At 48.7% G+C, this 139023-nt stretch overlaps 4 protein-coding genes and 1 non-coding gene across 13 annotated transcripts in view; 1 reads left to right on the top strand and 4 right to left on the bottom strand.

The window, feature by feature from the left end:
* Gtf3c5 (general transcription factor IIIC subunit 5) overlaps nucleotides 1–12895 on the bottom strand; it is a 15270-nt gene extending 2375 nt beyond the window's left edge. For all 3 annotated transcript variants that reach the window (XM_042681231.1, XM_042681233.1, XM_042681232.1), the window contains exons 1-9: nucleotides 12510–12895; nucleotides 11073–11292; nucleotides 9293–9491; nucleotides 4285–4480; nucleotides 3611–3715; nucleotides 2465–2579; nucleotides 1804–1878; nucleotides 1564–1661; nucleotides 481–563 (exon numbers count right to left, since the gene is read on the bottom strand). In XM_042681231.1, the coding sequence (XP_042537165.1) occupies nucleotides 481–563; nucleotides 1564–1661; nucleotides 1804–1878; nucleotides 2465–2579; nucleotides 3611–3715; nucleotides 4285–4480; nucleotides 9293–9491; nucleotides 11073–11292; nucleotides 12510–12656 (1238 nt within the window). In that variant the 5' untranslated portion in view covers nucleotides 12657–12895. The remainder of the gene's footprint in view (nucleotides 1–480; nucleotides 564–1563; nucleotides 1662–1803; nucleotides 1879–2464; nucleotides 2580–3610; nucleotides 3716–4284; nucleotides 4481–9292; nucleotides 9492–11072; nucleotides 11293–12509) is intronic.
* Nucleotides 12896–34085: 21190 nt separating this feature from the next.
* On the bottom strand, nucleotides 34086–45519 carry Gfi1b (growth factor independent 1B transcriptional repressor). Of its 3 annotated transcripts, none has more exons than XM_042681145.1 (7): nucleotides 45499–45519; nucleotides 38178–38297; nucleotides 37615–37738; nucleotides 36741–37012; nucleotides 35874–36011; nucleotides 35437–35686; nucleotides 34086–34287 (listed from the first exon to the last, which is right to left on the bottom strand). In XM_042681145.1, the coding sequence occupies exons 2-7, from the start codon at nucleotides 38208–38210 to the stop codon at nucleotides 34109–34111; spliced, it is 996 nt and encodes a 331-aa protein (XP_042537079.1). In that variant the 5' UTR covers nucleotides 38211–38297; nucleotides 45499–45519; the 3' UTR covers nucleotides 34086–34108. The 3 variants fall into 3 exon arrangements, with proteins under 3 accessions (XP_042537079.1, XP_042537080.1, XP_042537081.1); XM_042681146.1 differs by having other exon boundaries at nucleotides 35437–35602; XM_042681147.1 differs by having other exon boundaries at nucleotides 37615–37752; nucleotides 45499–45513.
* Nucleotides 45520–63986: 18467 nt separating this feature from the next.
* On the top strand, nucleotides 63987–132242 carry Tsc1 (TSC complex subunit 1). 4 transcript variants are annotated; one of them, XM_042681047.1, is made up of 23 exons: nucleotides 63987–64067; nucleotides 75031–75093; nucleotides 83442–83627; nucleotides 86906–87009; nucleotides 87928–88080; nucleotides 91492–91636; nucleotides 93188–93342; nucleotides 93688–93761; nucleotides 103912–104087; nucleotides 105300–105415; nucleotides 105739–105850; nucleotides 106174–106295; nucleotides 109636–109705; nucleotides 116406–116510; nucleotides 116672–117230; nucleotides 118809–118852; nucleotides 119692–119843; nucleotides 121474–121656; nucleotides 123335–123445; nucleotides 124290–124412; nucleotides 126511–126698; nucleotides 126783–126944; nucleotides 127288–132242. In XM_042681047.1, exons 3-23 carry the CDS (start codon nucleotides 83522–83524, stop codon nucleotides 127802–127804), a joined length of 3477 nt encoding a protein of 1158 aa, XP_042536981.1. In that variant the 5' UTR covers nucleotides 63987–64067; nucleotides 75031–75093; nucleotides 83442–83521; the 3' UTR covers nucleotides 127805–132242. The 4 variants fall into 4 exon arrangements, with proteins under 4 accessions (XP_042536981.1, XP_042536978.1, XP_042536979.1 ...); XM_042681044.1 differs by having other exon boundaries at nucleotides 119677–119843; XM_042681045.1 differs by having other exon boundaries at nucleotides 63988–64038; nucleotides 119677–119843.
* LOC122109088 lies at nucleotides 91209–91340 on the bottom strand. The gene has a single exon (XR_006147665.1). It is a non-coding gene; the product is annotated as a small nucleolar RNA SNORA42/SNORA80 family (small nucleolar RNA).
* Nucleotides 132243–133423: 1181 nt separating the features above from the next.
* On the bottom strand, nucleotides 133424–138421 carry Spaca9 (sperm acrosome associated 9). 2 transcript variants are annotated; one of them, XM_042681222.1, is made up of 4 exons: nucleotides 138244–138421; nucleotides 134987–135189; nucleotides 134211–134358; nucleotides 133424–133480 (listed from the first exon to the last, which is right to left on the bottom strand). In XM_042681222.1, the coding sequence occupies exons 1-4, from the start codon at nucleotides 138391–138393 to the stop codon at nucleotides 133469–133471; spliced, it is 513 nt and encodes a 170-aa protein (XP_042537156.1). In that variant the 5' UTR covers nucleotides 138394–138421; the 3' UTR covers nucleotides 133424–133468. The 2 variants fall into 2 exon arrangements, with proteins under 2 accessions (XP_042537156.1, XP_042537154.1); XM_042681220.1 differs by lacking the exon at nucleotides 133424–133480 and having other exon boundaries at nucleotides 133804–134358.
* Between the last annotated feature and the right edge of the window lie 602 nt (nucleotides 138422–139023).

The raw sequence follows: 139023 nt of genomic DNA, 5'->3' as shown, positions 1-139023 counted from the left end.
TCCTGGGGTGGTCTCCACTCATAGCGGCCATGCTGCCTGCAGCAGAGGCAGCTGTGCTGAGAAACACACGTCCGAGAGCGATCTCTGAGGTGGGCATGGCCCCAGCTGCGGTGCAGTCCCTGACCTGTGTGGTCTCTGGACCCCCCAGTCTAGCACACAATGCTGGGTGTGGCCCGCGCACATCTGCCTGGCAAGCGCGTGGCTTTCCCCAGATTCCACACTCTGTCTCTCACTCATGCCGGTGCCCCACCCCCGCCGTTTCAAATGTCATTGAGACCAAGCAAGTAGGCCAGGGTTCTGGGGCACGAGGGAGTGGTGGAGGGCCACAGTGGTGGAGGGCCACAGGCTTCACAGCAAGATCATCCAGCGGTGGCAAAGCCAATGTGAAGCCGAGGGGCTGCAGGAAACTGTTCCTGTGCTATTTCCACGCACTGCCCAGCCCCATAGCCCCTCCACAGGCAGGGCCCCTCAAGTACATACCCCTCCACGTTCAAGTCGCATAACTGGTAGAACATCTGGCGATAGGGGGGCAAGGCTCCCTCCCGGAAGACATAGACCGAGTCCTGGGGAAGGGGGAGTGGGATGGTGAACACAGACCGGCCCAGCAGAGTTGGAGATGCCCACACCGCAGGCTTCCTGGGGGTCTCCATGGGGCTGGCTGGCCACCAAGACCAGGGTGGGCAGTAAGGCAGAGGCTGGGCAGCAGATGTGAAACACGGGTGCGGGAGGGCACACGTGGCAGCCAGGCCCTCGGGAGCCCTGGAGGCCTTGCTGACAGTGCAGAGCGGGCCTGCTGTCTGCGGTAGCTGCCTCCTTAGTCCTGGCCTGCTGCTACTAATGACCATCCTAGGCCCCTGCGTGCGGCAGGGAGGAAGGCAGAGACTGCTCAGGGTGGGCAGCTCAGGGACAGGTACAGTCCCTGGGGTAAAGACTGGCTCGAGGTGACAGTCACCCCCTCACTAGGAAGAGAGCTGGAGTCTGGGAGACCTGCGTAGGTTTCCTGGCGAGTCCAGGGCACGGATGGCGCTGAAGGACAAGTGTGTTAGGGGAGGGTCGCATCCTCACGGCTCATTCCTGCTATGCCCACAGGTCCCCGCAGGGCCTCCAGGCTGGGGGTCGTACCCCTGGGCCTCTCCCAGAACTATAGCTTGGACAGAGAACCAGCATGAGCGATTCTCGAATGTGCTAATTAACTCCTGTTGGGTAAAGGTAGTGGGAAGGCCCCAGTCTGCGCCCACACCCACGCCAGCCACAGCTGGGCCCCAGATGGTCTGGTTTAGCTCTGTGCTCCTGCATGTGCCCCATTCCCCCCATACATCAGCGGCTACAGGCGTCAGGGGGGCCCAGCTCTGGAGACTTGTCACCACCTTTCTACCCAGATGCCCTCAATTCCTCATGGCCCCACGTGGTTAGGTTCTTCCTCTTTGTAGAGGGTCCCAGGGTGGGAGTAGTGGAAAGACACTGGGTGGACAGAGCTGTCTCAAAGCCCAGCCCCGTGTCCACAGAGGGGCACCTCACCCCCACTCAGCCACACCCGCCCCCAGCCCGGCCCGAGGCACCCACCTTGAGCTTATACTTGTTGGAGGTCTGTTTCCGTGGGCCAGACACCCCCGACGGGCCCAGGCCCTGCTTCAGGTCGTGCATGGTGACAAGCTGGCTGGCTGCATGGGAGCAAAGCAGAACTGGCACCCGCCTGCCCGCCTGCCCCCTGCCTGCTGTGCTGCCAGGGGCAGTGGTGACCCCAGGCAGTGCCTCCCATCTTGCTGCCCCGGCCCACGTCCCTGGTAGTGGCCTGCCACTTACGCGTCTTCTTGACTGTGATGGGCAGGCTGTAGTTGTAGGTGCTGCGCTTTGCCTTGACAGGCATCTCGCTGCCGCCTGTAGTCAAGGGAGAACGTGCTAGAGGTGGCTGGCAGCCAGGAAGTTACCCTAAGGCAGGGTGGGGATGGCTGGCTTTCGAGCCGTGGAAGGTTGGTATAGACAGGAAAGTCATGTATGTCCCTCATTGGCTTCCCTAGGCCTCCTGCCTGTGTTGATAATTAAACACACTCGTGAATAACGTTATTGTCAGAAAGAAGGTTCCTTCCTCTTGCCTTAAGGCAGGACAAGGTTCCTGGTCCATCTCCTGGAAGAGGAGGCTGGGGAAAGGGCATTTCCCGCAGGGGCTGGCAAGAGGCTCCGTGTGGCCTCACAGAGGTCCTGGCTTAGCACTCCAGGCTTAGCCGGTCCAGGGCCCCGGGCCCCGGGCCCCAGGCCCCTGACTGTGGCTCAGAAACTGGATGTGGCTATGCTGCTGAGCCAGGCCTAGGTCTCCATTTCCTCACTACTGTGTCTCTCTTCTCACAGGCACGGGGAGACACTCTTCCTCTCTGTATGAACAGAGAGCAGGAGATGGGATGGGACAGAGAGAAAGAGAGAGAGAGAGAAAGAAAGAGAGAGAGAGAGAAAAGCGTCTTGTTTTTACCATATTTCATTCCACAGCGGATTCGGAAGTCAAGGACTTGGTAAATCTTGGCCTCGGAGTGTGTCCGGGGGTCATAGCCAAACCGGATCCACAGACTTCTCCAGGGGCCTGTTATCTGGGGACAGGAGAGGTACAAGTGTTGAGACCTGGCTTGGGTTTCCTGTGTGTTAAGGGGCTGACCTCTGCACAGAGGCAGCAAAGCCCCTGAGAGCTGGGAACACAGCTCTCAATTCCCACAGCGGGGCTTGGCCACCTTGGAAAAGCCAGCTGGCCTTTCAAATCAAAGCCTTGCTGTCCATGAGAGGGAAGTGGAGAGGAGGAGCCTGTCCCAAGGCCCCGCGCACATGGGGACTCTTGGGATGCTCCCTGTCCCAGGAAAGCATTTCTTTTTTTTTTTTTTTTTGGGGGGGGGGGGGTCTGGTTGTGAGGCCTGAACTCTGGGCCTGGGCGCTGTCCCTCAGCTCTTCAGCTCAAGGCTAGCACTCTACCACTTGAGCCACAGCGCCACTTCCGGCTTTTTTCTTTTTTCTTATGTGGTGCTGAGGAATCGAACCCAGGGCCTCAGGCATGCAAGGCAAGCGCTCTACCACTGAGCCACCTTCCCAGCCCCAGGAAAGCATTTCTAAAGGACTAAAAAGCCCTTAGCGGACAGAAGGCTGCTTTCCAGAGTCCATCACGTTCACTGTTCTGCAGACTCCCCATGCAGAGTATTAGGACCCTCTCCTCCCCTAACAACTGCCATCTCCACCCTCCAGACTGAAGCACAGGTGGACATGTCCCACTGAGGCACGAAGAACTAGGGTGTGAGGAGCTGTCACTAGAGGCCTGGGCTCTGTAGCACACAGCTGGGCCTCTGGTGGTTCTGCCACATGTTGCTCACTGCAGGAAGGAAGGACAGAGGGGCCGTACTGCCCAGTGCTGTCCAGGGTCCGGTTCTTACCAAGATCACCACCACAGGCCATTCTGCACCACACAATTCCCCTGAGGGAGGCCCTCCATCGTCAGGAGCGGGTGCACTGCGGCTGTGGGAAGCTGGGCAGTTCCAGCTGGCTCTTCAAGCCCTCTCAGGGCTACCTGTGGTGTCCTTCAGGGAGGGAGGGCCACACAGGTGGCACCGAGGTTGGCATGCCACAGCCAGCCACTCACCATGTAATAGGCCATGAAGGGAAGCAGGATCTTGAGCTTGTCAGGGTGGACGCTGATGTTGGCCTTGACAGCATTGCGTGACCAGATGGGACGGATGTCGAACAGCTGGGCAAAGTCAAGGGCAGAGGCTGAGATGGGCACCAGCAGCAACCTCCCCCCTCCCCCATGCCTTCCCAGCATGTCCGTTTTAGACAGGAAGTGTGGAGGCAGGCGCTCAACAAGCAGGCCCGGCCTCTGGAACGTACCGCACTTCCCTGCCCCCTGCCGTGCAGAGGTATGGATTGTGCCTTTCATGTGCCAAGTGAAAGTGGGGGGGAGTGGCGGGGGGCACGGGAGGTCCTGAGGTGACCACAAAGGTCATGGACATGCAAAGGCTGCTGGAGCCCAGCTCCACCTCCACATTTAGGTCACTGTCCAACAACATCCCCGTTTCTCTGCTACCCCAAAGAGACCAACAAAGAACTGAAGTATTTTCAACGTTAAGAATGCCTAGGTGATACTAACATGGTGCTAGTGGCATCTGGAGGTGGAAAATTCCCACATCCTAATGAAGTAGGCTTAACAAAGCCAGCACGGCCAACCCCACAGCAAGCTGGGAAGGAAGCAGCTGCGTAAACACTTGGTCAAGGCAAAGCAACATGGCCCAGCCGCGCTGGACAGGATGGGAGCCTCACCTTCCTCAGTTCCTCCTCTACCTTCTGGTCTATGGGGTTGGTGCAGGCCCTCCTCCACGTCTGCACCGCGGCCTCCAGAGGCTGCACAGGGACCTCAGCATCCTCAAAGTTGACAAAGATGGCATTGTGGGGGCGCCGGGCCCTACTCAGGCCGATCAGGTTTTCCCCTGTGATGGTGGGGTTGTTGTAGCCTTCCCTGGGGGCACAGAGAGATGCTGAGAGCAGGAGTGCCGAGGACCACCTGCAGAACAGGCCAGGCCAGTGCGCGGGGAGGCCAGCCGTGTGCCTTTGTCCTGGAGATCCGGTGAGGCCATGACCTCAGGGCTGCCTGGTGAAGGACCCCAGCTCTCAGGATGCCCACTGAGGACAAAGAGTGGGCTGCCACAGCCAATGGTGGCCTAGAGAAACTCTGGGCAAGGCCCAAGGTCCCAGAGACCACAGTGAGGGAAAGCGCGCCTCGAGCTAGTGGCCTTCCAACTGTAATAGCATCGAGTCCCGTCTGGCATCATCCAGCCAAAGCTGAACACAGCCTAAATATCCACTGGCTGGAAAGAGTGACATCAGTTTGGGCTGTGCATGCACGGTCAAGCTATGCCTACTGACGCTGACTTTTATGACTTATTTAACTGTCAGAGCAATCCTTCAAGAAAGGATTGTCTGAGGAAGTAACTAAAGCCATGGGAATCAGAAAACTTGCCCCAAGAGCATGTGACAAAGGACTCCCAGGCGACTCAAAGGAATCTGGCCACAACCAGACCTTAGTCACCTGGCCTGCACCTAGAAGAACATGGCTGTGGCTCAGAAGCAGCTTGACAACCAGGACCACTGAACCAATGGTATCATCAAAGCTCAGAGATGAATATGCAGTGTAAGAGTGATGCCACAGGAGCTGCAGCTGGGAGGTGATGAGTCGTGGGCGTTTGCCCACTGGAGCCCAGGACCACTTGCGTGGGGATGTGGATAAAGGACTAGGATGCACGCCTCACACGTGAATCCCTATACCTTTACCTTCGTTTGCTGTGAACACAGAACTGCTCAGAAAAACTAAAAGTTTTAAAACACACATGTTCACACATCAAGAATTCTAGCCAGCCACTGATGGTTCACACATCTGTAATCCTAGCTACTCAGGAGGCTGAGATCTGAGGATTGCAGCTCAAAGCCAGCCCAGGCAGACAAATCTAAGAGATTCCTGTCTCCAACTAACCAGCAAAAAACCATAAGTGGAGGTGTGGTTCAAGTGATAGAGTGCCAGACTTGAGCAAAAAAGCCAGTGCAAGGCGCTGAGTTCGAGCCCTAGTATTGACACACACACACAAACACACAAACACACACACAAATTCTAGAACTCCATGTATGTGTTGGCACAGATCACATGGGGGGTGGGGTGGGGTTCCTGAAAAACTTGCAGTGGTCACCCTCTTTAGAGGTATACATAAAAAACCTAGAGCTCCTCTGTTTCCTCCACACCCACTCTACCCAAGACAACATTTCCAACGTATTACACGATGTCCTGGACACCCTGCAATTTCATTCAGGTGATTTTTACCTTTTAAATTTGCCACCATTATCACCTACCCTCAGCCTCCTGAGTCACTGGGATTATTGGAGGCACAAGCCAGCTGCCTGGCTGTATTCTGCAGTATTTTTCTATGAGTTCACCCCATCTGCACATTTACAAGGGAAAGCAGGTGACTTGCACATGGGAGATGGAAGTGGAAACCATGGGATGGGGGTCTGTGCTTTTCTTCCCTGACAGACACAACCGCCTCCTGACTTCTGACCTTCCCCCTAAAGACCCAGATACCGCCAGGAAGCCAAGGAGGCCTTTCTGTAGGAGGGACAGCTACTTGTGCTGGTCACTCTGGGGAAAGGACTTCATGGCTGCTTCTACTGACCCCAGTTGGGGTCTGTGTGTCACTATGTCCAATGCTCACAGAGGGTCCCTGAAGAACAGAAGACTCAATGTCCTGCCAGCCTCCCCAGTTCCCCTAGTCTGTGGTAAGTACAACCTCCCCAGACCCAGAAAGGGACCTGTGAGGTGTAGGTCAGCCTGTTCCCCATGAAGGCCAGCAGTGCCCAAGAATCAACAGAGGCCCTGGGAAAAAAGACAGGTTTTTTCCATGTACCAGAAATGGATAAACACACAAGGAGGGGACGGGGCCTGAGGCCCCAGGGCAGCTGGCCCTCCTGTCTGGCTCACCCCGGGCTTGGAAACTGCTCCTGCTGACCCCACAAAGCAGAGCAGGAGCTCGTTTGCTGCCAGTTACCACCAGGATACAGAGCAGAGCATGCGCCTGCCTTCTATCTATGTATTTGTTTCTAACTATAAATTCTTTGTGGAGGGAAAACCCAAAACGTTTTAGAAATACTCCCCCCACAGAGGTGTTGAAACTTCCTTCCTGTTTTTGTATTATTTGCTTTTCCGTAAGAGCACAATTGACCCACTGGATTAGGAAAATAACTGGGGGAGGGACCAGGGTATATGACAGACTGAACAGACCTGAGGGACATCAACCAAAGGCAAAGCATGGGACGTCCTTGCCTGGCTCAGAGTGAGCTCGTTTCTGGAGTGCTGTGCTGCGCTCCCTTGGCAGGAGTTTACAGACTCTGTTTTTCGGGTGGCTTTGTTGCAGGGTGAAGGGTGAAGACAGGGAGGCCACTGCATACTGGTGAGGAGCACATGGGCATTTACTTCCATTCAACTCTCAACCTACCTAAATTGTTGTATTTTTTATTTATACATTTGTTTATTTTGAGACAGTCTAGCTGGCCCTGAACTTGGAGGGTCAAGTGATCCTCCTGCTTCAGCCTGGGATGTGAGGCGAATGCTACCACACCCCACTCACAGTATTTCCTAAGGGCAGGTAACAGTGCACCGCTGAGGATGAGACCCAAGAATACCACCATTATGGTCTGCATGGACTCCTCACACTTCCGGAGCCTGAGCTAAGCCTCAGGTATAAATGTTGCCACCTGCCTCGTGCCCAAGGGCCCCTCAGCCCGCCCTCCTGGTATCTCCTTTAAGACACCTACTCATTAGCCCGCATCTGGTTCAGCTCCCTGGCCCCAAGCCCAGGACACAGCCTCACTGCCAGGTGGTCTGCGGACTCCAGGCTTCAAGAGTGCTCGGGGCCACAGCAGGTATGGGGGCCATGGAAAAGTTTTCATGAAGAAAAGGAAAGCACCCACCCCACCGTGCCTCAATCATCCAGGCTCTCCTTCTGACTGCTGAGGTTTCTACTAGCACTGCATAATCTATATATTTATTATTTACTATTACTCGATATATACATGTAATTATTATTTTATATATACATATTATTACCTTTATATATGTACTTACAGTAGTGCTGGCCCTAGGACTTGAGCTCAGAGCCTAGGCACTGTTCTTGAGCTTTTTTCTCAAGGCTAGCACTCTACCACCTGAGCCACAGCTCTACTTCCAGTTTTGTTTTTGGTTTTTGGTGCTCAATTTCTGTCCCTAGTTGGCCTTAAACTGGGATTCTCAAATCTGAGCCTCTTAAGTAGCTAGGATTACAGGCGTGAGCCACCAGTGCCTGGCACAGCACATTCTATTTTTATACCTCAGAATCCATTCGAGCACCTGCCTGTTTCAGTGAGGTCCCTGGACAGGCGCCCCATCTGCTGAAAGCTGCTCAAAACCGGCTAAGGCAGAAACCCCTAGGGAACGGGACCACCACCACCACCACCACCACCACCACCACCACCACCACCACCACCACCACGGGCCATTTTTCAAGCTGCCAAGTCTCCTTTGAGTTATTTAACCTTATTTCCAAAGGCTTCTGTCGCTAGGCACACCAATACGGGCAGAAAGCCCTTCTCAAGTCAGGCTTTCTTCTGGCGCCGCAGCTGCAGCAGAGAACAAAACAGGCCAAATTTCTGCCTTTGGGTACCTTACAATGGGAAATGTGTTTAAATGCTGTCTTTGTGTGTGCAATTTTTTTTTTTTAAAAAGAAGGCACACGAGAGTAAGGGCAGCATAGCAGTAAGGATTGAAGGCCCGAGGAGTGGGGGAGACTGGGGTTTGACGCTTCCCACGCGGCCTGAAGACCCCAGGTAGTCTTGGTTCCTCGTTTGTAAAAGGGAGAGAACCACAAGGAGGCTGGACAAAGCACAAACTCAGCATTCCCACAGAGCTGGTGAGCCAGGAAATTTCCACACTCATTTTCTTGTCCATACTATTCAACCCTGGCTTCTCCACATAAGAAATCTCACTCGTTTACATCAATGTTTGGCTGGTCTTCAGGAGAAAGCCAACATCTGACAATGCCCAGGCTTGCCTTTTTGGCCACCCACAGGACTAATTATAACAACATTGTCTAAATGAAAAGCTGTTTCCTGTGACTAGCATGAGGCTTGACTAGGGATGTGCACGTGGTGAGCTATGCACTCAGTCCATCTAGCTTTTCATAGCCCTCTGTGCAAGAAAAGTACCCGAAGATTCGAGGTAATGGGTGCCTGTCCCCAGAAGCCCAGTCTAGGGACGACAGACTGTAGCTGAGTTCACAGTGATCAAGACCCAAGGAGAGGCTCAGCAAGACTGGGGGATGGCTCTGGAGATGAGTGGGGACCAGTCAGTTCAACCTCTGGTCTTAGAAGTGTGGTGAAGGGAGAAGCAGAGGGCAGATTACTACGATGGCCACGGAATCTCTGCCGGAGCCTGGAATGGCCAGGTCATGAGACGGGTGGAGGTGGAGAGACCACATTGCTGGTGAGCACAGGCCCAGAGAGTAGCTGATAAGCAACAAAGCAGACACTGAGCAAACAAGACCATTTCTTAGCAGGACTTCCAAGTTCTGTGTGCCCAAGGGTCCTGGGGTCAAAGCCAATCTGGTGATTACCAGGCCATCACTTATGAAGGGCTCATTCTGTACTGAGGACAAGTGCTTTTGAGATTCAAGCCCAGGACCCCAGTTGAACAGTGCTGTCAGCCCATTTCGAGATGGGGAAGCTGAGCCCTCCGACTGGGAGGTGTCCTTACCGATGCTGTGTCTCCGGGCGGTAGTAGTAGTCCACAGGGGTGTCCAGTCGGGAGAAGATGGGCGGGGGGATATAGAGCGGCACGTCCCGCTGGAAGAAGGCCTGCTTCTCGGGCTTGAGCAGAAGCAGCTTGTCATACATTGACACGTGCTTGTCACCCTCTTCCGTGTGCACAGCCAAGTACTGGAAGTCAGACATTCCTGGAAAGAGAGGCGGACAGATGGCACCACAAGGACACCTGCCCAGGAACAGGCAGCTGCCGTGCCAGCACCTGGCCTCTCAGGGAAGCACGAAGCCAGCGGCGCATCGATGGGCGTGGAGACAAAATCAGCACCAACAACTCTGGAGCAAACTAGCTGGGTGCCCTCCAGGCTGCTTTTGAAAAAATGCCTGGGGGGGGGAGGAGCAGGGGTGTGACAGGACAGCGAGGATGAAGTCCAAGGCAGCCTGCGTATAGCACCACCTGGGCCTGGCCACACACAGCTTGAGATGGATCATGCTCCAGGGCCACAGAGAGCAGGGAGCTACCATATGTAATATGTGAGGACCCACTGGGCTGCTCAGTTCCAGAACGGACAGCCCTCGCTGGTAAGTGCACCACTGACCAGGGTGACGGGCACCGCTGACCAGCCAAGGGTAGGGCCAGTTTTCTTCACTCGCCCTTTCCCCCGTCTCTCCGGTTTCCTTTTCCATTCTCAGTTCTTAGTCTCTTCCAATTCTGTCTTAAAACAGGAACTGTAACTATGGGCATGTCTAAGTCTAGTTGGTAATGTATAAAGGCCTCCCCTGGGCCTGGGCCTGTTCCTGGCACAACACTGTCTCAAGGGCCTGCTCAGGGACTGCCATAAGATAAGCTACTTCCCCAAAGAAACATAGGGCTCAGGCAGGCCACATTTCAAAGTCCATACTGTTTTCTACCCTGCCTCTTGGCCCAGATCTTCCTGTCTCCTCCCTGACGTGCCCTGTAAGTAGCAAACCTGACTGTAAACCAACACCAAAGAAGGCAGGCAGTTCGGAGGAGCATGAGGGGAGTGGGGCTGAGTCAGCTAGCAAGGCTCAAGAAGAGGCTTAGTTTCCAGTTAACACTGAAGAGAAAGCCGGGTGCCAGTGGCTCAAGCCTGTAATCCTAGCTACTCAGGAGGCTGAGATCTCAGGATCACAGTTCAAAGTCAGCCGGGGTAGAAAAGTCCCTGAGACAGTTATTTCCAATTAACCACCAGAAAACCAGAAGTGGCACTATGGCTCAAGTGGCAGAGCACTTGCCTTGAGCTGAAGAGCTGAGGACAGAACCTAGGCCCAGAGTTCAAGCCCCACGACTGACCAAAAAAAAGACAAGAAAGGCTGGGCATGGCTGCTCACTTCTCTAATCCTGGTGACTCCAGCCACCAATGAATGGGAGGGTCACTTAAGCCTAGAAGTTCAGACTAGCCTGAACTACACAGCTAGACCCTTCTCAAAACAAAAACAGCAAAACAACCCAAAAAGATAAGGAGGGTTCTAAAACCTAGGGGAAACCAAATGCCCAACAATTTGATCTGGCTGCACATAATGGCTTTGCTGTCTCACGGAACTCTGGATTTTGGCTTCTCGTAAGGAAGCAGAAGGTTATGCAGCAGGGCACACACACAGGATGCGTGCTTCCAGGATGGGGCTTCTGCTCTGTGGTCCCTATAGCCCTGACCTGGGCACATCCTAGCTACTTTCCTGGTACAGAGGACCCAGTGTTTGCATCTACAGCAGGCCTTAAAATAACCCTACACCACACTAGGTTTCTCAGATACCCTGAAATTTGTAAATGGTGGAGACGATGCCAAGGATCTCCATGTTGAATGAGGCCTCGGGGCAGGCTTCAGCCGCCTGCTCCCCTCTGCGCCGCCTTGTCCTTTTCCTGATCCGAAGCAGTAAGCTGCTGGTACTGAAGCGGTTGGCACACACTGGGTGGCAGTATGGGTCCTTGGGCCGGAAGTACAGCTCCAGTCTCTTGGTGGGGTCTGTGTAGATCTGCAGCATGACCACAGGAGACAGAAGAGCACTGAGCAGCTAACATCCAACAGGGTGGAGCTCCTCCCTCCACAAAACCCTTTTGTAGCCAAGGAAGGGCCAGGAGGTCATGTTCCATTCTGAGGTTTTCCTTTTGTGCCTATCTGGGGGCCTGAACTCAGGGGGGGCCTCTCTCGCTTGGTTTTTGACTCAAGGTTGGCACTCTACTTACCATTTGAGCCAGATTACCATTTCCAGTCTTCTACTGATTAACTGTGGAGATAAGAGTCTCATGGACTTTTTCTGTGTGGTCTGGCTTGGAACTGTTGATCTCAACTTCTGAGCTAGCATTACAGACATGAGCCACCAGCATCCAGCCATTCTGAGTTCTTTATTGACCCCCAAAGACTCACTTTTTAAATCCAGTCTCTCCATGCTTATTCTCATAAAATGATGACAAAATCCTGACAAATGAGGACAAATAGTCTCCTTCAGAGTTCTATCCATGAAGTAAAATACTGTTAGTATTCACAACCTCATGAATGTGACTGAGGCATCTATATTAGGAGTGGACAGGAAGTAACATTTATTAAGTCTATATGAATGTTTTCCCTTGAGAGCAGTTATCTTACAAAAACTAAGTGTAGCAGGTATATTAGATGCTTGTGAAAGGTGATTAAAAATTAAAATTGCGCCTGGCGCCGGTGGCTCACACCTGTAATCCTAACTACTCAGGAGGCTGAGATCTGAGGATCGAGGTTCAAAGCCAGCCCGGGCAGGAAAGTCCATGAGATTCATCTCCAATTAACCAGCAGAAAACAGGAGGTGGCGCCGTGGTTCAAGTGGTTGAGCTGAAGAGCTGAGGGACGGCGCCCAGGCCCAGAGTTCAAGGCCCATGACCGACAAAAACAAAACAAAGCAAAACAAAACACAAAAACCACTGAAGTGTGTAGCCACTTTTAACCCTGAGGGACGATGCGGCACCCTCGGCTCACATCTGGAGAGCCGCCGCCCCCCCCCCACGACCACCCCCGACCCTTCCCACTCAATCCCGCCACCCCCCAATCCCCCCCCAGCGCCAGCCGATCCCATTCCAGTGAAAGCAAAGCCCCGCCCACGGCCCGCCCACCCCCGTTACCAAGGCAACCCAGGCTCTCTGGAGACCACGCCCCCGTCGGATAGCCACGCCCCCTGCTCGAGGCCCCTCCCCGCCGCCCCGCAAACGCCCCGCTCCTTACCCGGGAGACGCTCTCCTCACCGCCCAGCGTGCGCAGCATCTTCCCCACGTCGCGCACCGCGCCCGGGTACTCCACGCACACCAGCCGTCGCTCCCGCTGCAGCTCCACCGGCACCGCGGCCCGCGGCGCCGCGTCGTTCGCCGCCATCCCTACCCGCTTGGCGGGGCCCGCCACAGTCCGTCCCTCAGAGCACCCCCGGAGGCCTCGCCGCAAAGGTTCCGCGAAGGAATCGTTCCGGACCCCCTCCCCGTCCGCCCTAAATCCCTGGGCTCGGCTAGACTCGAAGCCTCCGGGGACCAGGCGCCCGAGGAGGCCGCACGGCCTCGAGGTAAACGACACCGTGTTCTCGACTTTTCGTTTAAAATGAAGAGGGCTGGACAAAGGCGTGGGACCAGGCTTCTCTTTTCCACCCAGCGAGACTCTAGCCAATGAGGAGCTCGGAGGAGGCCAGGTCCCTAGGTAGCAGCCAATACGAAGACAGGAGTTGGGGGCCCTCCTAGCTTCCGGTGGTTTCGCCCAATGAGGGTTTGAGAGCGGGACAGAGTCCGACTTCCGGCCCGCCTCCTAGCTGGCGGAAGGGCTTAATGGTGAATTGGTGTCTGGTGTCTGGGGTCAGGTCTGCGGGGCTCCGGCCTCCGGAGCAGGCTTCTGAGCTGCAGTTTGGGAGTTCGTGTGTGGAAATCGCCGGAGCAAGGGATTTGTTCGCCACATGCCACACACACCCCCAACAGAAGACCCCAGAGGGTCACGCGCCGGAGTGGGACCGGGGGCAGGCGTCCTGGGCCTTGTGTTACACGGGCCTGTGTTAATCGCCGCTGGGGTCCGCGGGCTTGAAGGGTTTTATACTGGGAGACTGTTACCGTTTTATGTTTTTGTGTATGGAAAATGGACCTGAGAGGCGAGAGTGCATTCAAATGAACCGATTGAAATCCAGACAAGAAGGGACTGGATTTGAGGGTGTTAGGAGTTGAAAACCAGTAAGACAAGTGACCCCTTGGATATGGGCACCCAAGCAGTTGAAGGCCCAGAATAAATGGCTGCAAGCTAGGGTGCTGGGAAGGTGGCTCGGTGGTAGACAGCTTGCCTAGCATGTGTGAGGCCCTGAGTCGATTCCTCAGCACCACATACACAGAAATGGCCAGAAGGGGCTCTGTGGCTCAAGTGGTAGAGTACTAACCTTGAGTAAAAGAAGCTCAGGGACAGTGTCCAGGCCCTGAGTTCAAGCCCCAGGACTGGAAAAGACAGCAAAGAAAAAGTCTTGGTAGTCCCTGACCTGCCCAGCAGGGACAAGGGATTGGTGTCAAAAGGCCAAAATCTTCCACACCCAGGGATAAAATTTCCTTGCAAATGTCCTTTTGTTGTTTTCTACTGCCCGAGAAAGCTGATGATTTTTTTCAAAAAGTGCCAAAATGAATAACAGTTGTAAATTACTAAATCAGCATTTTTACATCAGACTCTTGCTGAATGGTGATGAGGCCACTTGCACTGGAGCCTTCAATCCAACTCTAGGTCAGGGCCTGGTCACGGGAAGTCAAGGCTCATCCCGTAGAACAGTGTCACCAAAGTCTACTGATGCCAAGGAGAGGGGCTGTGGGTGAGGGGAAGACAAGAGCCAACCTCAGAGCATCAAACCACTTTTCCTAAGGACTTAGACTAGTGCTGAGACTGGGACTCAGAGTGGCAGGGAGGTCAGAGGCAGGAGCAGGGCAGTGAGGACAGACTGCATGCACAGGCCCAGTTAGGCATCCTACTGTGTGCTGCTAGACTCAAATGACTTCCCTGAGAAAAGACCGTCAGCCCCTGCCGCCCTCCCACCCCCCCAACCCACATCTGAGTCATAGTTAGCAGAGAAGTCAGAAGACTGGTGAGCTCAGTGGTGGTGCATGTGCTTAACGTGTAAGGCCCTGAGTTCGATCCCCATGGTTCCTCAAAACACCTATTGATAACAAATAATGACAGTCCCAGTGTATTTTGCCTGTTTTTCCAGTAATCAGCAATGCCAGGCCCGTTTTCCCATTGGGCACCAGTGCCCTCCTCTAAACCCAGGGAGTAGCAAACTGCATTCTCCACTTAGTCCTTCACAGAGTCAGATCCTCCTTGGGGAGTAGGTTGCCCTGCTGTGAGCACGGAGGTGGTGGTGCCCCCTTTTGTTGTGCCAGCCGAAGTGCTGAGGAAGCTCAGGCCCAGTCTTCAGATGTACCAACATCCAGCCCAACACTGAGCCCCTGTCATCTGATATTCTGAGATGGGGGAGGGGGAGACACACAGCTGTTCTGACCTTTGAGGTGACCCAGAGCAGTGGAGGGGACTGCTGGCTGATAGCAGTGCTAAATCCCACAGGACAAGTGTGGGGAAGCCACCAGACACATCTGGCCATTCTAGTCCCCCTCTGGCCCTCCTGACCAGAGTCTTGAATATCTCCAAATGTGGGGAACACAGATCTTCTTAGCAAGGGAAAGGAAATGGAAAATTGAGGGCTGAAGATCTACTCAGTGCCAAGCACTTGCCTAGCATGAAACACCTGGGTTCAGTCTCAAACGCTGCAGAAACAATTCTTTGGAGCCCAGAATCTGACATTTCCTTAGGTGGTGTGGCGGGTCTGTGGGGCATACAGTGGGTATTTAATGTTCTCTCTTCCTACTGGACTCTGCACCCCACATTCCAGGAAAGATGTAGTGTTCAATTATAGCCACAAGATGGCGACAGAGTACACAGGCAACACCTCTACCTGTGTTCACCCTGGAAGGGAGTGGAGGTGAGGAAGGGGACTAATAGGATTTAAGCATCAGGTTCCCAGGTCCCTTGTCGTTGCATTCACATGGGAATGTTTTTGGTGGGGTTTTGTGATGCTTGAACTCAGGACCAAGGCTCTGTCCCTCAAAGCTGACACTACCACTTGGAGCCACAGCACTGCTTCTAGTTTTCTGGTGGTTAATTAGAGATAAAAGTCTCACAGACTTTCCAGCCTGGGCTGGCTTTGAATCGTAATCCTCAGATCTCAAGCTCCTGAGTAGCTAGGATTATAGGCATAAGCCACCGGCACCTCTCCTGGGAATATGTTTGTTTGTTTGTTTTCCAGTCTTGGGGCTTGAACTCGGGGCCTAGATACTAACCCTCAGCTCTTCAGCACAAGGCTAGAGCTCTACCACTTGAGCCACAGCACCACTGCCGGTTTTTCTACTTATGTGGTGCTGAGGAATCAAACCCAGGGCCTCATGCATGTAAGGCAAGCACTCTACCACTGAGCCTCCTTCCCAGCCCCCTGGAAATAGAATCTTAAGGACTTTTCTTTCTTTTTTTTTTTTTTTTTGTCGGTCATGGGGCTTGAACTCTGGGGCTGGACATTGTCCCTCAGCTCTTCAGCTCAAGGTCAGCACTCTATTACTTGAGCCTCAGTGCTACTTCCTGTTTTCCGGTGGTTTATTGAAGATAAGAAGCTCACAGACTTTCCTGCCCAGGCTGGCTTTGAACTGCTATTCTGAGATCTCAGTCTCCTGAGTAGCTAGGATTACAGATGTGAGCCACCAGCCAGCAGTTTCTTAAGGACTTTTCTACCCAGCTGGCTTTGAACCACAACCCTTTAGGTCTCAGCTTCCTCAGTAGCTTGGATTACAAGCGTGAGCCCCTAGTGCCTAGCTTGCACAAGGGATCATAATAAGAGGAAGTGTGCTTGACTGCTTTTAGTTTAGATTCATGGAATGCATGGGCGTGGCTCACATCACTTCCCTACGTGGTAAATTTGTTGGCTCCCGATTTGTTTTTGGTTTTTGGTGTTAATATTTTCCCACCTTAATTACAAACTTTCCAATTTCTCTTCTTAATTTTGTCAATGTCAGCTTTGTTTCAGATGTATATGAGGTCATATGAATTTGAAAATCTTACATATTCCTGGTAAATGGCCTTTTAGTTATCATGGGACTTCCTCTTTATCTCTGCTACAGCTTAAATTCTGTGATTAGTATAGCCACAACACATTTGTCTCTGTTTCCATATTAGGGCATGGGGTGATAGTACAGATTGAACTAAGGACCTTGTGTTTATAAGGCAAGCATTCTACCACCTCCAGCCCCCGTTTGCACTGGTTATTGAGTATATGTTGTTATTGTGTATATGTTGTAAGCTCTTGTTCACCTTTCTTGCTCATAACAGGTGCTCTACAACTTGAGCCATGCCTCCAGTCTGGCACTTTGTTTGTTAATTGGAGATGGAGTCTTGCAGACCATTCTGCCTGGGCTGCCTTTGGTTTTTGTTTTTGTTTTTGTTTATACATATGTTTTGCCAATCCTGGGCCTTGAACTCAGGGCCTGGGCACTGTCTCTTTTGCTCAAGGCTAGCACTCTACCACTTGAGCCACAGCACCACTTCTGGCTTTTTCTGTTTATGTGGTACTGAGGAATCAAACCCAGGGTTTCATGCATGCTAGGCAAGCATGCTACCATTAAGCCACATTCCCAGACGTAGTTTGGTTATTTTTGAGGTAGGGTCTCATTTTATGCCCAATCCTCCTACTTGTGCTTCCCATGTTACTAGGAATGACAGGTGTCATTGTACCCAGCCTTTATGCCTTTTCCCATTGCTGGGATAACAAAGATAAGAATCGCTTGGACTTTCTGCCCACGCTTACCTCAAACCAGAATCCTTCTGCTCTCCACCTCCCAAGGAACTAGGATTACAGGCATGAGCCACAGGTGCTTTGTTGATCAGTTTTGTTTTTTCCTCTCTGGAGACACTTAGTTATAAGCCATATATAATATATCTATGTATGTATCTATAGATATATAGATGTTATATATATGTTCATTCCTCATCTTGCTCTAAAAAGTCAACAGCTAATCCACAACTGGTTTTATGATTCTATTTGTTCTGTAATAAATACTTGCTTTTATTGGCCTCCCTTGGCGACATAATATGACTCCTTGGTCTATTAAATTCAACTATCAATCAGTTGACCACAAATGGCAGCTTTACTGGACACTCCCACCCTAGCCTTCCCCTTTCCACTTGGCAATAAGTCCTGGAAAAGGCTCCAAATCAATTCACAGAGCACTTCCTCATTTCTTCCACAGAGGCGCACTGTCCCCAGTGCACTGGCCATGATTTATTTAGCCAGCCTTCTTGGATGGACCCTTAGGTTGTTTCCAAACCTTTCTAGCACAAACACTGTTGCAGTGTGGGAAATCCGGAAGGTGTGGGGAAGGGGGGGTGAGGGGAGTGGAGGAAGGGTGAGTGCACCCGTGATTTTGATAGACCTTACTAGCTGTCTTTCTGCTCTAGCGAGGCCCAAAGGCATCTGTGAGCTATTCCACGCCCAGCCTGCCAGAGGGCTCTCCTTCCTTTGCAGGGGCTCAACACCACTGCCACCACAAAGCAACAGCGGCCTTCCCCTCTGGGGCACAAATCTGATTGCTCCCTATTCTGTCAGAGGCCAGCTGTGCCCCCCAGTGCTGTGAAGTAGAAACCCACACTTTTAAAAACTCTCGTACTGGGGCTGGGAATGTGGCTTAGTGATAGAGTGCTCGCCTAGCAAGTATGAGGCCCTGGGTTCAATTCCTCAGTACTACATACATAGAAAAGTCTGGAAGTGGCATGCTGGCTCAAGTGGTAGGGCGCTAGCCTTGAGCAAAAAAAGCTCAGGGACAGTGCTCAGGCCCTGAGTTCAAGCCCCAGGACTGGCCAAAACCAACCAACCAACCAAATAAACAAAAAACCTTTAGTATGGAGCAGGAAAGTCCGTGATGCTCGTACCTGCACCAAAGCACCAAAAAGCTGGAAGTGGAGCTGTGGCTCAGGTGGTAGGCCACTAGCCTTGTGCAGAAAAATTTGCTAAGAGGAAGCCGGGCGCTGGTGGCTCACGCCTGTAATCCTAGCTACTCAGGAGGCTGAGATCTGAGGATCTCGGTTCAAAGCCAGCCCGGGCAGGAGAGACCTTGAGACTCCTATCTCCAATAAACCACCAGAAAACCGGAAGTGGCACTGTAGCTCAAGTGGTAGAGTGCTCGCCTTGAGCTGAAGAGCTGAGGGACAGCGCCCAGGCCCAGAGTTCAGGCCCCACGGCCGACAAAAAAAAAAAAAAAAATTTGCTAAGAGGATCCAAGCTCTGTGTTCAAGTCTAGTGCCAGTACTAGACAGACAGACAGATAGATTGATAGATCCATAGGGGAGAGGGGAGGGAGGGAAGTCTGGACTCTGTGGTGCCAGCACCTCCTTGCCATGTCCCCTCCTCCAGGGTCCCTTGAGGGTTTTGCGCCCCTTTTACAGCCTCCCTGGTGGAAGCCAAAGCCCACTGAAGCCCACCGAGCTCCCTCTGCCACTCCTGCACGCGGTGCTAACCGAGCTCCCGCTCCCCCCTCCCTACACGCGGTGCTGACCGAGCTCCCTCTGCCACTCCTGCACGCGGTGCTAACCGAGCTCCCGCTCCCCCTCCCTCCCTGGCGCGGTGCTGACCGAGCTCCCGCCCCCCCCTTCCCTGCGCGGTGCTGACCGAGCTCCCGCCCCCCCCTTCCCTGCTTGGTGCTGACCGAGCTCCCGCCCCCCCCTTCCCTGCGCGCGGTACTGACGGAGCTCCCGCTGCCCCTCCCTCCCTGGCGCGGTGCTGACCGAGCTCCCGCTCCCCCTCCCTCCCTGGCGCGGTGCTGACCGAGCTCCCGCTCCCCCTCCCTCCCTGCGCGCTGTGCTGACCGAGCTCCCGCCGCCCCCCTCCCTCCCTGCGCGCGGTGCCGACCGAGCTCCCGCTCCCCCCCATCCTCTGCGCGTGGTGCTGACCGAGCTCCCGCCCCCCCCTTCCCTGCGCGCGGTACTGACGGAGCTCCCGCTGCCCCTCCCTCCCTGGCGCGGTGCTTACCGAGCTCCCGCTCCCCCTCCCTCCCTGGCGCGGTGCTGACCGAGCTCCCGCCCCCTCCCTTCCTGCACGCGGTGCTGACCGAGCTCCCACTCCCCCCCATCCTCTGCGCGCGGTGCTGACCGAGCTCCCGCCCCCTCCCTCCCTGCGCGCGGTGCTGACCGAGCTCCCGCTCCCCCTCCCTCCCTGCGCGCGGTGCTGACCGAGCTCCCGCTCCCCCTCCCTTCCTGCGCGCGGTGCTGACCGAGCTCCCGCCCCCTCCCTCCCTGCGCGCGGTGCTGACCGAGCTCCCGCTCCCCCTCCCTCCCTGCGCGCGGTGCTGACCGAGCTCCCGCTCCCCCTCCCTCCCTGCGCGCGGTGCTGACCGAGCTCCCGCCCCCTCCCTCCCTGCGCGCGGTGCTGACCGAGCTCCCGCCCCCTCCCTCCCTGCGCGCGGTGCTGACGGAGCTCCCGCCGCCCTGCGCGGCTTGGCCACCGGGGGGTGCCGTCCCCGCGGCTCGCAGACCTGGGCCGTCGAGCACAGGGGGCCGGGAAGGGCCGGGAAGCCGGGGCCACGAGCGAAGCCATGGAGGAAGGGCCGGGCGGGCGGCCGTGCCTGGCTGGGCTCTGCGCGCCCCCGCGCCTGCCCAGCTGCAGGCCGGTCTCTGGGTCGCGGGGTCTGGGGCGGAGCGCTCAGCGCCGATGGAGGTCTCAGCCGAGGTTCCTTCAGGCCGCCGGTGGGCTTCCCCAGGCTGGGAAGCTCCAGGCCGCGGCCATCCCCTCCCTGGGCTGCCGGGGGGGGGGGGGGCCCTCAGCCAGGCCTCAGGAAGGACTGAGGGGTCCCCCCCCCCCACAGCCCTCCTGTCTCCCAGCCCAGACCCGTCCACCCAGCTGTCCACCAGCCTTGAAACCTGACTTTCTTTTTGGTGGCACTGCAGTTTGAATTCAGTGCCTAGCACCTGCTCCACCACTTGGTCTAGGCCTCCAGCCCTGCTGGTTATGGCGGAGATAGAATCTTGTACATTTTTCTGCCTGAGATGGCCTTGAACTGCAATCCTGCAGATCTCAGACTCCTGAGTAGGTAGGATTACAGACGTGAGCTACCCCGTGCCTGGCTCCAGTGACAAATATTTCTTTTCTCTGTGCTGGGGAAGCAGCAGGACCTTCAAAGACGATGTTCAAAAACACAAACAGCTGTTTAGTTACCTTGTAGTTCAGGCTGACTTTGAATTCTAGATCCTTCTGATTCAGCTTCCTGAGTGCTGGGGTTTTGATTCAGCAAAGACTAAGGATACATTGTGCCCCCGACCTTGATTTTCTGTCTTGGAGTGTGAGTGTGTGTGTGTGTGTGTGTGTGTGTGTGTGTGTGTGTGTGTGTGTGTGTGAAAACATACCTAAGTTTCCCAGATAGATTGATCATTTCTGTGCATAGCTCTGCAGTGTCAAGCACATTCGTATTCTGTGTAACCACTGCCGCCATCTGTCTCTAGGGCAATGTCATCATCTTGTTACATTACAGCTTGTCCCCATCCAACACTGACCCCCTCCCGCTTCCTGTCCTGTGCACCTTTCAGCCCCGATGAACATGAGCATCCAGAACGCTCTCAGAAGTGGAAGCACACTGTGTTTGCCTTTGTGACTGGCCTGTTTCACTTAGCATGCAGCCTCTGTCCCGTCACCCGTCCTTCCCTCAGGTCTGTGTGTGCGTTTGCCCATTAGTGCTTGGGGTGGGTCAATCTTGGGGCAGCTGCACTCACAGGAGCCATTTGTTGTTGGGTTTTTTGTTTTGCTTTCGGTACGGGCATCGAACCCAAGGCCTCACTTCTGTTAGGCAAGTGTTCTAGTCCCCTAGCTGAGCAGTTGGGTATTTGCAAAATTCTAGAGTTAAGGACCTGGAGACTTCCTCTTGACCAGCTCTCTTCTTTTTGCAGCCCGGGAAACCAATGCTTGGAGGAGGAAACAGACTTCCTCAAAGTCATGATGGGGGTTTAAGGAGCTCAGGTCCAGGGGAGGACCCCCCCCCCGCCCCCCCCCGCCAGGCTCCTGGCCTAGAAAGCAAGGCCGCGGTCTATGGGCCTCAGCAGCCACTGCCCTCCCGCCATTGTGTGGGTTCTTGGGAATCATCTACCTGGGATGGGACCCCAGCCCCTGAGCCCTGTCCACCAAATGCCGTGTGGGGCTCTTGACCCCCAGGCCACGCCCTGTCCAGGCAGATGCTGGCCCCTAGGCCACTCCCATTTGCCAAGAACACCTCGTTGCCCCCCCACCCCCATCATCAACACTCTCGCCTTACAGGTGACTGACTGAAGGTGCCCTCCTGGGAGCGCAGCACAGAGGGAGGACTCTCCTCCCCGCCCCCACCACACACACCCCAATCTGCCATTCCTACATTTTCCTGGCTCTGGCCAGCCTCCTGCCCACCACCAGAGGGGCTTCAGGTCACCTGGCTCTCCAGGGCACCAAACCTAGTTGACGGTGTCCTGGAGAGCCAAGCTTCCTCAAGGCCCACAGTGCTGAGCCCCGAGCCACCCCCAGCCCCACCCTGTCATCCGCATGGAGGGGGCTCAGTCTAGGAACGCACCCCCATCTGTCCTCCCTCCACCCGCCAGCACCCCACTTCCTCCACTCTGCAGCTGCTGCCGTGCAGGGAGCACAGTGCAGCTAGCTGCGGAGGGACACCCACACCCGGGTGGAGGGCACTTGGGGGACACCCTCCCCAAGAACTTGTTAAGAAGGTCTCCACCCTTCTCCGTGTCCTCCGTGGCCTGGGGTAGAGGGCAGTACCAGCGCTGGCCCAGCGCTTCCTCTTCGCCCAGCTCGTTGGACACTGGTGGAGCCCCGGGACCTCAGCCCCACCACAGGGCCACCCAACGGCCCTGGAGGAGGCCAAGGCTGGGCCTGTCGCCCACACCTGAAGGCCCAGAAGGCTTATCTGCACCAGGGGCTTTGAGGGCGGGGAACTAACCCTTATCTTCCTGCCAGGGGCCTGCCTACAGTTGGTGCTTTGTAATCTGACATTGTGATTTTTCCCCCCTTGTTTTCACCCCCACTGGGGGAAGATTTGCTGAATCATGCAGGGAAGGTGGTTGGTGGGGGGCAGGGGGCCAGGCAGCTGGAGGGCAGCGATAAGTCAGAGGCTGGGTTGAGGGGTACTGGGGAGCCCAAAGGAGGAAACCCAAGCCCTGACGGTTTCCAGCCAAGATTGTCAGCTTCTACGCAAAGGATGGTCCCGGGGATGGAGACCCTTCCCTCCAGAGGTGTTCAGGGGCAGGGCTGGGCCTCAGGTGGTCACACATGTTCACCAAACCTCATGGGGGTCCCGTGCCCCAGCAGGGCATGGAAAACAGGAGGGAGAGGCCATGGTGTCATACACTGGCTGCCGGAGGCCCTTAGAGGGGCAGGTGGGAGGCTGCGGTCTCCCCAGGTCTGTACACCTGCTGCATCCTAGCTAAGGGGCGGGACATCCTCTGTGGTCTGGCACATCCTGTTCTTCCTGTCTGCATCCCAGGCCTTCCTCCAGAAAGACTTCCCTGACCTCTGGGGCTTGGCAAGTGCCCTTGGCCTTCTAGAACCAATTCAGCATCCCGCCTCCTGAGACACTGAGACCCAGGGTCTAGCCCAGAGCAGTTGATCAATGTGTGTTGCTGGAATGGAATCTTCAGAGTCTGCCTTTCCACCCTGAGGAGTGAAGGGAGTCATCTTCTGAAAGCCTGGGGGCCCGTGGGGTGGGAAGAAATCCCCAGAAGAGCTGATCAGCCCCTAGGCCCTGCCTGCCTTCCCTCCACCTCCACCTCTCTGCACTGAACTCTGCAGAGTGGCCTGACCTGACGTCCGTGTGCTCGGTCAAGGCCTGGCAACGTCATAGAGACAGATGTCCTCCAGGACCTGCATGGGACTGGGCTACCATCTAGACAGAGGGCATGCTGGGAGCAGAGCGGCCAGGCTGCATGGCGCTGGGGCTTCCCCGGCGTGCTCTCTGCCCAGCTTATTTCTGATCCCCGAGTGGGCAACCACAGCCCCGGCAAAGAGAGGTGATTGACGCCCCTGAGTCAGTGCCACATCCCCTGTTGCTCCCAAAAGGGGCTTTGGGGGCAGGAAGAGCTGCCCACGGTGGTCGCTTTGCTGCCTTCCTGCTGCCCAGCTGAGCTCAGAGATAAGTCCTTGGGGGCTGAGAGAGGCCAGCCAGGGAATCAGGCCTTCCCCCAGAAATCATGTCAGAGCTCCACATGTAGAGGAAGGGGCCTGAGGACCACGATAACCCCTCTATTTTTAAGAGATCCGAGAGGAAGTTCCAAGTCACCCCTTGCAGAAATAGCTCTGTGCCCTTGCCTGGCATCTGCGGCTGCAGCTGGCAGCAGGGCCCAGCAAGGAGCGTGGCACAGTTGGGCTCATCCCACAGCGGCAGGACCCTGCCCTCCACCCCACTCACAGCTCTGTCCTGGGAGGGTCAGGCCTAGGCCCCGGGGCCAGGTGTTGCAATGTCTGTGTACTGCTGCCTTGGGAGACACAGAAGTTATGGCACAAGGCAGAGGTGCTGAGCAGCTTGGAAGCAGTGGGTTTTTTTTTTTGATCCGGTCGTGGGGCCTGAACTTTGGGCCTGGGCGCTGTCCTTCAGCTCTTCAGCTCAAGGCTAGAACCACAGCGCCACTTCTGGCTTTTTTTTTTTTTTTTTTTTTCTGCTTATGTGGTACTGAGGAATCGAACCCAGGGCCTCAACCATGCAAGGCAAGTGCTCTACCACTGAGCCACCTTCCCAGCCCCCTGGAAGCAATGGGGTTTGAGGCAGCCCAGCATGGTTAGGAGAGAACCAAGCAAAGTGACATGAGAAGAGCTACTCAGAGGAGACTGAATGAGCTGAGGTTAGCCAGGCACGGTGCCTCCTGCCTATAATCCTAGCAACTCAGACATCTGAGAGTGGCCAGATCATGGCTTAAAGCCAGGCCAGGCCAAAAAAAAAAAGTTTTTGAGATTCTATCTTAAAAATAAGCAGCAAAAAAGCAGAGCTGTGATGTGGCTCAAGTGGTAGAGTGTTTTTCTAGCAAGTGCAAGGTCCTGAGTTCCAACCCCAGTACTGCTGAGAAAAAGGGGGGAGATGGGGAGGGGGGAGAGAGAGAGAGTGCAAGCATGCAGGGGTCCATGTCAAGAAATGTTGACAGTTACAGGTGGCTGCACCATCCATGGATCCACTGTGTTATTTAACCTCTCTGGCTCAGTTTCCCCATTGGGAAAATGGGGGTAACAGCAATATCCCCTTAAGAGTTAATTCATAGAAAGCATTTATTCTATTGTCTGATGCTGCCTCAGCTCTTAAGGAATAGTAGCTGTTAGCTTATTACCACCAATGCCAGGCAGAAGTGTTAAGCAGAAAAACTGCACTAAAGACCACTCTATTGGGCAGGTGCCCATGGCTCACGCCTGTAATCCTAGTGACTCAGAAGCTGACATCTGAGGACTGTGGTTCAAAGTCAGCCCAGGCAGGAAAGCCCATGAGACTCTTATTTCCAATTAAGTACCCAAAAACCAGAAGTGGAGCTGTGGCTCAAGTGGTAGAGCACTAGCTTAGAGCACAAAAGCTCAAAGACAGTGCCCAGGCCTTGAATTCAAGCCCCAGGACCAGCCCAAAACAGAAAAGGCCAGGGTCATTATTCTGACTTCAAACTGTGTTTCTCCGGCATGAATCCCTGGGAACATGCAGCCCTCTCCTCTCCCCTTAGCCATCACTTTCTCCCTGTGTTCCCTTGTTTCTAAGGATTGTGAATGGTGTCTTACAAGTGGGAGACTGTGAGGCTCAGAAGGGGATAACTACCCAAGACGCCCAGCCTGGCAGAGGCCGGCACACCATGTTCCACACCACCTCCTGGGCCAGGGCTCTCCACACCCACTGTATCTGGTAGGCCTCATCAGCCACCACGGACTTGTCCACCTCTCACCCATCACCGCCCTCACCCTAGCTGTGTCCTGCTCTCTCCGATCCCTGCATCCACACTGGGTTCTGTGAGGCAGCATTTTGTCCAGTTCCCATGGCCCCATCCTGGAAAGCGGCCCTCAGTGGACCTGAGTGGGTGAGAGGTATCCCCAGGCTTGTCAGATGGGCTTTGCACCTCTGCAAGGGTCCTGGGGCTAGCTCTCACGTGTGACTCAGGGGTCCACTGCATGCTCTGTTTCCCCTAGGCATCTTCTCGGATCTCCAGGACGCAGAGGAGGGTCCTGAAAACCAGTCCTGGGCTGCGAGGTCCATCTCATTGCCCCTGGATCCAGCCCGCCCAGGGAGATTTGGTGGGAAGCCTTCCTTCCCTTCCTCTTAAAACGAATGAATACATCGCCTCCGTATGAATAGTTCTTCTTGTACCTCTCCCAAATGCACTATGACTCATGAAACCCCAGGAAACGTAGAGAAAAGAGCAGAAAAGTCCACCTGACAGCCATGGTGTCTGTGACTCTCTGACATAAAGCTTCCCATTGCTGTGAATCTGGCTGCAGTGAGGCTGTGGGTCAGCAAGGGTGGGCTGGGGTGTCCTGGGCCTTGGCTCGGCTTCCCTCTCCCCCTCCATCTTCTAATCCCTGTTCCCCTCCCCCCCATACTCACTCTGAGATCAATGTCCTCATCCATGACCAGGGACCATCATGGTAGAGGAGCGGTACCTCCCCAGGCAATGCCCAGTGCTGGGCTAGATACTTGAGGGCTCACTAAGGTAAAATGAGTCTGCCCTTCTCACCAGAGCCCTTGATACAGGGAGAGAAAGGGTAGCATGGGAAAGAATAAAATGACTGCATGACAGGGTTCTTCCCCCTACCCACCCTGTGCTCTTTACACAGGTGCTTCTGGGGCATTTCAGAAAACATTTCAGAAAAGTGACTTTGGTTTCACACACTGCGTGGGAGCTGGGGTGCATCAGTACCGTCCCCTGCTTGGAAGTCTGCCATGGGGGCTCCGGGGTCCTCAGTGGCTGTGCCTGCCTGGGGCTGATTTGCAGCTGTTTCTGCTGGCACCACAGGACAGCCCGGCCAGGGGACCTCAGGAACCAGGCTTGCAGGCCTCTTCCTCCCCGGCTCTTGTCTTGGGTGAATTGGTTGAAAGTCTCATGCTCCCTCTCGCCCTCCCCCCGCCCCCGCATGCGCACACACAGTTCTCCCTTTCCCGCTCTCTGGGCCAGCAGGCTCCTGATAACACTGGGAAGCCTCTATCAACCCGGGAAAGGCCTCCGGCCCAGCCCGCTGGCCTGCTCCATGCTGACAGTTGGCAGCCGGTACCGGGTGATAAACTTATCAGCCAAACCTGAGCATGGCTGGGTCGGAACGTGCCCTGCCCCAGATTTCCCTCCCGCCACCTTCCTGCAGCTCCCCCTCTCCAAGAAGCCAGGCCCTGGCTCCCCGTGGGGCCCAACCCCAGCTGGACACCCACGGAGGCCACAGGGGACAGCCCCACCCAGCCGAGGAAGAAGCCCTTCAGTGCCCTGCAGTCAATCACATGTCTGTGTCCCGCCCCAGGCTCTTTGGGCCAGGACCTCTCTTTACCTAGGAGGTCACGGCTAGAAAGAACCAGGGGCCTGTGGGGGTTGCACATGTATCCCACACTTTGTGGGGACAGCTAGGCAGTGGCCTCCATAGTATTGACCCCAGCATCTACTGGGAGGAGGCTCCTGGGCTTGGGATGGGTACAGCCGAGAGGTCACCCATCCCCCAGGGAGCTACACGCACCTATGCCACAGAAGCCTGGAGAGGCCGAGAACTTTGGGAGAAAGGGTGGAGAGGGCGGCCTCATGTTAATATAAGCCTCAAATGTAAAACTCTAGTTATATTTGGAGGGTATCTTTATTTAACACCAGTGATAATGTTATCACGTATGCCCCGCTGCAGAGAAATAGAATGTCCACACTGAGAAATGAGAGAAGAAAAGATGCATTTCCCCCCCCCACGTCCCCCGCCCCAGCAGAAGCCTTTGTTGATACCCTACTTGTTCTGGATGCTTCCTTCCATGTGCGGCTGTGTGTAACGGACAAAATGGAATCATAGCGTGCTTACTGATTTCTAAAGCATGTTTGCATTTGAAATATGAACCACTTCCTCATGGGTACATTTATTCTGTGAAATCTATTGTCTCTTCCTCTCCCCCCCCCCCCCCCCCAGTTAAAACACGTACACACAAGCACACAAAACAACAAATTCCAATCTCTGACAGGGAGCATTGAAAGTCCCCCCCTTTCTAGCCACAAGGGACAGGTGCCAGCACTGTGTGAATGTTCTTCAAGTTGCTTTTATAAACATTGTCCTTGGGTATCAGTATTTTTGGAAGCATCAGAGAATACCAAAATCCATGGAAGACAAGTCTCACATAAAATGGCCCGTGCCTCATGTTTTGTTCTTTCTGATCCCAGGGTTTGAACTTGGGGCCTCAATCTGACATGATTTGTTCACTTGGCTGACCCTCTACCACTTAAATCACACCTCCAGTCTGGGATTCTGCTGGTTATTTTGTCTTTTTTTTTTTTTTTTTTTGCTTATGTGGTGCTAAGGAATCGAACCCAGGGCCTCATGCATGCAAAGCGAGCGCTCTACCACTGAGCCACCTTCTCAGCCCCTCTGCTGGTTATTTTGGAAATGGAGTCTTACAGACATTTTTTCCTGCCCATGATGGCTTCAAACCACTATCTGACTCAGTTTCCTGAATAGCTGGAAAACAGATGTGAGCCTCTAGCTCCACCTTTCCCACGCATGCACGCATACACGTGTGTGTGTGTGTGTGTGTGTGTGTGTATGTGTGTGTACACGCACGTGCAGGTGCTAGGACTTGAACTCAGGGCCTGGGCACTGTCCCTGAGCTTTATTTCTCAAGGCTGGCTCTATATCACTTGATCCACAGCTTTATTTCCAGCTTTGGGGAGATTATTTAGAGGTAAGAGTCTCACAGACTTTTCTGCCTGGGCTGGTTTCCAACCTTGATCCTGAGATCTCTGCCTTCGGAATAGCTAGGATTACAGGCGTGAGGGACCAGCACCTGGCACTCGGAACTATTTCTTTAAGTTGCATTTCCTAGCAGTGGAGGATTTCGAGGGGTGATGAGGTTTTTGAAATCTTTTCCTGTCTCCCCTGAGCTAGGACTTGTGGCTGAGATGATTCCACTGGCGGGAAGAAGGCATTCAGGTGGAAAATCAGGGACTTGAATTCCCCTCAAATCCCAGCCCACTGCACCTGTCCCCATGTGACAGGTACAGCTTTGTGTGGCAAAGGACACTAGAAGCAAAGGCACAGGGTGAGAACAAGCACTGAAAATTCCCAGGAGGCCTCCCTGGGGAACAACCTGGAAGCCCCACTGCCCGTTTGAATCCTGGGGTGCAGGGTTGGGCTGGGGAAAGCCCTGGTTCTCCTGAGCTTTCCCCACTTCTCCTCTGTCCCTGAAATCTCCCATCACCCTTCAAGCTGAGTCCCTTCTGCTTCAGCCCTATGGCTCTATGGTGCCTGGGCTTCCTTGGTACCATGCTAACCACTCCAGATTCACCCTTCTCAGCCCCATCTCAATAGGGTGGAGACATCTGTATAGGTTGGAGATAGTATGAAGGATTAGGGACCAGGATCACCCACAAGGGTGGAGGCTGGGTTAATAACCAGCACTGCCCTGGGGCTCTTGTTGGGCAGTAGGGTGGAGCATACCTGACTTCTAAAGAAACTTTCTAATTGATAACACAGAACCCTACTTCTTAGGGCACACCTGACTTCTAAAGAAATTTTCTAATTGATAACACAAAACTCTACTTCTTCTCCCCCTTCCCCTCCCCCCTGGTCCTGGGACTTGAACTCAGGGCCTGGGCTCTGTCCCTGAACCTCTTTGCGCTCAAGACTAGCACTCTACTACTTGAGCCACAGCACCACTTCTGGCATTTTCTCTGTATGTGGTAATGAAGAATCGAACCCAGGGCTTCATGCATGCTAGACAAGCATTCCACCACCAAGCCACATTCCCAGCCCAGAACCCAACTTCAAACAAGCCAGGCTCACACCTGTAATCCTAGCTACTCAGGAGGCTGAGATCTGAGGATCATGGTTTGAAACCAGCCTGCGTCAGAAAGTCTGTCTCCAATTAACCACCAGAAAGCCAGAAGTGGAACTGCGGCTCAAAGTGGTAGAGCTCTATCCAGGCACCCAGGCCTTGAATTCAGTCCCCATGACTGACAAAAACAAACAGAACCTACTGCTCATCACTTCCTCCTCTTCTGCCCAGCACCCCATTCCAGCCTCCTGGTCCATCTCAGCTCACCCCATCTGCCCACCAGTGTATTCCTGCCAGCGAGGGCAGGCCAGAGCTGGCTGAGCCACTCACACACAGTCCCAGGCATTTCCATCCTTGTTAGTGATTTCCACAGAAGGCCCACCCTGTGCTGAGATGAGGCCTGTTTGGGCAGGGGCACCTCGAGACTCAGAGCCGAGGGCCTGGTACTGCTGCCTCAAGCAGTACCACCACATTGACACTGGTGAACTTACCGGTGCCAGGCAGCCCAGTGGCCCAAGTGGGAAGGCCACAGGATGGGCCTGACATGGCCCAGCTGCTATTGTGTCCTTGGGCACCTCCTCTCTGTGGACCTCAGGGCCCTATGTGGCCAAAGGAAGTGGCAGAGTTCACAGGGCAGGATCGCGCCTTCTGAGTCACTGATGAAGGCCAGCTAAGAAGCCAGCAGGTGCCAACAGGAAGTGGAGAATCAGGGACTTGAATTCCCCTCAAATCGCAGCCGATGGGAGGTTCCCACTGCACCTGTCCCCAGGTAACAGGTACAGCTTCGTGTGGCGAAGAACATGGGGTGTCTGTGGAGAATTCTCCCAGGGCTGTGCGTGTGGAAGCCATCCTGCAGCAGCCCCCAGTGGCTCAGCAGCCACAAGATGAGAGGCTGAGCTCCTGGGACCCACCAGTCCTGCCCCAACCAGCCTTGGCCTGGGCTGCATCTGCCTCCACACTTCTGAATACCTGCATACACCTGCCCCCTTCTGCAGTATGCAAATGGGCCACAGGCCCAGGAGGTAGCCTTGGTCCTCCCCAGCCCAGCCTGATCTTTCCCAACCTCAGCCCATGACAAGGAACTTGCCCTTCACAGCTCAGCTCCACACCCTGCTGCAAAAGTGGCTGAAGTCTTGATATTGGCTTAGTTTTGTTTAGCAAACAAGGAACATGCAAAGCAGCTCCTGGTCCTGTGGGGGGGGAGTGTGGGGGAGGGGAGGAGAGGAGGGAAGGAGGGAGGGTGAAGGAGGGAGGGAGGGGGGAAGGAGGTATAAGAGGCACAACCATCCTTCAATCCTCCATCACCTACCCTGGCACTCCCTCCTTGCTGGAGAGGTGCAGGACCTGGTCGTAGGAGGGTGGTGTTGAGTAAGCCCTTTGCCTTCTCTGATGTCACTGTCCCCCTGGGAGCAGGTGTCGTCGAGGATCTCTGGTTCTAATGGCCTGGTTCTAATACTAGAGCATGAGTCTTTCTCTGCTTTCAGAGCCAACTCTGAGCTGGGCACCAGTGGCTCACATCTGTAATCTTAACTACTCAGGTCTGAGACTCCAGGTTTGAAGCCAGGAAAATCTACGAGACTGTAATATCCAATTAACCATTGAAAAATCAAAAGTGGCTCCAATAGGGCTGGGAAGATGGTTCAGTGGTAGAGCACTTGCCTTGCATGCCTCTGAGGCTCTGGTTCGATTCCTCAGCACCACATAAGCAAAAAGAAAAAAGCTGGAAGTGGTGCTGTGGCTCAAGTGGTAGAGCGTTAGCCTTGAGCTGAAGAGCTGAGGGACAGCGCCCAGGCCCAGAGTTCAGGCCCCACGACTGGACCCCCCCCAAAAAAAAAGTGGCTCCAATAATAGAGTGCTAGCCTTGAGTGAAAAGGCTAAGAACAGCACTCAAGTTCTGAGTTCAAGCCCTAGTATTAGCACAGAAAAGGAAAGGGAGGAGAGAAAGGAAGAAAGGAAGGAAAAAAGGAAGGGAGGGAGGGAGGGAGAGGAAGGAAGGAAGGAAGGAAGGAAGGAAGGAGGTGGATGGACAGAGCCAGCCTGCAGGGCACCCCTCCCGACAGCTGCCTGCGCCCCTGACAGGCTGATTTAAGTATTTGGCCAGAACAGGAAGCCCCTCTACCGCACAGTCTACCAGGGTCAGGCTGGATGCCAGCCTCAGCCCCAGAGCCAGAGACCCCTCCAGAAGACATAACCAGAGGAAACGCCCATGGGCCTCAGTGGGCAGGAGGTAAACTGAGGCCTGAAGGAAACAGTTTTGACTCAGAATCTAATCCTCACCCCAATTCTGCTTTGCCCTCTGTGTGACCTTGGGAAGCTGGTTGATAATTGTCTCTCTCTTTCCTTCTCCCTTTCCCCTTTCCCTCCTCTCCCCTTTCTCCAGCCCTTCCTCCTTCATGCCCTCCCTCCCTCTCTGTCTCTCCCTCCCCCTCCCCACTGTCAATCAAATGTTAGGAAATCCAGCTCAACTCCTCTTCTCCTCCTCCTCCCCTCCTCCTCCTCCCCTCCCCTCTCCCCCCTGCCCTTTCACTTGGAGGTGGACACTCTGAGATCACTTAGATCTAACCCTGAGACTCCCTATCTGCCCACTGCACTTTGCTCCCTTGAGGCACGTTGCTTTTGAAGGCGCATGGGACCCCCCTGTCCCGATGCCCTCTGTGAACAGTGACAGACATGACCTGGAGGGTGGCACTGGCTGGCCCGGGACAGGAAGGCCTGCCAGAGCTGGCCACAGCCCTCGCCTGGGCCATTCCTTGATAGGAGGGGCCTCAAAGAGTGAGCAGGGAATGGACAGTGCCAAGCAAGGTGGCACACAAGCCCCAGGTTAAAACAGCCTACAGAGGAAGCGGCTGCCACCGTGGGCTGCTCTGGGGTTCTGTTGTTAATCAAGCCCAGTCCTAGCACTGAGCTGTGTGGCTTTCTCTGGCAGTGAAGTTGCTTTTGAAAATGTCCTCCCCTCCCTGGGCAAGGGTAACCGCTGATGTTCATATCTTTTTTTTTTTTTTTTTGTCAGTCATGGGGTTTGAACTCTGGGCCTGGGCACTGTCCCTGAGCTCTTCAGCTCCAGGTGAGTACCAGAGCCATAGAGCCAGTTGTGGTTTTCTGAATGGTTTATTGGAGATAAGAGTCTCAGGGACTTTCTGCCCATGCTGGCTTTGAACCGTGATCCTCAGATCTCAGCCTCCTGAGTAGCTAGGTGTCTGGCAAAAGGTATAGCCCAGGCTGGTCTTGAACTCATGATCTTCCTGCCTCATCCTCCTCGTTGATTACCGGCATGCGCCACCACAGCCAGCTATATTCTTTCATGGCCTCTCTGGGCTTCAGTTGTGGAGCAGGGGAGAGGCTTTGAGTGGGAACCCTTGGTGAGCTCAGCACCTGCAAGGGCCTCAGTCAGGGCCCAAAGCCCAGAGACGCCACCTTCTCCCCAGACGCAGGCCCATCCACGGCCCGCCCTGGGCCTGAGGGCCCGAGGGGGAGAGGCGCCAATGGCTCGGATTACCAAGGGAGGCTTCCTGGAGGAGGTAGCTTTGAGTCACCACGTGCCAGGGGCAGGACTTCAAGTAAAGACACCCATGATGTGGCCACACCCGTGGCGGCTGGTCCTGCACACTGCTCTCCACATGTGGTCTTGGGACGTCCTTCCGGCAATGCCCAGCTCTACCAGGAAGAGGCTGTTGGGTTTACAGAGGAGGGGGGAAGGGGAGGGGGAGGCCGCCAGAAGTCACACAGCTGGGAAGATGCATCACCAGCCTTAGTCACAACTTACTCCCTTTTGTCATTGAGGGTGGCAGGGGTCACACTCTGGGGGAGGGGGCATTATTCTACCTCCCGTGAGTGATGGCACTCTGGCCTTGAGTGGGGACAGTTGTCCTGCATTACCAGGTAGAGCCAGGTGACAGAGTCCTTACGAGAGGAGGCGGAGGAGGTGGCAGGCAGAGCAGGGGTCAGCGATGCCAGTGCAGATGGTGGGAAGGCAGGAGCTGCCTGCCCTGAGCCTGCCAGGCCTAGTTTTGCCCGGGAAGATTCACTGTGGGTCTTCCCGTGGAATGGTGAGTGCCATGATGGTCATTTGCGTGATTTGTTATAGCAGCTGCAAGGGGCTGATACAGCCGCCAGCAGCCCAGCCCCACCTTCTGCCCTGTCCCTCTGGCTCCTTACGACTGACCGGCCCATCTCGGCCCTCCTCTGTGCCTGTGCAGGGCTCCCCATCTAACTCAGTTCCCTGCCCCTCTCTCTCCGTGCTTGTCCAAGGTCCCCTCTAGCTCTCTCCTCTTCCTGCTGGCCTTTGGACCTAGTAGGTGCTTCATAAATGCAAGTCACACACAAACAAAACTGTCTATTTTTATTTATAGCAGGCTCTGACATTAATAACTGCTGCTTTCCCAACCCTGAGACAATCTGAATCTCAGCGGCCAGTGAGCACTGGGGAGAGGGAGGCTGGCTGAAGCACAGGGGTCCACATCTCCAGCTGTGGGGAGGGAGGGAAGGCATCTCTGATTGCCTGTGGCAGCCAGACACAGAAGTTAGGACACCTAAAATCAAAGGTGACCAGGCCCCCGTGGAGTAGGCAGGAGAAGGGTTTCTTTGCGAGTCCCAGCTCTGGGCTCTTGACAACTCTGTCCCCCTGGGATGCTCCATCCTAGAGAGACACTGAGCACCCCTGTGGACCACTCTGCCTCTAATAGACCGCAGCCACGCCCCTCCCTCGTGGATCCCAAGAAGGACGGCCTCCTCCGTGCGATTGGGGGTCTGGCAGCTGGAGGCGGGCCTCGGGGGACAGGTGCGGGCGGCGGCCCCGCCTCACTTGAGGCTGTGCTGGCTCTCGCGGTGTCGCCGCAGGTCCACCTTGCGCTGGAAGCCCTTGGCGCACAGCTCACAGCTGAAGGGCTTGAAGCCCGTGTGCTTGCGGCTGTGGGTGATGAGGTTGGAGCTCTGGCTGAAGGCCTTCCCGCACACCTGGCATTTGTGTGGCTTCTCACCTGTGACCAGCGGGCAGCACGGCAGGGCGGGGTCAGGGTGGCAGGGCCCCACCCACAGCACCCCCTACAACTTGATTACGTTTGAATCTCATGACCTACCCAGGTGCACCTTAGAAAATGAGAAAAGAGAGAGAAGCAAAGGTACACTTCTCTCTGGCTTCCAGGCTGGTTAACATCTAGATAAGCCACCTCTCCCCTTGTTTTTTGTTTTTGTTTTTTTTGTCAGTCGTGGGGCTTGAACTCTGGGCCTGGGTGCTGTACCTGAGCTCTTCAGCTCAAGGCGGGCACTCTACTGCTTGAGCTACAGCGCCACTTCCAGTTTTCTAGTGGTTTATTGGCAATAAGAGTCTCAGGGATTTTCCTGCCCAGGCTGGCTTTGAACCATGATCCTCTCAGATCTCAGCCTCCTGAGTAGCTAAGATTATAGGCATGAGCCGCTGGTGCCCAGCTTCTCCCCTTGTTTTATTACTAAGTCCCCATGGCTGGCACAGGACCTGGCTCAAAAGAGGCGCCTGGTCAATAGCAGGTGCCGCTGAGTAACTGTGTGAGTGCTGAATGATTGACTGTGCAGATCACTGAATGGGTGGATGAGTGCGAGAATAAATGTGTGCAAGAAGGAATGAGTGAATGAATAAAGGAGCAAGGGAATGCCTGAGTCAGCGAAGAAAGCAGTGCGTGAATGAATGAATGATTACATGAGTGAGTGGAGGAGTTGACAACTACTGAGTGAGTGAGGGAGTGAGTGAGTGAGGGAGTGGGTGAGGTGATGAGTGAGTGAAGGAATAAGTAGATGAGCAAGTGAATGAAGAAACTGGCGAGGGGATTGATGACTGAGTGAGTGAGTGAATGAGGGAGTGGAGTCCTTGTCCCGTGGGGTGCCCCATCTTTCTAGACCATCAGGACAGGACACCTGTGCACACTTGCACACACCCAAGCAGAATGAATGATGGACAGCATCATTCATTCATCAGCGGGTGACTGAATGAATCGCTCACTGCCTTTCCCGTTCTGCCTCCCGGCCATGCCTCCAGGACTCTGGGTCCCTTCCTGCGCCCTGCACATCTGCCCAGCAGCCTGCAGCCTTCGTCTTGGGGACTCCAGCCCGGTCTAGCCGGGAGGCCGGTGGGCGGCCGGGCCGGGCACACTCACCGGTGTGGATGTAGGTGTGCTTCTTCATGTCCGACTTCTGGTGGAAGCGCTTCCCGCAGAACTGGCAGGGGTAGGGCCGCGTGTCGGAGTGGATGAGCAGGTGGGTGGACAGGGTGGACGAGCGCTTGAAGGCCTTGCCGCACATCCGGCACTGGAAGCTGCGCTCCTGCCGGAGGAAACGCGGCCCCGGGGGGTCAGGTGCCGGCGGGGGCTCGAGGCTGGGCGCAGGACTGGACCCGGCCGGGGTGCCCTGAGGAAGAGGACGCTGCACTGGGGAGGGGCCTGGGGGAGCAGGCCCTGGGGTCGCCCCCCGCCCCCCACCTCCCAGCCAGGACTGAGGCTGGGCTCTGACCTTAGACCCTCACGTGGATACTTTTCAAAATAAGCCTCACAAGCGTTGGTGGGTGGGCAGCAGAGCGGCCAGTCGGAGCGCTCACCTGGGAGTGGACGTGCGCGTGCTGCTCCAGACTCACGGCGTGGCCAAAGGTTTTGCCGCAGACGTCACAGGCGAAGGGCCGGGTCCCGCTGTGGGAGCGGCGCGCATGCACTTCCAGCCCGTGTGGGGTGGAGAAAACCTGGGCGGGGGCCACTTGTGAGGCCGCAGCGGCAGGTAGCAGGCCCCCGGCCAGCCCCCCTCCCCCGCCTCCCCCGCCCCAGGCCAGCTCCGCACTCGCGTGCCCGTTCTGCTGTCCATGGCTCATGATTCTTTACTCTCTTTACGACCCGGTTTCCTAGCTATAATATGGGGTCTGGATGGAGGGGGGTGCTGGGGGACCCCTTCCTTGCCCCACCTAGAGACTGCCAAGTGTTAAGCAACCAGAGTTGGCCAAAGCCTCTGTGTGTGTGTGTGTGTGTGTGTGTGTGTGTGCGTGTGCCCATGTGAGCCTTGAACTGAGGGTCTAGGCGTTGCCTCTTAGCTCTTTTGTTCAAGGCTAGCACTCTACCACTTGAGCCACAGCTTCACTTCTGTCTTCTGGGGTTACATTGGAGATGAGAGTCTCACAGACTTTTTTACCCTGTGGGCTTCCAATTGCAGTCCTCAGATCTCAGCCTCCTGAGGAGCTAGGATGTGAGCCCCTGTGCCAGCTCCAGCCTCCTTGCCAAGATGTTGGGCAGGTGACTGTTCTCTCTGAACCTGAGCGCCCCCACCCACATGGAGCTCCCAGAGCTCAGGCTGGGCACAGTCAGGGCTTGATTAATGAAGACCTATATTCTGACATTGCAATCCTAAATTCCCCACGGGGACCCCCTGCAGCCGTGGGGGCCTGGAGGGGGTGCAGGGCTGGGTCTGCACGACTTCTTACTTTGTTGCACTTGACACAGTGGTACGCGTCCATGCCCGGGGAGAAGCGGAGGCTGAAGTCCAAGGGGGGCTCTGTGCTGGGCACTAGGGGGCTGCCGTACAGATGGACAGAGTGCTCCAGGAAGGCCGACTGCATGGTGGAGGGGGCTTGCTGGTAGCTGTGGCCATAGGTGGAGGCCAGGGTATCCCAGGAGAAGCTAGGCTTGTAGAAAGGGGGTGACCCTGCATGGGGCGAGTTCCCATCCTGGGGTTGGGACGCCGCGGTGGGCTTCTCTGTGGAGACAAGGACACAAGGCCCAGGAGTCATTCAAAACATAGCACAGAGCCCATGCCCTCCACCGGCCACGGACCGCCTCAGCAGCCTCTCTCTGAGGGTTTCAGGGTAAGCCCAGTGTTCATTGCTGAGGGGGTGACTATGCCCTCCACTCTCCGAGGCTCCAAGTCCCCCCATGCTGTCCCCCCCAGGACACACCCCTCACGGCCGCTGGCCAGAACGCTCTATCCAGGAGCCAACAACCTGCTCCGGGGCCTCCAAGATGGTCAGGCAAGGCACCGGAGCTCACGCCTGCCATCCCAGCTACCCAGGAGCCTGAGATCTGAGAGTCAAGGTTTGAAGCCAGCCAGGCAGCAAAGCCCGTGAGACTTATCTCCACTTAAACACCAAAAAGCTAGCAATGGAGCTGTGGCTCCGGGGGAGACCGTGCCAGCCTTAAATGGAAAAGGCTAAGGGACAATGTCCAGAAGGCAAGAGCCAGTGGCATCCAGGTGACCCTGTCAGTCTTCCCTGACCCCAAGACTGGAAGAGGCCCTGTCCCCACAATCTACTCCCTCTTGACCCCTTGGCACACACAAGGGGAGGGGCCCCGGCTAGTGACCTGGCACCGAGGCCATCTTGGTCAAACCCTGGTCCAGCTGCAGCTCCGACTCCAGCTTGACGATGCTCCAGTCCAGGTGCTGGCGGGGGAGCAGGGTGCTGAGGGTGGGGCTGCCACTGGGGGCCTGGTCCCTGGCCACTGTGGAGAGACGAGACCCTAGTGTGACCAGGGTGTGACCAGGTAGGTTGCAGGGAGCCACAGAGAGCGAGGGCCGTGTCTTCTCGGGAGTGAGTGTGTGTGTGTGTGTGTGTGTGTGTGAGCCTAGGGAGAGCCCCCTCCCCCCCTGCTTCTGGACCCTCCCCCCAGGGTGGGAGGAGGGAGGGAGGCCCAAGGAGCCCAGTCTCCATTGTCTGCCCTCAGATGTTCACACATGCCACAGTACTGGCGCCAATCCCCATGCTGCCAGACCTGGAGAGGGTGAGAGATGACTGCATCATTCATTCATTCATTCAACCTGTTTGCCTGAGCTGTTGATTCCAGACATGGAAAGGGTGTTTCAGAGGAGAGAGCGAGATGGGCAGGCACGGAGGTGCCCAGCCTCACCAGGCGGTGCCCAGACTTACCAGGGGCAACAGCAGGAGGCCAGACCGGGTCATCCTCGGGCGTGCGGGGCTGGTGGTAGGTGTGGGCCTTCTTGCTCTTCACCAGGAAGGAACGTGGCATCTTCAATGCTGGCCTCACACCTGCAAGGCAAGAGGACTGGAAATGGCCTTGAGGAACAAAAGACACAAGTCCTTGGGATTTTAGAGCCCCTGCAGAAATTAAACACCTGCTGCACTGGGTTGAATAGTTTTCCTTAAAGGTCACTTGCAATAGGAGTTTAGGTGTGTAGCACAAGTAGTAGAGCGCCTGCCTAGCAAGCACAAGGCCCTGAGTTCAAACCAGAGCACCACAAACAAGAAAGAAGAGAAACTAGTCCCACCTGGAACCTGAGAATGTGACTTTATGGGAAACAGCTTTTTGTTCTGTTCTTTTTAATGTAACCAAGTCAAGATGCGGAGGCATGGGCTGAGACGGAGGCTGAAACTCAGCATGACCAGTGTCCTTGCTAGAAGAGGGACACGTGGACAGAAGGTCACAGACACCCCAGGGAGAATGCCACGTGGCAGCACAGACACCCTTCACCCCATGCAGTCGCTCACGCCCGGAGTCCTGGCTGCTTACGCAGGAAGTTGAGATTCAAAGCCAGGCTGGGCAGAACTCGCACCTGAGACTCTTACCTCTCATTAGCCACCAAAAGGCTGGAAGTGGAGCTTGGCTCAAGTGGTTTTTCACCTTGAGCAAAAAAGCACTCAGGCCCTGAGTTCAAATCTCAGTACCAGCTCCAACACACTTTTTAAAGGTCTACCAGCCAATGGTGCTGAGGAGGGCATCTGTCATCGGGAGCTGGAGAGGCGTGGAAGGTCTCCTTGCAGCTTCTGCCTGGGGCCAACCATGCTTGCACTTGGTTTCTGGACTTGTAGACCCAGAACTATAGGAGGATTTATTTCTGTGGGTCACCCTGCCCAGTGTGTGAACTGTATTCATTACCCCAGCTACAGAGCCTGTCCTGCTCCCTGGGAGAGGGCGAACTTGGGTCTGGGCAGGGGAGGCGGGGCAGGGGTCTGCACGCAGCCCGCTGCTGGGACCCTGCCTTTGAGCACCGGAGCCATCCAGTGTTAGGGGCTGCAGAAAGAAGTGGTCTGAGCTTAGGTCTGGACCACAAGGGCACAGGCAAGACGCAGCTCACTGCAATCTGGGGGCAGATCTTAACCTCTCTAGATGCCCCCTCCCTCTCCCCCTCTCTTTGTCTCCCCCTCTCCTTTCTCTCTCTCTCTCTGGTACTGGGGTACTGGGGCTTGAATTCAGGAACTGAACACTGTCTCTTAACTCTTTCTTAACTCTCGTTCTTTCTCTCTTTTTTTCTTTCTGTCTTTCTTTCTTTTGCCAGTCCTGGGACTTGAACTCAGAGCCTGGGCACTGTCCCTGAGCTTCTTTTGCTCAAGGCTAGCACTTTACCACTTAAGCCACAGCGCCACTTCTGGCTTTTTCTTTCCTTTCCTTTCCTTTCTTTTTCTTTCTTTCTTTCTTTTTTTTAATCAGTTGTAGGGCTTGAAGTCTGGGCCTGGGCACTGTCCCTGCGCTCTTCAGCTCAAAGCAAGCCCTCTACCACTTGAGCCACAATGCCACTTCTGTTTTCTGGTGGTTTATTGGAGATAAAGAGTCTCATGGCCTTTCCTGATGGGGCTGGCTTTGAACTGCAATCCTCAGATCTCAGCCTCCTAAGGAGCTGGGATTATGGATATGAGCCACCAGCGCCCCCACTTCTGGCTTTTTCTGTTTATGTGGTACTGAGGAATCGAACCCAGGGTTTGATTCATGCATACTAGGCAAGCACTCTACCACTAAGCCACATTCCCAGCCCCTCTCTTAGCTTTTTTTCCCCCCCTAGTCTTGAACTCAGAGCCTGGGCACTGTCCCTGAACTTCTTTTTGCTCAAGGTTAGCACTCTACCCCTTGAGCCACAGCACCACTTCTGGCTTTTTCTGTGTATGTGGTACTGAGGAATCGAACCCAGGGCCTCATGTATGCTAGGCAAGCGCTCTACCACTAAGCCACCTTCCCAGCCCAGCTTGGGCATTCTTGTTCAAGGCAAGCACTCTACCACTGAGCCACCTTCCCAGCCCCACTCTTAGTTTTTTGAGCCACAGCTCCACCTCCAGCTTTTTGGTGGTTAGTTGGAGATAAGAGTCTCACGGACTTTCCTCCCCAGGCTGGCTTTGAACTGCGATCCTCAGCCTCCTGAGTGGCTAGGATGACAGGCGTGAGCCACCAGCACCTGGCCCATTTCTTTTTCTATAGGATCTGATGTCTGGCCCTGCTGTGCTGAGAACATTCTAGTCCCTTAGTACAAGGCAGTCTGACAGAAGGCTTGCAGCCACCTAGAGGGCAGGGGTGGCAAGTGGCGCTGGCAGAGCTGCATTACTGGGCAGTCTAGGGGCTGCTCCAGGATCCAGAGAGGGGAGGGACCTTCTCTCTCAGAGGAGTGGAGGGAGCCATGAGAGGACCCCCCACCCCAGACCTGGCATCTCACTGTGGACGCAGGAAGACCTGAACACCCACCCACTCCCAGATCCAACTCACAGGTGGCCCAGCCTGGCACCACCTCTGAACCCCCAAGTGATGGGGCTGGGAGCCAACATGGAGGACCAAACTGGTTCAAGGACCTGCCCAGGTCGAGGGTAGAGTTCCTGGCGGCAGCTGACCTCCCCTGCCAATGCTCACACCCTCACACCCCCGCCCCACACTGGAAGCTCTCCGGAGGCAGAGTGCCTTCCAGGGTCCACTGTCCACCGCGCTCAGACGTCCCGCCCAGACAGAGGCCAGGGAGGAGGCTCCTGCTGCCCCCACCCCCCGCAGCTGCCATGCTAGGCTGCAGTCAGGACAGGACCCAGAAGGCGGGAAAGGATTTCAGCTGCCAGTGAATAACAGCGAGGGGCTGGGTGATAAGGCCTTGGCCCAGAGCTGGATGGGAGGTGAGAGATTAGAAGAAGCAGCTGAGAGCTCAGCCTTGCTTGGGGAGAGAGCAAGGGGATCCCCCTCTCCCCAGAGGGATGCCCCAGAGCCAAGCAGAAGAGAGAGCGCCCCCCCACCCCTAGCCTAGAGCCCCACTGAGAGTTTGGACAGCACCTTGTTGGTGTGGAGCCTGCCCCTGCCCATCGGTCCTTGTCAAGATCTGCTAAGTAAGGGGTCAAAGTTCAATGTCAGGAGCAAGAAAAGCCCTTTGAATATCACAGCCATGGGAGGCTCCTGGGTGGTGGCATCCCTGCGCCTTGAAGAGGATGGGCCAGGAGTGACAGTGGTCTGCAGGAGTTCAAGGCCGAGTTCAAGGCCCCCCTACTCTCCATGTCTAGGAGGAGCTGGGAGCCTCGGCCTCTCCACGGTCCCTGTCAGCTCTCTAGCAGAGGTTCCTCCCTGGGACGCAGGCAGGCAGGGCCTGCAGCCCAACAACTTTATCTTCCTTGGACACGTCCTTCTTCTGCCTCTCCCCTGCAGCCAGGCCCCCTTCTCCTCTCCTCTCTTCCTCTGAACTCATCAGACACTTGGCTTCAGGAAAGACTCCAGAGAGACCAGACCCTAGCTGGAGGGGAGGGGAGCCCCATAAATTAAGGTGGAACTGGGTCCCCCCTGGACCTTGGTTCTGTGGCCTGCCCCATCATTTCATGCGAGGAGCTCAGGACTCCCAGGGGGAGCAGGGCAGGGCTCTAGTCCCTGCCTCTGCCCTCTTTGACTGTCAGACCATAGCATGGGCATGTCTTCAAAGCTGTGTGCCAAGGGCTGTGTAGTGCCCTTCATGGGCTTCTCTCTCTGGAGCTACAGACCACAGAGGGAAACTGGGCAGTGATTACGGCTCCCGGGAGGGCATCGTGTTGTTGAGCCTCAGCTGGGGAAGTGGGGAGTCTTTCTGGGCTGAACGTAGGAGGCTGACAGACAGGACAGTGTCCTTGCAGGGTTACAGCCCCTGTCCCACTCGGTTCTAACCCCTGGCCAACTGCTCCCAGAGTCGCTCACTGGTGGTCCTCACAGAGGCACTGGCAGAGCTGTGGAAGGAGTGGAAGACGGGGAGCTGAAGCCAGGCATTGTGGCTCACACCCATAATCCCAGCTACTCAGGAGGCTGAGATCTGAGGATCCCAGTTTGAAGCCAGCCCGGGCAGGAAAGTTTGTGAGACTTATTGTGAAGTCAGAAGTCAAGGTGTGGCTGAAGTGGTAGCCCGTTGGCTTTGAAGGGAAAAACATCAAGCCAAATCCTAAATTCCAGCCCTGTGAACGGCACATAAACAAAACAAGGACCAGAAAAAAAGACCGGGTTGCAAGGCAGAATACTCAGATTTGTGCAGTACTCAAGTCTTTCCAGATGCCCCAAGACCTCGTGTCAGGTCTGGAGGGCTGCAGGCAGAGGGCGGGTAAGGAAGAGATTTCTGTATTGACCTTCCGCCCTTGGGCCCGCCAGCTCCCCGGGGACCTGGGACCACACCACAGTGGCCGTGGCCTCCATCAGCCATGCTGGGCACGGGGCTTCAGTTCCTGTGGTTACCCCGATGGATGAGGCTGAACCTCATGTCTGCTCTAGCGGTTCTGCGGAGCCCCATCTCTTCTCTCTCTGGTATTCTCTCTCCTAAGTCTCACAAAGTGGCAGGGACCCCATGCCTAGCCCCCTTGCCCCCTTCTCTCCCCCCCCCCCCCCCCAAGCCCACAGTAGAAGCCAAACATGCCCAGTGAACTACTTCCTTTTGGCCCTTGTGAGCTCAATGGAAAGAAGAAAGAGAACAAGAAGGAGAATTTAAAAAAAAAAAAAAAAAAACAGGAACCAATCACCCATAATGGAGTTAATTAACAACCACCAGTTTTGATTCACACGGACCCATGCTGAGCGCTAAGGGCAGAGATTGTGAAAGAAACCCCGGATTTCTTCATAAAACAGAGGCGTTGATGATATCGGGGCTCCGGAAGGAAGCCTCGTGTTACCCTCCATCCACAGGGTCCTGGACTCAGACTCAGAATCTCCACTCCTGCCTCCCGGAGGGGCGCAGCCAGCACCCAGGCAGCGTCCTGAACCCCAGCTTCAGGTGGGGGCAAATCAGCCAGAAGGAGAGTCCTCTCCTTGGGGATGAGTCCGATTTTGTGACCTTGAGCTTGTGACCCCATGGCCCACCGGGCTTGGGTTTGGTTTTCCTATCTCTCAAGAGACGGTTGGGCTAAGAGATTTCTAAACTTCCCTTTTGCTTTAAAAGCCTGTGTATGATCCGTTGACTGTGCGAAGGGCTGAGCCACGGTGACGGTGACGGGTGATCGGCACCAGCATCCCCTTCTTCGGAACGGGTGGGAATCCCACAGTAGCTACGAGGCAACCTTTGGACTTCCTTCATGTACAAAGACAAATAAACCACAGAGCAGTTCCACACAGGAATCACACTCGGCAGTCCAGGTCATGCCCGAAGAGAACTTAATGTCTGAACTTAGTGGATTATCTTCTGAGAGCAGGGTGTCAGGGAGACATTTGTACACTCACAATCAGAGAGGCTTAATTCACAGAGGGGAAGAAACAACCCAAGGTCTAGCCACAGGCAAACGGAGGAGCAAAATCTCAGACCATTCGAGGGGATACTACTCAGCCTTACAAAAGAAGGAAATCTGACACTTGGGATGTGATGAATGTTGAGAATGTTTCATTAAGCACAATAAGCCAGTCACAGAAGGGCAGATCAAGTGGAATATTTATTGGTGAACCCACAGATTGTGGTCGATTAGACGTCACCAGCGGCTGGAGTGGGAACGTAGAGAGGTACTGGTTAACAGGTTCAGAGTTTAAGTGTTACGAGAGTTTTCATTTTACAGCTCTGGGAAGCATGTTAGCACCTGTCTGTAGTCTCAGCTACTGGGGATTCTGAGGCTGAAAGATCGTTTAAGCGCAAGTTCAAGACCAGCCTGGTCATCATAGCAAAACTGTGACCCCTGAAAGAGAACAGGGATCTAGGGAGGTGGCTCAGTGTTAGTGTTTGTCTAGGACGTGCAAGGCCCTGCATTCAGCCCCCAGATGTGTGTGTGTGTGTGTGTGTGTGTGTGTGTGTGTGTGAGAGAGAGAGAGAGAGAGAGAGAGAGAGTGTATGTGTGATCTGTGGCTATCTGGTCCCATAATTGTCTAGTAGATAAGGCCTTATGCATCGGATCCTGCCCTCCTGGGAGCTAAGGGAACCATTCTGCCCCCTGTGAGAGACTCTAAAGGTGCAGGTTCAAACCTACATCATGCCCAGCTCTTGGACATTTTCCTCCAAGAACTTTCTGCAGGAGAAGCAGCAGCATACTGCTCCCCAAATCTGAGAGTTAGAGGAACTGTGTATCTTCTCATCACAACAATTGCTTCTAAGGGCTGGGGCATGGCTCAAGTGGTAGAGCGCATGCTCAAGTAAGCATGAGGCTCTGAGTTCAAACTCTGGTACCAAAAAAATCCCAAAAGGATGGAAAGGAAAAAGGAGGGTGGAGGGTGGGGGAGAAAGAGGGGGGGGAGAAGGAAGGAAGGAGAGAAAAAAAGAAAGAAAGAAAGAAAGGAAAGTGAACTGCTTTTGCAAGACCTCTAAGAACAAGCAACCTCACCATCATGAGATGAGGACATATTTTGTTGCCTGCTAAGAAACCCACGCGTGAGCAGGTGCAGCTCAGTGAACAGCTGCCAGCCCACAGCCCGAAGTGGTCCTTTCATGTGCTCCCCGCGAGGGGATAAAGCTGTGAACTTTCTCTAGGGCAGTGATCCCAGGCACACACCACCAGCCGGTGGCCAGTGAGCCCCTCTCTCCAGCCACCTGACACCTGATCGTGGCTTCTCCAGAAACAGATAGACAAGGTGTGAACCCTAATTCCAGGAGAAGAGACTCGAGATCGTGCCTCCCCCAGCCGCCCCGCTGTGCCTGGAGCCTGGGGTCACTGTCCTGGCCCCTCAGCGGGCTCCAGAGGGTCCTGGATTCTCAAGGGTCCTGGGAACTTTTGAGACCAAGGGACATTGGGGCTCAACATTTCTTCAGAGAAGACACACCACCTCAGGTGCCTGGACCTGTGTTGTGGCTTGCACTGGGAGATCTGGGGTGCCGGTGTGACTTTGTGCCTGTGGACGAAGTGTGACCGCTTAAAATGAACTTTTGAAAATTTTCAGGGGAAACACAGGGCGCCTAGATAAAACCCCGTCCTCATTCCAAGGCTTGAAGAAAGACCCATCCAACCCAGAAAAGACCTTCTTCCACCCACCTTATTCTTCCTCTCAGTTCCAAAGGAAAGAGGTATCTGGCCCAGCCAGGGTCTCAGCCAGATAAGCAAATTTCAAGAGAGGATCAGACACCCCTCTCTCACTCACCTGCCGGGCGGAGCTGTGCCCTCCTGACTCCCGGCTTCTGGGGAGGGCTGGCTGCTCTGGGAACCTGGGAGGCTGGCCCTGGGCACTGTCTCCACTCCGTCAGCTTGGTGATTCTCTGCACAAATAGATACTTCTCCTTTTTTTCTCTGTTGTGTGTGCGTGTGTGTGTTTTCCTCTTCTGTTTCCCTCCCTGATTTTCAATCTGATTATTTGTGTCAAAATCTGGCGGCGAAGCAGGAACCAATGGGGAGCGTGCGCGAGCCGGGGGCCCATTTGCTTATCAAAACCTCCCAGGAGTGAAACCGCTGGCTGTTCATTGCTAACCCTCAGCTCGCAGACAGAACTTTCCCCAGCACAACATCTGGATGGAAAGGAAGGAAAGATCAAGTTAGTAGGTTTAAAAAAAAAAAAAAAAGTGAAAGCATTTACTTAACAATTCTTGCCTTGGTATAGAGTGGCATAACTTTTAAAATGTGGTTTCCTTTTTCTTTCTTCCTCTCTCATTTGCTCTTTCTTTTCATCTGTCTCCCCCCCCCCACTTTCTCCTCTCTCTTCTTCTCCTGCGCCCTCCTTCTTTGTCCCCTCTTCTCTCCCTCCATCTCTTCCTTCTCTTTCCCTTCAGCGTTCTGGCCTTAGGGTCTGGTGGTGTGGGCATCCCATACCGACCCGTCTTTGGATGTCCTCCAGGAAAATGTAAAATGTTTATTTGCAAATAGGCACTGGGCAAGGTAATCCAGGAACCACTAGAAAACCGTGGCCTGTAGACAGGCTGGAGCAGTAGAGGTATGGGAGTGAGTTTGGGGGCCATGGACCCTGGACCACAGAGAGCCCTTGTCCAGATTGAGCATGGGGTCCCAGGGCCAGCATGTGCTGCCCTCTGGTGGCAACAGAGGAGACAGCAAGTCCAGTGAGGGGGCCTCAGGGGTCCCCCCCACCAACCCACAGGCTTGGCACCCCATGCCCCATCCCCTGGTCCCACATCTCCTTCCTGCTCTGCCCTCCCTCTTTGGAAGACTGATTTATTTCAGGAGGTTTTGCATAAAGGGAGAATGCCACAGAATAGCACTGTTAGCTGATTTGCATGCTTTTCCAGCCAGCACTAGGGAGATTACATGTCCCTCATAAAGAAAACAGACTTGGCGACAGGAAGCCTCGATTTAAACTGCAAGTCCAAGGTTCAAAGTGGAAAGAAGGGTGTTTCAGGTGAGGCCTTTCTGCCCAGCCCTGGAGCCCTCATTGGGGGCTGAGAGAGCAGTTCCAGGAGATGCGTGGGCACGGTGCTGGGGTCCCCACTGCCCACCACAGGCAGGTGGCAGTCAGCCTCGGCCTCAGCCTTTCTTCTTGGCCAAAAGAGATGCAAAGAAACATCCTGAATAGTCTCTGGATGATGCAGAAAATTTTAGTAATATATAAGAACGTTTTTCTAAATTTTCCCAACCTGGACAAATCCTTTGTGTTCTTGCTTCATTAGATACACGTCATCAGCAGGACACTCCCTGCTGAGCCTTATTTTATTATTTTATTTTGTTCTGTTTTATTTGCCAGCACTGGGGTTTCAACTCAAAGTTTCATTTGTGGGGTGTGTGTGTGTGTGTGTGTGTGTGTGTGTGTGTGTGTGTGTGTGTGTGTTGGTTCTGGGACTTGAACTCAAGGCCTGGGCACTATCCCTTAGCTTTTTTTGTTCAAGGTTCGCACGCTACCACTTGAGCCACAGCTCCATTTCCAGCCTTTTGGTATTGGAGATCTTACCCTCTTGAGTAGTTAGGATGACAGGCATAAGCCACTGATCCCTAACAGTGCCTTATTCTTGCTCCACTCGCTTGGCTGATTCCTAATAATTGATTCATGCCAATGCAGCTTTTTGCTACTTAATTGGAGATGGAGTCTTCTGGACTGCCTCTCTTGCCTTCACTCCCCAAACCTGGGCTGGCTGTCATCTGGATCTTAGCCTTCTGGTATCTGGGATTACAGGTGAAAGGCACAGTACCTGTTCACCCACTCATTAATTCACTGATTCACTTTTCTCTCATTCACTGGGCAGTAGTTCCTCCTGGACAACTCTCTTGCACCAAGTCCTCCCCACTTCCCTCCTCCCTCTCTTACATACTACACATCCACTGAGCACCTGTTGAGACAAGGAGCCGGTGGCGGGGGTGGGGGTGGGCTGTCTTATTCCACTCTTGCTCTATAACTATGTAACAGAGACCAGCTCATTTATAAACCATGAATGATTATCACTCACAGTTCTAGAGGTTACAGTCAGAAATCAATGTGCTGGCAGATTTGGTGTCTGGGCAAAGGTCTCTTTTTTCCTCCACTGGGGTGTAAAGGAGGGCTAAGACTGTGTCTTTACAAGGCAGAAGAGACAGACGGGCAGAGATGCGGGCTCACTGCCTCAGTCCCCGTATGAGGGCACTGATTCAACCACCAGAGGCTTCATCTCTTCCACTGTTCTTGTACGTCCCAACGTGAACTTCAGAAGGATATGTCTTCAAACCACAGCAGGTGGGAGTGGCACTGTGGCTTATGTGGTAGAGCGCTCGCCTTGAGCTGAAGAGCTGAGGGACAGCGCCCAGGCCCAGAGTTCAAGCCCCACAACCGACCAAAAAACAACAACAACCACAGAAGGTTTCAAACAAAAACCAGACAAGATTAGACACCAGCAGCTCATGCGTGCAATCCTAGCTACTCAGGAGGCTGAGATCTAAGGATGGTGGGTCAAAGTCAACATGGGAGACCCTTCTCTCCAATGAACAGCAAAAAGCTGGAAATGGAGGTGTGGCTCCATTTGGTAGAGCACTGGCCTTGAGTGAAAAATCTAAGGGACAGTGCCGAGGCCCTGAGTTCTTTTCTACCCTCTCCTTCACGGCCCAGGTCAGCTCTCTACCTATGACACGTCTCCTAGATTTCCCACAGTCCACTGGGTTGTCTGTGACTGGAAGGATCTTGTCCTGCTCGATGGCTCCTGGGGACTCACTTGCTGCTCAGTGAGGCCAGCAGAACAGGACTGAGGCTCACTCCCAGCCGGCCCAGCATGACACAGGTCTTGGTCAAGATGCCAGCCTGCAGGAAGAGGCTTCCAGGGAGCCCCGGGCTGGGCAGGGAGCTGAGGGCATTGCTGGGGTCTTCCGTGAAGACGGCTTGGATGGATGCTGGGTGGACCAGGGTTGTGGTAGTTGCTGTGCTGTGCTAGGTGGGCCTCGGGGGCCAGGCTAGGCTCCCAGCCCCTGGCACGAGCGTTTGTTTCAGCCTCCAAATGGCCACAAAATGCAACAGAGGTGACTAGAGCCCCCTCGCCCTGGAACCCTAGGCCCGGGCCTAGTGGTCGTCGCCCTGCAGGGGCTTCTGGAGAGCGGGGTGGGCGCTGGGTCCGTCTGGGCGTCCTGGGGTCAGAAGACTGCGCGCTGTGCCCACTGAAGAGTGCGCAGACCTGTAGGCCGCAGCAGGTAAGGTGAAGCGTCCCACTCAGCCATCGGGGGTGACTGGCGGAGCCCTTTCCAGGCGTTTGTGCTCAGCACCTACCTGCTCCTCCTGCCCACAGCGCCACTGCGCAGGCGCTCCGTGTCCTGGGGGGGGAAGGGAGGGGGGCCATGACGTGAAGCAATTCTCCACGCGGCCACGCGGTGGCGCTCTCGCCGCCTCATTTTTCTTTTCTCTTTTGGTCTGTTGTGGGGCTTGAACTCAGGGCCTGGGCGCTGTCCCTCAGCTCTTCAGCGCAAGGCGAGTGCTCTACCACTTGAGCCACAGCACCACGTCTGAGCCGGGCGCCGGTGGCTCACACCTGTCATCCTAGCTACTCAGGAGGCTGAGATCTGAGGATCACGGTTCAAAGCCAGCCTGGGCAGGGAAGTCTGTGAGACTCTTATCTCCAATAAACCACTCAGAAAACGGGAAGTGGTGCTGTGGCTCAAGTGGTAGAAGCACTAACCTTACCCTGAGTTCAAGCCCCATGACCAGCAAAAAAAAGAGCATCTGTATACAGGTTGCTGTTAAATCACAAGAGTACTATTTGGTCAGAGGAGAAGGATAGAAAACAAAAGAATAGGAACTTCTGTTTCCCCCATTAGTATTGTTCTGTGTGTGTGCCATCCTGGGGCTTGAACTCAGAGCCTGGGCGCTGTCCCCAAGCTCTTTTTGCTCAAGGCTAGTGTTGTACCACTTGAGCTACATCTCAATAAACTACTTTTTAGTAGTTTATTAGAGATAAGAGTCTCATGGACTTTCCTGAGGTTTGCTTTGAGTCATGATCCTTAGGTCTCAGATGTGAGCCAACAGTGCCCAACAATGTAGCTTTTTTCAGTTTCTCTATACTCTGCATTCATCTCTCCCTTTCTTCCCCTCCCCCTCTGTATCTGTCTCCTTTCCTCTCCCTCTTTCCTTCTCCATCTCTCCATCTCTCCTCCACTTGTATGTGTGTGTAACATCTTTCAACTCAAATTCATCTTTATTGATCTTTGGTTGCATAATCACATGGTTAGGAATCTCCCCCATCCTGTGAGCTCAGCCCTTTCTTCAGTCTGCCTGCTTCCAGCAGTCCCAGACAGAGCTGGCCAACATCCCAGCGGAAACTCTTGTGGCGCGTCTACTTCACAAAGCTATTCAAAAGAGCCTGGTAGGAGAGTAGGTAGGATCATTGGGTTCAGGGAGCAGGACACCTGACAGGACTGAGGTCAGGAAGCACAGCATAAGCCACACCACAGAGATCAGAGTTCTAATCCGGCCGGCCTGCCTTGCTTGCATTGCAAAAGTGGGGCTCGAATAGAATGCTAGTCTTGAGCACAAAAGCTCAGGGATTGCATCCAGGCCTGAGTTCGAGCCTTAGCACTACCAACCACCAGGAAGGGAAGAAAGAGGAGAAGAAGGAGGAGAAGAGGGGGAAGGGGGAGGAGGGGTAAAGAGGAGGAGAAGGAGGAGGAGGAAGAGGAGAGAGGAGGAGGAGGAGGAGAGGAAGAAGAAGAGGAGGAGGAGGAGGAGAAGAGAGAAGAAGAGAAAGAAGGAGGAGGAGAAGAAGAGAAAAAGAAGAGAGAAGAGGAGGAGGAAGGAGGAGGAGAAAAAGAGGAAGAAAGAAGGAAGAGGAGGAGGAGGAAGAAGAAAGAAGAGGAGGAAGGAGGAAGAGAAAAAGAGGAAGAAAGAAGGAAGAAGAGGAGGAGGAGGAAGAAGAAAAAAAAGAAGGAAGAGGAGAAGGAGGAAAGGAAGAGGACACTGAGGCACAGAGAATTATTTTCTGGGTTTACCCAGCCATAAGAAACAGCCAAGATTGAGACTCCAGCTTCTTTCAGAATATCAGTCTGTGTTGTTTTGTTAATACTGTGGTTTTGTGTGTGTGTGTGTGTGTGTGTGTGTGTGTGCCAGTCTGGAGCTTGAACTCAGGGTCTCGATCTCTCTCACTTGGCTTTTTCTCTCAAGGCTAGCATTCTACCACTTGAGCCACCGTTCCACTTCTGGCTTTTTGCTAGTTAATTGGACATGAGATTCTCACAGACTGTCCTTCCCAGGCTGGCTTTGAACCACAATCCTCAGATCTCAGCCTCCTGAGTAGCTAGGATGACAGGCATGAGCCACCGGCACCCAGCTTCATCTCCAATCTTGACGCCTGATTTTACAAAACCCAAATCTCAGAGGCAATTAACAAGGAAGCAAACATGTAGCTCTCTGCTCAGCTGGGTGGACTGGAAATGACACCCCATGGAGCAGTCATGCTTGGACCACACCAGCTGACTCCCTGGGGAGTCTACCACAGCGCCACTTCCAGTTTTTTGGTGGTTTATGGGAGATAAGAGTCTCACAGACTTTCCTGCCCGGGGCTGGCTTTGAACCGCAGTCATCAGGTCTCAGCCTCCTGAGTAGCTAGGATGACAGGTGTGAGCCACCGGCGCCCGGCTGCCCTTTCTCTCTTGAACTGGACAGTCAAAGTCGAGCTTAGGGCTAGAGAATGCGGAATCCAACAGAACAGTCGGTGTCAGCCTGAGCAAAATTTACATGGCTGGTTGATCATTAATGAAACACCTGATATTTGGTTACAGCTCTATAAACTCCTGGTGACATCTGCCTTTGTGTGTGTGTTCTAGGAACGCCCCAAAATCCAGCTCTAGGCTGCAGAGCTGGAAGAGGGAATTGACGTTTGCCTAGTTCATGGCTAACCCAGATAGAGGGGCTCAAGGAGCCTTCTGGGGTCCTGGAGAGCATCTTGAGACCTGGAATTATGGGGAATCTGGTCAACAGACCATGTGCTGGAAAGCCAGATACCAACCCCAGGCCCAGGAGGCCCCATGGCCCAGTCCCCCACACCCATCTATTATGATGAGAACCATACATGTGTGTGATGCCTGAATTAGGCCGCACCCTTCCCAGCAGGCCATGAGGGCATACAGCATGTGCATGTGTGGAACACACAGGTGCAGGCCTGTGTGTTCATAAGAGTCTGTCAGTAGGACTCCGCCATCACCACCAAGGCCCTTGCTTTCCCAGCACTCCCCCCCCCCCCCATAGATGACAGCGCAGATGCTTGGATGGCTGCAGGAGACCAGAGAATGAGCTGAAGAGGCCTTTCTTCCTCCACATCTGTGGGTGGAGGGCACAGCCATCGCCAGACCCAGGCAACAGCTCCACTGTGGGGAAGACTTCCGGGGGATGTGGCATCTTTGCAAAGGACCATCTGCGAAGCTTTTCTCTTTTCCCAGCCATGCCCTGTGGTCTGTCTCAGCTCTGATCCACACGGCTGGGAGGCAGAGGCTGGGGTGGAATCCACACCGCTGGAATTTGCACCCGATTTGCATCTCTTTTGCATATACCCACAGCCTTTCCAGATTTTTCTCCAGCCAGGCTTGTCAGAGCCCCCCAAGCCTGTGCTTTGCTCACCACCTGCAGCTCCTTATTCATGTGTGTATGGTGGGGGGTGGGGTGGGGTACAGAGTGTCCCCTCCCCCTCCGGTCACCAGAGGGTGCCTAGGGAGGCTGAGGGGGTCCTGGGACCACACTGGGTACACCCTGGATGGTGGTGTGTAAAGAAGTTCTGCAACGCCAGGCGCCGGTGCCTCACACCTGTCATCCTAGCTACTCAAGAGGCTGAGATCTGAGGATCATGGTTCAAGGCCAGTCCTGGGCAGGAAAGGCTGTGAAACTCTTATCTCCAATAAACCGCCAGAAAACCAGAAGTGGCACTGTGGCTCAAGTAGCAGAGCACTAGCCTTGAACTGAAGAGCTGAGGTACAGTGCACAGGCCCAGAATTCCAGCCCCATGACCGATTCCATCCCCCCCCCCAAAAAAAAGCATCTCTACAAGATGAAAGGGAGCAGTTTGAAAAGGATATTCCTAATAAGCTCATTTGGAAGGCAGAAAAAAGTCATGGTTTTTATTTTGTCGGTCAGGGGCTTGAACTCAGGGTCTAGGCGCTCTTCAGCTCAAGGTGAGCACTCTACCACTTGAGCCACAGTATCGCTTCTGGTTTTCCGGTGGTTTATTGGAGATAAGAGTCTCACGGATTTTCCTGCCTGAGGCTGGCTTTGAACCATGATCCTCACATCTCAGCCTCCTGAGGAGCTGGGATTATAGGCGTGAGCCACCAGTGCCCAGCATGTTTTTTTTTAATTACTAGTCTTGAGGCTTCAACTCAGGGCCTAGGAACTGTCCCTTAGCTTTTTTTTCCTTAAAGCTAGTGCTTGACCACTCAAGCCACCACTCCACGTCCAGCTTTTTGGTAGTTAATTGGAGATAAGAGTCTCACAGGCTTTCCTGCCCAGGCTGACTTCAAACCATGATCCTCAGGTCTGTCTCCTAAATAGCTAGGATTACAGGCGCCCGGCAGAAAAGAGTCTTTCACAAAGTACTCTCAGCTCCAGCAATCCCCAAGGTGCTGAGAGAAGGGGTGTGAAGTAGTCCTCCACCTCCTTCACGGCACGAATCATCACAGCCAAGAGACAGGAGCAACCAGTGGCCATTGTGAGGATCAAAAAGCGATCTTTAGCATTACCCGGATTTACCTAGGGACACAAGCTCGCAATGTGGATGAATCTGGAAGACATTATGATAAGTTAACTATTCACTTTGTGTGTGTGTGTGTGTGTGTGTGTGTGTGTGTGTGTGTGTGTGTGTGTGTGGGAGCCTTAGGCTCTTGCTTAGCTTTTGTTTTTTTGTTCCTCAAGGCTGGAGCTCTAGCTCTCAAGCCACACCTCCCCTTGCTAGCTAATTGGAGATAAGAGTCTTTCAGATTTGTTTGCCTGGATAGTCTTTGAACTGCAGTCCTCAGATTTCAGGCTCCTGAGTGCTAGGATCACAGGTGTGAGCCACCGGTGCCCAGCTTAAAGACATATTTTATGTCATGTGTGTTTTACCACAATGAATCTAAAAATGCACACCCAGAGACAAAATCTCCTGGGAGACACGTGCCGTCCCAGATTGGAAAGCGGAAGGAAGGAGGCAAAACTAGGTCTGGGATCCAAGCATCTTTTCCCCTTGCAGTCTCCCTTGAGTGAGAATTTGAATTCTGATCTTCCAATTCTTTCTCAAGCACAACTGGAGGGGCTCCATGGAACTTTTCCTTTACTACTAGGTCTAAAATTAGAATGATTGGGGAATCCATGGCGGAGTCTGTGGTGTCTCTACGTATGGGCACAGGCCACACATACCGGCCTGCTAGGGATGTGCCCTGGCTGCCATAGCATGAACATTTTCAAACAGAAAATCAAATAAATCATACCTAACGGACATTCCACCACACACACATACACACACACGCAGTGTGTACACAGGTAGCTTTGGTGGTCCTGGGGACTGAACTCAGGGCTTCATGCGTTTACAAGGCTGGTGCTCTACCGCTTGGGCCACACCTCCAGCCCCATTGCACTTTGGTTATTTTCAAGGTAGAGTCTCACTCTGTGCCCAGGTTGGCCTGTCCTGCAGTCCTCCCTCCTTCTGAGCTCTCCTGTGTGGCTGGTGATGACAGCTGCACAGCTGTACCCAGCCCTGTGCGTCCTCCATTGGTCAGTCTTGCGATCCTCTTCTCCCCTTTGATCCCCTGATTTCCACCTTCCAAGTAGCTAGGATTACAGACCTGAGCCACTGCGCTTGGCTCCAGGACCTAACTTTGGTAATGACATTTATCTTGTGTGCTTTCTCTCTCGATGTGCATAGAGCAGTATATAGAATCTAAGTTTTCATAAAATATTTTGAAAAGTTACTGCAGACATCCTATTTCACCCACACTTGAGTAAATTTCTCCTGAAAACAAGAGTATTTCTTACATGATCATGTAACTACAGAGAAAAGTACCAGCAACTCCCTGAGCTGTTGAACCTACAATTCACACACATACTTGCAGGGTATCAGGACCAAGACAAATGTCAAGAACTGTTTGAGTTATGCTTCGTTGGTTTACTTTATAATGGAACAGTGCCCTCTACCGACTACTTTCAATAATGGTTTTTTGTTTTTTTATAGTTTTTTTCTTACAAGAAGAGCCCAAGCAGCCGGGTGCTGGTGGCTCATACCTGTAATCCTAGCTACTCAGGAGGCTGAGATCTGAGGATCACGGTCCAAAGCCAGCCCGGGCAGGAAAGACCATGAGACTCCCATCTCCAATAAACCACTAGAAAACCCGAAGTGGCGTTGTAGCTCAGGTGGTAGAGTGCTTGCCTTGAGCTGAAGAGCTGAGGGACAGCGCCCAGGCCCAGAGTTCAAGCCCCACAACTGACCAAAAAAAAAAGAAGAAGAGCCCAAGCCCAGGGGAATGAGACCAAACTACTTTATGTGCATGTGCAACCATGGAACAGTGAGCATTGCTAGGACTGGTTTGGAAATGGACAGAGGAGAAAGAGAGCGATTGATGGAGGAGGTGACTCTGATCACGACACATTGCAGATCTAAATGACACGCTAAAAAATGAAATTCTGGCCAAGGACTGGTGGCTCATGCCTGTAAGCCTAGCTACTCAGGAAACAGATCTGAAGGTTGTGGTTCAAAGCCAGCTTGGGCTGAAAAGTCACTGTGAGACTCTTATCTCCAATTATCCACCAGAAAACCAGAAGTGGCGCTGTGGCTCAAAGTGGTAGAGTGCTGGCCTTGCACAAAAGAGCTCAGGGACAGCACCCAGGCCCCGAATTCAATCCCCACGACCAAAAAAAAAAAATCCCTGTCTGAACTTTGGTGGCTCATGCCTATAATCTTAGCTATTCAGGGGGCTGAGAGCTGAGGATCCCAGTTCAAAGCCAATTGGGCAGAAAAGTTCATGAGATTCTTATCTCTAACTTGCAAAAAGCTGGAAATGAAGGCAGGGCTCAAGTGGTAGAGCACCAGCCTTTGAGTGAAAAAGCCAAGGGAGACATCATGGCCTCCATTTCCCATACCCGGGAAGTCCAGGGCTTGGTTAGATTCAAGTCAGGTGTTTCAGGCTTACATATGACACAGACCTGGGTGTCCCTGCCTTAGGAGGAAACCAAGCTTGCTCCACCTTGGTGTAAGTGGTGATACTCAGTAATCAGGCATAAAGGTGAGTTTAGGAGCAACTGTGGAACAGGTCTTTGTCTCCAAGCAAGCATCCCGCTGTGCACAGCTCCCAGTTTTCAGCATCTGTGTGTGTGTGTGTGTGTGATGTACTTGAGTTTGGACTCAGCATCTGGGCATTGTCCCTTAATTTTTTCACTCAAGGCCGGTACTCTACCACTTGAGTCAGCCTCTGTTTCTGGCTTTGTGGTAGTTAATTGGACACAAAAGCCTCACAGACTTTCCTGCCTGGGTGGCTTTGAACATCCATCCTCAGATCACAGCCTCCTGAGTAGTAAGGCTTAGATGTGAGCCACCAGTGGTTGGCTGTTTCTAATTTTTGACAGAACCAGTTAAACTGGCCATTGCAAAATAGCAATTCTTCTAATTTTATCTTTCTTTCTCCGTTGATCATGTTTATATAAAGGAGACCTTGCTCCCTCGGAATGGTGTGAATGTGGCTTGTGCCTCAGGCTTTGTGTGCTGGAAGCTAGGTTCTTTGTGTGGTAATGTTGAAGGGTAGTGGAACCTTTAAGAGGCAGGGCTTGGGGGAGGTGGTAAGGTCACTGGGGGCAGCTCATACCCAGTCCCTCCACGAAGCCATGCTATGATGCAGCCTCAGAGGTTTTCACCAGCTGTCAATGCCATGCTCTGTTCCTAAATCTGCACAACCAAGAGCTATAAGCTGTGATTTCATGAAAGAAGTGTACACCCATGCACAAGCACAAATGAGAGCTAATGCTGTATGTGTGTGAAGGTACCTGTATCTGCATGAACATTAAGAGGTGGTAATGGCATGCTAACGTAAGGATGCGTACAGAACGTCCAGCAACGTGAACAAATCCTTCTCTATAGAGCAGGTACCTTTTTGCTCTTCTGCCACAGAACACAGGACTGTTCCTGAGAACCTAGTCTAATCTTTGCCAATGTGATAGGCTAACAGTCGTATCTCAGGGCAGTTTTAATTTGTGTTTCCCTTACCAGGAATGAAGCCAAGTCCTTTCATATGGCTAAGGGTCATTTAACATGTCTTACATTTACATACACTTTCTGTTCTTGTCTTTTGCTGGCTTTCTTCTAGCAAATAATTTCTTGACTGAAATTTTTGTGAGTTTTGTGCATATCAGGAAGGCTTGTGGCAGAAGTTGCAAAGGGTTGTATCTCAGCCTATTATTTCCTTGCTTTGCTCATTTTCTTTTCTGTTTGCCAGGCAGAAGATGTTTTCTTTTGTTTTGTTTTGAGGTCACCTAGCTTCTGGTCTTTGTTTCAGACTTTTTAGTCAGCGTGTGTGTGTGTGTGTGTGTGTGTTGGGGTTTGAATGAAAAGCCTTGCTTAGCTTTTTTGCTCAAGGCTGGTAGTCTACCATGTGAACCACAGCTCCACTTCTGGTTTTTAGTGGTTAACTTGAGATAATAGTCTCTCAGATTTGTCTGCCCCAGCTAGCTTTGAACTGTGATTCTCAGTTCTTAACCTCTTGAATAGGCTTACAGGTGTGATGATCTCTTCCTCCTCCTCCTTTTGTGCAGGTCCCAGGGCTTGAACTCAGGGCCTGGGCACTGCTCCCGAGCTTCTTTTGTTCAAGGCCAGTACTCTAGCACTTGAACCACACTTTCATTTTCTACTTTTTTTTTTTTCCAGTGGTGGGACCTGAACTCTGGGTCTGGGCACTGTCCTTCAGCTCTTCAGTTCAAGACTAGCACTCTGCCACTTGAGCCACAGTGCCACTTCCAGCTTTTTCTACTTATGTGGTACTGAGGAATCAAACCCAGGGCCTCATGCATGCAAGGCAAGCGCTCTACCACTAAGCCACCTTCCCAGCCCCATTTTCTACCTCTTATATATCCTACAAACCTACTGTTTGTGTGGTCTTGCTTCCAGACCATTGCAAAACTGGGTTCTCCTGCTGTAAATTCTTTTCTCTCGACACTATTTATCAAGTTCTTGGTTAAACCAGAGGCAAAGTTCAAATACCACCTTTGCCAGTAAGTTGGTGCAACACTTCTATGTTGGCCTCCTACTCATTGCCGGGGCATCACGCCCTATTTCTCTCCAATTTTCTTTTCTATCCTCTTTTCTGTATAGGTTATACAGCCTGAGGTATTTTGTTATACTAGTAGAAAATGAATTAATATAGATGTCATGTTTCCAAGGACAGATGATACTAGAATGAGTCTTCCAGCTTACTTGCACGCCCTTGCTTTCTCTAGTTGTAGTCAGATTCTGAGTGTGTGCTGTGTTGATGCCTGGGAAGGTGGAGAGGATAACTGTCAGTGGTTAGAAGCCACTGGCTAAATGTATGTGAAGCAGTTTGGACAGAGCTTCAAAACAATGCTGAGCAGGGAGGCAGGGAGGGGGAGGAAGGTACGAGGGCAGGGATAGTTAGGGGAAACAAAGGAGGAGGCAACAATGCTTGATAAGAAATGTACTCATTACCTTGCTCATGCAATTGTAACCCCTCTGTATGGTATTCTCACAATAAAAAACTTAATAAAAAATGCTAAGCAAAGAAAAAGAGCCAGTCGTCAGCAGCTCACCCCTGTAATGCTAGATACTCAGGAAGCTGAGATCCGAGGATCACAATGCAAAGCCAGCCCTGGCAGCAAATTCCATGAGATTCTTTTTTTTTTTTTTCTGTTGGTCGTGGGGCCTGAACTCTGGGCCTGGGCGCTGTCCCTCAGCTCTTCAGCTCAAGGCTAGTACTCTACCACTTGAGCCACAGCACCACTTCCGGTTATCTGGAGATAGAGTCTCATGGTCTTTCCAGCCCTGGCTGGCTTTGAACTGTGATCCTCAGGTCTCAGCCTCCTGAGTAGCTAGGATTACAGGTGTGAGCCACCAGCGCCCGGCTCCGTGAACCACCAGAAAACAGGAAGTGGCTTTGTGGTTCAAGTAGTTGAGTGCTAGCCTTGAGCTGAAGAGCTGAGGGACAGTGCCCAGGCCCAGAGTTCAAGCCCCATGACTAACCAAAAAAAAAGATCAAAATCAGCCCAGGCAGGAAAATCTATGAGACTCTTATCTCCAATTAACCAGCAAAAGCAGGACATGAAGTAGAGGTGTGACTTGAGTGGCAGAGAACCAGCCTTGAGCAAAAAAAGCTCAGGGACAATGTCCAGGCCCTGAATTCAAGCCCCAAGACTGACACAGAAAAAAGAAAGAAAAAGAAAAATGAAAAGAATGAGGTCACTGAAATGGGTTGAGTCCTTAATTTGATATGACTGATATCCTTATAAAAGGGTATATTACAGCTGGGCACTGGTGGCATAGACTTTTAATCCTAGGTACCCAGGAGGCTGAAATCTGAGGACTGTGGTTCAAAGCCAGCCCAGCAAAGAAAAGTCTCCATGATACTCTTAGCTCCAATTATCCACTCAAAAACTGGAAGTGGCACTGTGGCTCAAGTGATAGAGCACTAGCTTTGAGCACAAAGAGGCACAGGGACAGTGCTCAGGCCCTGAGTTCAAGCCCCACAATTGACAAAAAAAAAAAAAAGTGGGTATATTACACACAGATAAGCCCACAGTGGACCTGATACTTTCCTGTACCATCTTAATCTTTATCTTGAAAGATTTTTCCCTCTTACACCTGGACTCAGTGTCTATTTGGACATTGAACTTCTCACCAGCCTGGGCAGACAAATCTGAGACACTTGTCTCCAGTTAACCAGCAAAGGACTAGAAGTGGAGTAATTTTTTTTTTTTTGGGGGGGGGGGACCGGTTGTGGGGCCTGAACTCGGCCTTCGTGCTGTCCCTCAGCTCTTCAGCTCAAGGCTAGAGCTCTACCACTTGAGCCACAGCGCCACTTCCGGCTTTTTTCTTTTTGCTTATGTGGTGCTGAGAAATCGAACCCAGGGCCTCAGGCATGCAAGGCAAGCGCTCTACCACTGAGCCACCTTCCCAGCCCGAAAGTGGCGTAATTTTTAAAAACAGATTTCCTTTTTAATTAACACAAACATATTGTGCATATTGATGGAGTACAGTGTGGTAAACATGTTGCCCCAGACTTTTTTTTGTTGATCATGGGGCCTGAGCGCTGTGTCCTTCAGCTCTTCAGCACAAGGCTAGCGCTCTAAAACTTGAGCCACAGCACCACTTCCAGCTCTTTCTGCTTAAAGTGGTGCATGATGAATTGAACCAAGGGCCTCATGCACACAAGGCAAGCACTCTACCATTGAGCCATCTTCCCAGACCCTGCCCAGACTTTTGAACTTGAACTTGAGATGTTTCACGAGGCTCCACACCCATTCTACCACTAGGGGGCAGAAGAACACTTGAGAGTTTGGTGGGAGAGAGGCCCAAATCCCCAGCAGCAATGAGCTAGCTGGGAGTTAGGTGGAGTAAAGGTAGACGTCTAGTTGGAGTAGTGACCTCAGAGCAGTCCTTATGCCATCTGGAAGAGATCTGGCATTACAATTGAGTCTTGGAGAGAAAAAAAACAGGTGTCATCACGAGGAAGAAAGGAAAAACACTGTTGGCCATCATAGGCCTCTGTAGGTTGTCAGGAACAAAAGCCCAGTGCCAGCAAAAGGCCAATGTACTGAAAAGATAGAGATCGCCTTCTAGACAGAAGCAGGGAGTCCAGCCGGGCCTCACAGCAGCAAGCCTTGGCTTACAGCTCTCCTTCCTCCTCAGGATCTGTGCCCTTCCTGTCTAGGCACTTGTCTTCCCCAGCAAAGCTCTTAGCCAGGTCCCCTCTGCTGTCCAGGGGGTGGCCTTGTCACAACCCCATAGGGCACACTGTGTGGGTGTGTTCTAAGTGACTTGCATCTGGAGCATGCACCTTGAACTGCATCCCCTAGAGCACCACCTCTCATCGCCCCTGGGGTCTTGGTGCAAATTCTCAAGGAGAAGAATGTGGCTGGCTCAGTTGAGGGCTGATCGGGGGTGTTGTGTGTGAGAGCATCTGTGAGTTCGAGTAGGATGTAGGCAAATCCTCTTAGGCGGTGCCTTAGTAGTCAGGATCCTAATGAGAGCCAAAGGTTTCACCGAGCTGATGGGGACCTTGATTGGCTAGGTCTGGTTCTGGATGGAAGCCTAGAGTGGCAGTGTGATAGTCAGGTCCCCCAGCAGCCGAGGCACTGACCTCCTTTGAACGGGAAGGAGGAGACGCTGTGCATGCAAATGCAACAAATGCCCACCAGCCACCAACCCAGCCAGCTCCAGCTGCAGAGCCGGGGCCTACCCCAAAGTCCTTGTAGGACTGTCTCTTGGTAGTCGATACTGAGATCACTGCCATTCTTCCTCAGATAGTGTACAAACAGAACCATGTGTCCAGAACGCCCTTGTGCTTGTGCCTTGCCAGCTCTGTGCATTACCCATGCTTTTGGCAGGATGAGGCTGAGGAGCTAAGGCCAGGTGGAGAGAGGGTTTCCTGGATCATTTCTTTTTTTCTGGGGGGGGGGGGTCTGGTTGTGGGGCCTGAACTCGGCCTGGGTGCTGTCCCTCAGCTCTTCAGCTCAAGGCTAGCACTTTACCACTTGAGCCACAGCGCCACTTCTGGCTTTTTTCTTTTTTCTTATGTGGTGCTGAGGAATCAAACCCAGGGCCTCATGCATGCAAGGCAAGCGCTCTACCACTGAGCCACTTCCCAGCCCTCCTGGATCATTTCTAAAGCAGTGCCTGTCTCCCCAAGCCCACTCCTTGATCACTTACCTTAACTCACCCAACCACTGATGATCCTGAAAAGATCTCCAAACACACTTGAATCCCCCCACTCCATGGGATAAATGAAAAGTCAGGAATTAGATCCTGTGACATGGTTTGTGGAAGAGTGGAAGTGAACCTGGACCACTCCCCCCAACCTCCTCACCTCAACGTTCCCAAACACATTCTACCTGGGCAGGTAAAGAATTTGGCATTATCTTGCTGCCAGAGGCTCACACTTGTAATCCTAGCTACTCATAATGCTGAGATCTGCAGGACTGTAGTTTGATACTGAGCAGAAAAGTCCGTTGGACTCTACCTCCAAATTAACCAGCAAACAGCAGAGCTGGAGGCATGGCTCTAATGGCAGAGAACCAGCTAAGCAAGAAAGTCTAGCGAGTACAAGACCTTGAATTCAAACCCTGGGTACACCAGGGACAAAGTATAGTTAACTAATCTGACGATAATTGGATGTGGTTTGTGCTAGCCATACCTTCCTATCACAATGAACCCACCAGTTTTCTCTTAACTAGGCATTAGTATTTTGAGGGTGAGGAGACTAAAGCTCAAAGTCAGTATAACAGAAGTCAGCATAAAGACTCTGGTTGAGCTCTTGGTTTCTCTTATCTCTGTGATAAAGTTGGACCAGCAGAATGCCCACCTCAATTCCCACTTTCCAAGCTGGACACTTGTAGGTCACATCTGTAATCCTAGCTATTCAGATGGCTCAGACCTGTGGATTGTGGTTCACAGCCAGCCTAGGTAGGGATATCCATGAAACTCTTAGCCCTGATTAACCAACAAAAACTGCAGCTGTGGCTCAAGTGGTAGAGCGCCAGTCTTGAGACAGTGTCCAGGCCCTACAGTGTCCAGGCCCTAAGTTCAAGTCCCAGGACCAGTGTGGCATGCTCACACCCACATTCACACACACAAATCTCCTTTCTTAAGACACTGTAGCCTATGCAGGTCTTTCACTACTCCAAGGACCCCAGGAGGGCTGAGAGTGGATGAGAGGAGAAATACTGAGGAGTAAATTCTGCTCATAGGATAAAGGGACCCATGAGGGTGCATTTTTCTACGTCTTGGTGAGGCACTGGGGCTAGCAGCGGCCCTACCATCAACACAGGCTATTTCAGATTCCTTGGTTACTCTCACACCTGGCCTCTTAATCACAGCCTGTCTTGCATCGTGACCCAATTGGCTCCCAAGACAAAACTTATTCCCCAAAGTCGGCCAGCGTTTTCTCGCTGCTAGGCACTTCTCCCTTGGCTCCCAGTCCTGCTTGGAATGCCCTCCTTCTCCAAGCCGCTTCTCCCACTTCTGTGCTCCATAAAACCCATCTTTCCTTTTAAAATCCAGGCAAGAGCTGGGCGTGGCAGCTAGTGCGCATGCTGGAATCCCAGCCCTGGAGGCAAGGAGGCTCGTGAGTCGGAGGCCGGCTTGGGCTGCATCGTGAACCTCTGCTTCAAATACAAATACATTTAATTACTCCCATCCGGGCGCGGGTGGCTCACGCCTGTGATCCTAGCCACCTCAGGAGGCTGAGATCTGAGGATCGCGGTTCAAAGCCAGCCCATGAGACTCCGATCTCCAATTAATCCCCCCAAAAGCTGGAGGCAGAGCTGTGGCTCGCGCGGTGGAGCCCTAGCCTTGAGCCAAAAAGCTAAGGGACAGCGTCCAGGCCCCGGGTTCAAACCCCGGTGCTGGCACGACACAGCACCCCACGCAACACAGCCCCGGTCCCCTTTCGGCAGCAGGTTTCCACCGACGACGTGGACAGGGTCGGCAACCCGAAGTCGGCGTGGCGTCCAAAGAGTTGCGGGCACGGACTTCTGCAAACACTCCGCGAAGCCAAGCGGCCCCGGTTGGCTGCCGGGGAACAGGGCCGCGGTGCGGCGGCGGCAGGACCGGCCTCCCCCCCCCCCCCCCCCCCCCCCCCCGCCCGCCCCGGCGCTCGGGAGGGAGAGGCGGCTCCCGCCACGCCCAGCCCCGGACCGCTTGTTTATGCCCGGACTCGGCGCGCGCCCGCCGCCCGTCACGTGACCGCCCCGCCCCTCCCCTCCGCTCCCGGCTGGCTCCGCCCGCCGCGCCGGCTCTTCTTTCTGCCTCCTTCGGATCACAAGACCTCTCAGCGGCCCCCCCCCCTCCGGGATCCCTCCGCCGTCCCCGCCCCCTCCACCTAAAACCTCTTCTTGTTTCTTTTTCCGGCATTACTGCACTGCCCGTAATAAGCGCCATGTCCTGTTCCGTCGGCAGAGGCCGCCGATCTCGGTTATCTGTCCTTCGGTCAGCGGGGAGGCGGCGGCGCGCGTCCGGGACTCTTTCCCGTGGCGGAAGCCGCGCCGGCCGCGGACGCTTCACGCCGGAGGGGAGGTGCTGTGTGTCCAAGATGGCGGCGCCCTGTAGGCTGGGGAAACTGTGAGGTAAACAGCTGAGGGGGAGGAGACGGTGGGTGAGTACCGGGCCGTTCCCCCTTCCTCTTCGTGGGCGCTTCGCGGGGCCGCCCTGGCAACATGGCCCCGGCTTGGGGGGCCCCGGGGGAGGCGGGGGCAGGGGCCCGAGCCGCCGGGCAGGGGTCCGGGGAAGGGGGTTCCGCGGGCTTTCTCCTCCCCCTGCGCCTGTCTCCGGCGGGGCCGGGCCGGGGTTGGCGGGCCGGGGGGGATGGGGGGAGGCGGGCCGGGCGGGCACGTCACCCCTGCGCGGCGACCGAGGGGACGGCGCCCCCCGGGCCCCGCGGCTGAGGGCAGGGACGAGGTGGGCCCTTCGCCAGCCCCTCGCTTGTTGGGGTGACAGGGTCGCGGGGGGGGGGGGCGCGGTGCGGAGGTCAGGGGGCAGACCTGGGCCGGAGCGGGAGGACCGGGGCCGGGCGGCGGGCCGGGCGGGCCGGGCCGGGGAGGGTGGGTGAGGGGAGAATGAATGGAGGCCGCCCGCGGGCGTCGGGGCCGGTGGACTCGGTGTCTCGGCGGAAAGCGGCCCGGCCCGGGTGCCTCGCGCCCGGGACGCTCGCAGTGGACGGAGGGAGACAGTTACCGTCCAGTCAGCACCGGTGGACCTACGGGGACAGCCCTGTGCAGAGCCGCTCATTCATTCATTCATTCATTCATTCAGTCGAGGAACCGCGAGAGGAAGAGCCGGCGACCCAGAGCTTGTTAGAATTAAAGCGCTTTCTTTGTGTTGCTTCTTAGAGTTGCCTTCGTGTATTTTGGGCTTGGGATGGGGAGACTCGGCAGGGAGGGCGGTCTCCCTAACTCCTAACCGTAGCTGCGATCTGATCTGTCTCTCGTTTCTCTCTGATTTTCTCTATCTCTGTCTCTCTGTCTCCCTGCCTGCCTGTCTGTCTCTGTCTGCCTGTCTGTCTCTGTCTCTGTCTCTGTCTCTTTCTCAACTCTTTGGTTTTAGACAAAGGAAGAGGTAGCCTCCAGTCTTCTCAGATGAAGAAACTGAGACCTGGAGAAATTTGAGGTAATTTTCCCAAGGTCACACCCCCTAATCTAAGCCAGGACTGCAACTAAAGTCCTGACTGGTCCCCAGAACTTGACTCTTCCCATTTGTCTGTTATTTGATCAAAATTAGCCTGTTATTAAGTGATGATAGTCATTTGCTCTGTGTGTGTGTGTGTGTGTGTGTGTTTGTAACTTTGAAGGGGTGAACTTGGCTTATATGCTTTATGCCTTTTCTGTTCCGTTTTGGTTTGTTTTGCTTTGTTTTGAGATAGGGTCTCACCATGTAACCCAGGCTGGCCTCTAACGGTTCCTAGTCTCAGCCTTCTAGTTGTTGGGATTGCCCAGGACCTAGAATTAGGGTTGCTTCATTTTCCTTTCTAAGGTGGTGGGAATGGAAACCGGGTCGCACACGTGCTCTGTAAGTGCTTTACAGTGAATGATTACTGCACCCCCTCCAGTCCTTACCTTATGAGTTTGTTTTGGAAGAAGGCAGTGTTGAATCTGTGAATTTGTTAGTCTAAATTATGCTGCAAAGTATTTGGTATTTTTATAAAACTGGTGTGTTTACTTCAGAAAAGAAGTCCTGTTAAAATCCTTGCTGGATTTTTTTTTTTTTGAAGTAGAAAGAATGGAAGTAGTAATTTACTTTACATAGAGTAATGTGCAAAAACTGTAAAACTAGACTAATACTCTTCTGAGGTACTTTGATTTGTAACTTTGGGATCAGCCTGGAGTCATCTGAATTCAAGCAAGCTGGAGTGGTAAATTTCAGGAAGCATTATAAAATCTAATCTTCTGGGAGCCTTTGATTTACTGAGCAACCACCTGTGATTCTTAAGTTGAACATTTATGAGTAAACCTGGAATATGCAAATGTGAAAACTGATTTAAGGTTTTATAGGGAATTGTACCTTTAACAGTCATGCATCAGGCAAATGAGGCTCCTCAGAAACAGGGAGCTATTCTTTGCTATTGCCCTGGGGAGCAACAGCATCTTCCTCTAACCACCTGGTGTAAACGTAAGGAGTATTTATAGAAGATGTAAATGGAAAATATTCTCTTAGCAAAGTTAATATCTTATCCAAAACACTCTTACATCACATGCCTAGAAGGGCAGATGATGTAAGCTTTCTTTGCTTCATGCATTTTCTGGTGTCATTGACACTTGGTATATTCCTAAATTCCTAGTTAGAAAGAGGCAGTCTTGTTTGTTTTCATTACATTGAAGTGTCTCTAATCCTGTTACTCAGCTAGCTTTTGGTACTGCTACTATTTAAGTGTGATACAGTGCTTTCTGTGAATACCTAGTTTATTTGTGAGATGAAACCTGATGGCCTTATATCTGTATGTGTCATGTTTACAGAGTAGCGGAATCTCCAGAAACAAGGTATGCCAAGCTATGGTGTTCATCAGGAGTACCACACACCCAACATCTGATTATAATGTCAATTAGAGGTTGATGATCATAGGCTTAATGTATCAGTTTGGCGACTTCTTTTTCTTTTAATTTATAATTTATTGAAGAGGTGTCTCTTAAAATAACGTCCAGCTTCTGTTGTGCATAGTTGTGGTGAGTTTTGAGCTGACTTAGAGCTGACTTGATCTTACAGTTCCATCTTCTTTCAAAGTTTTTGAGATTGCAGATGTTTGTCTCTGTGTTCCAGTGTCACAATGAACAAAAATTAGTTTCTCCTAGAATTAATTGAATAATTTTGAATGCCAGTGAACTGAATACAGCAATGCACCAGCCATTTCAAGCTTTTTTTTTTTTTTTTGGTTTAGTTGTGGGCCTGAACTCTGGGTCTGGGTGCTGTCCCTTAGCCATTCAGCTCAAGGTTAGCACTTGAGCCACAGCCCCACTTCCGGCTTTTTTCTTTTTGCTTATGTGGTGCTGAGGAATCGAACCCAGGGCCTCATGCATGCAAGGCAAGCGCTCTACCACTGAGCCACCTTCCCAGCCCCCCCTTTTTTTTTTGCCAGTCCTGGGACTTGAACTCAGGACCTGGGTACTGTCCCTGAGCTGCTTTTGCTCTACCCTTGAGCCACAGTGCCACTTCTGGCTTTTTCTGAGTAGTATATTGGAGATAAGAGTCTCACAAAATTTGCTTTCCAGGATGGCTTCAAATCGCAATCCTTGGATCTCAGCTTCCTGAGTAGCTAGGATGACAGGTATGAGCCACTAGAACCTAGCCTTTTCAAACTTTTTTAAGGAGTCAGAAAGCTTTTTGCCTTTTGCAAATCACCCAGGTTCTCTGAGCCTCAGTTTCTTCATCACTGAACTAAAAGAGTTGGATTGAGTGCTGGGAATGTGACTTAGTAGTAGAGTGCTAATATGCCTAATATACATGAAGTTCTGGGTTTGATTCCTTAGTATCATATAAACAGAAAAAGCTGGAGGTGGTAGTGCGGCCCAAGTGATAGAGTACTAGCCTTGAGCAAAAGAAGCTCAGGGACAGTGCCCAGGCCTTGAGTTCAAGCCCCAGGGCTGGCAAAAAACCAACAAAAAAAAGTTGGATTGTGAGTTAATGAGAATGAGTATTTCTGAGTTTAAATCCCTCTTGGGCTTTAAACATTCTAAATTCATTGCCTCAAAAATATTATTGTTTTTGCTGGGCACCGGTGGCTCATGCCTGTAATCCTAGCTACTCAGGAGGCTGAGATCTGAGGATCACGGTTCAAAGCCAGCCCAGGCAGGAAAGTCTGTGAAACTCTTTTCTCCAATAAGCCACTAGAAAACCAGAAGTGATGCTGTGGCTCAAGCGGTAGAGTGCTTGCCTTGAGCTGAAGAGCACAGGGACGGCACCCAAGCCCAAAGTTCAAGCCCCACAACTGAAAAAAAAAAAAGTATTATTGTTTTTGTAATCACTAAGCATATTGGCTTACCTGATAGAGTGAAGACAGTTTATTCTTATAGTATTTTAAAAAAGTAACTCTAGGGGCTGGGAAGATGGCTCAGTGGTAGAGCACTTGCCTTGCATACCTGAGGCCCTGGGTTCGATTCCTCAGAACCACATAAGCAAAAAAGAAAAAAGCTGGAAGTGGCGGTTGGCTCAGGTGATAGCATGCTAGCCTTAAGCTGAAGAGCTGAGGGACAGCGCCCAGGCCCAGAGTTCAGGCCTCATAACTGGACCCCCCCCCCCAAAAAAAAAGTAACTCTAAGTTTTCCATATTATAAATTCTCTTTGAAAGATTAGTTTTGTTTGTAATAGTTGTCATTTAAGTAGTTATAGGAATGAAAGAAAGGTATACTCAATAACATTCAAATTTGTACTTTGTCATTACATAAACAAGTATATTCACTCGGTTTTTAAATCTCGATTATTATTTGATAACTACATAATATAATTTGGTTTGCATGAGATATTCATGCTTTTTCTATAAGCAACTTGAGATTATTCTCTGATTTCCTTCTGGAGCCTATGATTACTAAAGTTGGTAATTTAATAACTATTTTAATGGGAAAGAATAAAAATTCATATTGCACGCCCATGTATGTGTAACATTATCTCAGTACCTTGTCAGTTTCTTCTCTTGTGTCGTTCTAACTGCTAATTTTTGTTGTATACAGAGAAATATCATAGGTAACAGAATACTTCTTCAAGTTGAATGAGTTCAGATTGACATCGACTGACAGCTTTAATCCCAAACAAGGAGTGGTAGTTAGTGGCCTACAGCTCACAGGTCACTTCGTAAAGTAAATATAATGGTTGTTGAGGCCATGATGTATGTGAGATGATGTGTGTGAGTAACAAAGGGCAACCTTAACCTTGCTTTGTGTTGTTGGTGTGATAGAAGGGTATGGTGGGTAGTGATGAGAACAGATGTCCTTCCTGCCTGCAGTCATTAGGACCTGTGCTTATCCTTCCCAGAGCAAAGTAACAAACTAGAAGTGTATCCATTTTAAGTTGTAAAACGGTTTAGTCAGTGTTTCAAATACCAGCTATTAAATGGCTAGACTGCTAAGCATTATGTATCCAGCAGCATCTTGTTCAGTAGTAATATTTTTTATGAGAAAGTTTTTGTGACTTGAGTACTTATGTGCCACACTCTGTGCTAAGTGTTTTACATGTCCAGTCCTGTTTGTTTGCCCTTTTGACCCTGTTGGCTCTTCTTGCAGCTTTCAGTGGGAAGGGAAAGAACACTGAGGCTTAGAGACCTCTGAAATAGGATGTGATACTCAGTGGCTGAGCAGGGATGCGAACCATGTTTGGTTGACTACAAAATTCACACATTTAATATTGTACTGTGATAAATTCCCTCATCTGCAGAGTGTGTGTGTGTGTGTGTGTGTGTGTGTGTGTGTGTGTGTGAGAGAGAGAGAGAGAGAGAGAGAGACAGACAGACAGAGAGACAGAGATAGATTTCTGGGCTTGAACTCAAGGTGGAGCGCCATCCTTTTTTTTTTTTTTTCAAGGCTAATGCTCTACCACCTGAGCCACTGCTCCACTTCTGGCTTTTTGATGATTAATTGGAGATGAGAGGCTCCTGCTCTGGCTGGCTTCAAAGTGCCATCCTCAAATCTCAGCCTCCTTAGTAGCTAGCATTACAGTGCTCAGTGGGTCACTTGCTTTTGATAGGACTAAAGGGGAAGGTCTGTTGCCCCGTTAAAAGTTATAGACCAGTGTCCCTTCCTCTACACTTTATGTCCTATAACCACTAAAATACAGATGTGGCATTTGCTCCAGAGTCTTCATTAACTCAGCTTAAAGCCTAGCCAATCACTTGAGATAGGCCTAAGTCTTACAGGTGGCCTATGTGCTGTCTATGGCATGTCACTTTATTAAATTTCTGTGTTAGAATATTCTTTACACTTCACTGGGAATTTAACTTTAGGTGTTACATTAAAAATGTTTAAGGAATTCTGATTCGTAACCTGCTAACTGCTGGTTAGGCTGGGCATCAGTCTGAGCTGGTACCTTCAGCACCCAGCAGGATTCCATTAGATGTTTTCCAAGGTCTTAAATTTGGAGACAGAGGTCAAATCCCCTTTTAATATCTGTGAAAAGTTATAGAATAATGTCCCTTTCTTTACCACTCCTGCACAGATGGGCATGAGTAAATGTTTCTTGCTTTTATCCCTCTTTCTCCTTTTGAGACTGGTAGTTTTTTTTCCCTTTAGTGGTCATCAGAGTCATCTCAAAGATGAAAACCCAGCCAGGCACTGGTGGCTCACGCCTGTAATCCTAGCTACTCAGGAGGCTGAGATCTGAGGATCACAATTCAAAGCCAGCCTGGGCAGGAAAGTTCGTGAAACTCTTTATCTCCAATAAACCACCAGAAAACTGGAAGTGGCACTGTAGCTCAAGTGGTAGAAGCTCAAGTGGTAGAGTGCTAGCCTTGAGCTGAAGAGCTGAGGGACAGTACTCAGGCCCAGAGTTCAAGCCCCATGACCGACAAAAACAACAACAACAAAAAAAACACCCAAAGTTTGCCTGACCCCCTCACTCCCTCCCCACTTTCTGTTTCCTTCCCCTTCTCTTTTGTCCCCCTCCTCTCCTTCCTTCCTTCATTTCTGTTGTACTGGGGTTTGAACTCAGGGCTTCACACTTGTGGGCTGGACCTCTTTCACTTGAGCCATATTTCCAGCCTAACAATTTGCATTTCTAACAAACTTCCAGTTGACTGTGATTGGTGGTGTGAGAGGGTCACATGGTAAGAACCACTGTCCTATACTGTCAGAACTGGTGCTCTTCTACTCTAGATCACTTCAGTGTTGGTCCTATAAACTTGAAACCTTATGGACACCTCACACAGAGTTTGATCATATTTCTCTCGGGAGCTTTTGTATGGTGACTTTCTGATATACAAGTGATCTATTCGACCTGTGTTTTCTTGGTAAATAATTTTGTTCATTTGAATAGAAGGTCAAATCATAAATATTATTTGTAGAAGAGATAATATGCTTTACCAGTATTAAGCTGTGGCTTTTCAGGCATGTTATTAGAGAATTCCTCACCTTTGGAATAGGATGTAAGCTTTAGCCAACAGTCCATCAAGGTCCCTGAGGGCAGACATTTTGAATGAAGAATCTGGCAAGTGAGAATGGAGTATCTGACCCAGCTCCTATGACCTTGAGAGGGACTACAACTGCATCCATAAGAGAATTGGACTAAATGTCTTATACTTTTTAGGTGGATTAGTGCTGAAGGCAACTTGGTTTACTTGATACAAATATTACTCTATGATACCATCTTAAAATTCCTGAGCTAGAGCCAAATACTATCCTAATAGTGTGATTTTCTGCTGTAGCTGGTTCTGCCCTGTCTAGCTAGACTATCCTTGATGACACAAAGTAGTCCATTGAAGCATGAGTCTGTGTCGAATTTTTTTCCCCCAATCCTTGGGCTTGAACTCAGGGCCTAGGCACTGTCCCTGAGTTTCTTTTGCTCAAGGCTTGCACTCTACCACTTGAGCCACAGTGCCACTTCCAGCCTTTTCCTTCCTTCCTCCCTCCCTCCCTCCCTCCCTCCCTTCCTTCCTTCCTTCCTTCCTTCCTTCCTTCCTTCCTTCCTCCCTCCCCCTCTCTCTTTCTCTCTCTCTCTTTCTCTCTCTCTCTTTCTCTCTCTCTCTCTCTCTCTTTCTCTCTTTCTTTCTCTCTTTCTTTCTCTCTTTCTTTCTTTCTTTCTTTCTTTCTTTCTTTCTTTCTTTCTTTCTTTCTTTCTTTCTTTCTTTCTTTCTTTCTTTCTTTCTTTCTTTCTTTCTTTCTTTCTTTCTTTCTTTCTTTCTTTCTTTCTTTCTTTCTTGTTGTGGGGCCTGGGTTCTGTCCCTCAGCTCTTCAGCTCAAGGCTAGCGCTCTACCACTTGAGCCACAGCGCCACTTCCACCTTTTTCTGCTTATGTGGTGCTGAGGAATCAAACCCAGGGCTTCATGCATGGTAGGCAAGCACTCTACTACTAAGTCACGTTACCAGCCCCATGTGTTTGAGTTTTTATAGATAAAAACTTGAGTTATACCGGAGAGATGTCTTCTGTTACTTTTCTCTGTAGTTACATTTAAATGTGTGTAAAACTGTCTAAGGTGATTTGACATGCAATTACCCGTTTTTTCAGAATCACAGTCCTGAGGAAGCCTCGGGGCTTGTTTCTAGGCCACAAATCACGACATTGGTTATCCACAAGTATGAATATTCAACTAATAATTTCTGGAAAAATATTTTTAAGTACTAGCTATTAATGCTTCATAAAGGTATGTATATTCCTTAGTTCTTTCAGAGCTCATAATGTATCTTGACCAGAGCAGAGATTTGTTATTAAAAAAATGTTCAGGTCTAGCAGATGACATCCTTAACTGTTATGCTAGAGTTCATATGTAATCCTAAGCATATGAACCATAAACACAAAGGAAGAAATGAAAATGAATGGTAGAAGTAAATCAACCTGTGTTCCTTCTATTTAATCTCAGAATATCAAAGCACAGTCTTTTATTTTAATTCAAAAAGACTGCTTGTAGAGGTGAGGTTACAATGTTGCAGGAAAACAAGGGTCAAATTTTCCAGAGGAGAACATGTTTCTTTTTTCATTTGGCTGTGCAAGATAGGAAGGGGGATTGGTGCTGCTTAGGTTCTAACAAGGGTTTGTGTCCACAAGGCCCATTTTAGCTTGGGTGGTTAACCTGCTGAATCTCACATTACTGACCTAAGTAATGTAATTGTGCCCAGTCCTGCCCCATATAGCACACTTTAAATATACATGAAAAAGTAAGTGAACACTTAAAAATAATAAATAACAATGGGGAAATTGATGCTAATTCAGTCCTATTACCTTCGAGGTATATGTGTCTGTGTGTCTGTCTGTGTATGTATGTATCAGTACTGGGCCTCATGTGCTCATGGTGCATGGAGCCATCCCTCCAGTTCCAGCTTTTTGCTGACTTCAAATTGTGATCCTCAGATCTCAGCCCCCTGAGTAACTGGTATTATAAGTGTAATGCCTGATGAAGTTGAGTGTTAATGTTTAACACTTGACAAAACCCCCTCTGATTGTATGGCAGTGTCCTGTCTAGGATAGTTATCTTGGCTGGGCAATCCTCAAGATCTCATTGGTGTGAACTCCCCAAGTGTATTTCATGTGACACTATGATTACCTGGTCATCTAGAGCAAAAGGTTTTATATGTTTGAGTTGCTCAATCTTCTTGTTTGACTTTGCCCAGGACCATGTATTTCAGAGCTTGTTCTGTTCAAGCTCCTCTGTGCTCAGTGCAAGTAGGTGTATATGGAAGAGAAGGCCTTGTATTGACGTGGTATGTTCATTCCAGGAATGGCTGGTGGAGAAGCTCAGGCAATCTTAGGGACCTGAAAAGGCCTATTGTGTGCCAGGTGTCAATATAGGTATGAGGGTCCTAAATGTGTGGCCCCTGTCTTCTAGTCAGTCTCATGATTAGATCATACCTAAGCCATTTTTAAAAGTGTTTATGTATACATGTTGAACATAGATAATGAGTTAATATGGACAGAAGTAGGGTAAAAGGGGGAAGAAAGAAATAGCTGTTGTAAATATTTTAGATTTGGATTTTACTGTTTGAAGATAAAATTAGGCTTTGCCTGTTTATCTGAAAGTGATTTTAACTCGTTAGTCATTTACTCAACAAGTGTTATAACACTGTGATAGCCACAGGAGGCAGACTCCTCAGTCACTCTCTGCAGCCTAGCTTCTTGTGAAAGAAACATGTTCATTGGCTAATCACAGCTGTTTTATTGGATTGTGGGATGAAACAAAGAAATATAGGCTGCTGGTATGTCAGGGGGCCTGACCTAGTCTGGGGCATGGGAGTATAGGAGGCCAAGGAAGGCTCCTCCGATGAAGTGCGTGTTCAAGCTGAGACTTTCAAAATCAACACTTAGCTCAGGAGAAGGCAGAGCAGAATCTTTTAGCATAGGACAAGGGGGTAGCTGGTCCTCAGGTTGGGACGTGATGTGATGTGGCTGGGAAATGTAAAGGTTCACATAGCAAGAGAGTCATAGGGCTGGGAGTGTGGCCTGTGAGAAGACAGAAGCACGAGTGTTGTGTGCCTTTCACTGTCCTTACCACTGGGACTTCCCTCCCAGAGCTCCTGAGTAGTGTGCATCACTCCATTTCATCCCTCCCTGCCTTAGGACATGGATGACATTGCTCCTTCTGCTCTGTACATAAGGTAATTCAAGGTTGGACACCAGGACTTAAGACAGTCAAATATTACACAGCTGAGAAACAGCAGAATTTGGATTTTAGCTTGGCACTTGCTCTAGAGTGTCTCTTGCCCATTTGTTGACAGCTCTGATAGTTAACGAAAGGCAGAGATTACAAGTTTGGAGCAATACAAAGGATTTTCCAGCAACTCACTGTTAAGAAGTACACATGTCTGGGCTGGGAAGGTGGCTCAGTGGTAGAGTGCTTGCCTTGCATGCATGAGGCCCTAGGTTCGATTCCTCAGCACCACATAAGCAGGGGAAAAAAGCTGGAAGTGGTGCTGTGTCTCAAGTGGTAGAGCACTAGCCTTGAGGTGAAGAGCTGAGGGACAGCGCCCAGGCCCAGAGTTCTGGCCCTCGACCAGACCCCCTCTCAAAAAAAGAAAAAGAAATACACGGGGCTGGGAAGGTGGCTCAGTGGTAGAGTGCTTGCCTTGCATGCCTGAGGCCCTGGGTTCGATTCCTCAGCACCACATAAGCAAAAAAGAAAAAAGCCGGAAGTGGCACTGTGGCTCAAGTGGTAGAACGCTAGCCTTGAGCTGAAGAGCTGAGGGACAGCGCCCAGGCCCAGAGTTCAGGCCTCACAATCGGAATTAAAAAAAAAAAAGAAAAAGAAAAAGAAATACACATGTCTAAAGGTATTGGTCCCAAAGGTTGTCATTGTTTATTTCAGTGGAAACCAGAGGGCACCTGTCAGAGCTAGCAGGAAGGAGTTGAGACCCAAACTCCCTCTGATCAAGTCTCACACTTTATTTTTTGTCAGGCTATTCTATATTCATATATGTGTATATGTGTGTTTTCTCCTCAGTGACCATGAAAGACACCAGGCTGACAGCACTTGAAACTGAAGAACCAATGCTCCCTGGAACAGGTAAAGTATGAGTTCAGTCCAGTGGTTGGAGGGAATTATTCAGCCTATCCATGGGTATACCGGGATGCAGATACTTCACATTCCAGGATTTAATATGTATGGTTTTAGCTCCCTTCCAGGACCTGGACTGAAGAAACTGGTCAAATTACTAATGGTTTACCAAATGCTTATTTAATACTAGGCAATGTGCTAAGTGTATTGTTTTCTTTATTGCCACTGTTTTGGTATATATTCATTTTATAGTTAAGGAGCCATGTAAAAAGGTCTTATGTAAGATTCCTAAGGTTGTATAGCTAGTAGTTGGTGGACCTTTGATTGGACCTTTGATGTGAATCAAAGCAGAATATGGTTATACCCACTAGTTAAATTGAAGTATTTATGCTAAAGTAAGTCATTTAACGTGCTTGACTCTGGCTGAGGCTTAGAATTCATTTAGATTGATACAAAGTTAAGTTTGGGGATAAATGAATGTGTTTTATTGGTATATAGAAATTGAAAGATTCCTAAAGTCCACACTATCCTTCATAAATATTGAAGTTTTGGAATTTTTCTGGATCTGAGTTTTGTCTTAGTGATCTTACCAGTGAACTCTAATTTTGAGTTCATGAGGGGAATACCAATTGTAACAGTTGTGCCTGTGCAGGAAATGTATAAGGAAAGATGAGGAGGTGTTGGGTTGATTTTCTTGGCTCAGTGATAGCCACTTACTATAGTCTATCACTCCCTCACCAAGGTCATAGGAATTAGTCTACAGAAGGTAGAAGTGTTCTCTCCTACGTGCAGAAAGCTTTCTAGTTTGACTTTTCATTTTTAGATTTTTTTTTTTTTTTTTTTTTTTGATCATGGGGCTTTAACTCTGGGCTTGGGTGCTGTCCCTGTGCTCTTCAGCTCAGGATGAGTGCTCTACCGCTTGAGCCACAGTGCCACTTCTGGTTTTCTAGTGGTTTTATTGGAGATAAAAGTCTCAGTGACTTTCCTGCCAGGGCTGGCTTTGAACCGTGATCCTTAGATCTCAGCCTCCTGAGTAGTTAGGATTACAGGTGTGAGCCATGGGCGCCTGGCCATTTTCAGATTTTTTTATGTCTTTTATATTGCATATTGTCTTTCCACCCTCTATTTTTTTTTTTTTTTTTTTTGTCGGTTGTGGGTCTTGAACTCTGGGCCTGGGTGCTGTCCCTCAGCTCTTCAGCTCAAGGCTAGTGCCCTACCACTTGAGCCACAGCACCACTTCTGGCTTTTTCTGTTGATGTGGTACTGAGGAATCGAACCCAAGGCCTCTTGCATGCAAGGCAAGCACTCTACCACTGAGCCACCTTCCCAGCCCTTAAACATTTCAATGACTTTAGTCATGTTACATTTTAATAGGCCACTTATAAAAGCTGGAAATTGTAGTGTAGGAAAAGTACTTTGTGGGAAAAGTGTGCTTCTGGATAGTCCCATGACCATGGTGTCGCATGTGTACTTGTCTCTCTATCTAGCATACCTTTTTATACAAAACAACATTCAGCACAGTTTCTAGCGGTTGGTCTTTTAGAGATTCATAGCTTGGAAAAATCTCAATGATCCTTCAGCTTCAACTATTAAAAATTGATGACAACATTTTGAAAAGATGTTTGTTAATATTTGGTCTCCATAAATTCAAAACTACAAGAAATTCTCTGAAGGCATTTTTGTGAAACTTGATTGGTGAATACAAAATATCTTTAGTCTTTTTTTCTTCTTTTTCTTAGTACTAAGGACTCAACTCAGGATCCTAAGCATATTAGGCAAGTGCTCTCAACTGAGTTACATCCCAAGTCATTTTGTGTTAACTTTCTTTTCTCTATATTCTTTCTTTTTATCTATTTATTATCTGTCATTATCTTGATTTTAGTCTTGGGGTATCTAGGAGGACTATAGGCAGGAGCTACCAGTGCCAGGTGGACTGTGGATTTAAAGTTCAACTTATTGCTGTTTGTGTTTTTGAGGGTGCTGGGAATTGAACTCAAGACCTAATGCATGCTAGACACATACTCTGCCACTTGCTACATCCCTAGCCTGGTTGTGTATTTTTTGTATAATTATTATTTTTATTTATTTATTTATTTTGGTTGGTCGTGGGGCTTGAACTCTGGGCTTGGGTGCTGTCCCTGCACTCTTCAGCTCAAGGCAAGCGCTCTACCACTTGAGACACAGCGCCACTTCTGGTTTTCTAGTGGTTTATTGGAGATAAGAGTCTCACGGACTTTCCTGCCTGGGCTAGCTTTGAACCGCGATCCTCAGATCTCAGCCTCCTAAGTAACTAGGATTACAGGCATGTATAATTATTTTTTTATATGAAATTGAGATGTCATGGTTGACTTGTGTTTTTAATCCATCCTGACAAATGGATTTCCAAACATGTTTTCGTGAAAGGCTAAAAATTAAGTAAATTCTTAAAGGTTATGGTGTTTGTAATAAATACTGCCAAATAATTCTATGAAAGTTAGAGTTCAGATATAATTTAATGAGCTGGGAATGTGGCTTAGTGATAGAGTACTTGTCTAGTATGCATGAAGCCCTGGGTTTGATTCCTCAGTGCCACCACATAAACAGAAAAAGCCATAAGTGGTTCTGTGGCTCCAATGGTAGAGTGCTAGCAAGAGAAGCTTGAACAAAAGAAACTCAGAAACAGTGCCCAGGCCCTGAGTACAAGCCCCAGGACCTCCCAAAAAAAAAAAAAAAAGATATAATTTAATGTTTGTGTTAAGTAGGTGGGTTATTTACATTGTTAAAAAACATTTGGGCCATGTGCTGATGGCTCACACTTGTAATCCTAACTACTCAGGAGGCTGAGATCTGAGGATCCCAGTTCAGAGCCATTCGGGCAGGAAAGTCCATAAGACTCTTTTCTCCATTAGAAAACAGGAAGTGGCGCTGTGGCTCAAGGGATAGAGCACTTGCCTTGAGCTTAAGAGCACAGGGACAGCGCCCAAGCCCAGAGTTCAAGCCCCATGACTGACCAAAGAAAAAAAAAATTGGCTCAAGAGTATATTCTGTTATTCATAAGATTATCCTTGAGACTCATTTAACAATAACTTATAAGTTCTTATTTTTACCAGATGCTGGTGGCTTATGCCTGTAATCCTAGCTACTCAGAAGGCTGAGATCTGAGGCTCATGGTTCAAAGTCAGCCTGGGCAGCAAAGTCTGTGAGACTTATCTCTAGTTAACCACCAGAAAACCAGAAGTGGCACTATGGCTCAAAGTAGTAGATTGCCAGCCTTGAGTAAAAAGCTAAGGGACAGTACCCAAACCCTGAGTTTAAGCCCTGGTACCAACGCACACACACACACACACACCTGGATGTTTCATCTAAAATGTTTTACTTTTTTGGGTCTGGGAAGGTGGCTCAGTGATAAAGTGCTTGCCTTGCATGTATGAGGCCCTGGGTTCGATTCCTTAGCACCACATAAGCAGAAAAAGCCGGAAGTGGCGTTGTGGCTCAAGTGGTAGAGCACTAGCCTTGAGCTGAAGAGCTGAGGGACAGTGCCCAGGCCCAGAGTTCAGGCCCCACAACTGACAAAAAAATAAAAATAAAAATAAAATAAATAAATAAAATGTTTTACTTTTTTTAGGGGGAGGCAATCCTGAGGGCCTTCCTCCTGTTAGGCAGGCACTCTACCAGTTGAACAATATCCTAGCCCTAAAATGTTTTACTTTTATTTAAATGAACATTTAAAATTTTAATATTTAATTTTAATATTTAATTTATGTTTGCTTTTTTTTTTTTTTTGTCTATCCTGGGGCTTGAACTCTGGCCCTGGGCACTGGCCTTGAGCTCTTAAGCTCAAGACGAGCATTCTACCACTTGAGCCACAGTGCCATTTTTGTTTTTCTGGTGGTTAATTGAAGATGAGAGTTTCACGGACTACTTTCCTGCCCTGGCTGGCTTTGAACTGTGATCCTCAGATCTCAGCCTCCTGAGTAGCTAGGATTACAGGTGTGAGCCACCAGTACCCAGCTAATGGTTAAATATTCTAAATATATTTCTTGTCCGCATTACTGACAGTTTGTAGATATGTGACATAAACATATAGCTCTCTGTCTGTCTGTCTGTCTGTCTCAGTCTCTCTGTCTCTGTCTCTGTCTCTCTCTCTCTCTCTCACACACACACACACACACACACACACACACACAGAGTCAAGGTTGTAAGAATAACCTCCAAGTTGACTTAACAGCTGACTGTTCAGCCTTCAAACCTTGCAAAACCAGATGCAAACTGGATGCCTGTGGAGGTGGAAACCTAATTTTGCCAATCCCTACTTCTCATGGTTGTGAGATGGTGAGTGTTCTGTATGATCATATGTGATAACTGTTTACAGAGTGCAAATTTGCTTCAAGGTTCCTCATGATTAGAAAGTATCATTTGCTAGGTGGGGCAGGAAAAGCTATGACACTCTTAACCTCCAATTAACCACCAAAAAGATTGAAGTAGAGCAGTGGCTCAAGTGATAGAGTGATACAGTCCTAAGCAAAAAAGCTCAGTGATAGTGGGCAGGCCCTGAGTTCAAGCCTCAGGATTGGCACACACACACAAAGTATCATTTATTCAAAGCTGGAACCTATGGCCTCCACTCCGCTGTGGATCAAGTGGCGGGGAGAGGCGCTATAGAGATGGTAACATTTTGAGCAGAGACCTGAAGGAGATTGTCAACCATGTGAAGATGTAGGAGAGCATTCGTTCTAGGCATAGAGAAAAAGTACAAAGGCCCTGAGTACAGACCAGTTTTCATGTGTTTAAGAAGACCAGGACTGGAGCAAGGTAATGAAGAGGCAGAGGGAGGGTATGGAGTTCACAACTGGCTGAATCAGCTGGGGCCTCAAAAGCCACTCATAACTTTGGCTCTTATTAGCTCCACAGGAAGGCACAAGTTGATTTTAAATATATTTCAGAATTTACCTTGGTTGGTGGCAACTAATTTGTAGGGAAGCATGTCTTCAAGAGAAGTTAATGGGGAGCTTATCCTGAGGAGGGAGGGCAGGGGTAGCAAAGGAGGTACAGAAATGAGTAGACTTGCTAGTGGGCTACATATGAGTGTAGAGGCTGTGGAGAAGTTTAAGGCTGTCATACAGGGCATTTACTTTAGACTCAGTGATAGCGCCTTTTATTGTGATCTAAGAGACTGGCAGAACAAGAACAACAGAGAGGGAAGCAAGTATTAAAGAACATGACTGGAAGTATCAGCTGTAGCGCTGCACAGTGGCAGATAGCCACTCATGCCACTAAGCTGTGTAATGTTGTTTATCATGTAGGGTGCAGAAAGGCATTCCCTAGATTTGCCTATCAGATTCTCCTATATGTTCTTTTCCTGTATGGTGGTTTTTTCAGAATGAAAAAGAGACTCCCCCAGCTGTGAGTGCTTCAGTATGTCTAGAGTACTGACATTGTACAGGCTGTAAAGTGTGTTTAGCAAGTGTGTGGCTTGTCTACCACTCTGTGTCTGGGTTGTTCTCCCCTTCTTCCTCTGTGCACCCAGTGAATGTTTCCATTTTCCCCCTAGAGCACCTAGAATTACTCATTGTACTTACTAAGTCTGTCTGTTTTTTTTTTTTTTTTGGTTGTTGTTGTTGTTAGTCATGGGTTTAAACTTGGGGCTTGGGCACTGTCCCTTAGCTCTTTTTGCTCAAGGCTACCAGTCTACCACTTTGAACCACAGCTCCACTTCTGGTTTTCTCATTGTTAATTGGAGATAAGACTCTCATGGACTTTCCTGCCCAGGTTGACTTTGAACTGTAATCCTCAGATCTCAATTTCCTGAGTAGCTAGGGTTACAGGTCTCTCAGCCACCAGTGCCCAGCTAAGTCTGTCTTCTCTACATAGTACTTTATATAATCTAAGAAATATTTGAACAAATTTTAAAAAGAAAGATATGACAGTTGTGAACTAATTCTAAAAACTTATGATTGACCCAGGTGCCGGTCTTGAGCCACAGCTCTATTTCCTACTATTTGCTGGTTAATTGGAGATGAATCTTAAGGGAAAAAAAATCCCCTCTGTACAGTGTTTTTACAATAAAATACATATAAAAATGTTAAAAAAAAAAGAGTCTTCAGAATTTTCCTGCCTAAGTTGGCTTCAGATTGCCATCTTTAGAACTCAGCTTCCTGAATAGCTAGGATTACAGGCTTGAGCACTAGTGCCTAGCTATGATTTAGGGCTTTTTAGTATGTCAGAAAAGTTTGATTTGTTTTGTTTTGTTTTTGGGTCCAGTCGTGAGGCCTGAACTCTGGGCCTGGGCGCTGTCCCTCAGCTCTTTAGCTCAAGGCTCCGCTCTACCACTTGAGCCACAGTGCTGCTTTCGGCTTTTTTCTTTTTGCTTATGTAGGGCTGAGGAATTGAACCCAGGGCCTCAGGCATGCAAGGCAAGCGCTCTGCCACTGAGCCACCTTCCCAGCCCCAGAAAAGCTTGAATTAGGTTATTTTTCCAAGAATCTTATCCAAAGTCCAAGATTTATCTTTTTTTTTTTTTTTTGGGTCCGGTCGTGGGGCCTGAACTCTGGGCCTGGGCACTGTTCCTCAGCTTTTCAGTTCAAGGCTAGCGCTCTACCACTTGAGCTACAGCACTACTTCCGGCTTTTTTCTTGTTTCTTATGTGGTACTGAGGAATTGAACCCAGGGCCTCATGCATGCAAGGCAAGCGCTCTATCACTGAGCCACCTTCCCAGCCCCCAAGATTTATCTTTTTGTTGGAGATTAAAAAATACGATTAAGTCTAGGCACTGGTGGCCTGTTCCTGTAATCCTAGTTACTTAGGAGGCTGAGATGTTAAGGATTATGATTCAAAGCCAGCCTGGACAAGGAAGTCTGTGAGACTCTTATTTCCAATTAACCACTAAAAAACTGAAAGTGAAGTTGTGGGCTCAAAGTAGTAGAGCACTATCCTTGAGCACAAAAGCTCAGGGACACTGCCCACTCACTGGGTAGGCGCTGTCTTTGTTTAACATTGAGCTCATGTCACTGCTCTGGAGCTGTCTGTTTTAGGGGACCAGATCTGACATTACTGTCTTTGAATCTGCAGTAGATAAACTCAAAAGTCTCACTAGACTTGGAACAGGTAAGGGACAATTTTATTAAAATGAGATCTTGGAGACAAAATACTTCTAAATTTATAAGGTTAATCTGCACCACTAATGAGAAAATCTTTGTGATACATTGAAAATAGAAATAAGTATGGGGATTTAGCTAGGTAAATATGCTCTTGAAAAGTTGTCTTAAGTGATGGACTGATGATTTTTATTTTTAATCTAGTTCATAATAAAATGAAATTTATTTCTGTTTTCAGATTTGAACTCTTTTTGTAATAGTAGATGCTTACCAGTTGTGATCTCACATTTCTGAGCCCTTTAGAATCCGTTGTGATTTACCTGTAAGGTTTATACTTATGATTGGTTATCAAAAATGCATTTAGATATTTTAATTGATTTTTCCCACTGATGAATGTCTGATTCACCAATAGCCAGGTCAATGACTGTCATCGGGTTTTAGGGTAAGTGAGAGATAGATCACAGTGAATTAATTCTGTCTGCTTCTGGGGTCATTGCTACTTTGCCAGCTTTGAAGAAGTTTAACTCTTGAGTTGGGTTTTTTATGTGCACTGAGTCAAAATTGCAGTTTGAGAATGGGCCAGGAAACTAAATTCTAACAAATATTCTATGGATACACATTCTATATGCACTAAAACTTTTAAAAAATGCTTCTGTAGCTTACTCAAAGAAAAGCAAATAGGAATATATTTTAATGTGGTTACAAATGACACATACAATCACTGGTCTAGGATTGGCCCTGTGTATATTGTGTTTTGTTTGGTCCATCGTGGGGCTTGAACTCTTGTCCTGAGCACTGTCCTTGAGTTCTTCAGCTCAAAGTGAGTGCTCTACCACTTGAGCCACAGCAGCACTTCCCGTTTTATGGTGGTTTATTGGAGATAAGAGTCTCAGGGACTTTTCTGCCCAGCCTGGCTTTGAACCTTGATCCTCAGATATCAGCCTCCTGAGTTAGGATTACAGGTATGAGCCACCTGCACCATGCTTTGTGTATATTGTTTTAACATGTGACCTTAGCAAAATTATTTAGCCTTTTTAGGTATCCAGATTGCCATTTGTAAAATAAAGATCTACTCTGTTACATTCCGTAAAGCTGTGCTTGACTTGTAAATTTATCAAAAATAAAATTATTCACATACTCCATCTTCTATCAGCAGCACATATGATAGTTTGTCTTGCAGGTATTTGTCTCTGTGTATGTGTGTGTGTGTGTGTATGTACGTGCATGCACGTGTGTTTGTGTAAAAATGGAGCCATTTCTCACACCATCCATCTTTCTTGCAGTCTGGTAGCAGCCCTAATGAAGAGACACCCCAGCCTTTAACACAGGTCCTGGACCCAGCACAGCAGTGTTGAGCAAGAGAATGGCCCAGCCAGCGAATGTCGGGGAGCTGCTCTCCATGCTAGACTCCACCATGCTGGGCGTGCGTGATGATGTAACAGCTGTCTTTAAGGAGAATCTCAATTCTGGTAAGTCAGAGGATGTCCTTTTTAGCTTATCTGTTCGCAAAAAGAGATAGATCTAGAGGCAACTAGAATTTGGAGGACAAATTTTAGTTTTTGTCTTTGTAAGAAAGTTTTATTTTCATTTTCATTTTCTTCTTCTTCTTTGTTTTTTTTTTGTTTTTTTTTTTGTAAGTCTTAGGGTTTGAACTGTGTCTGAGCTTCTTTTGCTCAAGGCTAGCACTCTACCACTTGAGCCACAGTGCCACTTCTGGCTTTTTCTGTGTATGTGGTACTGAGAAATCAAACCCAAGGCTTCAGGCATGCTAGGCAAGCACTCTTACCACTAAGCCACATTCCCAGCTCTGGAAGAGAGTTTTTAACTACTAGAAGAGAGCAGATATTAATGGATTGCACTGTATGTGTTTCATATGTTTAGTTCTCAAATATATACACAAAGAAGCAAGAATCCTGGAGTAAACCCATGAATCCTGTTTCAAGGTTTCTGCCACTTACAAAAATAATTTTGTTGTTCTTATGAAGGTATTCAGAGGGATTACCATTTCATAAGTCAGATAATGAGTACATTTCTTTTTTGGACAGTGTCACACCTTCCTTTGCTTTTCCCTAGTTTCCTCCACCTATCCCTGACCACAATTTACATAGGTAGTTTCTGCCATTTTCTCTTACCTCTCTGACTTTCTCCCACCTAGAGAATTTTAAAAATCATGCATCTTGTTTCATCTGTAAATCTTTTTTTTTTTTTGGTCTTACTTTGCTCTGGTGCTGGTACCAGAACTTGATCTTAGGGGCTTCAAACTCTCAACCAGTTTTTTTGCTTAAGGCAAGTGCTCTACTACCACACTTCCAGTCCCACCTTTTTGTTTGTTTGTTAGAGAAATGAGTCTGTCAGTTTTGTCTGCCAGGGCTAGCAGACAAACTGGTCAAACCATGATTCTTAGGTCTCAGCTTCCTGAGTAGCTAAGATTATAGGTTTGAGCCACCAGTGCCTAGCACATGTATGGGTTTTTGAAAAAAAAAACCTTTTAATTGTTATTATAAAGGAGATGTACACTGAGGATTGTGGTTTGAAGCCAGCCCAGGCAGAAAGTCTGTGAGACTCTTATCTCAATTAAACTACTTTGAAAAAGCCAGAAGTGGCATTGTGGATCAAGCAGTAGAGTGCTAATCTTGGACAAAAGAATCTCAGGGGGCTGGGAAGGTGGCTCAGTGGTAGAGCGCTTGCCTTGCTTGCCTGAGGCCCTGGGTTTGATTCCTCAGCACCATATAAGCAAAAAGAAAAAAGCTGGAAGTGGCATTGTGGCTCAAATGGTAGAACACTAGCCTTGAGCTGAAGAGCTGAGGGACAGCGCCCAGGCCCAGAGTTCAAGCCCCATGACCGGACCCAAAAAAAGAAAAAGCTCAGGGATGGTGCCTAGGTCCTGAGTTCAAGCCCCAGGCCTGGCAAAAAATAAAAAAAATAGGGCTGGGAAGGTGGCTCAGTGAACAAGTGCTTGCCTTGCATACATGAATCCCTGGGTTCGATTCCTCAGCACCACATAAGCAGAAAAAGCCAGAGTGGCACTGTGGTTCAAGTGATACAGCGCTAGCCTTGAGCTGAAGAGCTGAGGGACAGCGCCCAGGCCCCATGACCAACCTAAATAAATAAATAAATAAATAAATAAAGGCGATGTACAGAGGGGTTACAATTACAAATGTCAGGAAAAGAGTACATTTCTTCTTTTCTTTTTTTTTTTTTTGTTCAGTCCTGAGGCCTGAACTCTGGGCCTAGACGCTCTCCTTCAGCTCTTCAGCTCAAGGCTAGCACTGTATCACTTGAGCCACAGCACCACTTTCGGCTTTTTCTGCTTATGTAGTGCTGAGGAATTGAACCCAGGGTCTCATGCATGCAAAGCAAGCACTCTCCCACTGAGCCACCTTCCCAGTCCCTCTTTTTTTCTTTTTTCTTTTGGTCAGTTGTGGGGCTTGAACTCAGGGCCTGGGCACTGTTCCTGAGCTCTTTTGCCCAAGGCTAGCACTCTACCACTTTGAAGCATTCTACCACTTTGAACCACAGCACCATTTCTCGTGGTTAATTGAAGGGAAGAATCTCATGGATTTTTGTGCCTGGGCTGGCTATGAACTGTGATCCTCAGTCTCAGTCTTCTGATTAGCTAGGATTACAGGCATGAGTCACAAGCATTCGGCTGAGAGTACATTTCTTTTTGGACAATGTCACCCCTTCCCTTGCTTTTCTCAATTTTTCCCTCCTGTCCCTTTGTCCCCCACAAGTTGTATAGTTCATTTTCAACATCATATGTTTGTTTTTTAGTGTGAAAACTGGTCAACCTCTCTTTAACCAGAGAGCACAAACTTTTTTCTTGTTTTGATTTTTGTTTTTGTTTTTGTTGGTCATGGGGCTTGAACTCTAGGCTTGGGCACTGTCCCTGAGCTCTTCAGCTCAAGGCTAGTTCTCTACCTCTTGATCCACAGTGCTACTTCCAGCCTTTTCTGTTTATGTGATGCTGAGGAATCGAACCCAGAGCCTCATGCAAGGGAGGCAAGCACTCTATTGCTGAGCCACCTTCCCAGCCTCTCTTGTTTTGATTTTTGTGCCAGTCTTAGGGCTTGAACTCCAGGCCTAGTAACTTTCCCTGAGGATTTTGGCTCAAGGCTAGTGTTCTACTACTTGAGCCACAGCTCCACTTCTAGTTTTTGCTGGTTAATTGGAGATAAAAGTCTCATAGACTTTCCTGCCTGATCTTAGCTTTGAGCCACAATCCTCAGGTCTCAGCCTCTTGAGTGAGTATGATTATAGGCATCAATCACTGGTGTCCAGCTGTAATTTTGGTTTTTAACACTAGATCTGGATATTTTTTTGTAATTAAAAAATGACTATTTTGGGCTGGGAAGGTGGCTTAGTGGTAGAGTGCTTGCCTAGCATGCATGAAGCCCCAGGTCCAATTCCTTAGTACCACATAAACAGAAAAAGCCAGAAGTGGTGCTATGACTCAAGTGGTAGAGTGCTAGCTTTGAGGAAAAGAAGCTCAGGGACAGCGCCCAGATCCTGAGTTCAAGCTCCAGGACTGGCAAAAAAAAAAAAAAAGACAGACATTATTTTATATGCTTTTATGATTATTAAGCAAGTATGCTTGGAATTATTGTTAAACCTAAATGAATTTAAGGAGGCATAAGCAATGCAATGTAAAACTTTGGGTGGCAGATAAAGAGCTATCAACATCTAGGCAAATATTTGGGGTAAATTTAGAATGCTAAAGGAACTAAATATATTATTCTACATTTAGATCGTGGTCCCATGCTTGTAAACACCTTGGTGGATCATTACCTGGAAACCAATTCTCAGCCGGTATTGCACATCCTGACTACCTTGCAAGAGCCACATGATAAGGTAACTACTGAAATGTAATAGGAGGGTATTTAATATGTCTCTAAGGCTCATTTGACAGCATCTACGCAAGACTGCACAGTCTGTCCAGAGCTTCCTTACTTGATTTCTGTATACCACAGTTGATGTTATTCCCATATAAAATCAATTTGCTTTCTGGGAAGTTTACAACATAAAACCTACTGCAGAAGCTTTTAAAGCTCTTACTCTTCAAAGAATTCTATAATCCCAATACTATAATTTTATAGTGGTTATTTGACCTATAACCCATGCTTTGAACTTTTAGGACTTTTTGACATATTGATATGGGAAAATAGTGTAAATAACTCTGTGGCTAACTAATGAGCTCCTACTCTCTAACCCAAGCACTTGGAATGCTCTTTGCTGTTTTCCTTTTGTTTCTGATAAATAGCTAACAAAACATTGTGATTGCTAAGTCTGCTAAGTCTGCTAAGTCTTGAGTTGGTGTGAGTGACTTTGCTAAGATATGAAGACTTTGCCAATATGTTTTGTTGTTTTCCTTACTCTGGGTCAGATTTCTACTGCCTAATTTATATCTGGAGCCAATGCCCATATGCTGGCTTGCTGTAGCAGTAAGGGTCTTCCAGCAGGAGTCCCATGGCCTCAGTAACCTATCACAGGTTTGAAATCAGTAGTTGTTACAAGGGCAGCTGTTCAAGTGTCTCCCTCCTCAAGCAGCCTGGTATAATGGGGATCCTTTTTCATAAATTGCAAACTAGCTGTTTTCTGTCAGGCCCAAAGAACCAAAGTTTATTTGCTAACATGGTTTTTAAAAATCTTGGTTTTCTTTTTATGGACTTGAGGGAAGACTTGAGAGACTAAGGTCCATCCCTGCTGACAGTATTTGGGTTTAACTTCCTAAGTCATGTGAGGATTTCCCTTGTCTTTTTGCACTTTCAGCACCTCTTGGATAAAATTAATGAATACGTGGGCAAAGCCGCCACCCGTTTATCCATTCTCTCACTGCTGGGGCACGTCGTGAGGCTGCAGCCATCTTGGAAGCATAAGCTCTCTCAAGCACCTCTTTTGCCTTCTTTACTAAAATGTCTAAAGGTAGGATATTTAATGATTTGAGTGAATTGGCTCTATGAGGGGCTGGGAAGGTGGCTCAGTGGTAGAGCGCTTGCCTTGCATGCATGAGGCCCTGGGTTCGATTCCTCAGCACCACATAAGCAGAAAAAAAAAGCCGGAAGTGGTACTGTGGCTCAAGTGGTAGAGCGCTAGCCTTGAGCTGAAGAGCTGAGGGACAGCGCCCAGGCCCAGAGTTCACGCCACACGACCTGACCCCCCCCCCCCCAAAAAAAAAAAAAAAAAAAAAGTCTCATGGACTTTTCTGCCCAGGCTGGCTTTGAACCAAGATCCTCAGATCTCAGCCTCCCGAGTAGCTCAGAATACAGGTGTGAGCTACCAGTGCCAGCCAAGTTTCTGACACTAATCTCCAGTTAACCAGCAAAAAGCCAGAAGTGAAAATATAGCTCAAGTGAGTGAAAAAGCTAAGGGCTAGGATAGTATAGTAGTTTAAGACCCAGTATAAAACATACATAACACACACACACACACACACACACACACACATCCCTTGTAAATTCTCTTACAATAGACATGGATTTTTGTAATTAAAAAAAGGTATTATGGGCTGGACATGTGGCCTAGTAGTAGAGTACTTGCCTCGCATGCATGAAGCCCTGGGTTCGATTCCTCAATGCCACATAAACAGAAAAAGCCAGAAGTGGTGCTGTGGCTCAAGTGGTAGAGTTCTAGCCTTGAACAAAGAGAGGCTCAGGGACAGAGCTCAGCCCTGAGTTCCACCCCCAGGACCTGCAAAAAAAAACCAATAATTAAAAATTAATTAAATATATATAACTTTTTATGGATCCTTAAAAGTCCCTTTATCCATTTAGAAGTACATTCTAGTGGCACCTATAACTAAAGATGGAATGTCTGGCTGATTTTGAGACTGAATCTCACTGTGTAACCCAGATTGGTCTGGAACTCACTATATAATCTAGACTAGTCTTGAACTCATGACCCCAGCCTCCCAAATGCTGCGATTGCAGCATTGTATACCATCATGTGTACCAGTGCCATTATCTTTTTTTCCATCAAGTTTTTCTTCTCCTTCTCTCACTTTCTTAGTTTGTTTTGGCACCTGTACTTATTTTGTATATATAAAATAGTGAGCATGGTTCCTAGCCACTACCTCCCTTACAGAGATGCAGGCATATCCAGCAGTTTTGGGGCTGGGTGTCAGTGCCCCTGGATTCATCTGCTACAGCACAGTGCATATTGACTTTTGTTTCTGCCAAGAAGGGCACCTGCTTTATCATCCCCAGAAGTAGGTATTTTAAAATGTGCATTTGATGTTATGAAAAAGCAGGAACAGGTGTGTGTGTGTGTGTGTGTGTGTGTGTGTGTGTGTGTGTGTGTGTGTGTGTGTGTGTGTGTGTGTGTGTGTGTGTGTGTGTGTGTGTGTGTGTGTGTGTGTGTGTGTGTGTCCACCAGCCACTTCCGGTTTTCTAGTGATTTATTGGAGATAAGAGTCTCACAGACTTTCCTGCCCGGGCTGGCTTTGAACTGTGATCCTCAGATCTCAGCCTCCTGAGTAGCTAGGATTACAGGTGTGAGCCACCAGTGCCTGGCTGGTTTTTGTTTGTTTTTGAGATAGTCTCATTATGTAGCCTCAGCTTCTAGAGTACTGTGATTATAGGTGTGTGCACCATTACACCTGGATACAGGAACAGTTTTTACTACTTCAAATCCTTAGAGCAAATGGATTGATAGAAGATAATCCAATTTTGAGGAACCACATTTAGTTCAGATTGTAAAGCATTTACCTTTCTGGGATGTAGCTCAGTGGTAAAGCACTTGCCTAACAATGTTTTCTGGGTTTGAACCTCAGTATCAAAAATAGAAAAAATACAAAACAGTTCAAAAGGGTAATATGCCTTAAATATTACTCAGGAACTGTTATCCAGGATTGCAGTTAGAATGTTATATAAATGAAATTAGTTCTTTTTGGTGGACTCATTATGCATTCTCATTTTATATTCCCAATTTTTTTAACCAAATTATTCTTTTTATTAGATAACTGCCACAATAGAAAATTGGTGCTTGGTGTAAAAATTAAATACATCTAAAGCTTTATTTCCAGACTTATAGATGCCTCTTTTATTAGGAGTAATGGATGTTTTAGCCTACTATGTGGTAGTCTCTTGATAAGTGTCTTGTTTATAAATCCTAGTTTCAGATACTTGACAAAGATCTGTGATTTAATTGTGAGTCAGGTAAGATGCTATAGTCTGTGCTGAATAGTTATTCATTCAGTGTTGTGTTTTCATTTAGCTTAAAGTTATTTGAATTGACATTTAAGCTAAGAGCATGGTTAGAGCTTATTTGAGGTTCTGCAAATACTGCTACAAAGGTGAGCAAATAAGTTGTCTTGTTAATGCCATTTGAATTTCTTCTCCAATTATAATTTTGTAGTCATCCTTTAAAAAAACAGTGGGTTGGGCTGAAGGTACAGCTCAATGGTAGAGCTCCTTCACAGCATGCGCGAGGCCCTGGGTCTGATGTCCAGCTCTGTAAATTAAAAAAGGAAAAAGAAGAATGAATTATTTGTCAGTAGGTTTTTTGTTGTTGTTGTTTTATCGGTCATGGGGTTTGAACTTTTGGCCTAGGCGCTGTCCCTGAGCTCTTCAGTTCAAAGTGAGTGCTCTACCACTTGAGTTACAGTGCTACTTCCGGTTTTCTGGTGGTTAATTGGAGATAAGAGTCTCATGGACTTTCCTGCCCGGGCTAGATTTGAACGGTGATCTTCAGATCTCAGCCTCCTGAGTAGCTAGGATTACAGGTGTGAGCCACTGGCACCCGGCTTTGGCAATGTTTTTAAACTGACTTAACAAAAAGTACATATCTTAGGATTAGGATCGATGCATGGATGAAAACAGAGCAATATTTCTGTGTTCTGTTATCAACCAACTTCTGTGTTTCTATCCGATTACAAGAGGGGATCTTGAGGTTTCGGTACTTGGTGAGTTCTTAGGCCAAGTTAAACTAACTTCCCAGTTGCAGTGGTATAAGTGTGTTGGAAATGGTTCTCCTAGATTCACCGTGGCACTACATCTCAGTCTTCTTTTCTTTATTACTGTTTTTTAATTATTTTGAGTTAGGGTCTTTTTTTCCTGTGTGAAACCCCTTCAGTGGCAGTAGCCCACAGGTAAAGGCCAGGCAATGGTTCAGAGCCACAGTTTGGTCTGGCATGGGACACTATGAGAGGCCCAGGGGGACAGGCCTGCCATAAATCCAACCCATGCATATCTCAGTCTTTCTGTTGAAGCATTCTAGGAAATGATCGTGTGAAGAGCTTCTGATTTGTGATCTCTCAGTACTGAGAACTTCATCATGCAACGTGCAACACTGAACCTAGTGCTGGTCCTGACACTCTGCTTGCCCTTCTTTCTACAGATGGACACCGATATCGTCGTTCTCACAACAGGTGTCTTGGTGTTGATCACCATGCTACCAATGATCCCACAGTCGGGGAAGCAGCACCTGCTCGATTTCTTTGATATCTTTGGCCGTCTTTCGTCATGGTGCCTAAAGAAACCAGGTATAGATCTGCATGTCCCTATCAGGTTCTACCTGGTACATCCTACTTACTGGTCAACAGGCAGTTGCTGTGAGGGAGATGCGAAGTTGAAGGCTGAAATGAGTGGTGTTGACTAGATATGAGGAAATGCTTAGGTATGTCTACTATGCAGGCACATGTGGGAGACACAGCTGGTGAGTTACCTGCCTTCTTTTGATTGCCTGATGGGCTTACATGTGGCAAGACTGAAAACTTCTCCTGGACTTTCAGGAGTTAAACTGAAACATAACTTCCATCCATGTACTTGTAGATAGGACTAAGCATGTCATGTGGACTGTTTTTGACTTATGATCCTGATCTTTTGTGTCAGATCACAAACTTTGATTCTGAGAACCGGTTGGTTATATATGTAGAAAGAGGGGGAAAATTGCTGGTGTCCTAATTAGTAATTGAGTTCCAAATGCACCAGAATGCTTTTTCTCTGTCAGCAGGTAGCACATACTTTATCAAAGTGATTCAGAAACTATAAACCTGTGAAATTCAGAATCTTTTGGTAATCTCAGTGTGAAATTTCTTATTGAAAGGGTATGATCTATAAGATCCACCAGAACGAGTGCTTTGCTGGACAGGATTAAACAAAAGGCACAGGCCTGCAGTGATGCTGGCTTACTTAGTAGGACCTTCTTCGTTAGAAGAGTAGCTTCCATATGGAGTTGCTGAGTTTTCCATAGGGTAAGACTGAATTAATGGAATTGTCCATTCCCCCTGCTTCTGGCAATTTATGCTAATTCTGCATAATAGCTGTTTTTCAGTCTTCAGTTATAGCTCTGCATAGCCAAGATAGCATCCTGATTTTAAAAGGTTCTCACATGCTTGATCCACAAACACTTGAATGTTCATTGCACATTACGAACTGTGCAGAGCTCAGGAGCTATGGGCTGGGAGGGTGGCTCAGTGGTAGAGTGCTTGCCTTGCATATATGAGGCCCTGGGTTCGATCCCTCAGCACCACATAGCAGAAAAAAAAAGCCAGAAGGGGTGCTGTGGCTCAAGTGGTAGAGTGCTAGCCTTGAGCTGAAGAACTGAGGGACAGCGCCCAGGCCCATCAGAGTTCAGGCCCCACGACCGGACCCTCCCCCCGCCCAAAAAAAAAAAAAAAAATAAGCTCAGGAGCTAGAGAGGCAAGTAATCTGGTCCTTTCCCCCCAGAAGTACGTGCTGCATTAGCTGTGGAAAAGTATCATTACAAATTATGGGGAACATGACTACTTGGTATATACATAGGCTACTTGGTATTGTGAGAATACTGCGAGCCTTTCTTGGAGGATGACTGTGGAGGAAGGCAGTCCTATTGGATAACACTAAGCAGTTTGAAGTTTATCCAAAGGCCATAGAAGCCACTGGTAAGTTTTAAATACTAGTGCCTGGTGTTCAGAGAAAGACACTGTGACTTAACCTCTTTGGAGTGCTACAAGGGTATACATACATAAAAACTTACATGTGTTCATGTAGGCTTTGTACTTGTCAGCCGTGTAAGTATAACCAAGTCTCCTCTTCCTGGATTCCTTTTTTAGGCCATGTGACAGAAATCTACCTTGTCCATCTCCATGCCAGTGTTTATGCCCTCTTTCATCGCCTTTATGGAATGTACCCTTGCAACTTCGTCTCCTTTCTGCGTTCTCACTATAGTATGAAGGAAAACTTAGAAACCTTTGAAGAAGTGGTCAAGGTAAGTTAAAAATGTTCATTTATTTGCTACTTAGTATATTATTCAGACAAGTTACAATTATAGCTTTTATATAATTGTATGGCACCAGGGGAAATTTCGTAAAGAAATCCAGCCTTCCTCCAAAACCCTCACCTCATTCATAGGCACCACAGTTGCTATTATGTACATTTCTTATAAAAGGTGTGTAATATGCTCTTTTATGACTGGCTTCTCACTTAACATGCTTCAAAGTTCATATTGTTACATGTATCAGTTTTTCATTCCTTTTTATTGTCAAGTAATATTCCATTTTGTGGATATGCCACAAAATTCATACCTATAATTTGTCAACCCAAACTCTTCTAGCCAATGATGGAGCATGTGCGAATTCACCCGGAATTAGTGACTGGATCCAAGGACCATGAACTGGACCCTCGAAGGTATAGAAACTAAATTAGTGATAGAATTTTTAAGAGTCTCTTAAGAGATTGAAACTGTGATCTAAGAGATCCCTGTTGAGGTATGAGTTGGGAATATAGATGTTCTAGTTAGAAAATCAGGTGGAACTTGTTGGAGTCTAAAGTATGTTCCTCATAGTCTGAGAGCTCATAGCTCCTTTCACCGTGGAGCAGTGGCAGTGCAAGATCCTGCCCCCAGAGCCCAGGAAGACTTACCCTTTGGTGGGGGTAGCATTGCTCAAGGAAGGAGGTGAAGTGGGTGTCTAAAAACAAGTGGATTGTAGAAAGGCTGTATTTCAACTGGTGGGCCTCCCTGGATTTCTCCACTCACATATGGTGCCTGTCAACCCACCCTGGGCACTCTTGGAGTTCCCAGGTTTGTTTTCTGGAGTCAACTGAACCTGCCTGCAAGGCTCCTGAGTTGAATGGAGCCGGGGTTGAGGAGGGAAGTGAAAGAAATTCAATGAGCCACATCTTGAGAAGCATAGCTCCTACCTCTACATTTTCTGGCTGCAGACAGGATTATTCTCCCCAGTGAGAGGATGGAGCTTTTGGAGGAAACTGAACTACAGCTGTTGACCTTTGGGGTCTCTTACTGAAAAGGCTGGCTTGTTGCTTGATTCCCTTACAAAGAGTCTCATCTCTTCATGAACTCTTGTCCCCATGACACAGCTCAGTCAGTTTAAAGCGACTTCTTATGAGATGCATCGTATGGATAGAAGTGTAGACGAGTGTACATATAAGGTTTAATAATAACACAAATGCACACAGCCTAAGTCAGCACCCAGCCTAAAATGTGGAGCATTGCCAGTACCTTAGGAGACCCCCATGAGACCCTCTTCCCTTTTCCACCTAGAGACAACTATTGCTCTTGTTTTTTGTTTCATTTTGTTGTTATTTTATTTTCTTGCAGTGCTGGGGCATTGGGCATGCTAGGCAAACACTTATTACCAAACTACATCCCAACCCTGCTGTTACTTTTATGTTAGTTTTTCCGTCAATTGTCTTTCTAGTTTTGTTGCATATGCTGCTCTGTTTTGAGTCGCTGTTGGGAACCAGATCAGCTGAAGGGCAGTCTCATGCGGGATGAAGGCCAGAGCAGTGCCTGAGCCTTGTTCTGCTTTGGCTACACCGTCCTTGCCCCTTTGGGGAAGTGATTGCACAAGGTCAAAAGTGAAGCTTGTCGGGCATAGCCTCCAAGTGTGGGCTGATACAAGATGTGCTGTGCTGGCTGTTTCCAGTTCTTAGGAGTAGGGCCCAGCAGAATCTTTTGTGGGGGGAAAATCAACATCCTCTGCTGATCTGACAGAGAAGGGAGAGTAAGAACTTCAACAGTTATCTGGGCCAGGTCATCTGGCTGTGTTCCAGGGCTAAAAGGGAAATGCAAGGCAGCAGAACATTGGAGGTAGCCTGCAGTGTGCTTGTTCTTTGGCAGGTCTGTTCTGAACCAAACTGGTTGTGGTTTGTACCTGGTACTTGGCTGTCAGCCTGATCTCATTTCCTGTGTCTAGTGTGTTCTTTCTAGGTTTATTCAGTTGTTCTTGGAGTATATGCTATCATAGCCTTCTGAGGACAGATGCAGTTGTTTGGCTGGTTGTAAACTTCTCTATTAGGAGTCAGTCTTAGTGATTGTAGGCGGTATTCCATTGCTGTCTTGCTGCCAGTGTTGCCGTTGAAATCCAAAGACATTCTGATGTTAGATCATCTGTATTTTCCTATGTGGGAGCTGGCACAGTGTTTCTCTTACTGGCATGATACTCTGAAATTTCCTTCTGGTGTACCTTAGTGTGAATCTAGTTTCATTGTTCAGCTTACAGTTCTGTTCTTTTAAGTTCTAGGAAATTTTCATTCATATTTTGTGCCTTGTTTTCATTGTTCTGGTTGTCCCTGTCTTTCCATCCAGAACTAGTATTGTGATTGAGATCTCTTGTTTTTTTCTTTCTACCAATATGTTTTACTTTAGATTTCCCTATCTTTGGCTTTTAGTCCTGTGCTAGTGATAGTTGCTATTTCTACCACCATGATTGTGTGTATGTGGGGGTAGGTACTATCCTGGTACTGGGGCTTGAATTCAGGGCTTGGATGCTGTCCCTGAGTACAACTTGAGCCTTAGGCTTTTTGGAGATAAGAGTCTCACAGATTTTCCTGCCCCTGGCTGAGAATTGGGTATCGAACCTTGATCCTCCTGAGTAGCTAGGATTACAGGTGTGAACACTGGTGCCAGCTACCACCAAGTATTCTTTTTAGTTTCCAGAAAGCTTCTTTTAAAATTTATTTTTAGGGGCTGGGAATGTAGCTTAGTGGAAGAGTGCATGAGGCCCATGGTTCAATCCTCAGTACCACATAATCAAAAGAATAAAATAAATAAAAATAAAAAAATACTTTTAGAATGCTTTTTTTTTGTTTGGTCATGGGGCTTGAACTCTGGGCTTGGGTGCTGTCCTTGCGCTCTTCAACTCAAGGCGAGTGTTCTACCACTTGAGCCACAGCGCCACTTCCGGTTTTCTAGTGGTTTATTGGAGATAAGAGTCTCATGGACTTTCCTCCCTGGGATGGCTTTGAACCATGATCCTCAGATCTCAACCTCCTGAGTAGCTAGGATTACAAGGGTGAGCCACCGGTGCCCCACTAGAATGCTTCTTTTCTTTTCTTTTTTCTTTTCTTTTCTTTTCTTTTTGGGTCCAGTCACGGGGCCTGAATTCTGGACCTGGGCGCTTTCCCTCAGCTCTTCAGCTCAAGGCTAGCGCTCTACCACTTGAGCCACAGCGACACTTCCAGCTTTTTTCTTTTTGCTTATGTGTTGCTAGGAACTGAACCCAGGACCTCATGCATGCAAGGCAAGCACTTTACCACTTAGCCACCTTCCCAGCCCTAGAGTGCTTTTTTAATGGTAGCCTATTTTTGTTTTCTGGATACATTCTTCTGTGTCTTGGGGAATGTTGACAGTGTTTGTTTTGTTTTCCTTGTGCCTGTTTCTTCTAAAATGTTTTTGTTGTTGTTGTTGTTCCATCTTGGGGCTTGAACTTGGGGCCTGGACGCTGTCCCTGAGCTCTTTTCCTCAGGGCTAGCACTCTACCACTTTGAGCCACAGCACCACTTCGTTTTCTGGTGTTAAGGCTGGCTTTGAACTGTGATCCTCAGATCTTAGCCTCCTGAGTAGCTAAAATTACAGACATTAGCTACCAGTGTCCAGCACTTAAGATGCCTTATTTTTGTTTTGAATTGTTCTTTGTAAGTCTGAGGCTTTCTACAAGGATTTAGTAGTTTGCTTGTGTTTAGATGGAGAGACTTAAAAAGTGTTGACGTTGGATTTTGTTGTGTGTTGATCTGACCATTTGCAGGAGATACTGATATCAGTGTTGTCTTTTTGAGGTAGTCAGGTGCTTAGAAAAGATCTTCTGGTTTCCAGGCTGGTGAGGATTTGGTTACTGCTGGAGGAAGAGACTGGAAGTGAGGAGGGTTTGGTGGTATTGGTGTTCAGAATGTAGTTCTCACTTAATTCTCCTGTTTGCAACTTGTGCTCTCAACAACTATGGAATACATCATCCTTATTTATTCTCCAGAGAATAATCCAGATTTCTGGTGAGAAAAGAGTCATTGCCTAGGAGCCTAGAGTTGGGAAGGGACCTCTAGATGCTCAGTGCTCCCACATCAAATCTCACCCTGGTTACCTTAGGCCCTCATCTTCTGCAGTTATTCCAGAAGCTCTTATGATGTGAGTTCTTCACTATCTAAGGATTCTGTAGTACAAATCAGTTAACTTATATCTTTGAAGCATTAACATGTTAGGACTCTGTTTCATCCAGTTTCTGTGTGTGTGTGTGTGTGTGTGTGTGCATGTGCATGCGTGCATGCCTATGTGCATGCATGCATGTGTGTGTGCCAGTATAGGGGTTTGAACTCAAAGCCTGTGCTTTTTTTTTTTTTTGTCGGTCGTGGGGCTTGAACTCTGGGCCTGGGCACTGTCCCTCAGCTCTTCAGCACTCAACAACTTGAGCCAGAATGCCACTTTTGCCTTGTACTTTCATTTGGCAGTTTGCTCATGATCGGTGCTCTACCACTTGAGCCATGCATCCAGTACAGTATTTTGTTGGTTAATTGGAGGTAAAATCTTATTAAGACTTAGTAAGGCTGGGTACCCGTGGCTCATGCCTGTAATCCTAGCTACTTAGGAGGCTGAGATCTGAGGATCGCAGTTCAAAGCCAGCCCAGGTAGGAAAGTCTATGAGATTCTTATCTCCAATAAAGCACTAGAAAACCGGAAGTGGCACTGTGTAGAGTGCTGGCCTTGAGCTGAAGGGTGCAGGGACAGCGCCCAAGCCCAGAGTTCAAGCCTCATGATCGGACAAAAAAAAACCCCATAAGCAAACAAAGATAGAGGAGAAAAAGGAACTAGAAAGAAACACTGATTACAGAAAGCAGAGAAATTGTAGAGAACTTCTGCAGAGGATAGCATTTGTGTTCGGGCTGTCTGAAGATTAGGATGTCACAGGAGGACCATTCTGAGACTAAAGAATAAAACACTTGAAAATGAAAAATGATACCCCAAACAAACTTTTTTCGATGATCCTGGAAACTCAGGGCCTTGCACTTGCCAGTCAGGTACTCTATCACTTGAGTTTTCCACCATTTTTGCTTTTCCTGTTTTTTAAAAAAAAATACATATTATTTATTTTTTTATTTTTATTTTTTTAATTTTTTATTTTTCCCCAGTTGTGGGGCCTGAACTCTGGGCCTGGGCGCTGTCCCTCAGCTCTTCAGCTCAAGGCTAGCGCTCTACCACTTGAGCCATAGTGCCACTTCCGCTTTTTTCTTTTTGCTTATGTGGTGCTGGGGAATCGAACCCAGGGCCTCAGGCATGCAAGGCAAGCGCTCTACCACTGAGCCACCTTCCCAGCCCACATTATTATTTATTTATTTATTTTTGGTTGGTCTTAGGGCCTGAACTCTGGGCCTGGGCACTGTCCCTCAGCTCTTCAGCTCAAGGCTAGTGCTCTACCACTTGAGTCACAGCGCCACTTGTGGCTTTTTCTGCTTATGTAGTACTGAGGAATCGAACCCAGGACCTCATGCATGCAAAGCAAGCACTCTACCACTGAGCCACCTTCCCAGCCCTCCTGTTTTTTAAATAGGGTTTCACATTCATACTTGGGCTAACATAGATGATCATCTTATTTATGTTTCCTATGTAGTAGCTGGGGTGACTGGTGCACTGTGGGTGACTGTGGCTCCTAGTTTTTTTTATTGGTTGAGATGTAGGTCCCATAAACTTTTTTTTCTTTTAAATCAGGGCTAGTCTCAACATGCCATCTACCTGATCTCCCATCTCTCAAGTAGGATAACAGACATGAGCCACCTCACTCAGCCAAATAAACATTTCAAACTTGAGACTATCTTAGAAAGTGTAACCAGGAAGTGGCGCTGTAGCTCAAGTGGTAGATCACTAGCCTTGAGCTGAAGAGCTGAGGGACAGTGCTCAGGCCCAGAGTTCAAGTCCCACAACTGACAAAAGAAAAAAAGAAAGAATAACCAAAGGATAAAGATAGGTAATAGGGAAGTAATGTAAAATAATCAGTACAGAAAGTTCCAGTATCCAATGAAAAATGTTTTAATCTAGGTACTGGTAGCTTATGCTTATTATCCTAGCTACTCAAGAGGCTGAGATCTGAGGATTATGGTTCAAAGCCAGGCTGAGCAGGAAAGTCTATGAGACTCTTATCTCCAGTTAACCACCCAAAAGCCAGAAGTAGAGCTATGACTCAAGTGGTATAGTTCTCAACTTGAGTGCAAAAGCTCAGGGACAGTGCCCAGGTCCTACCTAGTTCAAGCCCTAGAACCATCACCCCCACCCCCACCCCACCCCCCAAAAAAAAACCCTGAAGTTTTAAAAAAGAAGTAAAATTGATGGAAGTTGATGGAAGAAGGAATTGTAAAAGAAATGATAATATAGAAACAATTCCTAGGGGCTGGGGGTTGTAGCTCATGCCTAGCATGTACAAAGTGCTGGGTTTAATCTTCAGCACCACAAAATATTTCCAATAATAATAAACTCTTAGAATTGAAGGACTCAGCTTGCTTCTAGATTGGAGGGACTTATGTAGGGCATGGGGCATAGTCAATGTAGAAGAATGCACCAACTTCACATGTTGTGGGAAACAAGTTTTTCAGAGAAAGAAAAAGAAAACCCAAACTATAAGGAATCATTTGAAAAGGTTTTCAATTTAGGATTCTATATCAACTAAATTAATTATCAGGTAGGAGTCACAGGGACTCAAATTTGCCTTCCATGATCCTTGGCTAGCTATAAGAGCATGTATTTTATCAACATCAGGTACAACAAGGAGGAGGAAGACACAGTTCAGGAAGCTGGGGTTGTAGCCTAGGGAAGTGTCAAGAAACAGCAGTCTGAAGATTCATAAGGTCCATGCTATGGAGTAGATTGACATAGTCGCATTTCACTAAATAAAAATTAGGTATTGTGTCCTAAGTTGAGAAAAAAAAAATGGAAAAGAAGAAAGAGAAAACAGAGAAAAAGAAACAACTATTAAAACTCCAGGAAAGCCAAATAAGAAGATATCAATGTTGTATTTGGTTCAGCTGCGAATAGTTCTTAATACTCTTTTCTTTTTTTTTTTTTTGGTCCGGTCGTGGGGCTAGCGCTCTACCACTTGAGCCACAGTGCCACTTCCATCTTTTTTCTTTTTGCTTATGTGGTGCTGAGGAATCGAACCCAGGGCCTCATGCATGCAAGGCAAGCACTCTACCACTGAGCCACCTTCCCAACCCAATACTCTTTTCTTAATGATTATTGAAATAGATTTTATTAAAAAAATGAAAACAATGAAAAAAATAATGGTACACTTCTGAGATCATTGAGGAGGAGAGACAAGACAAAGGACAGCAACCTCAGTCTGCTCCTACTATAATAGGAGGCTGATAAAGTCTAAAGTCTAAAAGTCATATCAAGAAAGAAAAAGCATAGAGCGTATTTTTAGAAAATACTAAAGTACAGTAGCAAGTTAGCCAACAGCATTGGAAGTAAAGGTTAGAGGGAGACCCAGAGGTTCCCTTTACTACTATAGTTACCCCCTCCCCTTTTTTTTTGGTCAGTTGTGGGGCTTAAACTCCTAAGGGCCTAAGTGTTGTGCCTGGGCCTCTTTGTGCTCAAGGGTAGCCTCTACCACTTGAACCCCAGTGCCACTTCTTTTTTCTGGTGGTTAATTGGAGATATGAGTCTCACAAAGGGGCTAGGAATGTGGCTTAGTGGTAGAGTGCTTGCCTAGCATGTATGAAGTCTGGGTTCAATTCCTCAGTACCAAATAAACAGAAAAAGCCAGAAGTGTTGCTGTGGTTCAAGTTGGTAGAGTGCTAGCCTTGAGCAAAAGAAGCTCAGGGACAGTACCCAGGCCCTGAGTTCAAGCCCCAGGACTGGCAGGAAGGAAGAAAGGAAGGAAGGAAGGAGGGAAGGAGGGAGTTGTACGGACTTTACTGCCCTGGGCTAGTTGTGAGCTGTGATTCTCAGATCTGAGCCTCCTGAGTAGCTAGGATTACAGGTATGAGCCATGGGCATTCTTCTTCTCTTCCTTCCTCCTCCTTGCTCATGTTCTAGCTCTGCTAAGGATGTGGGAAGATGATTCTGCCCCCATATACAAGTCCAGTGAGAACCCTAGGGGCCCATGTCCTTGCCACCTCTGCTCAGTTGCTGTTCAGTGAAGCTGCCTCACCCCCATGCCCTGGACACACTTCTGTATATAGGGAATTTTTAACTTGTAAGAAGTGAGCATTCTGCATCCGTTGTCAAGGTCACACATCTCACTAGAGCCAGCCTTGGAGTGCCCCTCTCTGAGGTGGAACGGAAAGTGAGGATCCCAGCTAGAATCACCAGGGGCGTAGAAACACCTGCAATAATGCTGTGTTGAGCAGGTATTCATATGTCAAATATCCTGCCAATTATCAGGACTGCTGTGGAACAAATGACAAATACAGAGGAGCTGAAAGAAAATGGACATGTGCAGGGATCCAACTCAGGCCTGGCCTCTTGAACACTACTAGGCAAGTCCTTCACCACTGAGCCACATTCACTTAAATACTTAACATTGTCAGATCTACTTGTGGACCTATGCCTGAAAAGTTTTGTATCCTTTTTAAATTTAAGATTCTGGGGGCTGGGAAGGTGGCTCAGTGGTAGAGTGCTTGTCTTGCATGCATGAGACCCTGGGTTCGATTCTTCAGCACCACTAAGCAGAAAAAAATGGAAGTGGCGCTGTGGCTCAAGTGGTAGAGTACTAGCCTTGAGCTGAAGAGCTGAGGGACAGTGTTCAGGCCCCATGACCGACCCCCCCCCCCCAAAAAAAAAAAGATTACATTCTGGATCATTTAATTCTTTTTTTGGCGGGGGGGGGGGGGGGGGGGGGGGAAGGGGTCTGGTCGTGAGGCCTGAACTCTGGGCCTGGGCACTGTCCCTCAGCTTTTCAGCTCAAGGCTAGTGCTCTACCACTTGAGCCACAGCACTACTTCCGGCTTTTTTCTTTTTGCTTATTGTGGCGCTGAGGAATCGAACCCAGGGCTTCATGCATGCAAAGCAAGTGCTCTACCACTGAGCCATCTTGCCAGCCCCTGGATCATTTAATTCTTGAAGGCATGATTTTAAAACTTGTATAGTGTGGACTAAAATTTACACAATAAAATTTATTAAGTTTTGACAAAAGTCATAATCCCAATAAAGAATATTTCCATGGCCTCAAGAAGTTCCTTGCAGCTGGGCGCTGGTGGCTCACGCCTGTAATCCTAGCTACTCAGGAGGCTGAGATCTGAGGATCACGGTTCAAAGCCAGCCCGAGCAGGAGAGACTGTGAGACTCCTATCTCCAATAAACCACTCAGAAAACCGGAAGTGGCGCTGAAGCTCAAGTGGTAGAGCGCTCGCCTTGAGCTGAAGAGCTGAGGGATAGCGCCCAGGCCCAGAGTTCAAGCCTCTCGACGACAAAAAAAAAAAAAAAAAGAAGAAGTTCCTTGCATTCTTCCCCTGCCTCTGGCAACCCTTGATGTGTGGAAAACCTGTTTTTCCTGATGGTGTATTAACATTTCTGTTGTAGAATATCTTTCCTTGGGGCTGGGAAGGTGGCTCAGTGGTAGAGCGCTTGCCTTGCATGCATGAGGCTCTGGGTTCGGTTCCTCAGCACCACATAAGCAAAAAAAAAAAAAAGCCAGAAGTGGCGCTGTGGCTCAAGTGGCAGAGCACTAGCCTTGAGCTGAAGAGCTGAGGACAGCACCCAGGCCCAGAGTTGAGGCCCCATGACCGGAACCCCCCCCCCCAAAAAAAAAAAAAAAAGAATGTTGTTCCTGTCTTCTATCATATGTTGTGCTGTGCTGATCATTAGTGTATGTCTTGCTGTACATCCATATCTACAGGATAAGTGGTAAAGGTGGAAGTGGGGCTTACAACAGGAAGCTCCAGACAGCTCTTTAAATGTTCTCTCTAGCTGTAACCTTTTACATAGAAGAATAGAAGAATCCTGTGACTTTCTAGGAAACTTTAAGTCAGCCCAGCTTACAGGCTTACCCTACTCCTTGGTGACATTTGTTCGAAGACTTGCTCCACAGCGTTTATGTTACATTGAGGCTATGCTTGTTTTGTGGATGGAATTTTCTTTCACATTAGTTTCTGTTAGTTTGATGTAAATTTTTTTTTTTTTTTTGGCCAGTCTTGGAACTTGAACTCTGGGCCTAGGTGCTGCCCTGAATTTCTTTTGCCCAAGGCAAACGCTCTACCACTGGAGCCATTGGCTTCTTTGAGTAGTTTATTGAAGATAAGAGTCTCACAGACTTTACTGCCCAAGCTGGCTTCAAACCACAATCCTCAGATACCACCTTTCTGAGTAGCTAGGATTACAGGTATAAGCCACCAGTGTCCAGTTTGGTGTTCTTCTTAAATAGGGAAGAATAGGCTTGGAAGATGAATGGCTAGTTCTTCAACTAGTACTGTTTTCTACTTGGGCCTACCATTGTTCTACCTCGTTTGTTGCCAGTCACAGTCCCATGGCTGGCACTGAGTTGGCCTTTTTAACTAATTTAATTGATGTGATTAAATGAGTTAATATTTGCTTTTCTTGACTTCCGTTAACCTTTTCCAGGTGGAAGAAATTAGAAACTCATGATGTGGTAATAGAGTGTGCCAAAATCTCCCTGGACCCTACGGAAGCCTCCTATGAAGATGGTTATTCTGTGTCTCACCAGCTCTTTACCCGCTTTCCTCCTCGTTCAGCTGATGTTACCACCAGCCCCTATGTTGATACACAGAATAGCTATGGTAAAAAAGTGTTATTTCTCTTTGTTGATTTTTGATGGCCTTTCCCTAGGACAATATTTATTTTATGTCCCAGGAATTTTCACCCAAGTATTTAAATTTGAGTTTGCCTTTCTTTTCTTCTGATTAATTTCTCCTTCAAGTTCAGTTGTTCTTGATCTCCTACCTGATAGTGCATTCATAGATTTGGAGATATGCCCTCAGCACTTAACAAAGAAAGGGCTTAAGTATTTGACAGCTAGGCCCTACATCCTAAGGTAGTTTCCTGATTTTTTTCTAGGTACTTCAGATGAGGCTTGCTGGGCTATAACACTGAGAAAAATTGGACAATTTAAACTAGATTCACAGAAAAATCTTAGTTTTCAACATAGGCTGCACCACTGAAGCTGTCATACACAGTGTGCAGTCTCCCATTATCCTGAGGCTTAATGACATCAGACCTCCCAGAACTTTCATTTTCAAAGAGCATTAACAGATCTTTTAAGATCTATTACTTAAAAAAGGTCTGTTAAAATCTGTTACTTAAAAACTACTCAAAAAAGCCAGAAGTGGTACTATGGCTCAAGTGGTACAGTGCTTGCCTTGAGCAAAAGAAGCTCAGGGACAGCACCCAGGTCCAGAGTTCAAGTCCCAGGACTGGCAAAAAAAAAAAAAAAAAAAGTTACATCTAATTAACAGAAACTAACTTGAAAGAAAATTCCATCCACAAAAACAAACATAGTCTCAATGTAATGTAGATATGATGGTTCATGCCTGTAATCCCAGTTTGAGAGGCATAGGTTAGGAAAATCTCAGTCTTAGGCTAAAAGAAAGTAAGACCACACCTAAAAGATAAAGCAAAAAAGCTCTGGGCACTTGACAAGCATGAGCCCCTGGGTTCAGATCTTACTACAACCAGTCATGGGGCTTGAACTCTGCCTCTGGGCCTGGACGCTGCCCCTGAACTCTTCAGTTCAAGGCAAGCACTCTACCACTTGAGCTACAGTGCCACTGGTTTTCTAGAGATAAAGATCTCACAGACTTTCCTGCCCCAGTTGTCTTTGAACTGCAGTCCTCAGATCTTAGCCTCCTGAGTAGTTAGGATTACAGGTGTTAGCCACCGGTGCCCAGCTGTAATAATTGTTTTTTTTTAATGAAGAGAACTGAACATTGCCAGATGGTCTAGAACTATCTGAAGCCCACTCTCACCCTTTGTGTTCTTCCCTTTTGTTTCAGGGAGTGCTACTTCCACCCCTTACTCCACCACTCAACTGATGTTGTTCAGTACGCCCAGGCAGCTACCTCAGACTCTGAGTTCCCCATCGGCACGGCTGTTACCTGAGCCGCTACAAGTATGGTGTTTCACAGTGTGCCTGTCTGTCTCTGCCTCCTGGTGAAGCTGACTGTTTGGGTTAAGATTTAGTATATGGTTGGGAAATTTTCACATTGCGTGAGGCCCTTTTGAGGGCCCTTGATAAGAACAAAGAAAGCTGCTTTTGCTACTTGTACATCTTGGAGTTCAGACATTTAAATTGCAGTTTGTCTATTGATAAAGTTTTACTGGGATGCCTCTTTACAATTATACAGGCTAAATTTAAAGTGAACTTCAGATTTAAATCTGAGGCAGGATGCAGTATTCATTTGCTGCTACTGATGTACTTTATTAACTTCCCAGGCTACTCTTTGGAGCCCATCTTCGGTTTGTGGTATGACCACTCCTCCAACATCTCCTGGAAATGTCCCATCTGATTTGTCCCATCCTTACAGTAAAGTTTTTGGCACAACTGGTACGTATGTTATAATTGGATCTCATTGGTTGGTTTTGGCCTGCCTTTGTGATAGCACCGTTCAGATCTCATAGTGAGTTTGGGGGATACTTGACAATGCTCTTGACACCTAATGCACATTTCTGGGACTTTCAGAATGAGTAAGTAAACCATAAAAAGAAAGGGGGAGAGAGTCAGAGACAGAGACAGACACTCATGTAGATCCCCATGAAGTTAACTCTCCAGGCTAATTTGTGGTAATAATTATGCTGATAAGAATTGTCTGTTTTTCTAATACTTAGATTCAGTACTTATTTATTTATTTCACCCTTGTCTCTGGGCAGGTGGAAAAGGAACTCCTCTGGGAACCCCAGCAACCTCTCCTCCTCCAGCCCCAACCTGCCATCCAGATGACTATGTGCACATTTCCCACACCCCCCAGGCCACAGCCACACCCCCCAGGAAGGTGCGTGCCAGCTTCACCTTATGAAGCCTAGTAATGCCAGATGGAATTCTGACTCAAAATATGATGGTGTCCAGTCAGAATAATATAGGATAGGCTCTTGAGTATTTCTCAGAGTCTGATCTGCTGACCCTAAGGATTCCACAATCCTTCCCAGGAATCAGTAGGTCAGATCTTCTTTCCTGGTAATCCTAGCTATTGTTTGTCCTTCCTGCAGCATTGGCATTTGTGCTTTATGGTACAGAATCAGTGTGTGGGTAGAATGGTAGTCCTGTGTTGTGAATCAAGCCAAGCTGGCTCAGTTGGCATTTTATTCTTCCTTGGCATGTTCTTTAAATTTAAAAACAGAAGAAAAAAAGCCACACTTTTTGAGTATTCTAAATTAAAGTGATGAACTTTATTAAACTTAGGCCCTTGAGATTATATATTAATATTCTTTGTGGCAGAATAGAAAATATGTAAAAAGCACGTGTATTGCACAGCAAAGAATTAGGTCGTCATAGGCCCTGTGGGATTGTATTAGTGCTGAATTAGCTGCTCTTTTTCATAGAACACTAGTTTTCTTTGAAAGATCAGGTGCTGACAAACTGGTTATTCAGATTTGGATATCTGGCAGGCATTTGCTAAACAGTGAACCAAGGGGAACAACTGATAGTATTTATAGCCAATGATAAAATTAAGTGAAATAAGAATATTAAAAAACTTGTGGGCTGGGAATGTGGCTTAGTGGTAGAGTGCTAGTCTTGAGCACAGAGAGACTCAGGGACAGTGCCCAGGCCCTGAGTTCAAGTCCCCAGATTGGCAAAAATAAAACACACACACAAAAAACTTGTATTAGATGGGCACTGGTGGCTCACACCTGTAATCTTAGTTATTCAGGAGGCTGAGATCTGAGGATCACTGGTCAAAGCCAGCCTGGGCAGGAAGGTCTGTGAGACTCTTATCTCCAGTTAATCACAGAAAAAGATGTAAGTGACACTGTGGCTCAAAGTGGTAGAGCACTAGTCTTAAGCAAAAGGAGCTCAGAGACAGCACCCAGGCCGAAAACTCAAACCTCAGACTGGCAAAAAAACAACAATAACAAACAAACAAAAAAAACCCTCCCAAACTTGTGTTAGTATTCTAGGCATTCACACACACAGTCAGACTGAAGGAAGATAATCTTAGGAGAGGAAACCAAAAGTATAACATACTGTTTATCAAAACAAATGGCAGGAAATGGAAACATTGGGTTTTTTGGTTGCTGTTATTGCTGCTGGTGGTTTATATTTTGCTTTTATTTTTTTGTCTTTCGGGGGGCAAAGTATAGTACAGAAAGTGGAGAGGGAGGAAGGGTGAACAAATGCAGGCATGGTACTCAGTAGACATTGTGGAAAACGCACTCTGCAATTTGTGGATAAGGGATGGCAGGGGGAAGCTGGGAGAAAGCAAAGGAGGGGGTGACATTGTCCAAAAAGAAAATGTATTCATAATTTGACTTAAGTAATGGTAACACCTCTGTACACACTTTACTAATCACAATAAATATTTTTAAAAACTTGTATTAAAATCCAGTGGATTTTACCATAGTATGGAGAGTGTTTCAGATTCTACATGCAACTAACTTTTAAAACTACCACTTATCAAGTTTCTTTATGAGATTAGAGATAATTGCTCACAATTTTATGAAAGGTTAACCTTGGTGTACTTTTCGTAGCTACATATTTGGATGGCTACAGACTTTTTTCATGTACTTCAGTAACATAGTGTAGGACATAGAGTATAGAAATAGATGGGGGAGGAGGGGAGCTGGGAAGGTGGCTCAGTGGTAGAGCACTTGCCTTGCATGCATAAGGCCCTGGGTTCCGTTCCTCAGTACTACATCAGCAGAAAAAAAAACCCTGAAAGTGGCACTGTGGCTCAAGTGGTAAGTGCTAGCCTTTAGCTGAAGAGCTGAGGAACAGCACCTAGGCCCAGAGTTTAGGCCCCATGACTGGACCCAAAAAAATTTTAAATAAATAAATAAATAATAAATTAATGCTTCACAAATAATACTTTAAAAAAAATTAGGGCTAGGAAGTTGGCTCAGTGGTAGAGCGCTTGCCTTGCATGCATGAGGCCCTGGGTTCGATACCTCAGCACCACATAAGCAGAAAAAGCCAGAAGTGGCCACTGTGGCTCAAGTGGTAGGGTACTAGTCCTGAGCTGAAGAGCTGAGGGACAGTATCTAGGCCCAGAGTTCAGGCCCCATGACTGACCAAAAAACAAAAAGGACAGGGAAATGCAGCATTGAGCCAGATAGTAAGGAAATTACAAAATATACATGTTTTATTGTTTTAGAAAAATAGTTTTTTAAAAAAAATTAAAACTATATATGTTAACATGGCATAGATTTGTTTAGTTTTAGTTTTATTTATTATTTTAGGGAGTGAGGCTGGTCCTGGGGCTTGAACCTAGGGCTTAGGCACTGTCCCTGAACTCCTTTTTTGTTGTTGTTGTTGTCAATCATGGGGCTTGAACTCTGGGCCTGGGTGATGTCCCTCAGCTCTTCAACTCAAGGCTAGCACTCTACCTCTTGAGCCACAGTGCCACTTCCAGTTTTCTGAATGGTTTATTGGAGATAACAGTCTCACAGACTTTCCTGCCTGGGCTGGCTTTGAACCTGTCTTTGAACCACGATCCTCAGATCTCAGCCTTCCGAGTAGCTAGGATTACAGGTGTGAGCCACCAGCCCCCGGCTCTTTAACTTCTTTTTGCTCAAGGCTAGGGCTCTACCACTTGAGTCATAGCCACTTCTGGCTTTTTCTGAGTAGTTTTTTGGAGGTGAGAATCTTACAGACTACAGACTTTCCTGCCCAGGTGGCTTCAAATTACAGTCCTCAGATCTCAGCCTCTTGAGTAGCTAGGATTACAGCCGTGAGCTACCAGCATCTGGAAGATTTGTTATTTTTAAATTAAACTTTTGTTGTTGTTGGTGGTGGTGGTGGTCGTCGTGGGCCTGAACTCTGGTCCTGGCTGCTGTCCCTCAGCTCTTCAGCTCAAGACCAGTGCTCTTGAGCCACATTGCCACTTCCGGCTTTTTCTGATTATGTGATGCTGAGGAATTGAACCCAGGGCCTCATACATGCAAGGCAAGCGCTCTTCCACTGAACCACCTTCCCAGCCCTAAAACTTTTTATTTAATTCCTGTTTTAAGTTCTAATGCAGTAACAATTAGTGCTTAAGGTTCTTTATATTTAGGAATATAAAGGGATCCTGAAATTAAACAGTTTAAAAATCACTGACTTGACCTTTAAGCTATATATTCTAAAGAACATGTGCAACATTTTTTACTATGCGGTATAAATTGTGCTTATCTTTGCAGGAAGAGAGAACCGATTCTGCAAGGCCATGTCTACACAGACAGCACCATCTTCCGAATGATAGAGGATTAGGTAAACTTTCTGGGTAATGAGAGACCACACTGTCTCTTCCAAATAGACTACATGTATTTAAAAGCAAAGATAGGTGGAAATATCACAAAACACTGGAATGTGTCACAGAACTCTGACCTTTAGTTATTATTATTTTTTTTGTCGTGGGTCTGAACTCTGGGCCTGGTCACTGTCCCTCAGCTCTTCAGCTCAATGCTAGTGCTCTACCACTTGAGCCACAGTGCCACTCCTGGCTTTTTCTGCTTATGTGGTGCTGAGGAATTGAACCCAGGGCCTCATGCATGCAAGGCAAGCACTCTACCACTGAGCCACCTTCCCAGCCCAGAACTCTGACCTTTAGAAATAGGAAACAAGTAGTGAATTCTAAAAGCTAATCTAATAATAAGAAAAAAATGTTCAAGCTACTGTCCTAAATTACTGCTCTGTGTTTAAGCTGGTCAAGCTATGTGGTTTTATTTGTTCTCAGAGATGTTAAAGCCTGAGCATTGTATGTTCAGTGGGATTATTAATACCATAGCCCTTTTTTTTTTTTTTTTTATTGGAAAGCTACTATACAGAGGGTTACAGTTGCATGAGTGAGGTTATGAGTACACTTCCTCTTGAACATTGTTACCCCCTCCATTGTTTTCCCCATACCATCCCCTCCCTCCCTCCCTTCCCCGAGATTCTTTTTTTTTTTTTTGATTGTGATTAAATGATTACATAATTTCAAAATCACAAGTTCATTCTAACTTCCCTGGAGCAAATTGTCTACCACAGTCTGTAATATATAACACTGTTCACATGTTATATACCATATTTGTGATCAGCAGCATGGGGATATTTAGTAGTGGTTCGACCAGATGAGCAGGAGTTCTTTGTTTCTTAGGTCCTGTTAGTTTTGTCGTTTCACCTAACCTTTTGGATTTAGCATCCACTTATCAGGGAGACCATGTACCGTTTGTCTCTTCGTTCTTGGCTTACCTCGCTCAACATGATTCCTTCTAGCTCCATCCATTTCCCTGAAAATGCCATTATTTTGTCATTTCTAATGGCTGCATAATATTCCATTGTGTATAGATACCACAATTTTTGGATACATTCATCTGTGGTGGGGCACCTAGGTTGTTTCCATATCCTAGCTATTGCGAACAGTGCTGCAATAAACATGGAGGTGCACGTGTCCTTGTATATTGGTTCCTGTTGTTCAGGGTAGATGCCTAGAAGTGGTATGACTGGGTCGTAAGGGAGGTCAATCTTTAGCTTTCTAAGGACCCTCCAGACTGCTTTCCAAAGTGGTTGTATAAGTGTACATTCCCACCAGCAGTGTAATAGGGTTCCTCTTTCTCCACATCCCCTCCAGCATTTGTCGTTGGCTGATTTGTGGATGTGGGACATTCTGACTGGGGTAAGGTGGTATCTCAGGGTTGTCTTTATTTGCATTTCCTTCACCACCAGGGATGATGAACATTTCCTCATGTGTTTCTTTGCCATTTTTATTTCTTCATTTGAGAAGTCCCTCTTTAGTTCCCTTGCCCATTTAGTAATTGGTTTGTTAGGTTTGGGAGGGATTAGTTTCTTGAGTTCCCTGTATATACAGGATGTTAACTCCTTGTCTGATATATTGCTGGTAAATATTTTTTCCCAATTAGTTGGTTGTCTTTCTAGCTTAGTTGCGATAGATTTAGCTGTGCAGAAGCTTTTTATTTTAAGGTAGTCCCATTTGTCGAGTCTCTCTCCAACTTGTTGTGACCCTGGGACTCTGTTCAGGAAGTTCCTTCCTGTGCCTATTAGTTCAAGTGTCTCTCCTACTCTGTCCTGTAGTAGTTTCAGAGATTCAGGTTTAATGTTAAGGTCTTTAATCCATTTTGAGTTGATGTTGGTGCATGGTGATAGGCTGGGGTCCACTTTTAGTTTTCTGCATGTGGCTGCCCAGTTTTCCCAGCACCAGCGGTTGAAGAGGCTGTGTTTCTTCCATTGTATGTCTTTGGCTCCTTTGTCGAATATCAGCTGGCTGTAGGCCTGTGGATTTATATCTGGATCTTCTATTCTGTTCCATTGGTCTTCGGGTCTGTTTTTGTGCCAGTACCATGCTGTCTTTGTGATTATAGCTCTGTAGTAGAGTTTGAAGTTCGGCATGGATAGCCCTCCCATATTGTCTTTATCCCCTAGAATTGTTTTGGCTATTCTAGGTCTTTTGTTGTTCCATATAAATTTTTGGACTGTTTTCTGTATTTCAGTGATGTACGTCATTGGGATTTTAATAGGAATTGCATTGAATTTGTATATTAGTTTTGGAAGTATCACCATCTTTACTATATTAAGTCGGCCTATCCAGGAGCATGGGAGGTCTTTCCATTTCCTAGTGTCTTCTGCAATTTCTTTCTTTAACTTTTTATAGTTCTCATTAAATAGTTCTTTTACATCTTTGGTTAGGTTAATTCCTAAATATTTTATTTTTTGGGAGGTTATTGTGAATGGGGTTGCTCCCTTTATTTCCCTCTCTTCCTGTGCGTTATCAGTGTATAGGAAGGCAACTGATTTTTGTGGGTTTATTTTGTATCCTGCTATTTTGCCGAAGTGACTTATGATTTCTAAAAGTTTGGGGATGGAGTTTTTGGGATCGTGGAGGTATAGTATCATGTCGTCTGCAAAAAGGGATAGTTTAACTTCTTCTTTCCCTATGCAGATCCCTTTAATGTCTTTTTCTTGCCTTATTGCCCTGGCTAAGGGTTCTAGGACTATGTTGAAGAGGAGTGGAGACAGTGGACATCCTTGCCTTGTTCCTGTTTTTAGGAGGATTGGTTGTAGCTTTTCCCCATTAAGTATAATATTGGCTATTGGTCTGTCATAAATGGCTTCTATTGTTTTTAGAAATGTTCCTTCTATTCCTATTTTCTCCAGAGCTTTTAGCATGAATGAATGTTGAATTTTATCAAAGGCCTTTTCTGCATCTGTGGCGATAATCATGTGATTCTTGACCTTGGCTCTGTTGATATGCTGGATTACATTTATTGACTTACGTATGTTAAACCATCCCTGTGTCTCTGGGATGAAGCCTACCTGATCATAGTGTATTATTTTTTTAATGTGTTTCTGGATTCTGTTAGCTAGAATCTTGTTAAGGATCTTTGCATCTGTGTTCATCAAGGAGATTGGCCTGTAATTCTTCTTTTTGGTTGGGTCTTTGCCTGGTTTGGGGATGAGTGTGATATTGGCTTCGTAGAATGAGTTTGGGATAGCTCCCTCCTTCTCTGTTTCTCTGAAGAGCTTGAGGAGTATGGGTATTAGTTCTTCTTTAAAGGTCTTATAGAATTCTGCTGTGAATCCATCTGGTCCTGGGCTTTTTTTTGTTGGAAGACTTTTGATAGCTTCCTGTATCTCATTATAGGATATTGGCTTATTTAATTGGTTAACTTCTTCTTTGCTCAGTTTGGGTAACTTGTATTTCTCTAAAAATGCATCCATTTCCGCCAGATTTTCTTCCTTTAGAGAGTATAGCTTTTGAAAGTAGTCTGTTAGAATTGTTTGGATATCTTGGGTACGTGTTGTGATGTTTCCCGTGGCATCCCTAATCCTATTAATATGGGTTTCCTCTCTTCTTTTTTTAATTAATCTTGCCAACGGGCCATCAATTTTGTTTATTTTTTCAAAGAACCAGCTTTTTGTTTGGTTTATTTTGGTTATGGTTTTCTGATTTTCTAATTGGTTAATCTCTGCTCTCAATTTGGTTATCTGGCTTCGTCTAGTAGCTTTAGGTCCCATTTTTTCTTGTTTTTCTAGCTGTTTTAGTTGCAACATGAGATTATTTACTTGGTCTGTCTCCATTCTCTTGATGTGGGCACTGAGGGCAATAAATTTGCCCCTCAGGACTGCTTTTGCTGTGTCCCACAAGTTTCTTTGTGAGGTGTTTTCATTTTCATTGAGTTGTAGGAAATGCTTTATTTCTTCTCTGATCTCTTCTGTTACCCAGGCCTTGTTAAGGAGTGTGCTGTTCAATTTCCATGTATTAGAGAAATTTCTGCGGTATGCTTTGTTATTGAGAGCTAGCTTGATTCCACTGTGGTCAGATAGGATACAGGGGATTATGTCGATCCCTTTGTATTTGCTTAAGTTCCTTGCATGAACTATGATATGGTCTATTTTGGAGAAAGTTCCATGAGCTGCTGAGAAGAATGTGTACTGTGTTGTTTTAGGGTGAAATACTCAGTAGATGTCAGTTAATTCCGCTTGAGGTATGGCCTCACTTAATTCGGTAGCTTCTTTGCCAATCCTCTGGTTGGTAGACCTGTCCTTTGGTGAGAGTGGCGTGTTAAAGTCTCCTAGTATTATCGTATTGGGATCTATTTTATTCTGTAACTTTGAGAGCATTTGTTTAACATATCTGGGTGCACCGATATTTGGGGCATATAAGTTGATGATGGTTATACCCTCCTCTTGGATTGTTCCCTTTATTAATACGTAGTGTCCGTCCTTGTCTTTCTGTACTGATTTTAATGAAAAGTTTATTTTGTCAGATATCAGGATAGCTACACCTGCTTTCTTATTGGGGGAATTTGATTGGTAGATCCTTTTCCACCCCTTCACTCTGAGTTTGTTTGTATGTTTGGCTGAGAGGTGGGTCTCCTGAAGGCAACAGATGGATGGGTCTTGTTTTCTGATCCAGTCCTCAGTTCGTTTTCTTTTAATTGGCGAATTCAGCCCATTTATATTAAGAGAAAGTATAGAGAGATGCATTGTTGTCCCTGCCATTCCGTTTTCCTAAGTTTTTCTTCTTTCCTTTCCTCCTGTGCTTGCTCAGTTAGACTTTGAGTAATGCCTGTTTGGGGCAGGTCCCAGTTCCTGGTTGCTTTCTTCAGGTTGTGTCCCCCCTCTTAGAATTCTTTGTAATGCTGGCTTAATGTTTATGTATTCATTTAGTTTTTCTTTGCTATTAAAAGTTTTCAGTTCTCCATCGAATGTGAATGCTAGCTTTGCCGGGTATATCAGTCTGGGTTGGCAGTTATTGGCTCTCAGGGCTCGTATGGTGCTTTCCCAGGCTTTTCTTGCATTCATTGTTTGTGTGGAGAGATCTGCAGTGATTCTAATTTTTTTCCCGTTGTAGTATAGCTCCTTCTTCATTTTTGCTGCATGCAGGATTGTTTCCTTATTATTCAGATCCATCATTTTTACTATAATGTGCCTAGAAGTGTTTCTCCTGGGATCTTGCTTGTTGGGTGTTCGATAAGCTTTTGTGATGTAGTTAAGATGGTCGTTTTTGAGGTGGGGAAAATTTTCATTGACTATCTTGTTAAATAGGTGTTGCATTCCCTTGCTCTGGAATTCCTCACCTTCGTCCACTCCGATTATGCGAAGGTTAAATTTTTTAGCATTATCTGCTTGCTCTTGAATTTCCCTTTGGTTTAATTTGAGTGATTTTTCCATATCTGTCACTTTTTGGTCCAGTTGGTGTATTCTGTCTTCTGTATCTGACACTCTACCTTCCATTTCATTCACTCTGTTGACTGTGGCTTCTATTGTGGTTTGCATGGTGGAAATGGATCCCTTTATGGATTCAATGTTGGTTCTCAGAGTACTGATCTCACCTCTCAATGAGGTGAGATCAGTATGCATTACCTCTAATTTGGCGTTTATCTCACTTCTTACTGAGGTTTGTGCCGCTTCTATTTTTGCATCCAACTTTTGTTTGATGTCCTGTATATCTTTTGATAGTTCATCCTTGTGCTCTTTCAATTTCTGATCCATTTCTCGCTTTATTTCTTGAGTCATTGCCTCCAGCAACCCTTGGATGTAGTTTTTGTCTTCCATTCCTGCTTTGCTCCCACTGGGGCTCTCCCCTGTGTGGCTGCTGGCTTTTGAGGTGAGCTTGCTGTCCTGGGTAGTGGTAAACCTTGTGATTTTTCTCTGTGATTTTCGCATGGGGGTTCAGGAGACTGCTCTTCAATCTTGTTTTGGTGTGTCTGTCTTTGCTTGGTTGCTGATTCCTGTAGGTCGTCAGTTGTTGTTGCAATCCGAGTTCAGTTGGGGTGGTTGCGGGCTGGGTTGGGCGGCCCCCCGCCTGGTAGTTGCGATCGCGATTGGGCGGGTGGTCTGCGGACAGGTCCCTTTGTCGCGCTGCTGGTGCCGGGCTGCTTTGGCGGTATGGAGCCTCTCCGCTCCAGTGGAGAGTGAGGGGTGGGGGTGGGATCCTCGTGGAGACTCCCGGCTGGTAGGTTTCTCTGTTCCTGGCGATCCGCTGTTCTGCAATCCGGTACCTGGTGATCTGCAAGAAGCCCCCTGTGTCTCTGTGGCTCCGGCAGCCCCCGCCGGGCCAGCTGGCCGGCGGCTTGGCACACTGCTGCGCGGCCAGTAAAGGTTGGGGGAGGGGTCTTCGCTCTTCTCTGTTCTGAAATTCTTCTTTTCCTCTCTTTCTTTTTTTGTTATTTTCCACCTCTGGTTTTTCTCTGAGTGTTCGTCTTTTTGTTGTTGTCGGTCTCTTGGGGAGATTAAACGTTGGAACTCGAACTCTCTTTTTGGTTGGAGAGAGCTGTGGCGTTTCCCTACTGCCCCGTCGCCATCTTGGTCCCCCCCCTACCATAGCCTTTTGAGGTAGCCTCAGAAGAGGGTCATTTCCAGCCTCTAACGGGCAGGAAGAATGATCACATGCACGTTTGATTGTAACACAAGCAGCTTTGTACTTACTCATATTTATTTGACTGGAATTGTCTCTGTTTCTCTTCAGAAGAGCTACATGGAAGCAAAGGTTCTGTTACTCTAAGTGATCTTCCGGTGTTTTTGGGTGATCTGGCCTCTGAGGAAGACAGTATTGAAAAAGATAAGGAAGAAGGTACAGTATCCCACAGAACTGGCTCTAGCGTCAGCATGCACAGCTTGGTTGTGTTTTCTTGTCTGGTGATTAATGGTGGGTGTTTTTTCCTGGGACCTCTGTCAGATGTGCTTACACTGAATGTTTACTAGGCCTTGTCTTGTTTTCTGTCCTCGTTTCAGCTGCAATATCTAAAGAGCTTTCTGAGATCACCACTGCAGAGGCGGATCCTGTGGTTCCTCGGGGAGGTTTTGACTCTCCATTCTACCGAGACAGTCTCCCAGGTTCTCAGCGGAAAACATGTTCAGCCCCATCAGGGACTCGGGGCTCCATTGTGAACCCTGAACCCTTCCACTCCTCCCTGGACAAGCGTGGGCCTGACACACCAAAGCAAGCCTTTACTCCCATTGACCTGCCCTGTGGAGGTGCTGACTCCAGCCCTGCTGAGGACAGGGACCGCCAGACTTCTCTGGAGACCAGTATCCTCACTCCCAGCCCTTGCAAAATCCCGCCTCATAAGGGTACGGGCTTTGGAAGTACACAGCCTCCCCCATATGATCATCTCTTCGAGGTGGCCTTGCCAAAGACTGCCCGTTACTTTGTCAGCAAGAAAACTGAGGAGCTGTTAAAGAAGGTGAAAGGAAGCCCTGAGGAAGACTACGTGCCCTCTACCTCCCCAATGGAAGTACTGGACAGGCTGATACAGCAGGGAGCAGACGCACATAGCAAGGAACTGAACAAGTCAGTAAGCCCCAGGGGATCTAGGCTTTTCTGTCAGGAAGTACAGAAAGCACAAAAGTGCAGGCAGAAGTTGCTCTTGCCATTCATACCCAGAGGTTATTGGGTTCTCTTGTGTGCTCTTCGAATTCAATCTGTGGCTTGTCATTGTCTAGGAGTGAGGGCACATGTACTTGGATGAGCCCTTACATAGCTTTTTATTTTAAAATGAGGTTTCTTTCTTGTGCCATTGTTCTGTTAGAGGGGTCAGATGTTTTTATATTTGCTTTCTGAAAACTGGAGTTTAAAAATTCGGTTATAAGCTGGGCACCAGTGGCTCGTGTCTGTAATCTTAGCTACTCAGGAGATGAGATCTAGGATCGTGGTTTGGAGTCAGCCCAGGCAGACAAATCTGTGAGACTCCAAAAATCTGATTCCAATTCACGAGCAAGAAGCCAGAAGTGGTGCTGTGGCTCAAGTTGGTAGAGCACCTGCCTATCCCTCCCCCGCTACACACACCCATACACATACACACTCACACACACACATATACACATGTATGTTATGCTGGGTGTAGTGTCATATAAATCTTGCTTACTGGGGAGGCAGAGATAGGTGGAGCACAGTCTGCAGGCCACTGGAGCAAAAAATTAACAAGACCCTATCTCAAAAAGCAAGCCAAGTTTGCTGGTACATATCATCTGTACTCCCAGGCTAGCGCTGGCAAAATGATGAGATCCTTCTGAAAAATAAACTAAAGAAATAAACTTAAACCAAATAGAGTTGAGGGCTTAAGTGGTGTAACTCCTGAGTTCAAGTGGTATAACTTGAACCAAAATAAAAAACCAAAAAGGCTTTTTTTATACCAAAGTGGTATCTCAAAGAATATAGGAATATTTGTTAATGTTTTCTGACGTAGTTCATTAGCTAGAAGAGCAAGTCATCAATATTTTATGAAAATTCAAATGGCCTAATGCTACCCCTTCCCACAAAGGCAACCAGGTTCAGTTTTAGCTTTTGTTTATTGCCCTTTTCAGGGCTTTCCAGGGAAGAGACTAACCTGTCCAAAGTTGGACTCCTCTGCCATTTCTGCGCAAGCTCTTGGGGAATGTTAGTTCTTATCTTTCTTGCCTATAATAGCCTCTGTGGAATGTGACAATAATTTTACTCAAACTTCCTCTTTGTAAGTGAGACTTGGTATAACAGGCTCAGAAAAATGACCTGCTTTTGTCTTAAGACCTGTGTCAGGAGCTTCTCCAGAGAGAGCTACTCTTTGAGTGTCTCCACAGAGAAGGCTGGAAGCAGCCGTGTTTTTCCACTCAGCACCTTGGCAAATTGACCCCAAGACCCAGGCCACAATTGAGCCCATGGGATTGGTGTTGTGGCTCCTCCTCTTTGGAGATGGGTTGTGTGCATTAGGATGCCTACTTGTTCTTTCCTCTAAGGCCCCAACTTCAGGCGAACTTAGAAGAGTTTGACATTTTCTTAGGTAATTGAAGATTCTGACCATAAGGAAGTGATGCAGTCTTGTTGCAATTGAAAGTTGAGATAATTTTTTCTAGCTCTGATATGAAACTTCATTATTTTAAAACTTCTTCCTAGGTTGTCCTTACCCAGCAAGTCTGTCGACTGGACCCACTTTGGAGGTAAAATTGTTACTTTAGTGCTATATCCACTGGTCCCTACTTTCTTGTTCCTTTTCTGACCTTGAAGGAAGCGTGACCTGGGGCTCCCACTTTGGCCAGCTTATAAGCTTGGTGCAAGGATCCCAGGAGTTGTAGACTAAGCATTTCCTATTTTGAAAAGTAACAAGTGCTGTGCACTTGGGAGTAGAAATTCAATGGGTGCAGACTTCACACCCACTTCCCATATGACATAGACATGCTGGGATCTTCTCTGGGTACAGGTGAGCCCAGTAGCCAAGGAGCAGCTACACAGAGACCAAGGCAGTCTGGAATATGTGCAAAATTGGGGGTGCGTTATCTTAAAAGGAAGACAGGACCTAGGCACTGGACAGCGGACTGGGCATTGGCTTAATAGGCTCACACCTATAATCCTAGCTACTCAGGAGGCTGAGATCTAAGAATCATGGTTCGAAGTCAGCCCAGGTAGGAAAGTCAATAAAACTTGTATCTCTACTTAACCACCAAAAAGCCAGAAGTAGAGCTGTTGCTCAAGTGATAGATGGCTAGCTCTGAGCAAAAAAGCTCAGGGAAAGCACCCAGGCCCTGAGTTCAAGCCCAAGGATTGGCACCACCACCATCACGCCCCCCAAAAAATAAAAATAACAAGGAGACAAGTGAAAAGTTTCATCCCTCCTCCTGCCAGCAGCTGTTGGTGGGAACCAACTGGTCGGTCATTTGCATAGTGATTTGGTTTTAGCAGAATTGTTTCTTACACTAAGGGAAGGGGTTTCATGGAACCATATATAAAAAGCATTTCCGCCACCCTCCCTCTGCTTTAAAATCAGGCTCTCCTCCCTCAGATGAGATCCGCACCCTTCGAGACCAGTTGCTTTTACTGCACAACCAATTACTCTATGAGCGTTTTAAGAGGCAGCAGCACGCGCTCCGGAACAGGAGGCTCCTGCGCAAGGTGATCAGAGCAGCGGCCCTGGAGGAACACAATGCTGCCATGGTGAGATGGCAGGGGTGGGGGTACCTCAGTCAGTGCTGCCGTGGTGAGGTGGGGGGTGACCTCAGTCAGTGCTGCCGTGGTGAGGTGGGGGGGGTACCTCAGTCAGTGTTGCCATGGTGAGGTGGGGGGTGGGGGTACCTCAGTTAGTGCTGCCGTGGTGAGGTGGGGGGTGACCTCAGTCAGTGCTGCCGTGGTGCGGTGGGGGGTGGGGATACCTCAGTCAGTGCTGCCATGGTGAGGTGGGGAATAACCCCAGTCAGTGCTGCCGTGGTGTGGTGGGGGGTGACCTCAGTCAGTGCTGCCGTGGTGAGGTGGGGGGTGACCTCAGTCAGTGCTGCCGTGGTGAGGTGGGGGGTGACCTCAGTCAGTGCTGCCGTGGTGAGGTGGGGGGTGACCTCAGTCAGTGCTGCCGTGGTAAGGTGGGGGGTGGGGGTACCTCAGTTAGTGCTGCCGTGGTGAGGTGGGGGGTGACCTCAGTCAGTGCTGCCGTGGTGAGGTGGGGGGGTGACCTCAGTCAGTGCTGCCGTGGTGAGGTGGGGGGTGACCTCAGTGCTGCCATGGTGAGGTGGGGGGTGACCTCAGTCAGTGCTGCCGTGGTGAGGTGGGGGGTGACCTCAGTCAGTGCTGCCGTGGTGAGGTGGGGAATAACCCCAGTCAGTGCTGCCGTGGTGCGGTGGGGACCCTTGTTCTGTTCTGGGCTGTGTCCTGTGGGACCCCAGAAAGAGTGGTGAAGTCACAATCAGAGTCTTGTCATGCTCACTGCAGTGGATGGCACTGAAGGTTAAATGTGAATAATAGATCTCACAATTCCCTCCTAATTCTCAGAAACCATGGGACAAGTGACTTTGTGTTTGCCTGTAATTGACTATGATGATAGAAAAGGTCCAAAGCTGTGTTTTCTTTCTTCTGATATGAAACTAACCCCCGTAGAGCTAATTCATGACATAGAACTGAAGCATGAATGATGTCATAGGCATAGCAATTTCAATGCTGGCTCTACCAGTTGTTATCTCAGAAAAGTAATCAGGCCTTCTGAAGCTTCATTACTGATTTGTTTTGTTTTTTTGGTCATGGGGTTTGAACTCAGGACTATCTGTATGCTATCTCTGACTTTTTCACTCAAGGCTAGCCACTCTACCACTTTGAGCCATAGTGTTACTTCTGGTTTTCTGTTGGTTAACTGGAGATAAGAGTCTTGGGGACTTTCCTCTCCAGGTTGACTTTGAACCATGATTCTCAGATCTCAGCCTCTTCAGTTGCTAGGATCATGCTGGCTCACTACTGTGCCTGGCGCACTGTAAGCATTTGGTAAATTTTAGCATTTTAGCGAACTTTACCAGTGCTGCATATTAGAGGCCTCATTCCAATGTTGATAGCTAGGACTTTTGAGAGCATCAGAGATGTTTATACCTGAGAAAACTCTCTTAAGCAACTTAAGATCCATTTGCCAAGTGTGAAATTTGGAAAAGCCTGATCTAAAGCTAGGATAAGAGTGAGCTCTGAGACTCTTGAGTAGTTCTAAGGTGAGTTGAGTGATCACTGGAGAAATGTTTATGGTATGCGTTACCCTTGAGCATCACCACCTATGCTGGATGGCAGCTAATATAATGGCATCTCTGGTCTCTGCTAGAAAGATCAGTTGAAGTTGCAAGAGAAAGACATCCAGATATGGAAGGTGAGTCTGCAGAAAGAACAAGCCAGATACAGTCAACTTCAAGAGCAGCGTGACACAGTGGTAACCCAGCTTCACAGCCAGATCCGCCAGCTACAACATGACCGCGAAGAATTCTACAACCAGAGCCAGGAGTTACAGGTAAAAACTACAGCGGATTGGAAGGAGACACAACTTGATAAGTGTTGTCCTCTTTTTTTGGGGGGGGGGGGGGTCCGGTTGTGGGGCCTGAACTCTGGGACTAGGCGCTATCCCTCAGCTCTTCAGCTCAAGGCTAGCACTCTACCATTTGAGCCATAACGCCACTTCCGGCTTTTTTCTTTCTGCTTAGGTGGTGCTGAGGAATTGAACCCAGGGCCTCATGCATACAAGGGAAGCGCTCTACCACTGAGCCACCTTCCCAGCCCCAGTGTTGTCGTCTTATTCAGCTTAACTGAACTGAATATTTTCTTCTCTGAAATGGCAGATAAATTTCCCAACTTTCTTGGTTCATGGCTCCCTTAGTGCCCTGGCACTCTTGAGTCAAAAGAAATACTTGGCAGTACCACTAAGTAAGTAGGTCTGAAGAACTCAATGAGTGTGGATGGCCTAATGATTTAACAGATGCCTTAAAGTACTGCGTATATATTTAAACTATTTTAAATCTGATATTTAAGTAACCTGTGCACATGTACACCTGTTGGTATCATACAACTTTATTATTTTTTTTTGGTTTTGGTCCTGCTTGAACTAAGGGCCTGTGCTCTGTCTCTGAGCCTCTCTGTGCTAAAGGCTAGCACTTTACCACTTGAGCCATAGTGCCACTTCTGGCCTTTTCTGAGTAGTTTATTGGAGACAAATAAATCTCATGGACTTTCCTGTCCATGATCCTCAGATCTCAGCCTCTTGAGTACCTAGGATTACAGGCGTGAGCCACTGGCGCCCGGCTTCATTTTCTTTTCTATATCTGCTATTCATGATGCTTTTTTCCCCTCTTCGGTTGGGGGGCTTGAACTCTGGGCCTGAGCGCTGTCTTTCAGCTCTTCAGCTCAAGGCTAGAGCTCTACCACTTGAGCTACAGCGCCACTTCCGGTTTTCTGGTGGTTTATTGGAGATAAGAGTTTCACAGAATTTCCTGCCTGGGCTGGCTTTGAACTGCGATCTTCAGATCTCAGCCTCCCGAGTAACTAGCATTACAGGTGTGAGCTACCGGCACCCGGCTATGGTGCTTTTTTTTTAAATCACCATGTTCACCAAAAAGACAGGTTTTGCAAGGTACGACATTATTCGCAAATATTCAGTACTATCTACTACTGCCCTGTATATCCTCTGCCTAGTTGTAAGTGCACATGCTGACCCACAGATGGCGCTGTGCTCCCTTCAAAAAAGCACAAGGGCTTGGCAGATCTCTGTTTGCTGCATAGATAGCCTCAGGGCTCTTTTACATACAGTTTGGGAACTGCAAGTACCGGGTCTCTTTTTCCTGTTGTTAAATAGGAAGGAACTAAGAAATCAACCACAACTTTTTAAAATTAAAAAGTCAAATGCCAGGTGTGGTCTGCACACCCATAATCTCAGCACTTGGGAGGCTCAGGCTGCATAACAAGTTCCAGGCCACCTGGGACTCATAGTGAAACCCTATATTAAAAAAGGAAAAGAAAAAAGACATAAGAAAGAGAGCAAGAAGGAAGGAAAAGACAGAAAAGGAAAGAAAGGGGACTCGAGTAAGTCAGGAATAGGAAAGCAGTTGGAGAATGAGGCATGCCCATTCTTCACCCAGCAAACAAGAGGACTGGCCTATCAGTGATGCCTTAACTTCACAACCATATCTCTTTGGTAGACAAAGCTGGAGGACTGTAGGAATATGATTGCAGAGTTGCGGATAGAGCTGAAGAAGGCCAATAACAAGGTGTGTCACACGGAGCTGCTGCTCAGCCAGGTTTCTCAAAAGGTAAGACATAAGACATACCTTTTGCCCTTCTTCCTTCAGATGGGACAGGTATATTAATTGAGTATCTGTGTCGGGGAAACAGCAGTAAAGGATTTTGTTCCCTTTCCCCATTTTCTGGGGACTATTTGGCAATGTCTAGATTCATTCCATGTTACTGTCAGTGAGTGGGTAGGACACATAGCCCCACAGCAGAGAAGCCTCCACTGAGCTCTGGGCCATGCATGTCCCATGGAACTCTTTGTTTTCTTTTCTTCTTCTTTTTTTCTTTTTGCCAGTCCTGGGGCTTGAACTCAGGGCCTGAGCACTGTCCTTAGCTTCTTGTACTCAAGGTTTATATTCTATCACTTGAGCCACAGAGCCACTTCCAGCCTTTTCTGTTTATTTGGTACTGAGGAATCAAACCAGGGCTTCATGCATGCTAGGCAAGCACTCTACCACTAAGCCATCTTCCCAGCCTCCATGGAACCCATTCTTGACACCTTGTTCACGTAAGTAGATAATATTACAGTTTGGGGACTGTGATACCACCCACACTTTGGGGTTGTTACTCAGAAATAGGTGATTTTCCTCTAGCTCCATCCTATATTCTGCCTGTCTGCTCCAGTGTTTTCTGGGTGATGAGATTCATTTTATGCTTCTTTTTAGTATAGTTTTGAAGTCCATTTGCATTGCCTTTGGGTGCCTCCTGCCCTACCAGCCATACTGTCAGAGTATTGGGAATCATGGGCCCTGCTCACTGTGCCCTAGCTTGAGGCACTTAAGCTTCCTGATGGTTCCCTGTTTAATACCTATTTGCTCATTTGGGGTTATTGGATTTTCACCTTGCTTATTTTGTTTTGATTAGCTCTCAAATAGTGAGTCGGTCCAGCAGCAGATGGAATTCTTAAACAGGCAGCTATTGGTGCTTGGGGAGGTCAACGAGCTGTATCTGGAGCAGTTGCAGAGCAAGCATTCGGATACCACCAAGGTATGGGGTTCTGTGTGGGTTAGGGGTGTGGGACTGAGCTGGAAAAGCTTTGCAGACCCAGGCAGCCCATCACATGGAATGGCTGTTCCACTATATCATCCCCACCCCACCCCCCGCCCTGCTGCACACACGGCCAAGCCATCATGGGAGTGCCTGCCTGTCTCCTTGTTGTGTGGCTTTGGGGTATTGCTGCAGAGTAGGTGTGAAGGTGTTTCTCTCCCTTTCTTCTCCATGCCCCCTCCAGGGACATCCAGAAGAGATGAGGGTGGGATGTGGGTAGGGTGCACTGGTATGCGCCATCTTTTCTTCCTTTTCATGGTGTGTCTCGTTTCTGCCTGTGGTCGTGCAGTCCTGGCAACAAGGCCAACAATGGGACGCTCGTACATTAATTAGTGCCTCACCAGTGGCGTAGAGACAGAAGTTCCATGTCACTTTACTGATAGCCTCGGGTAATGTTAGTGAAGGAACTGGGAATGGAATTTTAATAGTAAATGCTCAGACGCTTCCTGTCACTAGTTCCTCCATCACACATGGGCTTCTAGGGTTTCTTGGGCTTATACTTTCTAAAGCATCTTTTTTGGCCAAATGGAGACCGTCATCTTAGAATGAGGGAAACTTAATTTTCATAGTTGAATTGCTCCTTGTTTCTCAGCTCCTCTCAGCCTTAGATCCGGACTCAGCCTCTGGGAGGATGTTAAATGTGAACTTTCTCTCTAGAAACCAGCTTACTTATTTTGGAGACAGAAGGGCTTTGGGAGAAGAAAGGTGGTGAACAGACTAAAGAGACCTCTGAAAGGTGTTTGCTGAAACATGTTTTTGACAGCTTCAGAGAGGTAGGGTTATATTGGGCAACCTCAGACTCTTTGGGGTGTGTTTTACAGTGGTGATGATGATATCTTGATTTATTAGTCAGGATACTTTCTTTAGTAAGTCAGACACTGATTTGCCACAGAGTTTTATTGTTTCTCTTGACAAGAAGTCCCAGGTTAGTCAGGTTGGCAGTTTGGAAAGAACATCCAGGAACTAGGTTCTTCTCATGCCACTGCCTGCTCTAGTTACCTGTCAGCCTTAGTATTCTCTGGCTAGCTGTGCTTACACTTGCCAGCTGTGTACTTACGTATACACATGTCCTAGGAAGACACTGTGATATCTTAAGGAAGAGGAGAAGGTTTCTTCTTGTTGGTCTTGGTCTGTGAGAAACCTTTCCCAGAAATGTTCTACATACTTCCATCCTTCCAGGACTGAGTGCTGCTCATTTCTACCCTGTCATAGTCTTAAACTGGCCAGGCTTGGCCTCTGGGCCTGGAGCCTGGACGTACTCATTCATCCAGTGGAGGAGAGTAAAGTAGAGAAGGGCTGGTCAGGCTGGTGAGGGGCAATAAGAGCACATGGGTATTCCTGGTTCAATACCTTGTATTAGGGTCCCACAGATAGCCATACGCACAGATGGTCAATTCCCTCATATAGAATGGCATGGTGTTTATAGTTAATCCATTCGGATCCTCATTCATACTTTAATCATCTCTCATCACATAGAAGTACCTGATACAGTGTCAGTGCTGCATTAATAGTTGTTACAGGGTGTAATGACCAGAAAGTATGTCCATATGCAGCACAGACACCATTTTAAAAATTATTTCCCATTTTGGGTTAGTTGAGTAGAGCTCTGTGTGAGAGGGCTGACTGCTGTTGCTTAGGTAAATGTCAGAGCTGGTCACATAGCCTGTGCTGAAGACTGGAGCCATGCAGCACAACTGATGCAGCCACATTGTCTGCCAGCCAGTTCAGAGCCTCAGTCCATGATATGCTATACCCGAAAGTATTGGATTTCCCCGTTAGATTCCAGGTCAGGTTGCTATGGCGAAAGTTCACTTCCTTACACCTTATGATTTATTACCTTCCTAAGAAACCAATTCATGGCAAGGTACTTTCCTTAGGGTTAGATCTCAAGGAAGGGTCACTGGGTTAATATTCACCAACTTGCTTTCCAGAGAGTTACCTCATTCATCTTTCTACCACGTGCAGTGTCTTCTCAACATTGATGATATGGCTTTCAGAGTAGATATGGCTTGTTAATTTTCTCCAATCTCTTTTTTAGGAAGTAGAAATGATGAAAGCAGCATATCGGAAAGAGCTAGAAAAAAACAGAAGCCACGTTCTCCAGCAGAATCAGAGGCTCGATACCTCCCAGAAACGGATTTTGGAACTGGAATCTCTTCTGGCCAAGAAAGACCATCTTCTTCTAGAACAGAAGAAATACCTGGAGGATGTCAAGAGCCAGGCAAGGTAACTTTCATCAGAAAGGACCGGGCAATGATGGGCTCTTTATGAAGTACACCCTTCATGTTCCGGTGGGTCTGTGTCTTTCAGCGGACAGCTGCTGGCCGCAGAGAGCAGGTATGAGACTCAGAAACGGATCACCCAGATGTTTGAGTTGGAGATCTTAGACTTGTATGGCAGGTTGGAGAAAGATGACCTCGTGCAAAAACTTGATGAGGAAAAAGCAGAGGCAGCAGAGGCAGCGGAAGAAAGGTAGGAGCTAAGAGTTTCAACAAAGCTTGTGATGAAGGTGGATCGTGTTGTGGCCTGGGGCATGGCAGTTCCTCTGGTCAGGGCTGTAGCACTCAACCCGCTCCTTTTCAGAGAGTTGCCTTCACTAACTTGCCTCCTGATCTGCTGCTTGTATTGTAGACTGCCATCCAGACTCACGAGTCATGCTTAAGTTTCTCTTGATGAGACTCTTGACTGGCTTTGTTGTTGCAAAACAGAGCAGGCAAGCAGAGTTCAGGTTCCATGGAGGATCCAGTAATTGCACAGCTCCCATTGGATGCCACAGTCACCAACTCCTTTTTTCCTCCTTGGATCTTTTTTACAGGCTTGACTGTTGTAATGACGGCTGCTCAGATTCCGTGGCAGGGCACAACGAAGAGGCATCTGGGCACAACGGTGAGGCCAAGACCCCCAGGCCCAGTGGTATCCGGGGCAGTTATGGAGCTAGAGGAGCTGGAGGCAGCAGCAGCAGCAGTGAGCTTTCTACCCCAGAGAAGCCCCCAAGCCAGAAGGCAGGCCCGTTGAGCAGCTGGTGGGACACCACTGTGGGCGAGCCCTCCACCAGCATCCCAACAGTGGGCTCACTGCCCAGTTCCAAAAGCTTCCTGGGCATGAAGGCCCGGGAGCTATTCCGTAACAAGAGCGAGAGCCAGTGTGATGAAGACGGCATGACCATCAGTAGCCTTTCTGAGACTCTAAAGACAGAACAGGGCAAAGACTCAGGTGTGGAAGCCAAGAGTCCCCTCAACCTAGATGGTCCCCATCTGTCTCCCCCAGCCCCGGACAGTGTTGGACAGCTTCGTATTATGGACTACAATGAGAGTCATCACGAACACAGCTAAGGAGGAGGGTCAGTCAGTGTTAACTTGCATCTCGTTGGCATAGAACAGGAGGTGTGAATGCACGTTCAAGGCTTTCCCATTTCCAGGGTCTGCGTGGCTGCTCACGTGTGGTGAAAATGAGACAGAGGTCCTTTTGGTAGCTGACCGAATGCAGAATGGTTTTTGGATCTGGCATTGAAATGCCTCTTAACCTTCCCCTCACCCACCCCACACCTGTCTTTCATTTGCCTAGCAGCTTGTACTAATGGAGGGCCAGTGGTGTGTTCCTTAGTAGCTTTATTTTCCTCCTTCCTTTCCCCCAAATGGTTTCATCCATCGAACCTGTGCAATATGAGGCCAAATTTCATCGTGAGTCCAACACACCACTCTCTGCTTTCCTGAAGCTCAGATAACGGTGGCTCGTGGTTAGACCAGGCAGTTGGCGGTACTGCAGGTAAGTCCAGTGTTGTCCCTTCCAGAAGGACATAGCCTGCAAAGCTGGTTATTGTCATGTGAAGGCTTTTACAGGAGACTTGGCACTGCTTTTCACTGATATCTTTTTGAAGTTCAGCATCTAAAGCAGCAGATCTAGAAAAGCAATGGTTCATTCACCCTTACATTCTTTTGGCGGTTCTGATAGGCTTTCTTGAAAGTTCAGTGTGAACAAATGCCTGTTGTTTTGACAGTGTAGCTGGCACTGTGGAGGCTGCACTTCTTTGCCCTTTGGGAAAGCTCTTGTCCCTCCTTCCCCCACTACCTCTTATTTATTTGGTATTTGCTTGAATGCGGGTACCATGCTGCCCATAGGTGGGCATGTAGGTGGTAGTCTTATTCTCTGCAGGCAGCAAGGGGAGATGCCAGTGAAGCTCTTGCAGGTGTGAAAGTATTCCTTTGGGCTGAGCCATTGGTTACCCCTTTGGCTTGTCAGCTTCCCCTTGAGTTCACCTGCACCAGTTGTATGTGTCAGCTGCTTTGTGATGCAGCCGCAGCAAAGAGGCTCTGAAGGTTGTCTTGAGTTTATGTGACCAGCATTTCTCAGGCTCAGGGCTGATTCATGATAGTAAGTTCTGGGCAAAGGTAGCAGCTTTTCTGGGCAAAGGTAGCAGCTTTTCCCACCAGTTCTGACTTTCAAAGCTGATTGCTGGGAGCTTCGTGTTGCCCCCACTTTTCCCCTGTTAGGAATGGCAGAGCAGAACCCAGGAGGGTATTGATGAGGTCTGACTGCCTGGACCCTGCCCCACGTGCTCCTGACGTCCCACCAGTCAGCAGCAAAGGACACAATCTCGACATATGCTCCTGAAATAAATGCTAGAAGCCTAAGAACTGTTGCCTGGTATTCCCACCCAGGCAAGCAGAGGTTTGTCAGGAAAGAGCCAATGAACTAGGCTTTCCTGTTTCTATTCTTTATGTGAAAAGAATAGAATCGAAAGGTTCAGCCATGAAGAAGTTGAAAAACTGTAATGGTACAAAATCTTACTCCGTATGAAAGCTTACAGCGTATGAGGGTGGACTTTTTTTTTTTTTTTTGAGTGTGGCAGTAAATACTCTAGCTTCCCTAACTAAAGACAGCTGGACCACATGACATTCTGTGTCACCATGGCAATTCCAGCTGAAGACCAGTTGGGGTCAGGATTTCTGGTGCCCGCTGACTGTTCAGCCCGCAGAGGCCGGCCATTGCCACTGGATGTCCAGAGTGAGGTACTGGAGATGCCACACTTCTAATTCAGCTTTGTCCAAAGGAAAGCTTACAATCCAATACATTGTAGTTTTTCTGGTTCCATTTCAGAAAAGGATAGTGTGAACAAATTCAGAAAGAGAAAAATGCTACAGGTGAACTATTGAACCTGGTTTTATTTGCTTTCCCCCTTCCTAGAGCAAAGCTTCTCCTTAAATGGCAAAGGAAAGGAGGCAGTCTAAGAAAGAACAAGCTACTTTAAATGGACAGCTTGTGAGATACAGGGAAGGGAGGCTGGAGGCCTGAATCGAGGGTCCCAGCATAGTAGAGTGGGCTGAGGTAGAGGAAGCCCCTCTGAGGCTCTGCCGGGCCCCTCAGCTTGGTCCTCCAGTGTGGGTGTCCATACCTGGCTATGCAGCCAGTCCTCCCAGTGCACTCCAGCTCGTGCTCTTTTGAGTTCTAGAAGACCACAGATTTATTTCAACTAGTTTTATTCTGAGAGCTATAGATGCTTGGACTCAGTGGGTTCACTTGACAGTTGCAAGCATTTATTTTGAGGATGAAAAAGTGATAGGAGATGGGAGGAGCTTCTGACAGGCATTTGAGGCTCAGGCAAAGGTATTAGAAAAAATAATGTAATAGGTCAGGTCTGTCTTGAAACTGATTAAGTAGCTTGGTAGGTGCAAACAACTGGGAGCCAGCACTGTGATGGCTGACATGCGTAAGTTACTCAGATTTCCCTTCTGACACCATCTGGGGTCAGTGTGAGCTGGGAAGCCTGGAATCTGTGCCTCATGCAGCACGGACTGTGTCCAGAAGGAACACTGCAGTATCATTTTGGGGGTGAGAGAGCAGGAAGGAGAAGTGGACAAAAAGGAGTTCCTGAGCCCACCTCAGTCCATCAGCACACGCTGGTATCTGATAGAACTTCCACAGAAAGTCCACAAACACTGTTGCTATGGGAACAGATATGTGAACATAAGAAAACTGGCTCGAGATTTTAAGAGGTGTCCTTGGAGCTCAGTGTTCGGAACATTGGGTAAGACAGGTGGCTTCTCTAGGTTTGCCAACAGCCTTCAGGAGAGAAGACTTGCCTAACCTTGGGAATCAGCTGCAGAAGGTTCTTGCTGAATGTGATGTGATTAGGGGGAAATAGTAAAACTATTCTTAGAACCATCATAACCCAGGAAAAAGGCCTGGGAGCCACTGGCAGTTTGAAAAGTTAGCCCCTGTCCCCATGTTGCCTGCCCATAGCCAGAGGCCAGTGCCTCCCTGGGCGGAAGCAGTGCAACAGGCAACAGGTGCCTGGCTCTGGCCACTTGCGGCAGCATCTGGAGTTCTCAGTGCAGAAAGAGTTGTTGTTGTAGCAGTTGTTCAGAGGATATCCATAGTGGCGTGGGATGGACAGGCCTGGGAATTGGAACACAATTGGCAGTAAGAAAGCCCGGCATGCATTTCTGTGTAACAGAACTGAAGTGTGCATGGACCAGCTAGTGGGACTTTGCACCAAACACTATGGGAAGCCAGAAAGAACTGAAGCACAAAGGAAAGCACCACGGGAGGATGCTAGTATTCTTATTGGGCAGTCAGGGCAGGGCAGGAGGCACTGTGGATAAGCTGGAGGGAGGTCTGGCACTGCACAGGCCTGGCCCGCACTGCAGTGCAGATGGAGTGTCACCCACCCTCTTGGGCACTCTGTGTGGTCCAGGAGAAGCCTGGCCCCATCCAGTGGCCCTCTAGGAAGCAAGCAGCCATGTTTGCAGTGATCTGGATGGTGCCCTCCTGAGGTCCAGGCCCTGAAACTGACCTGCAGGGATTATTGGAAAAGGAAGCCAGTAGGAAGAGGTTTGTGTATCTGTTTACATCCAGAGGTCTGTGTCATGGCCTTGTCCCCTTCCCCTGGATTGCTGCAGTCCTCCATTTTCCGTGATTTCAATTTTTTCGTGAAGGTTAAAGAACAAGTTTAGGCCAGAACAGGCTTCTTATTTCCATCAGGCTTCCCAGTACGCCCTGGGAGCGGCGTTCCTCATCTCTCACCTTCGTGCCCTGCAGCCAGTAATGCTCACCTCTGGGGTGGGGATGGGGGGGGGGGGCTACCGCCATGAGGGAAACCTGCACCGCCCTTGGCTTTTGGCCTCAAAATGAGTTCACGAAGGCCAAGAAGCTGTCTACCCCTCCCAGTGCCGCAACCTTCTCCATGCTCCAGGAGAGTAGGCTAGTTTAGCCAGCGGAACAGATCTTTCAAGCATTGAAGGGCCCCTGAGCAGCCCCTCCCTCTGCTCCCCTACCTTGCACAGTGTTTGGACGGGAGGGTCTGGTGCCGCTCTGTACAGCACATGCCTGGCTCATCACAGAGGCAGCCAGGCTCTTGCACTAGGATGAATCAGTGCTCACTCGAGGAGACAACTATGGACCACAAATACATTACGGAGGAACAGATTTTGCTAAGACATAATCTAGTTTTATAACTCAATCATGATGAACCATAGGCGGCTAATGCGGTTTAAAGGATCCCATCAGTGAATGGAATCCGATGTTTTGACTGCTTTTAGTGAAATGGAGAAAAGTTGCCTCTTCTCAAAAGGATTAAACTTTCTCACCTTCACCTCAAAAGCACGTCAGTCCACATCAGATGCCATAAATACAGACTGCAAGAGAACATGGTACAATCTCAGTGAGTGGAAATTGGAATCAAAGGGTTTGCTGTCCTTAGAATGTTCTAAAATGTCAAGGCAGTTGCTTGTGTTTAACTGTGAACAAATAAAAATTTATTGTTTTGCACTACTCTGCTGTGGTGATGTATAGCAGTTTCCGCTGGCCTTGTGTCCAGGGTATGGAAACCTTGGGCCTGCAGTGGGGTTACCTGGGTGCTGGAGGAGGACGTGTAAATGGCTTCTAAGAGCCTTTGTGTTCTAACAGACTGCCCACGGCACAGACAACCCATCTGCCTCGTTCATGCTCCTCTGTAGAGTGGCATGTGGAGAGGAGAAACCCTCCTAAAAGCCAGGCAGCTGCAGGTCTGCAGAGCCACCCAGCTGGCTCTCTGTCTTGGTCCTGAGAAGCCAGCCAGGTAGTTTCATGGAGTCCTTTGGTGGAACCCAAAGGACATTTATTTTGTTGAGTGCTTACTAACCTTGAACCCACACACGTGTGCAGCCACCAACAGCACCGGCTTTCCACCTCTTCCTTACTCTTCAGTCATTCAGCAAACTGTGGACGACGACCTTTACAGGAGGAGTTCGAGATCCCCCTGCTCCTGATCGCCTGGCCTGAGGCCAGTAGAAAGTGACGATGATGAAGCCTGCGTCCCTGCATGGTTTCTCGGCCCAGCCATGTCTGCCATTCAGTCCTGCACTGCCCATCTTAATGGCTGGAACAGCTCCGTGGAGAGGGCAGTTTATAAATTTGTCTAGCAAATTCAGAGGGTTTTTTGGTTGTTGTTACTGTTTGGGTTTTTTTGTTTTGTTTTGTTTGTTTTGTCTAAACAGGTGTCTCAAGGGGTTACATTACAGGCTTGGATAAACAGCTAGAAGCTGCCCTCCATAGACCTGTGGTAAGTGACTCCTACAGGTAGAGCCCTTTGGAGGTGGGTGCCCACTTGTCTGCAGTGGTACTCTGATGTCTGCAAGGGCTTTGCTGGTGTGTGTGTATGTGTGTGAGAGAGAGAGCGCACGTGCGCGATGCGCTAGGGCTTTGCGCTCTCTTGGCTTTTTTGTTCAAGGCTAGCTACCACTTGAGCCACATTTCAGCTTCCAGCTTTTTGCTGGTTAAATGGAGATGAATCTCACAGACTTTTCTGCCTAGTCTGGCTTAGAACCCAGACCTTCAGATCTTAGCCTCATGGGTAGCTAGAATTACAGGCATGAGTCACTGGGACCTGGCACAGCCAGGTGTCCTGTGCTGCCTTAGGAGAGATACAGATTTTCTTTCAGGAGACCAATGCAGGCAGAGAGGTGGTAAAACATTTTTTATTTTTGACTGTCCCCCCCGAGGAAGCAACAGTACAGAAGCTAAGTCGTCCCCTGTGAAGGGAAAAACCAACAGTCAGACCTTACTTCTGGCAAATGTAGAAGCCAAGGACATATTTTACAGTGTTTGGCCCTTCTCTAGGCTGTGAAAACCAGGCCTGAGCCACACAATGAGATCCTAGCTTCTGCTATGGGTTTCATCTCCCAAGGAGACTCATCGCTTTGCTTTGGCCCAGGGAACTGAACACACTGAAGAGGTCAGCCTATCCACTCTCCCTGCATTCTGACAGCGGAAGCATCCCTGTCAGACAGGGAGATGCTGCCTTGCCTTCAGGCGCCGTGGTGGCCTTGGTACATGCAGGACCTGGCATCTGCACCCTTCCTCAGAGATACCCTCTACCAACGTCCTATTCGGGCAATTCATGGAGTTGGGGACACTCCAGCCAGCTCAGAGCTTACAGAAAAGTTAGAAGTGAAAGCAGGAAATTCTCAACAATGTATCATCCCCCTTTGGGGTTTATAGCGTGGGCTAAGTGCTAATGAGAATGGATCAACCATATTACTTGACTGGTGGAGCAGGTCCCTGGCTTTGAGTTAGTTTCCCACCAGGGGGCCTCCAGGGGGGCTTTGAATGTCCTTCATCTTTAGTCCCTCTAGGTTTGAAGCTGTCTTTTGCCAGTTGCCTACACTCCTGTTTCTCCTGTTTCCTTAACTGGGTGTCTGAGGTCCGCACAAGCTGAGTGGCTCCCGCAGTGGCTTCCTGGTGAGACAGGGTCGCACTCACGTGCTGCAGCACTTTGCGGGGCAGCTTCTCTGTGTGGGCGATCCATTCTTTCATCAGGTCCAGGATGATGGGGATGAGGCTGACCACGCCCCCGTAGTGGTTCCTGGCCTCATCACAGCTGAGGTGGTTCACCACGTCGTGCGGGTACCTGCATGGTGGGGCGGGGGCGAGGCTAGACTTGTGTGGGGTCGGGCAGCCTCCAGCCTGCACACAGCAGTCACCCCATGGGGTCTTCAACCTGGACTCTGTCCCCACAAGTTCTGATTCAGAATACATGGGGCTAAGAACCCCACTGACCTATGGCTTGCAGGAGCCTACATGGACTGAGCTAAGAACAAAAATATATATTAATACATACACACACACACACACACACACACACACACACACACACACACACAGAGCTCCCCTGAGACTTGACACATTGTACCATTGCACTATGGTCCCTGAGAGTTGGGCACATTGGACCATTGCACTTTTTTTTGGTCAAGGCTAATGTTCTATCACTTCAGCCACAGCTCCACTTCCACCTTTTTGGTGCTTAATTGGAGTCTCAAGGACTTTCCTGCCTGGACTGGCCTTAAACCACGATTCCTCAGATCTCAGTTTCCTGAGTAGCTAGGATTTCAGGGATGAGCCACAGGGCCTGGCATTCTTGTAGGTTAATGGACAGCAGTCATGTTCCTCAGCAACAGAAGAGAACCAGCTCAGAGTCCCCTGACATCTCCAAGGGCTCCGTCATGGAGGCCCTGCTGACAGGACAGGCAGGGACTTACTTTGCTCTGAGGCAGCTCAGGTCGTTGCTCTGGCTAACCAGGGTTTTACACTTCTCGAGGAGGTTGTTGGTGACTGGGGTGCCCGAGTGTAGGTTCTCGAAGTGCTGGCAGAGCTTGTTCAGCTCAGAGCAGATGTCTAGGAACATGAGCAGCACCCGCCGGTCTGTGGAACTATTGCAGTAATGGTCCATGTAGCTCTGTACCTGCCAAGGCCAGCATACTGTGAACTGAGCTGTCAGCCCCCAGGGAATGCCACCCCCTTCCCTGCTAGCTCCCCAGGTTCACAGGGAGGTGCCAGCAGTTAAGCACTTCAACAGATGGATCAGGACATACAGCTAACACCATTATGTGTTCTAGGCTCCATGCAGAATGCTGTTCTAGGCCTGGCCGCGTGTGCGTGTGCGTGTGCGTGCATGTGTGTGTGTGTATGTACTGACACTTGAACTCAGGGCCTTGTGCTCTCACTTGGATTTTTTTGCTCAAGGCTAGTGCTTTACCACTTGAGCCACAGCTCCACCTCTGGCTATCTGCTACCTAATTGGAAATAAGACTCTCATAGACTATCTTACTCAGGTTGACTCCAAACCAAGATCCTCAGATCTCAGCCTCCTGAATAGCTGTGATTACAGGCATGAGCCCCAGGCCTATTTTAGACATTCGTTTTACAGATATGCTAGAGTCTAGAACAGTGAAATAGCCAGCTCAGGGCACCACTGGAAGTGGTTTAGCCAAGTGCTCACACTCCTGAGCACTCACCCCCTAAAACACCCAGGGGGGGGGCTAGTATGTTCTGGGGACCCTGAGACACACACTGAGGCAAATGAGAATTCATCATCATCATCAGATTGTGCTGTTTCTAAGGTAGAGAAAGATTATCCACATGAGAAGAAAATGTGGCCTCTTTTGCACTACATCCATATTGAAAAATCAACTCTTAAAGAGGATCAGGAGTTGCGGCTGGGAAGGTGGCTCAGTGGTAGAGGGCTTGCCTTGCATGCATGAGGCCCTGGGTTCGATTCCTCAGTACCACATAAGCAAAAAGAAAAAAGCCAGAAGTGGTGCTGTGGCTCAAGTGGTAGAGCGCTAGCCTTGGGGTGAAGAGCTGAGGGACAGTGCCCAGGCCCAGAGTTCAGGTCCACGACCGGAACCCCCCCTCCCCCAAAAAAAATAAAGGATCAGGAGCTTAAGTAACACAAATAAAACTTTAAAAACCTCATGTGAATAAATTTAGGAAATATGGAAACCTTTCTTTAAAAAGTTAGGCAAGACAAATTACTGGTTCTTTGGTCTACTTTTCCGCTCTTCTTTCCGTCCTTCTTCCTTTTTTGTGCCAGTCTTGAGACTTGAACTCAGGGCCTAGGTGCTGTTCCCTAGCTTTTGTGCTCAAGACAAGATTTCTACCTCTTCAGTCACAGCCCCACCTCTGACTTTTTGGTAGTTTATTGGAGATAAGGGTCTCACAGACTTGCCCAGCCAGGATGGTTTTAAAATACAACCCTCAGGGCTCGGCCTCTTGAGTAGTTAGGCAGCAGGCATAAGCCATCAGCACCTTTTTTCTTTTTTTGTATGCTGGTCCTGGGGCTTGAACTCAGGGCCTGGATGCTTTTTTGCTCAAGACTAGCATTCTACCACTTGAGACACAGTTTCACTTCTGCTGTGTGTGTGTGTGTGTGTGTGTGAATTGGAGATAAGTGTCATGGGCTTTTCTCTTGGGCTGGCTTTGAACCACAATCCTCAGACCTCAGCCTCGTGAGTAGCTAGGATTACATGTGTGAGCCACCAGTGCCTGACCTCAACTCTTTCTTGATAGCATGGGGATCTTTCCTGGGTCAGGGTCTTTCTCTACTGGACTACCTGGACTCCCCAGGCCTGGGTGGGAGGCCTGATCTGGTGCTGGAACTGGCCATTTAATTGACCTATTCAAAGCCAACTATGTCACCATGTAATGAGTGGAGGTATAACTCTTACTTCCTCCAGCACCCTAAACCTCAGTCTGGGATTTCCTATGGCTGAGGCCTGCACAAGGGCCTGCAAAGGCAGTAGGGGAAACCTAGATTGTATGAACACAAAAGCTATATCCCTGAGCTCCCTGGTGGTGAACAGGTAACCCCTTGGGAAACCCCTGGTTCAGGGAGGGAAGAGAGGGAAAGAAACAGCACTTCAGATGGAGAGTCCGAACACAGGGTCAGGAAGTGAAGGTGTGACTCAAGTGGTAGAGTGAAAGGCCAATACGAACACACACACAGAACCAACAGTGAATCTAAACTCTCTCCCTAGTGTGCCATAGCATCAATTCAGATGCTCAGGTAGGGTGGGACTAAGGCTACTTTTGGAGTCAAAGCCTGCCTGGCACTCTTGGAAGGTTGAGCTTCTGGGACATTGAAACCATTTGCCTTTCAAATACTTGAAGGAAACACACACAGACCAGTAAGCTCAGTGTGACAATGAATAGATATAAATGGAGGTTTCTGTGGATGTTTCTCTGCTTATTGTTCAAGTCAAAAATGGGAGGGAACGCCGGGCACTGGTGGCTTAAGCCTGTAATCCTAGCTACTCAGGAGGCTGAGATCTGAGGATTGCGGTTCAAAGCCAGCCTGGGCAGGAGAGACCGTGAGACTCCTATCTCCAATAAACCACCAGAAAACTGGAAGTGGCGCTGTAGCTCAAGTGGTAGAGCGCTCACCTTGAGCTGAAGAGCTGAGGGACAGCGTCCAGGCCCAGAGTTCAAGCCCCACGACCGACAAAAAAAAAAAAGGGAAATCATACAAAAATTAGCAGGTGGGGAAGATGCTGCTAAGTACCCCACAGGTGCTCACACCTATAATCCTAGCTACTCAAGAGGCTGAGATCTGAGGATCACAGTTCAAAGCCAGCCCGGGTTTAAAAAAAAAAAAAAAGTCTGTGAGATTCTTATCTCCAATTAACCAGCAAGAGCCAGAAGTGAAGCTGTGGCTCAAATAGTAGAGTGCTAGCTTTGACCACAAAAGCTCAGGGACGTGCTCAGGCCCTGTGCTCAAGCTTGGCTGGCTGAGTCTTTCATGCCCATTTTAAACTCTTGTTGTTCACTCTCAGATCTTGTAGGGGGTTGAAAAAGGGTCTCAGCCCATTAGTTAGGATCTGAGTCTTGACTCTGGCCCCATTATGCCTCTTTTGGGGCTCTGCTGTTTCATTGGGAGTAAGGGAGACTGGGCTGAGAGGCCCAGGGAATGGGTGTGGTGGGCCCCTGGGGCCTACACGTGCCCTTGCCAGGCTGCCACCTGTTCGATGCTGGCAATGGGCCGGATCTTGTCATGAGCGGTCTCCCGGCAGTGCTCCAGAGCTGCGATGAACGTGAACTGCTGCTGCTGGAAGAGCTTGTACTTCTGTTCAATGTTGCGGAGGGACTCTTTCACCTCATTCATTGTCATCTCCTAGGGTCATCCACAGGGCAGGAGGCAACCTAGAGGGGAGAAGAACCGTGAGGAGGCCTCGCATACGTGAAGGAAGCCAGCTACAGAAGCAAGGGTCCTCTGGAGAGGATATGCAATGGCCTCTCGTGTGCTCTGAGCAGCTCCCCATAGCCCTGAGGGGAGACTGAGGCCCTGAGAGGCTACGTACACGCATTTGCTCCAGATCCACCAAGTTGTTCCCAACAGAGCAAAGCCTCCCTTCTGTCCCTTTTCCTGTCAAGGATGGTGTCGCTCATGCAATGTGACTTCCTTCCCTGAGCGCTGGATGCTTGCTCTGGCCTTCAGTGTCTGCAGACACTTTTACACACACACACACACACTTCCCCGTGGTGCTAGCACCCTTGTACTCCCCACCCTTGCCTGTGCCACCATGAGCCAGGATAGAGGAGGTGATGCCCAAGTGGGGCCCAAGCCAGACCATGGAAGCGGAGAGGACCACACAGGATGCTGGGTGAGGAAGGCACATTCCAGGCGTCCAGGCATGAGGAGGGGTTGCAAGTGGGAGGCAGTTGTGTTCTGTCTCCCTCAGCAGCCTTGACCCCCCCCCCCCCCCTCCGCAATGGTGCTGGAGCAGAGGAGTAAAAGGAA

This window comes from Dipodomys spectabilis, unplaced genomic scaffold (genome assembly GCF_019054845.1).
Source record: "Dipodomys spectabilis isolate Male_0828 unplaced genomic scaffold, ASM1905484v1 ptg000067l, whole genome shotgun sequence".
Lineage (NCBI taxonomy): Eukaryota > Metazoa > Chordata > Mammalia > Rodentia > Heteromyidae > Dipodomys > Dipodomys spectabilis.
This window is presented reverse-complemented; position numbering and strand designations above follow the sequence as displayed.

What these genes read in the sequence shown, in the direction of transcription:
- Gfi1b (XM_042681147.1), bottom strand. Translation starts at nt 38,277, where the DNA reads ATGCCACGTTCCTTCCTGGTGAAGAGCAAGAAGGCCCACACCTACCAC. An exon ending in GCCTCCTGCTGTTGCCCCTG is followed by an intron (nt 37,753 to 38,177) that starts GTAAGTCTGGGC and finishes GTCTCTCCACAG; the next exon opens with TGGCCAGGGACCAGGCCCCC. An exon ending in ACGCGCACGTCCACTCCCAG is followed by an intron (nt 35,687 to 35,873) that starts GTGAGCGCTCCG and finishes CCTCTTCCTCAG; the next exon opens with GGCACCCCGGCCGGGTCCAG.
- Tsc1 (XM_042681044.1), top strand. Translation starts at nt 83,522, where the DNA reads ATGGCCCAGCCAGCGAATGTCGGGGAGCTGCTCTCCATGCTAGACTCC. An exon ending in CTTTACTAAAATGTCTAAAG is followed by an intron (nt 88,081 to 91,491) that starts GTAGGATATTTA and finishes TTCTTTCTACAG; the next exon opens with ATGGACACCGATATCGTCGT. An exon ending in TGTTACCTGAGCCGCTACAA is followed by an intron (nt 105,416 to 105,738) that starts GTATGGTGTTTC and finishes TTAACTTCCCAG; the next exon opens with GCTACTCTTTGGAGCCCATC.
- Spaca9 (XM_042681220.1), bottom strand. Translation starts at nt 138,393, where the DNA reads ATGACAATGAATGAGGTGAAAGAGTCCCTCCGCAACATTGAACAGAAG. An exon ending in CCATTGCCAGCATCGAACAG is followed by an intron (nt 135,190 to 138,243) that starts GTGGCAGCCTGG and finishes TGGCCTTGGCAG; the next exon opens with GTACAGAGCTACATGGACCA. An exon ending in CTGAGCTGCCTCAGAGCAAA is followed by an intron (nt 134,359 to 134,986) that starts GTAAGTCCCTGC and finishes CCCACCATGCAG; the next exon opens with GTACCCGCACGACGTGGTGA.